Source organism: Vicugna pacos, chromosome 8 (assembly GCF_048564905.1).
Source record: "Vicugna pacos chromosome 8, VicPac4, whole genome shotgun sequence".
Taxonomy (NCBI): domain Eukaryota; kingdom Metazoa; phylum Chordata; class Mammalia; order Artiodactyla; family Camelidae; genus Vicugna; species Vicugna pacos.
The window spans coordinates 18,687,112-18,831,290 of NC_132994.1; the positions used below are offsets into that span (position 1 = coordinate 18,687,112).

The 144,179-nt window shown below is 43.7% G+C and overlaps 4 protein-coding genes, 2 long non-coding RNA genes and 2 pseudogenes across 8 annotated transcripts; 2 read left to right on the forward strand and 6 right to left on the reverse strand.

Annotated features, from left to right (window-relative positions):
- Nucleotides 1-7,894: 7,894 nt before the first annotated feature.
- GABRR1 (gamma-aminobutyric acid type A receptor subunit rho1) lies at nt 7,895-26,216 on the reverse strand. The gene is made up of 8 exons (XM_072965602.1): nt 26,115-26,216; nt 24,641-24,708; nt 22,642-22,865; nt 17,229-17,311; nt 14,836-14,976; nt 12,550-12,702; nt 10,083-10,279; nt 7,895-9,025 (listed from the first exon to the last, which is right to left on the reverse strand). Exons 1-8 carry the CDS (start codon nt 26,131-26,133, stop codon nt 8,732-8,734), a joined length of 1,179 nt encoding a protein of 392 aa, XP_072821703.1. The 5' UTR covers nt 26,134-26,216; the 3' UTR covers nt 7,895-8,731.
- LOC140697655 (uncharacterized) lies at nt 26,134-31,483 on the forward strand. Its single transcript, XR_012074831.1, has 3 exons — nt 26,134-26,191; nt 28,275-28,543; nt 29,732-31,483. It is a non-coding gene; the product is annotated as an uncharacterized lncRNA (long non-coding RNA).
- A 6,769-nt stretch (nt 31,484-38,252) lies between these two features.
- On the reverse strand, nt 38,253-52,068 carry LOC116277829 (uncharacterized). The gene is made up of 19 exons (XM_072966361.1): nt 51,936-52,068; nt 51,423-51,469; nt 50,391-50,529; nt 49,922-49,968; nt 48,890-49,028; nt 48,421-48,467; nt 47,389-47,527; nt 46,920-46,966; nt 45,888-46,026; nt 45,419-45,465; nt 44,387-44,525; nt 43,918-43,964; nt 42,886-43,024; nt 42,417-42,463; nt 41,385-41,523; nt 40,916-40,962; nt 39,884-40,022; nt 39,415-39,461; nt 38,253-38,524 (listed from the first exon to the last, which is right to left on the reverse strand). Exons 1-19 carry the CDS (start codon nt 52,066-52,068, stop codon nt 38,330-38,332), a joined length of 1,863 nt encoding a protein of 620 aa, XP_072822462.1. The 3' UTR covers nt 38,253-38,329.
- A 1,981-nt stretch (nt 52,069-54,049) lies between these two features.
- On the reverse strand, nt 54,050-64,733 carry LOC140697656 (putative ankyrin repeat domain-containing protein 26-like protein). Its single transcript, XM_072965603.1, has 5 exons — nt 64,227-64,733; nt 61,790-61,904; nt 61,459-61,632; nt 57,310-57,416; nt 54,050-54,476 (listed from the first exon to the last, which is right to left on the reverse strand). Exons 1-5 carry the CDS (start codon nt 64,445-64,447, stop codon nt 54,401-54,403), a joined length of 693 nt encoding a protein of 230 aa, XP_072821704.1. The 5' UTR covers nt 64,448-64,733; the 3' UTR covers nt 54,050-54,400.
- An 8,429-nt stretch (nt 64,734-73,162) lies between these two features.
- Nucleotides 73,163-78,369, reverse strand: LOC140697657 (uncharacterized). 2 transcript variants are annotated; one of them, XR_012074833.1, is made up of 3 exons: nt 78,114-78,369; nt 77,545-77,673; nt 73,163-73,247 (listed from the first exon to the last, which is right to left on the reverse strand). It is a non-coding gene; the product is annotated as an uncharacterized lncRNA (long non-coding RNA). The 2 variants fall into 2 exon arrangements; XR_012074832.1 differs by lacking the exon at nt 73,163-73,247 and adding an exon at nt 75,480-75,701.
- Nucleotides 78,370-96,880: 18,511 nt separating this feature from the next.
- Nucleotides 96,881-112,513, reverse strand: LOC140697957 (cas scaffolding protein family member 4-like). The gene is given in 6 exon segments (XM_072966362.1): nt 96,881-97,565; nt 98,401-98,480; nt 101,236-101,337; nt 106,902-107,218; nt 107,221-107,323; nt 112,412-112,513. Coding segments are annotated over 6 exon segments (1,389 nt in total).
- LOC140697843 (group XIIA secretory phospholipase A2 pseudogene) lies at nt 102,599-103,598 on the forward strand (annotated as a pseudogene). The gene has a single exon (XR_012075211.1). The product of XR_012075211.1 is annotated as a group XIIA secretory phospholipase A2 pseudogene (transcript).
- A 13,963-nt stretch (nt 112,514-126,476) lies between the features above and the next one.
- LOC102534246 (forkhead box protein I3-like) lies at nt 126,477-128,538 on the reverse strand (annotated as a pseudogene).
- Between the last annotated feature and the right edge of the window lie 15,641 nt (nt 128,539-144,179).

Here is a 144,179-nt window from a genome sequence, read left to right on the forward strand (position 1 = left end):
CTCACTTGACATTTTACATTAATTCGCTGTAACAGTTATTTCATACAATTCAGATTTTAAAAATCCCTTATTACTTTTTATATACCAGTGAGTTAATTGAGCCATATTACACTAAAATTTGTAAATAAATACATAAATAAATGCCGAGTCAGAATCACATGTCCAGAGGATCCAACTGTAGCTAATCTTCACTATGCCATTTGAATTCAGAAGACTGCTTCTTTTGTAATGGTAGTTTTTCCTTTTGTAACTAAATTCTTTCTTTACCCTGATACATCAATGCCGTGTTTCTATTGTGCTAAATTCTCATAAACGTTTATACTTAGTTTAAATTAGCCTTGTTGATTGGTCCTCATATTTTGTCATTATAGTCTTTTTTTTTATGAAGGTACGGGGGATTGAACCTAGGACCCTGTGCATGCTAAGCAGGTGCTCTAAAACTAAGCTGTTTATCCCTCCTGGGCCTTAGATTTTGGATTATGTCTCCAAAGATTTTGGTAGATAAACAGAAGAGCACCAGATTACAGGTGAACAGTGTCACTTTTAGATAAAAGTGTTTATATATAGCTCTTTATTACTTAAAAGATGAATCTTTATTTTTAGGAGGTCGACAAATGGATAGGACTTCTAATAATTTATTATTTTGTTTCCTGTTTTTGAGGCGGGGGACAACTAACTTTTTCTCCAGAATTAGTTTGAGTGATGACACTTTACTTTCGCTTAGATTCAGTGATTATATGTTACTCCTGCACTGGATTGTATATTCTTTGAAGCCATTGTCTTTTCAGTATGCTTAATTTCCTTCAGGTATGCTAAAACCTGATTTATTTGGAAGGAAAAAAAGACCAAGCTGAGTGAGTGTGAAGTTTAAAGTAATATGATTTTCAAAATATTGAATTACCTTCTGACCTAAACTAGAGGTATATGTGGGCCTGCTTGAGGCCCACTTGTATCTTTGTTTTTGTGGAAAGTGCTTTTATTATGTGCCTTTTTTCAGTCTTTCATTGTTTGCACCCAGAACTGAAAGCATTTTCCTCAGATATCAGCTTTTGGCTATCTTTGTTAAATTAATAGACTTTAAAGGTATGATCCAAATTAATGATTTAAATTTAATTATAGATTGAAATTTGTTCTCTTTTGTGACTTAATTTTAAGAGCAGTCCTGACTTAATATGGGACCTGTATAAAACAATTATGTGGTACTACTAATTACTGAGTGGTGGTATACTATATAATACAATTGAGTTTAGCTAATATTTAGCTCGCCTCTGAGAATTTTCAGACTACTTTTCAGTTTTAAAAACTACCCATATTTTACAGACTACTCAGGAAAATTTTCCCTTTTCATTGCTTCTTCCTATAGCACTCCCAAGGGCTGGGGCATTTAGGATAAACTAGAACATTTTCATGTGTTTATGAATACTTGTGTAAACTGAAAGTATTTTGATTTCCCACAGTCGTCCAAAGGACTGTTTATTTATTGGTAAGTTGTATTGGTATTTTAACTTATATTGTCAGCAGTTGAGTTCAGTGAACATTTGTCAAGGAGAGCCTACTTCTAAACACTGGGGACTAGAAGAGTAAGATATGGTCCATGCCCCAAAACGCTTGTTTTTGGTGGGAAGTTCTCTTACGATTTATTTTATCTGAGCAACACTGGGATTGAGGGAACATCCGAAGGCTACTGTCTTGGAAATTTATAAGGAAGTATTTCTATAATATTTAAAAATGCCTGAGTCACGTCAGTCTGAATAGAACAAGTTCATGTGAAAAGTCTTTTCTTAAAGAATGATTGTCCCATTTTATAATATAAAAGACTTTAAGAAAAAGTCTTTTCTTAAAGAATGATTGTCCCATTTTCTTTTTAAAAAGAAAACCTTTCGATGTGTTTTATACTTTTCTTACTTTTTGTCTGAAGCATCCCTTTAGTCTTCTGGAAAACGTCCTACATAGAGCTACCCTACAAACTATCAAAGTAAATTTTCATTGTAAAATTAGACAGCTGTTTTTGTGCTAGCTAGCAACTCTATGAGTCTGTAAGATATGAAAAACTACTTCTTTTTTTTTTTTACAAGCTTCAGCAAACATTTTGCAAACCAGTTATATAGCTGAGGATGGTGCATCTTGATATGTATGAAGTTAATACTTTGAAGTAAGCAATCAGTCTATTACCATCAGATCATAGTTATTTTAAAAATATTTTAATATGTACATATTAAAGTATGTATAGAAAAATGTTAATAAACGTTTATCAGGTAGCAACTGTCTTGGGTTTTTTCAACATATATATGAAGTTTTGAAATTATATGAAGATAAAGTACAATTACCCAAATACACTGTGATTTGGTATATTCTCTTATTCCTCAGTATTACAGATGTTTATTTACTTTGAAACTGTAAATATATTATTTATATCAGAACTTAGAAAGAGCAGTTAACTCCTTTTGTTTAAAAATAAATGTTTTACTAGTCTCAGATGCTGAAAAATGGCAGCGCAAGTTCATGGTAGGAGGTACATTATCATAGTATCGAATTTTTAAACATTTTTTTCAACTACAGTACAAAGTAATTCTGTGTAATAACTCAAATGCAGTAGAGCAGGTTCTTAGATTCTTATCAATGGCTAAAGAATAAGTGCCTCAAGTGAGAAAAATTATAAGTGTCCTTATTTTTTGGTTTAAACTGGCTTTCAAAATAGAGTCCAAGTCTGTTCTTTTGTCCAGTGATTAAAATGTAAGATTAACTTTGGTTATTAGTTCAGTGGGTCAAAGCATTCAATCACCTTAACAAATAAACCTCAGAGATGCAAAATAGAAAAGAATATCAGGTCAGTGTCTTAAATAGACAAGAATCTTGTTTAGGTTAAAGACTAAAAGTACACATTGCCCCACTGGATAAACAATAAATTGCATTTGAGAGAGTTTGAACTTTGGTCTGTTTGTTATGTCACTAATGCCTAACAGTCTTTTGTTTGGTTCAGGAGAATAGAAAGCAGTTCAGAAACTTCATGTTTTCCCACTTGAACATAGCTTATTTAGGGAATACCAAACTTAAGTGCAAGCATTGTTACTGCCCATAAATGATGTGGATTCAGGATTAACCATCACTTGGTGCCTTGTCATCTGACCGGACTCTTCTTCCCTGGAGGATCGCGTGTTGTGAGATTCTGCTCTCCTAACATGTTCCTAAGTAATACCAGCACTGTTCTGGGAATTGCTAAGTTCATATTAAGTTGTAGTCATGGTATTTTGGGGAAAAGCCAGGACATTAAAATTGATTTTTATATAAGGAAATTCACATTCAAATGCACATGAGAAAATGGTGCTAATTTGGGGTCAAGATTGAGAAATTTTCAGATCATTTTTTTTCTCATCATTCTTGAGCTGTTTTTCCAGATGTTATCATTAAGTTGGGCATTACTAAAGTTGGTTGCTTTCCACCAAATCTCTAAGAGAAAGAAACCTACTGGAAAATTACAAGTAGAATCCCATTAAAACATGCTTCAATGAGATTTAAACTTGGCTTTTGCTCAAGGGAAATCTTGCTATTGAGCCAGGAAAATTTCCTAAAGCAATTTCTATGCCTCTTTATTTAACCTTACAATTCTTTTGACCTCTCAGTCTGCAAAAATTTTTCCTTGGAATCCATCATTTTTAGGGACAAAATTTCATAATTGCCTTCTGTATTGCAACAACAATAAAAAAGTTAAAATTGTATTTGTTGCCAAAACCTGTGTTCTTGCTCCAGTGGCTTTTCCCCAGCATCAATATCACTCTTAGAAATGTCAGTTAAGTTTTTAAGCCAAAGGTCATGGTGGGAATTTGGAAAGATTTTACTTTTTTGTATCTCTCTATAGCACTGTTGTTCCCTGTTGTGATTCCCTGTCTTATTTTTCAGTTTTCAGTATAAACTAGATCTATAAAATATTTAAAGGACTTTTATATATATTGGAGAATCACAAAGTTTAGGTAAGTAAGCGGGGGTTCAATCTACAAAATGCCAAAGTAACTGTTCAATTGACCAGACTAGTCAAACCAGTGGACATTATACGGACCCAAAAGAGACTGAATTTTATCTCACAGTTGTTAGGGTTGTGTTTAACCCTCACTTGGCCTGAAAATGGAAGTGTTGTTTGTTTTCTTCCTGCTAACTAGACATTAAGTTTTCATCAGGAGTTTACTTAATCATATTCTTTCCTTTCACTGACTTCTTTGCCTAAGTTATAGTCTGAGTTCCTTACTGAGCTAACACAAGATAAAAGGTTTCTGTACTTGAAACTTGGAGTCTTTAATAGAAATTATATTCTTTTGAACTGAGTATTGAAACTTGCAAATTGTGAAAAATAAAAAGCTAAAAGCCTCCTTTCCCACCTCCCATTGTAGATACAAGGTGCAGTTGGGTGGCTGGGCACTCATGTAAGTTAGCCCCCCTTGAGAAGGTGTGGATTTGATTCTCAAGGAGACCCAGCCACCTACATGCCATCCTCATGGTCAAGGTCTGTATGCCAGCTGGGTGCTGTACAAATTCACGTGTTTTGTTACAATAGGGACTAAATGTGTATAGAACTATAAGAGCTTCGTGAAGAAGCCCATCAAACTCACCAATATGTAAATTGTTTTTGAAGTAAACCAGAGAGCATTTATAAAATACCCTGGTCTCAGAAAAAAAACATAAAGATGTTTCCCTCCACACAAAGGTACTAATACTAAAAATGATTGAAAGAAAATAGATTCAAATTAAATTCAGAATATGAAGTTGAAAAGTTAAAGCATCCATTTATTTTGAGATTTGTGATAATTCTGAAGTGAACTAAATGGTGTTATTCTAACATCTGATAATGGGCTTTCTTATTTCGTCAGGTACTGGAATTTCTCATACGTAGAAACTCAGTTGTTGTAACACAGTTGTCCTTAATAACATCAAAATGAAATTGTTCTTTCTCACCATGCCTTACTGTGATCATTGTGACTCACATCCACAGACAGTGTCAGGCTCCATAGTCAAACCCATGAGTCCATGTTCCTAGAGGGTGAGATGCAGGCTCAGATCTGGGTTTGTGGGGCGTTCTCCACTGGATTAGAAATTTAAAATAATTAAAGTGGTCCTTCTCCAGAGATTGTTTGAGAAGCACTGGTCTTGAACATTGCATGCTACATGGTAGATGCTTGGTATTACTTGCTGAATGAATGAATAAATTAAAAGGGGCCATTGACAGGTAAAAGAAAATTTCCTCGTACTAATATTTATGTATTGTGCGTGACAGTTTGCTTGTTCAGTATTTATCCATTATCTGTAATAAAGTGAATGACGGCTGGGTTAGGAGCCTTTCACTTATTAACCACATTATCTACATGCCAGTGCTTAAAGTTTCTCTGCTTAAAGTTTTTCCTCGTTCGGGTTCAAATGGGACAGTGAATGTGAAAGTACTTTTTTTAAAACTGGGATTTATAAATGTGAGGTTTCATTGTTATTAACAAGCTTTTTGTCTTCTTTTTTTAATTATAAGTTTCAGATGTATAGCATTATAATTCGACATCTGTATACATTAGAGTGGTCATCCACAAGTCTAGTTAGCACCCATCACCAAACAGTCGACCCCCTTCACCTATTTCACCCACCCCCAACCCCTTCCCCTCTGGTAACCACTGATCTGATCTCTGTGTCTATACATTTGTTTTTGTTTCATTTTGCCTGTTTGTTTGTTTTTTCTTAAGATTCCACATACAAGTGAGATCTTACGGTATTTGTCATTCCTTGTCTGACTTATTTCACTTAGCATAATACCCTATAGATCTGTTCATGTTGTTACAAATGACAAGATTTCATTAAATTTTATGGCTGAGTAGTATTCATTGTGTATATATACCTGATGAATATATACACCACATCATCGTTATCCATTCATTCATTGATAGACACTTAGATTGTTTCCATTTTTTATTCTCTCTAAAATCTAGCAGCAGTCCTCTTCTCTATAAAATTACGAATTACGAAAAAACTGAAGAATATTGGTTATAAATATATAACATAGGACAAGAATATTGCCATTAAATAAAAGCTGGTCTGACTACCCCCAGTGCTCTCCTGGCTAACATTCTGCACATCTTTATGATGTCCACATTGTATCACAAAATGGTAAGAAACCCTCAAAATTCTGGAGTCCCTTCTGAACTATCAAGCAGAGAATAAATTGTTTGATATAGTTTTAGTCAAGTGTATTTTACAGTATTTTAACTCTTTAAAAGTTAATGACTCAATATGGCTGAATGGTACCTGCCTATTAACCAGACATTTTTTAATCAAATCTTCCTACTCTCCAGTCATGCCAGCAAAAGTTTACTAAACACTACAGATGCCCACATATATGGGGAGATTTTCTCCAAAATTATCTATCAGAAGAGAGAGTTCCTTTGTATTTGGGTGTTTACAAAGTCAAATTACAGAGTTCTCTCTCAGTTACATAGTTTGGCAGCAAAGCACTGTCTTGGGAAAACATTACCACGGAAAGTCCTTCAACCAATGCTGGTTTTCAGTGTTTGTAGAGGTCACCTGAGAGAGTTGCTAGAATAGGTAGCAAGGAAATTTAACATGAATTTAATCACTTACTTTTCTTAGTCACTAGTGTGAATATCACTGTAAACAAGCCTTTTAAAGATCACTTTAAAAATACTGTATGTGATTATGTTGTAATGACCAGGAGCAAATACCTATAACATGCATTAGACGTGCTATTATGCAACTGAATAATTCCCATGGGCATCTGTTATAGACCGAGTCGTGTCCTCCCAAAATTCGTATGTTGAAGCCCTCACTCCCCAACCCCCAGTGTATCTGGTTTGGAGATAGGGCCTTTAAAGTTGTAGTTAAGGTTAAATGAGGTCATAAGGGAGGGAATCTAATCCAATATGACTAGTGTCCCTATAAGAAAGGGAAGAGACACCAGGGATGTATGTACTCAAGAGAAGAAAAGACCACGTGAAGACACAGCAAGAAGGTGGCCATCAGCCAGCCAAGGAGAGAGGCCCAGGAAAAACCAAACCTGCCGACACCATGACCTCAGACTTCCAGCTTCCAGAACTGAGAGAAAATAAATTTCTGTTGTTTAAGCCAGTCTCTGGTACTTTGCTCTGGCAGCCTGAGCAGACTGATGCAGCATCCTCTATGCTGGTTCAAATGATGGACATTCCCTAACAAGGTAGACGAAAGTTCAGATTACGTGTTCTGGCCCTGGTCATGAGGAGGAAGCAAGTGGTAGAAATGTTTGTGAAGAGTTTGAGATTGTTTCCTAAAATAAGCATGAAAAAGGTAATGTTTTTAAAATATTTTTTAAACTTGATATTCAGCTATTTCATCTATAGTCCTTTAAAGTTTACCCAAAAAACCTTTTTTTTTTTTTTGAGGGAAGTGGTGAGCTTTTATTGGGGAAAATGGAGATTGCCTTGATGTTAGGATTTCTGCAAATTTGGGGAATTTTTTCAGATTAGAATAAAATATCGCCCTAACGTGAAGAAATATCATGATATTATTTATCGGTGATCAAATTAACTTTAGAATAAAAATGACATTATTATGTACAGAAGTCACTCTAGTTAAGTGAGTTTCAAACAAATGCTGTTTGGATAAGTTTAGTAGGAACTGATCCTGTAGATATGTAGTATGAATACCTTTTCTTTTTTTTAATAATACATCAAATTAGACCCCTCTGTGTTAACTCATGTCCTGATACCAGGTTTTCTGGTTCATAGAAATGCTGGTATTCACTGAGTATAATGGAGATGTACAGAGATTGTTCCCATTTCTTTTTCTTTTTGGTATACTTTTGTTTTTTATTTAGAAGCCATGCGAGTATTTGTCAGCCTAACAAGTTACAGGTAGTCCCAAATTATGCATTTTCTTGAAATGTTTGTGCAGAAAAAAATCAATCTATTCCCAAGTTCCTCAGTGAAGATATCACATCACTGAGAAAAGACCTCACTTTGAAGTAGAACTTGTTCCAAGGTGATCTATGAAGCAGTGATTATGAAACAGGGAACATTTACACACAGGTTTTCTAGGCTGGTTACCATATGGCAAAACTGACAAAATGCACGTGTATACCCTCTTCTTCAAAGTTTCCCTACCAGGGAAACTCCGACCCAAATCAGAAGCCATTGCACCAATCTAAAGAGCTTTTCTAGTGAAAAGGTGAAACCTCAGAAAGCACAAGATGTAAATAAAAGTAGGAATATTATTGTTGCCTTGTATTGAAATCAACATGAGGAGATGCATACAAAATAGGTTAAGAGGCTAAAAGCTGAAGCATGAATTTTGGTCTAAGCAAGGATTTTGGTGCATGTATGTTTCATGTAAATGAACTTTAGGTGCTTTCCAGTTCCACCTGGTCCAGAGACAACAATGATACTCACGCAAAGCATGTGGTTCATGTGAATAAGCATCTAGGAGCTAAAAGAGGTCTAACTACAGCGTGCCCACACCATGGGCAGTATGCTCTCTAGGGGATCTCAGTAACAACTGTCAGCTGCTACTTGTGTCTATACCTGCAGCACCACGTATAATGCTGTGTAGACAAAAGATGGTCAAATAAGTGCAAATTAAACCAGTAAGTGTCTTGTCTTGTCAGTGTAGTTTTGGAAAGCTGGAGAAAGGTGGATACTGGGAACTCAAATTAATTTTCATCATTCAGGTATTTCTATAGTACAGAAGAATGTGAATTTCATAGAATTAAAGGCATTTATGAGAAAATGGACCAGTATATTAAATTGAATAAAATGTATGCAGCTGGGAAGATGATTCTGGAGTATTTTTCAATGGCGTGGGTGTCAATCCTCATGCTCACATAGCTGCTCCTCTGGCTTTTCCTCTGGGGAGAGCTCCTCTCCGAGGCCAGCGTCAGCTGCACCATCATCCTGTCAGGTTTGTCTCCGTTCTCAGGTGTGTAGCTGCCCAGGTCATTCACCTCCACGTCGCTGTAGCTGCCATCCAGCAGGACAGCGCGCGCCTGGGGTAGCCCGCAGGTGCAGGGGAGCTGCGGACACAGCAAACGCACAGTCGGATGCGAGCTCAGCGTCATCTCCCAGAAGCCCTCCCAAGAAGCTGCCTAGTGGAGGGCATCGTCTTTTTCTAGTCTCTTTTATGGAGCTGGGGAAACAATGGTGGTGGCACTGTAGACATTCTAAAACAGCAGGTACCCATTTCTGTCTATACATCAACTATTAGGAAACATCACAGCATATCAGAGACCCACAAGAAGGTTCATGATCAGATAATCCCCACGTTCTCTGTGAAATCATAATCTGATATGAGCCCTGATAAAAAATGTTTACAGTTATGACGTGTGTGTGTTTTTATGTGTGTGTGAGAGAGAAAGAGAGATGGGGTGGGAATGTGAAAGGTGTGGCAATGCGGGGACAGTTAAGTCCTACATAGCTAGAGTTTTCTGGGGGAGATAACCATCGAACTGCAGACGGGAGAATGAAAGGGAAACCAGGTGGGAGGGAAGATGATCTGGGAAGTGATGGATATGTATGAGGTCACATGTGAAAGAAAATTTTCCAGAATGAAAAGATGTGCATTCCGGGAAGTGTGTGTGTGTGTATGAATGTTTTATATATACATAAGAATGTTTATTGCAGCATTTATTATAGCGGCAAAAAATGGAAACAATAGGGGAATAAATCATGTAACATCCAAGCTGTGAATTATTATGCAACTATTACAAAGAATGTCTTGGAAAGACAAATGCCTGAAGCTTCTTTTATGATGCCTCTATGTTCATAGATAATTTGTTCCACCACGTTGACTTGCCATTTATTATTATCACTCAACTACCAACACCACCAAGGTTAAAGGGACCATGCCTTAGTTAACTTGGCTTAGCAGCTCCTGATATATGGTAAGTGCTAAATAAATGTTTGAATAAATGAATGAATGAAAGAAGTAGCCCAGAGTAAATTTCACACTGTTTTAACATATAATTCTGTTTGCTATCCACGCCAACTCGTTAAGTAGGTGGCGGAGCGGGTGTTATTTTCCCATTTTACAGAGGTCTGACCCGCCCAAGGTCCAGCCCAAGGTAGAGTCACCTTCTCCTGCGGTTTCCGCTCCTTCCGCTCCTGCACGGTGGTCAGGTAGTTGACGGCTGCGTACTCCAGCACCGAGAGGAACACGAACACGAAGCTGACCCAGAGGTAGATGTCCACCGCCTTGATGTAGGAGACGCGGGGCATGGAGGCGTTCACGCCGGTGATGATGGTGGACATGGTCAGCACCGTGGTGATCCCTGCAGGCAGAGTGAGTAAGAAGCACTGGTTTGTCTTTCACCAAACCCACTGAATGGCTTCGTGCCGCCATACTTTTTTCTTTTTCTTTTAATTAAAAAAATTTTTTGTACAATTTATTTTTATTTATTTATTTTGGGGGGAGGTAATAAGGTTTATTTATTTATTTATTCATTTATTTTTAGAGGAAGTACTGAGGATTGAACTCAGGACTTCATGCATGTTTAACATGCGCTCTACCACTGAGCCATGCCCTTCCCACTACGTGCCTCTGTTCTTTGTCCCTCCTTCTCCTCCGACCTAGAATGTCTCCATCCCTGCCCCTCTATCTAGCAAACACCTGCTGACCTTTCCAGTTTTAGCTTTTATGACGCTTCTCCTGCTCCTCCACTCCCCATGCTCACCCTCTCCCCCCTTCCTATCTCTGCATCTTCACCACAGCACCTGCATCACTTTATTCTTCGGCAGAGAGCCCCTGACATGTTGGCAGTAAGACATTTCTTTCCATCCGATTGTTTAAAATAAAGATTGCATATGTATGTAGGCATAGGTATGTCTATTTCTTGTAACTCCTCCAAAAAGGGGAAAAAGTGCCTGAATTTTATTTTAACCTTTGTGTCTTTGTGGATGGTGCAGAATCTTTTAGTCCTGGTCGTGTATGATGGACAGTCAGGGCACATCCTGCAGCCACTCCAACCCTGGACCTGCCTGTCCACTCAGCACTGTCCACTTGAGGACAAACAGGTCAGCTTCACCAAGAATAATGTTAACCTCATTTATGGAGATAGATTTTTTTTTAATTATAGAATGTTTGCTACAGAACAACCATTAAAGGACAAGGCATTTGTCAGTGGAAATTTCCCTGAGATTTCAAATTAAGCTTAGAACATTTGCTTGGCAAACACCAAATCACAGGGGATTGGGGTCATCTTAAAGGCCAGCTCCAATCCAGTTTAACTAAAACCTGGAAGGTCACCCTCTCCCTTGTAGCCCCTGAACCATCAGTGAAATGATGGTGTGTGGGCCTGAGTGGGTGCAATATTTAAAGCAGGGGAAAGAGGTGATGGCAAATAGCTATTAAGGGAAGGCTTGTAGAGGAATTCTTAGAGGGAATATGTATAAGAATTATTGGGAAAGGTTGTTCAAAATGCAAGTTCCTGGTCCTCTCTCAGAGATTCTGATTCTATACATGTAAATGGGACTTAGGATTCTCCTTTTTTTTTTAAATTATTGATGACCTCGTTTAATTCTTACAGCAGGGTATGATAAATATCATTATTATTTTACAGATTAGAAAATTGAGGCTCAGGGAGATTAAGAAATTATCTAAGCCATTTAGTAAATTGGTGATGGATGTACCTTTAATCTCTTCACTATATAAGCCTATATCAGTAGTTCTCAACAGTGGGGATCCAGGATTCTTCATTTGACATAATTTCCCCCAGAGATTCTGTCGCAAAGATCCCTTGGGTGACCTTTTAAGAAACCCTGTTATAGAATGGGACTTCCTTACGCAGGTGGGCACAGAAAGCACCACAGACCAGGACCACCCACGCTAGAACTCAGCTCTAACAAGACCAAAGGTGAACTGTTTGCGTGGGCATCTGTGGGAACCTGGAAACGACTTTGCTACATAGATTCTTTTTAAAAAATTGAATTATAGTCAATTGACAATGTTGTGTTAATTCCTGGTATACAGCATAGTGATTCATTTATATATGTATTCCTTTTCATACTCTTTTTCATTATAGGCTATTACGAAGTACTGAATATAGTTCCCTATGCTGTACAGTATAAGACTTTGCTGTTTGTTTTATATGTAGTAGTTAGTATCTGCAAATCCCAAACTCCCAATTTATCCCTCCCCACCTTTTTTCCCCACTAGTAACCATAAGTCTGTTTTCTATGCCTGTGAGTCTGTCTGTGTTTTGGAAATAAGTTCATTTGTGTACTTTTTAAATTTTTTTTCTTAGATTCCATATGTAAGTGATATCATATGGTATTTTTTTTTCCTTTCTGGCTTACTTCACTTAGTATGACGATCTCCAGGTCTATCCATGTTGCTGCAAGTGACATTATTTTATTCATTTTTATGGCTGAGTGGTCATAGATTCATAACAGTGATATTTTGCCTGTGAATGAATAACTTGATGTTTTTCCAATTTATAATGCCAGCAGGGATTTAGGACCAATTTGGAATGAATGGTTTTATCTGGAAGGAATTACTTGAATTTTCCAGATGTCTGGAATGTGCACTTGAGTTGCTTCTTACCTAAAGGGACTCTGGCGGGCACAGCTCTGCGGTCAATCCAGAAGGACACCCAGGACAGCATGACCATCAGGGTGGCAGGGAAGTAGGTTTGGAGCAAGAAGAAGAAGATGTGGCGACGTAACGTGAAGTTAATGTACAGACGGTTGTACCAGCCTGGGGGGCACAGGAAGGGGAGAGAACACACATCATAGCCACTCAGCTCCTTCATAAAACACACTTTATTCAGGGAATCATAAATGCCTCAGGCATGTCCCTGGAACCTTACCATTCCTCTATTAAGTGGAAGTGAGAAAAACCATGGAAGAGAGTGATGCCGTGATAACCCACGCTACATGGATGCGCCCATCTCAAGACTCATCGGCCCCTGTCCTGTACATAACGGGAGTCCCTTGAGAAGGCCGTTTAAGACTCTCATTACTCAGACTGCGACACAGGGCCCAGAAGCATCGCCATGACTTGGTTGCTTGTTAGAAATGCAGACTCTTGGGCCCCACCCCAGATCTCCTGAATCAGAACTTCCTTTTAACACTCCTCCCCACATGGTTCACATACAGATTAAAGCTTGAGATGCATGGATTTAACAACTCCCTTTGGAGTTCTTTACGGGGGAGAGTGTGTGTGAAGTTAAAATACCAAGCTAAGCACAACACTGCATTTAGGAGCAGAGGGAACCATCACAGGTTTATGATCAGCGCTTTAGCTGCACCTTGGTGTTCTTTGTAAGGAAAAAGTATGCACGGGGGAGTTGAAAGGAAAGGGACAATGATGGAAGGAAAAGGAAAAGGCAGGATAAGCTTCCACGACGAAGGCTGAAAGTAAAAGGTGGACTTGGCAACAGGAACTGGAACACTTGGTATGCAGGACAGTTACAGTGCAAAAGTCGTAACTGTTCCAGAAAGTGATTGCAGAGGAGCTACACACTGAATGTGTGTCTTCCCCAAATTCACATGTCAAAACCTAATCCTCTGTGTGATGGTATTTGGAGGTGGGGCCTTTGGGAGGTGATTGCATCGTGAATGGGATTGACACCCTTAGAAAACAGGTCCCAGAGGTCTCCCTCACCCCTTCCCCAATGTGTGAGTCTATGAACTAGGAAGCAGGCAGACACTGAATCTGCAGTACCTGGATCTCAGACTTCCCAGCCTCTAGAACTGTAAGAAATAAACTTCTATTGTTTAGAAGCCAGCCAGTCTATGGCATTTCATTACGGCAGCCTGAATGGCCTCAGACAAGAAGGAATGTCAAAATGCTAAGGGTCAAAGGAATGAGATTCCCCGAAGAATGAAGACTCATGGGTGATGTATGCAGAAGATAGGAGGTGCAGGATCACCATAGGCTGGTAGTGAACGGTGCTCTTTGTCACAGATCAGAGAGACTGAAAGGTGGCACTTTCCTCTGTCATCAACTGTGTGATGTTTTAGCAATAGCAAGTGCATCAAGGTTACAGCAAAATAGTGAGGAGGGTTTAGCTCAGTGGTAGAGCACGTGCCTAGTACCCATGAGGTTCAATCCCTGGTACCTCCATTAAAATAAATAAACATAATTACCTCCCCCAAAACAAAAATTTTTTAAATTAAGAAAAAAAAAAGATTAGAGCAAAATCATCCTGAGAGGTGATGAGTCAGGAAAGAAATAAGGTTTGGAGTGAAGCTCAGCTGTTAACCTCAGCTGCCAGGAGGAAGAACAGAGCACATGCCCTTAGGTGTCAGGGGGTGGCAGGCCTGCCCATATCCTTGGTTCAAAAAGCAACAGTGCTACCCACGGGGAATGACCAGCAGTGCCTGCACCGCGACTCACAAGGGGATCATCAGAGAACCTGTGCAAGCGGTATGGTGGGAGGGGACTGGTTAAGAGAGGAGCACCCAGCAGGGCCGGCTGAAGCCCAGAGAAGGTGAACGGAAAACAACAGACCTGAAATTGGACTGTTTCCTGCCTGTAGAAGAGGGGACTCTGGGAGTCATATCAGGAGTGAGATGCCCGCTGCTAAACTAGCGATGTGACTGTCTCAAACAGACCTCCCCACAGAGCTTAGGTGGGAGCCCAGGAAGAACCCAGTAACAGGAATCCAGTACTGGAACCCACTAACATTTCCTAGGTTATCACTTCTGATGCTTTGGTGGTATCAAAAACCACCTCCACCCAATGCTCACCACCCTCTAGACCTTGTGTAAGAGTCCCGTCTTGAGTTTGAAACCTCAAGCAGCACAGGCTCTGCTCACGTGACAACCAAGGCACATGCCTCCTGAAACAGAAGATGACTCGCGCCTCCCTCGCCTTTGCCCCCACCTGTGCTGCTGTAGAAGGCCAGTTTGGTCGTGGTGTGGAACTCCTGGATGAGGAACTGGGAGAGGGAGATCCGCTCGTCCGTCTTCAAGGAGTCATTGCCTTTCTTCCAGTACAGCATGAGGTCGTCTTCCGTGTAGGCATCTGGAGGGACAAGAGAGCCTCAGACACCAGGAAAGGCAAGCCTGTCTGTGAGGCTGTGTGGAAGCCCCACCACCCGTCTCCCACACAAACTACGGAGGCTGCAGTAAGAGCGAGTGAATAAACACAGCACAGGATAAACACAACAAAACGAGGTCCAGAAAGACAAATCTGGTTCTCCTCGGTCTTCCAGAAATCATCAGGGCAAAGCTCTCTGAATGTTCATAATTGTTGCAAAACTGTTCAAACCACTCCTCCCCCTTAATTCAGCCTTAAACCTGATGGAATTATTTTTGTAGATCAGAAACTACAATTTGCTCTTTTTAAAGAAAATTTTGCAGGTTAAATGGCGGCCAGCCACATTTTATGTGGTTCAGTGTTCTAAAGCACGGGCAATTCAGCCCTTTCCTCTCTTGCATCGTTGATGGCAAATACCTTTAAACAGTCTCAGGTAGCAAGAGCTACATTCTAGCAAGAAAAGACCCATAAAGAGACACAGAACAAGCCCATTCTCTGCAGGCCTTGAGTTGCTCCTGCCCAGGGTAAAATCAAAGCAGTTCCCCCCCACCCCCGCCCGAGGATCACTCCCTCTGGCCCGACATTTCCCCAGGCCTAAAGTATGACTGGCAGCCCAGTCTGTTCTTTCCCAGGCTCCCTGAGGCTCTTTTTTATTCTTCTTTTATTCTCTCTGTAGCCCTGAATCTGTGTGATGGCCAATTTCATGGGTCCACTTGGCTAGGCTAGAGTAAGTACCCCATCAGTTTCAACCCAACAATGATCCAGGTGTTGCTGGGCAGATGCTCTGGAGATGGGACATCTACAGCCAGTTCACACATGAAGTGAAGGAGATGATCCAGGGCCACTTGGGTGAGTCTGACCCAATCAGTTGAAAGGCCTTAAGAGCAGACCTGAGGTTTCCCCAAGGAAGAAGAAATTCTACCTGCAGATGGATGGCAGGGTCAGCTCCTCCCCGAGGGTCTCCAGCCTGCCCTTTCCCAAAGCCTGCCCTGCGGACGCTGACCAACCCCCATGTTCTCATAAGCCAATTCCCTGCACTAACTCTCTCCTGTGTATCTCCTATGGTTCTGCTTCTCTGGCGGAGCCTTGACTGACACAGCCTGGAAGAAGCCACACGGGGATGGGGCTGCCTGGGTGTCATAAGGAAAGCAAGGTTCTAGAGCCAACGAGCTTAGTCCTTGGCTCTGTTAGCCCCTCCTTTGTATAATAGAGATAACAGTAACCTTCCCACAGGGAGCTTGGGAGGATTAAATGACAGGGCAGGCATAAAGCCACGGGGCAGTAGGCAGTCACTCCCTTGGTCCTGGATTTTATTCTCCCTGGTCCCACACTGAGTGCCCCTGCTGTGTGTGGGGTCCACATCCCTGAGCTCCTTGGACCTAGATGAGTAGAGTCAGGGGACTCCAATCCACTATCACAGCCTGGGCAGGCTTAACAAGGTGCCCTGTGCCAACAAGAGTCCAACCAGGACTTTGGTAAGGCCGGGACTTGTGTGCTGGTTCGGGATTCCCCACCCACAGGAGCGGGACTCTGCAAGGAGTGCAGAATGTGCCCATTGGAGGCAACATTTTGGCAGAAATTGGAGAACAGGACAGGTACATAGAGAGCTAGCGAAGCCAGTGGCTAGTCCTGGACACAGCCTCAGCCTTGCTCTTCCAGGGGCCCGGTTTATAACTTTCCAGGACTTCCCTCTGTGTGTGTGTGGGCGCGTGTATGTTTCCCGAGGTCCCCTGGTTGTACCTGAGTGTCTCAACCACCACCTGCACTCACCATGGCAGTTCCCTGGGGCAGCTGCTGTCAAACTTGTTTCTGCCACGGAATTCTTTCTTCAGTGGAAAGCTTATTTAGAAGAGTGATAAAAAGCAGATCCAAAAGGAGCACTGTGGGGGACTGCGTGTATGAGTGTGGGGCTGGAGGTCTTGGAAGGAGACCCACGTTTGCTGAGCCCTCCACACCTCCTCCGCCAGCACTTGCCCTGGGGACTGGGCAACCTCCAGGTTCCACAGAACCGAGTTTACAACCATTGTCATAGGCATTAAAAGGGTCAATTATGGGAACAGAAGGTTTTAGTTCTGTTTCCAATTTTAAAACTTACCTGAGACTTAGCTTTTATCTAAAAAGTCACTAAAAGGCAAAGTCATGAATTAGGAACACAGACTGCTCCTGCTCCAGAGAGTCAGAGGCGTTTAGAATTACTTAAGAGCTGTGTGCAGATGTCTGAGCACAAGCCTACTCACAGCTCTCAATTTCCAGCGAGCACGTTTGTGTGTCCAGGGGAAATCGGCTGAAGTCCATGTTGCACATTGCAGTCACTGTAACCCTAGACACAAAAGGACAAAATCAAAGTTTTCAGATGCTGTGAAATACAAGTGCAAGATGATAAAACAAACAGAAGAGGCTTCTGCCTCCTTCCAATATGACTGCCTCCTTCCAATATAACTGCCTCCTTCTTATAACTCATGAGCAGTATGTCAGGATGCAGATAACCAAGCAGCTTACGAGTGATACCACACTAGAGTACTCTTGAGTGTTCATGGTTAACCCCAGGGTCAGTGTGGGGCAAACATGTCTCTGATAACTCCTGTCACATGCAAGCAATTTTAGAGAAACAATGGTCTCAATCGCTACAACAATGTGAAGTAACTCGCTTGATCAATTGTCTTCAAAGAAATCATAGGAACAGGTATTACTCTCCTGTTTTAGAGTCATTCAAGTTCTTCTGTTCTTTTATTGATTTTATTGCTACTCAATACTTGTGTACAATGTCTTAGAAATAATATTAATGAAGCACTTATGTCAGTTGCCAAATGTGGCACTTTTTCGTTTACAATGTTGATATTTTCACACTGATAATAGCATCTATTAGTGGACACAGGCGTTTTTTAGTGGACAACTCTATGGAGATCATAGGAATGGAAAACCACTGAAAGATATTACTGTCTCAATATGCAAGCTTTGGTTGGCATCTGATAGTTTTGTTTCAGAGTTTACACGGGAAAACAGGCTTCTGCATCAAGGAATAAGCAACTACAGACCCTTAGTCATAGAAGATTTCCCACCCAGTGTGGAATCCCACAGCAGGATATGACTAGTAAACATACTATTTTTCCTTCAGTCACAGAAAATGGCTAAATATAAGTTGTGGAAATTATCTGGATAATTCATGGCCAAAATAGAAAACAAAAATCACTTTTAATTTAAATGGAAATTTCGAGGAAAAAAGCTTTCTTGAAACTACATTATCCAAATGTTCACCTTGTTTTCCTCATTGCACTTGAGTGTTGGAATGGTTGTGTTCTGGGAGGGATTTTGTATCATTAGTAGCTGGGTCGTCTTACCTCTCCTGGAAAAACGGATACACAGGGTGAGGGGAGGAGGCTGCTCAGTCTGTCCCCTGACTCTGACACCTAGTAGATGGGCTTGCATCTCTATGGGCACATCACCTGCATAACCACACTGATAGCATCGCCAGCAAGAAAGAAACTAGGAACTCAGCTTGGGGACCCTTAGGGCAAACTTTGGGGACATGAAATATCAAATGCAGGCAGTTCTTGCTGTAAACAAAGGATTAAATACCTCTTCTCTCTGTATCAGTTGGTACAGGAACAGATGTTTTTAGAATCACAGACATCATCAGACTGGTTCTTGGCACCCTGACTTGATGCTTTTCCACTTGCAACCCACGCATTGAACAAAGCACAGTGTGTGATGTAATCTAACCCATGTTTATTTTTGTTTTCTCCAACTCCCTTTAAATTGTTTCACTGGGAGGATCTTCCCATGTCTTGGATGGAAACTTGGTAGGTCCTGCGATTTTCCTGCAGTCAAAACCCTCAGAAGTAGCAAGACATACCTCAGTTCAGAAATTAAAAGAATTTTGGTCTGAGACAGTCAACACTTCAAACTTCATTCACATTGAGACTTCTACTCTCCCTCCCCAGCTAAGGCACAGAGGTGGCATTTGAATGGCCAGTTTCTGCCCATCTCTGGTCACCTCCTGTGCGGGTGCCAGTGAGGGGGAGGGAGGGAGGGTAGGATCGTTCTCTGGCGAGGTATCTTCAGTCTGTCTGGGTCTGCTACGTGGCCAAAGCTGAGACTTTATTTCCTGGTCCTTCATCCCCACAGCTGGGCACCTCCATCCTCCAGCAGCACTTTTCACCCCAGCTCTTGGCTCACTCACTTAACGATTCCCAAAACCCTGGGAGTGCAGACTGACCCCACCACCACCAAAACTCCTCCTGGCTCTACCCTTTGGTGGTTAGACAGCCCTTCTCTTGCCCTCTAACCGCCGTGTCCTCCAACTGGTGGCACACATGCTTTAAGCTCTCCAAGTGGTTCCGGGGCTCGTCCACTCACAGCGTGCCCACAGCTCTCTCCCAACAAAAATCTCTTCCTCCTACAATCACTGACTCTCATATTTTGAAGTTGACTGGGAGTTCAAGAGCATTGGAATTGGTTTTTCAGTCTACCCACAGTGATGGAGCATTTTACTTGTTATCGTCTCTTGGAGCCTAGGAAACTTCGATTTCACCATCCTATTACCTGCCGCTCCCTGCCTCTCCCCCTATGCATGCTGCCCCTACCTCTATCTGCATCTAATCATTTGGTTCCTGTAGGTCTCCTCCACTAAGCTGCCGTCACACTGAGGCAGTGACTTTATATTATTCGTCTGTATGTCCTCAGAGCTTAAGACAGGGCCTGGCAGAGCTTTCATCTGCACAACTCTGGGGGCCGCGCATAATACAAATGCATTCTGTTGAGTGAATCAATGAGGTGAAGAATGGCATATTCCTATGTGACTTAGGAGTTAAGCTGCTGTCGACATAGTCGATGGTATCCAGCTACTCCATGTTTTCCCCACACTAATTCTTACAGTGATAGTCTTCAGTAACTTAGCCCTCTTTCTCTCTCTCTTAAACAGACCTATGACTTGATTTGCAATGAAAAATGAAATCATACGTTTTGGGGGTTGAGGTAGAGCACAGTGGTAGAGTGCTTGCCTAGTGTGCATGAGGTCCTGGGTTCAACCCCAGTACCTCCATTAAAATAAATAAATAAATAAATCTAATTACCTCTCCCCAAAACAAAAACAAATCATATGTTTTTAGGCACAAGGAGGCTCACTGACGACTTTGATTCTGAACAGAGATTTTCCAATTCCTTGTCTCCTCTGTTCTGCCTCTGGGGTCACATTCAATGGTGCACTGGACCAGACTCTCACCAGCTCATGAGAGCTGATTGCTAGAATTTCAGAAATTCACAAGTCAGTTGTTAAACATAGTCATTATTAAAATTACATTTTATAAACTTAAAATTAAGTTTACATTTAAAATAAAAGTAACAAATCCTCAGAACTCATCACTTCCTAATTATTTACTGTTCTTTCCTTTTATCTATACTCCTGAAGTTACTTCCATCTATTTTATTTACATGGGGAAATGCTAGATAAAGGTGTGCTGCCACACATCCTTCCCAGCTCTGCATCCAGTGACATCAGGTTGGTAGCTTGAAATCAGCCATGATGGGAGTATTTACACTACGGAAATCAGCAAATGCTACGAAGGGCTAGATTTACTGTTTTGTTGATTGTCTAGACTTAAGGAAGCAGATTCAACCTAAAAGTGTGTTATGTCTATCACCAGTACACATAAATAGTTCCAAAAATTTGAGGAAATACTCCTTCAATATTTGAAAGAATATTATCCAATCCAGCAAATAAATTGCTACATCTTTGACAAATGCTTGAAATTCCTCTATGGTTCTTCATTATTTCACTTTGTCTTGTTGACATAAATGAAAACATCAACCAATATTTACTAGACCTACACTCATTTGTCAATCATGTAAGCAAGCAAATGCTTGCAAACATTTACTCCACGTCTGCTTTTGTAGAACTATTGTTGGTGATAAAACTATAAAAAAAAATGGTGGATTATATGTCAGTTATATCTTAATGAACCTGGAAAAAAATAATAGTGGGATTTTACAAGAAATAGTAAATCATGTGGAAGTTGTAAGTGTATGGAATTCATAATAAAAAGTATTGTATAATTTATTTCCTTTGTAAATCATATACCACACATCCTTTGTATCAGTGATATTCATAATAAATTTATATACACATATATATGCATATTTTTCCTCCAGACAACCAGTTCTCAAACATTTACTAGCACACCCATGGTCACGTGCCTTATGGGCTAGTCCTCATCCCTGCTGGTGACGTCAGATTGTGTTATTCTGTTGGTGGTTTTTGAGCTTAAGATGCCTTGGCAGCTGCCTCAGATGTAAGAACTCCTGGTAGAACCAATCCAGCATGGCTTGGGGAAGGGACTGCATACCCTTGACCCCGCTGAGTACTTCTGTGGGAGGAGGCATTTCAGGCCATGCAGAGGAAAATGCCAAAACCCCACTCTGAGTCTGGTACCTACTTGCTCAGATTCCAAGCCAGCATGAACAATGAGGGATTATTATAAATACCCCTTTGGGGGACGGAGGTAGAAATCCAGCTTCAGCATTGCCATCTCTGACTCGAAAGATACACAGCAACTGTGCAGATGCTCCCTACTTAGACATCGGTATGTGGACTCAGCTCTATCAAAACAAAGTCTGTAACACTGAAATGCACCATCAGCACAGCACGGAAGGAGTAAATCACAGCCAGTAGCTGAGTTCCTTCTCTGTGAAGGCCTGCAGCTCATCTCCACACACCGTCCCCAGGGGAGGTGGGCACCACCAGTTTCTAAAGTGGGTGTAAAAATGGGCATGCAGGGACTGCCACACTGCGGTGCCTATGTTTAAGGAGGCCTTCTCCAGGTCAGTGCTTAATGAGCAATTAAACATGTCTAAGGCTACTGTACAGCTCAGGGACTATGGCCAATATTTTATAATAAGTGTAAATGGAGTATAGTCTATAAAAATATTGAATCACTATGCTGTACACCTGAAACTAATACAATACTGTAAATCAACTATAATAAAAATAAATAAACATTTCTATGGCATCTGAGCTCGTGAGAAAAGATTTTTAGTATTTTTTATTGAAGTATTTGTTTTTAGTGTTTTTCTTATTGAAATACTTATTCTTCATATTTTCAAAGTGATGCTCAAAATACCATTTAAAATCATCAAGTGGCTGGGGTCCCCATAATTTCTCAAGGAGGATACTATGGCGAGAAGGGACAGAAAACATGCCTGAGTTGGCCACCAAAGGTAAACCAAAAAAAATTTTTTAACCAAATTTCCAAAATGGGAATCAGAGAGGTTGAAGGAGGTAGGTTTTTGAGAAGAATACATTATCTACTTCCTGACTCCTACTAGAGAAATAAAACTTTCATTAAACCTCTAAAATTGAACAATAACGTACAGGGGGAGGCATACATCATAAGCATCAGCATGAGAAATTTCCCCAAATGTATTTTCAAGACCGAATAATTCCTTAAATTTTTTACTCTTGTGGAAAGTTGGTTTTACTGGATGTTGCAAAGGCAGCAGCGCCTGGAAAGTTAGAAGCTCGCTGTTCAAAGCCAAAAAGCAAAACTTCAATGGGAACGTCAAGTGATGTCCTTGATTCACAAACGCTATGCCTTTCCTCCCAGGCTGCAGGGGTAAGAAGGGAAAGCAGCACAGAAAGCGGCCAGGAAGGCGTACCTGAGGCTGTAGAGCACTTTCCCGTCGGGCTGGACGCGCAGCATCACGTTGTCCGTGGTGGTGTCGTGGATGAAGGAGCGCTTGGAGTGCACGAAAAACATGTCGGGGACCCAGATCTTCTTCACCAGTCGGCCGTCGAACGTCATGCTGAGGTTGTTGGTGCTGGGGAAGGACAACCTCTCGTCTTTCCAGTAGTGCCGCAGATACAGGGTCATGGTGAAGTCCTGGGGGTGGAGGGCAGAGAGGGGGACCCCGCCCACTGAACCGACGGGGGCCAGCAGGGCGTCCTATACCTGCATCACTTGGCTGGGGAGTGAAGCTGAGCCGCAGGAGACGCTTCTGGCCCCTGGCGTTCACTGGGGCAGGAGCGCAAGGGCACTGCACGGAGGACTCAGCAAGAAGGCCCGGCCCTGAGCCCCGCCCGCCACCTGGCACTGGCTTCCGCCCACTGCGGATGCTTTGGTCTGCCGGCACTGGAACCCTTCGTGGTGCTCCCAACCCACATACAGGGCCAGCTGGAGGTGCCAGAGAGTTAATGTCTCTGGAAGCCGCCCTCAGCCAGGGAGTGGGGCTGGGGGAGGGGAGGATGGATATGTAGCCCAGCTCCCTGGCCCGTCAGTTGGGATAACCCAGAGGTGAATTCCTTGCTGATTCCCGGAGTACCCCAGTGGGACCGAGGTCCCCATAGATCTGTTAGAGCAGGCAAATGGCTGGCTGTGAGCAGAGAAAGGGGGCCAGGCCAAATGGCAGGAAACCATACATCTTGCGAACAATGGGGAGTCTTTGGGCAGACAGAGAAAAGTAGGAAGCTCTGGACCGATAAGAAATCATACATTTTGTGGTGACAAGTGTCCTGGAGGCAGAAAAAGAAAGGTGGAAAAAGGCAGGAATCTCTGGCCTCTGGATGTAACCTTTTGCTCATTATGCCCTCATTAGAATAAAATTAGCCTTGTAGATTAGAAATACCCATCATGCACCGATGCCATGACACTTTTGATCAAGATTAAATAAGGGCGGGGTAGGGGTGTAAAGCTCAATAGTAGAGTATGTGCTTAGCATGCACAAGGTCCTGGGTTCCATCCCCAGTACCTCCATTAAGGAAAAATTAAGGGGGAACAAAAGACTAAATAAGGACAAAAATCTCCCCTCCCCTTGGGAAGGTGGGAAGGTGGAGCTGGGATGAAAGTCAGGGAATACAACCCCCGAACCCTTCCCTCTCCAATGAATATTCCACCCACTCATTTTCACACCCTATGTAACCTTAGCTTACCAAAGAAACTCAGCACAGCGGCTCACCTGAGTCTGTCCACTTTCCCTTGAGAACATCCCATCACTTAATAAACCTTCACTTTCTTTTCTTGACCTCCACATCTCATCTCTGAAATCTTTCTGCCAGGAGACAAGAATCTACTCTCCGGTAACAGATCGGTTTAATTGCTCAGCCCTTTTGCCTCCTTCCCTTCCCCAGCTCACCTCCGCACTCTCTTCTTATGTTTCCTGGGATCACCTCCCAATAAACTGTGCTAGAATGCTTTCCTCAGGTCTGTTTCTCAAGACATCCGAACTAAGATAAGGCCCTAAGAAGTCCTATAAGTCAAGGAATGATAGAATATTCTAATTTTTAATCTAAACCCTCTAAAAAGGTAGGGGGAGTAAACTTTTGCTTTTTCTGCATTTTCACAGCCAGATACAGAATCCACAATAAGTAGCATTGGACTGCGATGTTTGAGAGTCTTTGCCCAGAAATCACTTCCTGGTGGTGAGAGCCTGGATACTGGAGTGGGGAAAATTACATCTGTCATCTGACTCTGTTTCATACCAATTAGATAGCTTTTTGGCAAATGTCTTAACGTCCCTGAGCCATCTGTAAAATGAGTGTGGGAACTCCCACCGCTCAGGGAGTTGGGAGACCCGAGGAACTCTGTTGTGTGGAGCTCCTGGCCCAGCACAGCCCCCGTGTGAAACCCCTGTCCACCACCCCAGTCAGAGAAGCACTTACCATGTCGACCTCTGAGATGCTGTCCAAGCTCTCCACCTGCACGTCCACACCAACAGGAATGGCCGGGCCTGGGGACAGGGCATGGCAAGAGCATTTATCCTTTTTACTTGAACTTTGACTATGAACGAGCTAGGCATAAAGACCATTTCCCCTGGAACCTCGGTGTCTTGCCAGATTTGAAGGTTTTATGTCCCACATGCCAAGCTAAAGTCAAACCAGAGATAAAAGGGTGGGATCATGAGCTGGTTCCCTGGAATATTCCAGCTTAGTTTAAAAAATTATTATTTTTTGCGGGGGGTGGTTTCTGAATCATCCAGGTGATTCTGAAACAATGAAGTTAATATAAAGCATTCATCTCTGGTCATCTGAAGGTATGATGAAGACCTAGGTCAAAGCTGGGTCCCACCTAAGGAATTACTCCTTAACAGGGGGTCACACATTTTTTTTTTATATTTACCTCCAGATTTTGCACCTTCTTTCATCTAAGAAGCCAGTGTCTCTGGCCATGAGGACATTGCTTGGTAAATCAGCACCAGGAGCCAAAGTCATATTCGAAACATTGCCAAGCCCACAGATTTGCATCTTTGCTACATGATGGAGTAGCTTCCACAGGGAATGTGATACACTAATTTTAGATTGTGATACAGTATAAAAAAATACTAGATTTTGGTGGGGAGTGCATTTCTAGGCTATGAAAACTTAATATTCATAAACAGAAAGAAAGTATTATAAGGGAAGTAGATTGCTGCCCCCTTTCTTCGCTGCTTTCAGGCACATAGGACAGGCATGGAACACACTCGGATCATCACGGAGTGAAAAGGTGGTTTGAGAGCTTTTGCCCGGCAGTAAATTATGGACTGCATAGAGACTCCCTTCTAGAAGCTGCTTACTCTTTGGGCAAAGGTGACTGGAAGAAATAAAAGGCATGAGAATGATTTTTGAAATAAATATATTTTTCTCCAGGGGGAAAAACAAATCCCATAAGGATGAAAACCCTATTTGACACTAAGAAAGCTGAAATCTGGCAGCCGCAGGCTGAGCTTCAAAGGGCTTTGGCATCCCTCGGCACAAAATCGTTATTTTCTCCAACTATTTTCATTTAATTAAACCCAGCAGACCATGCTCTGATATGGACCCAGTGTTCTGTCTGCTAGCTCCCAGATGAGAACACTTTTAGTCCAAGATTGTTATTTTAGAGCATTGGCAGTGGCCCAAGGACAGCTCGGCTGGCCTGGCCTTGTCACTAACCAGCAGGCGCCTCCTGAGAAGGCATTAAGCAGAGCCCAGGGAAGGGCCGGCCAGGGCGGGTGCTCAGACAATACTGTGAGCTCCGTGCCTTGTCCACCGAGCACAACCCAGGCAGACCTGATCAGGGAAAAGAAATGCCGGGTGGTCCCTTGGTTTGATTTCTGCCCACGGACTGACAGTTGGACCTATAGAATGCAGATGAGCCCCAGGAGCGCAGGTCTCATACCTCCAAAGCCAGGCCTCATGCTGAAATCGTGGTCATCTATCCTCAGAAGCTGCTCTGATTTTGTCAATGGCAATTTGGTAATATCAGGGCTTCGTTTAAGAATTGGGCTGTGGAGTAGGGGAGAAAACAGGTTGGTCACACGTCCTCATTAAGCCAGACAGAAGCCATTTGTATTCACACTTGATCTTGACAGGTTTGATAGGATGTATTATTTCTTCTTTTGAGCTGTTGGATATCCTCTCTTCCTTTCTCCAGCTTTCTGGATAAATGAACTGACCCAGAAGGGCCAAAACAAGGGTTTAGAAGCATGACTGAGGAGCTTTAAAACACCAACGTCCAGTCCCCTCCTCAGAGATGCTGATTTGGGCGGTCTGTGAATGGGGCTTGGCCGTGGGTATTTTTAAAACTTCCCAGATGATTTTAATGTATAACCAAGGCTGAGAACATCTGGTCCCAGGCTTAATAAGAAGTCCAAACTTCCCCAGAGCTCCTTAGCCAAGTTGGGCGGGTCTGAGCTGGAGGGGAGCGGCCGTGGGTGTGGGCTGAGCCTGGCTCCCTTGGTCTCTGCTGGCCCAGCCTGTGGAGGAAGGATGGCTTTGCCCTGGGGTCAAGGCCAACCATCCTGGCTCCCTGGGAGGCAGCTTCTGCTTCTGAAGTATGTCTAGGGCCATTTTAGTTTATTTTCACTTTTTCTAAGTAGGTAATACATTTGCAGGTGTGAAAGGGTCAGAGTTATGGCCATGGTCTGTGGAGCCTTGAAACCTGGGTCTGACTCTTCGGCTTTGTTTTGTGACTTTTGAGAAGACATTTAAATTATTTAGATACATTCTGTTTACAAAACTAGGATAGAAGTACCATCTATTATTTTTAAGTGGTAGCTTCTTTTTATTTATTTATTTGGCAGGGGGTGGGGTAATTAGGCTTGTTTATTTAATGGAGGTACTGGGGATTGAACCCAGAACCTCATGCATGCTAAGCACGCACTTTACCACTGAGCTATACCCTCTGCCCCCGCATCTATTGTTATTGGGGATAAATGAATTAAAAATGTAGGTAAAATATTTAGCAGCATATAATATATACCCAAGAAAATGCAGAGTATCTTTGAACTTCCTCTAATCTCATTTTTATAGGGGAGGAATTCAACGATGGAAAATTTTGGTAGCTTTGGAGCTTATCTAAAAATCCTTGGAATTTTGGAACCCAGCACCTTCTGGGTTAATTAGTGGAATTTTCCAGCTAACCAAATATTACTAGATTTCATTTTGTTCACTCCTCCCTACCCCTGCCCCCAAATTATATTGGTTCAGTTTTCTCTGAAACCAGTAGTAATTCAACTTTGGATAATTGAGGTTCCTCTAGAGCATGAAATGCCCTTTGCTGAGCAGTGCCTAGTGGGCAGGTACAGTTTAAATAGGAGACTAGCTTGATACCTGTATAGACACCACATAACTCACTGAAGGAAATTTAGATCTCTGATTATTGTTTTCTTGTTATTTGCCTCATTTTATCTTAGAAGGAGTTTTCCCCGAAATACGTGTATGTGCACGTCTGTGCCTACGTGTATGTAATTTTTTGAGTTTTGATTCGTTGGGTTTAGTTAATAGTTTCTTTCCATTTTTTCCTCTTACCTCTACAAAAAAAAACCTTTCTGTCTATCTTATCTTTAAATAATTCAAATGCGTTGTAAATGAAACAAGGCTATTTTACAGTTTTAATAGCTATGTGACAATAAGTGATTTGATTTTAGCTCTTTTATATGGACTCATTGTAAAGGCAGTGTCTGAGATTTAATTTATGAAAAGATTATGGTTAAAAACATATGGTTTTTATGGTTTTAAGCCATGTAATTCTTTCAAATGTGTCAAATTAATGGACTATATATACATAGTTTTTTTCCCCTAAAAATGAATTAAGTAAGCATTTAATAGGATCTCTGGTAAAACGAATTTCTACATGCGTGGTGAAGAAACATTATCAAGCAGAGATTTTGTTCTACATGTCCAAATGTATATTCTGAAAACAGTGAGGATTTTTTTTTAACAATTCAGAAATACCTAAGTGTGTCCATAGACTCAAAATTATTAAAATAATTTGGTTTTAGGTGATTATTGATTGATAGCTTTATTTCTTATGGTATTTTTTTTTGTCTTTCTATAGGGCTGAAAGACACACAGAAGTCTTCATGGATATAGTTGATACATTTAATCATTTAATTCCTACTGAACACTTAGATGATGCCCTATTTCTAGGATCCAACCTGGAGAATGAAGTCTGTGAGGATTTTAGTACAAGTCAAAATGTCTTAGAGGACTCGCTGAAGAACATGCTCAGCAATAAGGATCGTATGCTAGGATCTGCAAGTAACCACCTCTGTTTGCCTGTTTTGGATAGCAGTGATCCCAATTTCCAGATGCCTTGTTCAACAGGTAATTCTTACTTTTTTTTAGTCTGCAATTTAAAATAAAAAGAATTTTTAGCAGGCTTTTTGTTTGTTTGTTTTTTTGGACGAGGGTAGTGACTTTAGGGTTCTTTCCTTTGACCTTAGAGCTCCTTTCCTAGGCATCAGAATTAGAATTTAAACTGAATTTTCTTCCAAGGAATGTGGAATTATCTTCGAGAATATTATGGATATAAATGGGGTAGCCCTATAATTTATCATCCAAAGTGGGTTAGTTTTTGAGAATTACAGGGGCTCTTGTCACTAATTACATGATAACAACAGGTATGAATTGGGGAACCCCCCCCCAGCAAATAGGGATTTGCCTCACAAACTGGGACATGATGTCATCTCATCCTAGGCTTGTTGGAGTCAAGGAGAATGGCTGAATTGACTTTTCTCAGTGCCCCTCCCACCCCTTCAAATTTAACAGATTGTGTGCTGCCATTTCAGATCTTTTTAGTATTTTGTACCTGTGTTGTCCAGCGTAGAAACCATATAACTGTTAATCACCTGAAATGAGCCTGGTCCTAATTGAGATGTGCAGTAAAATGCACACTTGATTTTAAAGATTCAGTATGGAAAAAAATGTAAAATAGTTCACCAAGTTTATTAAATGTAGATTACATGTTGAGGCAGTATTTTGGATATTTTTAGTTAAATAAAATATTTTATTAAAGTTAATTTCACCGGTTTTCTTTTTACCTGTTTTTAAGTGGCTACTTGAAATTTTAAAATTACATATATGGTTTACACTATATTTCCATTGGACAGCGCTGGTCTAGGACCTGCAGTTGAAGTAACTAAAAGATAGTAACATTTAGAGGATAGTAACTTGCTCTGTGTAGGGCCAATTTAATTCTTCATGAGAAATTACTTCAGAGATACATTCATATGTAGGAAAAATATGTAGATTTTCCTTTATAAAGCAAAGAAAATATTACAGTAAACTTTGGGGCAGTTAGCTATTGTGTAAGCTGAAATTAGACAAAGGAAAATCAGCTCCACATGGAGCAGTGAGGCTTTCCATGTTCCCTAGAGTAGTTCAGGCTTACGTTGGTGATGGTCTGCTTTTCAGTGACTAGACTTCTGCACTGCAGTTTTTCAGTATTTTTCATTTCATTTGAATATTTTCTACCTAGTATTTTGATATAATAATATGTCAAATTTGGATTAGGTGGCCTGCTGTTCATCCATCAATCTGTCAGATTACTCTGCCTGAAGATCTCAGCACTTTGGCTTTTAGGAATCTTCTCATTTTAACAGCTTTTTAATACTGAAGTCTTGAATTGCTTACTAATAATGGTGTATCTCTGAATTATATACAGTGTGTTGTGTTATCACATGGGTTACATTGTTTTTGTTGTATTCTTAAATGTTTTAAAGTTTTTAAAATTTTGTTTTATGTATGCATTGTTCCTGTGTCAGTACAATATATAATTATTGTGAAGCACTTAGGACACTGGTTATATGCAGTTTCACAGTTTAGTCTAAATTCAGGAACACCATTTGTTGACTACTGTGTGCTTGTTACTGGAAATAACCCTCAAGGATGTTATGTGGGGCCTTGAATTGCCAAATGTATCATCCTCTTAGACTTTCTTACTTATAGCATTCCAGCCCCTTAGTAATATTAGTATTCTTACTTGCTGTCTTTTGTTTTTTGTTTTTAATTGATTTCTATTGATAGGAAAAGTTTTTTTTTCTTAATATGAAAAGTCTCTTCAGATTTGGTGAACATTTCTTCTGCTAATAGGAGACTTACAACATCTATATTGAAGTACTTAAATATTTTTGAGGTATAATTAATACTTGCTTATGATTTCATTATTTTGTAAACTTTAACATTGTAAGAACTTAAAAGTAGAAATATTTTTAAAGTTTTCCTGTTTTAAGTTTGTTTGCTGCAATTATTTATCTTGATTCTAAAGCAGAACTGTTTGTATTAATGTATGTGACATGTATATATATTCATATATATATATACACACACATCACATACATACATATTTTTAAGAGATGTAAATGAATATGTAAGGGACTTAAAGTTATAAAGCTCCTTATAGGATTGTTTATAGATTTTATCCTGCCACCTGGCGAAGGATTTATCTTGATTGTTTCAGAGTTCCTTTTGCCCTTTGGGATATTTGGTTTAGTAAAAGGCCTATGTATTTTTTAATAAGAGCAAAATGGAAAACATTAAAGTTAAAAAATTGTTTTGAAGTGATTTTAGATTTAAGAGAGAGTTGCACAGAAGAAATTTTATTGTAAACTATTTAGTGAAAACCCTGTATGGACAACTTTTGTAACTTTCAGCTATTAACAAACTGCTTCAACTTTTTGGAAAAATATAAAAACAATCAGATGTTTGTACCTGACTCTGTAGGTTTTTATTGGTTGTCTTAACTGAAGCTTAGCAGGGAAATGACCCTTTTAGTATTCCTCAGGCCGCTGAATGCCATAGATTATGGTTATTTTGGAACCTTGGTTTTAACAATGTGAAAGGTAGCAAACAAAATAACTGTTGTCTTGTTCTTGCTGAACGAGGTTAGTTTGTAGTTGTTAAAGACCAGTTTTTTTGTTAACATAGTTGAATGCCTTGACAGAAATCATGGAGGAGCATTAACAACTATAAAAATAGGAAAGAACATGGAAGATCACTTTTAGTGCTCTGTCAGAGGCACAGAAGTTAGGGTGCTAATTGTTTCATTTTCAGAGATAACCAGTAGATTTCTGCTCCTCTTTTTGAGTGCTTTGAACTCCTTAAAGTATTTCTTTATGTAAGTGCAGTGTTTCCATATGGTTTTTAGATTTGTCCAGTAATATTTTCGTTAAATGTTTGGGAAATGTTTAATCTTAACAAACCAATTATTGGTATTCTTAAAAAAAAATCCTGTCATCCTTAAAATAAAAATGTTTTCCCAAGTAATAGATTCAAGATACTGATTATATTGTTTATATTATACCATGTGAGGAATGTATTCAGAGTCTTTGAAAAGTTATTTCAATAGCTGGCATTGTCAATGTCAAAGAAATGTTAATTTTATCTCTTACTTTGTGGACAACTGTGTGCCCCTTTTACATAGACAGCTATGATTCATAAGTGTGAAACAAATCTTGTATTTATGAACCATTTCTTTGCATGGTATATTGAAAAGAGGTTTTCAGTGGCTGTAATTTGATTTGTTTCCTTAATACTAGGCAGACAGACACACTGTAAATATGGGTATTCAGAGCAGCCTTTCATTCAGCTAGCACTTGGACCTAGTGCATCCTTCAGTGGGACCAAGACATCCTTTCCAGGCTACATCGTGGCTTACAAAATCCTCATTCACTAAATTAAACAAAAAATCCTTCCTGCAGCATGGTTTTTGAAGGTTAAACACATAAAAAGTCATAGAATTCAGTATTTTACATATTTTGCAAGAGTTGGTTCATATTGTGTACTTCAGTCTTTTTCAAGTGTAGAGAAGAATTCCTGCTGGCATGCATATGTGACATCATATGCATGCATGCATAATATATAACATCATGTAGCACTGGGTTTAATGAGAATTTTAGCTTGTGCTGCTTTCCTTTTGAGCAAAGTATTGTTAATACATATTAAGACTGGTTTTGCAAGCTTCTCAGCAATAGTGGTATTGGGTCCTTTTTATAGCACACAGATTTCTTTCAGTCATAGCTCTGTAGTTTGGGACTCAGTCATTATTAGAGGCAGAAGTCATCTGTGTGATATTGAAAAAACTATACTGTACATGCTCTGAAAAGATGTTTGATGTCCTTTTGCATCACTGAGATTTGTTTAAAAGGTATTTACAAGTTTTTATGGCTTCATTTTTCTCTTAGACATTTCTGATCAGGACTTTGAATTTAGCATTAACTGTTCCAATAAAATGTAGTTGTCAGATATTAATTACTGTTTTTCTTATTTGTACTTTATTTGTGGGGACAGCAAACTCTTTGTGCAAATTTATTACACCTGTGGATCAAACTACACATACACATTTATTACAAATTTGCACTAGGGTCTTTTTTCCCACTATTTTTATTATTCTGAGTCTTTTTTTTTTTAACTTCTGTGCTTCAGTGAACCTCTTGCACCATTAAACTTATTTTTGAGTTGCATTTGACCAAGAAAACACAAATTTAGTACATATAAAGTAGTCATGCAAATGAGATGAAAATATATTGGTTAAGACAAAAGTGTATACTTTTTTTAGTGGGGGGTGGTAGTTAGGTGGATTGATTGGAGGTACTGGAGATTGAACCCAGGACCTTGTGCATGCTAGGCATGCACTCTGACGCTGACTTATATCCTCCCCCAAGACGAAGTGTATACTCTTAATTGAATGTTAGAGAAGAATAACTGATCAGCCTTGTAAGAACATGCATAGCCTTTAAGAATAAAACTTCATTTCTGTAAGACTGATGATTAAATATTTCGAGTTGTATTTAGAGGGGTCTAAGTGAAAGGTACATAGAGAAGAGAATAAACAGAAGAGAGAGGCGAACACCTTGTAGAATTAGTGGAGAAGAGAAAATGCTGGAAGCTGGAAAGGGTAGGACATAACCACAGCCGTAGATGTCTGAAAGTTTGTCACACTGGCAAAAGATTTGACTTTTTTATGGACAATGGAAAAGAGCTGTATCCAATAGGTATGAGTTAGAGGGAGGCAGAGTTTGGTTAAAAGGAAGAACTTGTAGTTACAGAGTAATAGATTCCCCAGGGAATTTCATCGGGGATTTAGGTATCATGTAGTTGTTTCCATTAGGTGACCTCTTATGGTCAGTGTCCTCCCAGAGTCCTTTGTCATTGTCTGTTCCAACATAGTGTCTCTATTATTTCTTCTTTATTAGAAATTAGATTATGTTTACTTTAATCTGGAATCTTATTTGTAGGCTTGATATATTTCTTTGCTTCTTTAAATTATTTAAAATACAACTTTAAAAGTATAATGATAACTTCATTTATTGAGCATCTTTCATTGGTTTTAATTCTCTGTTTCAGGCCAGCTCATTTCTAATGCTTTATATTCAGTTTAGACATTTTAAATTCTTCTTCTCAAACAGATATTTTTCGTTAATCATTGCCACAAGCCATCCTTAGTATCAAAATAAAAGAACTGAACTCTGAGATAAAACAAGCCCTTTAACACAAACACTAAAATACCACTTTCTAAACTCAGAAAATGCAGAGGTAGGGAATTTTTGGCCCAAGGCCAGGGCTTTCCAGTTTATGGTTTTAGTTTGTGTATTTTATTGCTGTTCCCTGTTTTACCTCTACTTGATTCAGTTGACTTTTGCTTACCTTAGCTTGGCATGATATAAAGCAGAGCATATTTTAATTTTACTTTGCCTTGACTAAGCATTTACTCTTCTGTGTTTTAAATCTAAAATGTGAAGTAAAATTAATCATGTCATCATCACTGTGTCCCTAATAGTGGTTTCTTCTTTTCACCTATTACTTAAAATTCACTCTGTATGATTATTTTTTACTGTGCTGTTGTAACAAGTTGCCTTTTCCATGGTCTTGGGCATACTCTGGGTTTTATTGAATCTACCTTTTTCCCCTGGGGATCTGCCTCCCAGGGCGCTCTGTCATTGTCCTGTTCCTGTGTTTGCCATTCTCCGGGGCTGTGGTACCTCTGTCATCCCTGAGCTTCGCCGCCCTCCTTGAGTGGAGCTCCTGTTTTCCTGTATTTCACTTTTTTCTTTCTCCTAGCACTCTTTACTTAATGACATCCTTAGTAACTTTCTAATAATGTTACACTTAATTAATATTTGCCTTTATATAGAAAACAAGATTGAATATCACCTTTTCTTAAAAATTTAAGTCCTTGTTTCTTAGCTTTTCGTTACCTGGTGTAGCTGGTGGATTGTGTCCCTGGCTTTTGTGTGAGACTTGTTGCTTTGTTAGGTGTTCTTTCCTGCACCCCCACTCCAGGGTCTTCTCCTTATCTTTTGGTATTTAGTCTTTGATTTAGTTTTGCTGGCATGTGGTGGGACTTTTCAGTTTGGAGAGTGATCCCTTCAGTTATGGGAGGTTTTCTTGTGTTTTCTCTGCAGACTCCTAGTAGACGCTAGCCCTTCTGGATTAATTGCCCAAGTTTCTTACCACTGGCCAATCACAGGTGACCCTGTTGGGGCGCTGCCCACAGACAGGAGGCCATTAGTCCTAGTGAAGTGCAGAGAGAGGCCAGGAGGGCCTGGGCTCTGCTGGGGTCAGGGACGCGCCTCAATACCTTGTCTTTGGGGTTCTTCCTTGTGAGGCCGGTTCTTGCCAAGCTTCGTGGTGGAGACCACGCTCCTCCCGGCTCTGTGAAGGGGCCGCCAGAATGAGGTGGAGGATGGATGACAGGAGGAAGACACACAAACACAGAAGAGCAAAACCCAAGAAAATGCACAAGAGTGAGGGAGAGCCAGCTTGAGCCCGTCACCTACGGGTCCCAAGATATACTGGGGGCCAAACTTCCCACATTGGGAGCCATGAGTGGGACACAGTGCAGAGGAAACCCCACCACTTCCTCCTTCCCCATGCATTTCACCAGTGAGGAGCAGGTCCGGGCCGGCGACCAGAGAAGGCGGCCTGCAGAACCGTTTTCATTGGGCTGATAACAGCCCCTCAGTCCAGTCTTGGAGCTCGGAGCTCTGCCAGTGCCACCAAGCTCATCTTCCCTGTCTGTGCACCCCACCTCAGCGGGGTGGAAAGAAAGCCAGATGATCAGACACAAGCATGAGAACAGAAGGGCAGGAGCAGCACTCAGAGGGCCAGAGGCTGATGAGGACGTGAGACGTGTGGCTGAAACTAGCTGCCTATTTCTCTGATGGCTCTGGTGCTCAGAGCCTGCCTTGTCTTTCCCAGCCTCTCCTTGCCCTGGGAATTTCCTTGGCCCCCAGTGAAAAGGAGGCGATGGGTCCTTTCCCATCTATGTTTGTTCCTGGCTTTGCTCTCTCTGCCTGTCTCTACAGAAACCCCCTTTCTGCCAACTCCTAGGAACATACGGCAGGTTCCATAGATCCTACCTCTTCTGGTTTGATGTGGCCTTGTGCCCCCAGGGGAAGGGCCTTGCAGTCAGGGGGGCTGAGGTAAGGGGGCAGGGGGTCCTCACTGTCCCTTCAGTGATGTCCTGGTAGCCAAGCTTGCAGTCCCTGGTCCAGGAGGGACCAGGAGTAGGATCAGCAGGGGGTGAAGTGCGGTATTCCATTACCCCATCAATATTCCATGAGCTGGACACCGGATTCTCTCCATTTCCCAATCTCCATCCTCCCAGCTGCGGCCTGTCATCCTGCAGACCAAGGTGGGGCCGGGGGTGGACTCTAACCCTAAGCTCACCTACAGCAGAACCCACCCATGTCTGGGGTCAGGCATCTCCCATGCACAGGCTTCGATATGGTTCCCCAAGGACCCCTGTTATGTCGGGTCATATGAGGTTGGGGAAACTCTTTTTGCCCCTGTAGAGACAGCCTAGAAAACTTAGGCCTCTCTACTCAGGGCTAGGGAGCCAGTCTCACCCCCCAAACCTGGCCCCATCCTAGCTCTAGGCCTTTCCTTTATTCTTCATATGCCTGATAAGACACGGACGAGTGTGTGTGTCTGTGTCCTGGTGAGAAGTCAACCAAGAACCACCTCTTTCATGCAGCATCAGCTCACAGTTTAGGGAACCCTCGCATCTTCATGATTTCCAAAACAGTCCCAAGGCAGGTGAAAGAAGGCTGAGGTAGCACTGACCTGTCTGCATTATCCGGCTTTGTGTTATCTGGGACAGACCAGTGGGAGGAAGAGGGAAAGAAAACCACTCTAGAAACGGGAAATGGATGCCTTTGGAATTACCTTGTTTCTCCCCAAGATGAGACTATATAATCTTTCTCGAGCAACTAATCATAACCAAAGGCTTTGTCAGATATTTGCACATTTCATCCTCCTAGCAGTTCTGGGAGGGCCACAGGCTTCTCATTCAACCCAGGAAACACCTGGGGCTCTGAGATTTGGGATCAAAGCACACAGCTCCCACCTCCCAGGCTGACAACACTCCCACCGCACCCTCAATGCTGTGGGATCGCACTTCTCTGCGAATGTGATTCCCATCCTGACCACTCGGAACTTTGGCAAAAAGTCTACTCATTCCAGCACCGCTTGCAGACAGGGACGTCGTCTGTGAAGAGTCCCATGGACCATGCCTATGTTTACAGAGAGGGACCTCATTTCAAAATAAAGCATCAATATTTTGGAAGAAAGTTACGAATATTAAATTACTGATGAACTAAAATGGAACAGATCAATGAGCCCATTAGAAACAGCCATGTGGGGGGGAGGGTAGAGCTCAATGGTCATGTGTGTGATTAGCATGCACGGGGTCGAGGGTTCCAACACCAGGACCCCTTTCAACTTCCAGGACTTCTGTTTAAATAAAGTAATAAAGAAATGAATAAATAAACCTTATTACCACCACCAGCCCCAACACAAAAGGAAAGAAACAGCCCTGTGGTGATGAGAAAGGAACCATCCTCTGACATTTCTCCCTGCCTGGTGGCCTGAAGGGGACAGGTGTCAGCTGTGCTCTGACACTTGCAGCAGGTAGTGGGCCTGTTGTGGGCCTGCTCTCCAATTTCCATCTCACTAGCAAGACAAACAAAATAATTATAAATTCAGATGGCTACTGTAAGAAGAGAGCTCCATGATCAAGTCACAGGGCTTGGTCTAGACTGGGCCCAGGGACTATCCCCCAGGGGTGAGATGGCCACACTGGGAAGGAAGGATGAGCAGGAAGCAGTTAAGCCCAAGAGGAAGCAGACCACCTAGAGCGCGTGCCCGAGGCCTCCCGCAGGCAGCTTCCAGCCAAGATGGAGGAACAGGCACGGACGGGCCTGCCTCCTTGAAACAAGCAAAACCAGAACAGACAAAATACATGAAAAAACAATCTTCAACACACAGGACTTCAGGCACTGAAGGACAGTGATCCCTAAACACACATGAAGTGAGTCTAGTGGATGCCCCAGTGCACGGCCTTGGGAGAATATCAAGGCTGTGGCACAGGGACAGGGAACAGAGGTAGGAGGGTCCACCAGACGCCCTCACTCGAGGTGACGAAGCAGAGAGTCAGACGAAACCAACACAGATAAGAGATGAGAGAGAGGGCTGGTGAGGAGGGAGCGGACCACAGAAAGGCCCCTGGAAATCTGCAGTGCGGCCCCAAGGACAATTCAACTGAGTAAACAACAGCGCATAAAGGGTGAGAAAACACTTGAGATGCGGGATGGGGTGGGTAGATACATTTTAAAACAGGAAACAGTGCATACTGCTCACGTAGTTTGAGGAATAGAATCCATTCCTATCATCAGGGTTGGCCCTGAATAGAGCACGACTGCATCAACTGATGCTATAAGAACGTAACATATCTCATATTGCTTACCATACGGTTCATTCTCCTGAAATGTCCCTGCAGCTCTACTTGAAAACATAAAATTTCAAAGGAAGCAAGCACATGTTTTAAATTTCAAGAGATGAAAATAGAAAAAATAACAAAAACAAAAACACTATTCCTTTTAAGCAAACATTTTTCCCGGAATCACTGTAAAATTTTAAACATCCATTTATTTAAAAAAAAAACCCCATCGAAACAGTATGACAAATACTTCTGAAATAAGAGAAAACATAGGTTAAGAATCCAAACAGAATCTATACAAATACAAATCACACATTTTTGAGCCAGAAAGACAGGTTTAATGAATCGAGGGGGAAACAATTGACAAATGGATACAACGCAGAATATACCATTTACACCCGCCACAACTCGTCAATGGTTGGTTTATATAATACAATAAAAATCAAAACGATGCTGGAGAACAGTAATATAAACATTAAAATTCCTTCATAAAATGCGATTTCCTCCTGCACAATTGGATCCTCAGGAGCATCTTCAAGGGATTGAGTAACATATTCTACTGCATTCGCCCGCTGCGTTGAAACTTCCTGTAAAAACACAAGATAATGACACAAGCCCAACCCTGAGGAACCATCGTACTCAAGCATTTCGCAATTCAAACTATCAGTCAGCGAGGCAGGAGCTATCCACAGTGTCTATCAAGTCACAGGCATTATCCTGGCAAAAGATGGGAATACACACGAAGGACAGATTCTGCCCCGTACTGTTACCAGAGGCAGGGACCCCTGAACACCAATCAGCACACAAAAGGACCATTCAGCAGCTCTACAGCCGAAGGGAAAGGACAGGCAGGGCACAAAGGAGAGAAGACTTTGGGGCGGGTCCCGGCTTGGGGAACTCTGGGAAGCTCAGGCCGTGTCTTCGAAGACAGGCCGAGCGCACAGGGGGCAGGGTGAGGGATTCCAGGAAGGGCAGCTTGAGCCGAAGGACGAGGTGGGAAACGGCATGAGAAGTCACACGGAAATCCTGACCACACCGAGCGGGAAGGGAATGGGAAGGCCCCACTGGCAAGCTTCGGTAAGAGGCAACAGTCGAATCATCCAAAACGAGGAGTGCCGAAAACAGACGACAAAACGGGAGACATCTTAAACCTCACGGAGCTCGCACAGGGAAACGTCTACATTCAGTCACTTGGCCTAACCGGCTGAGGAAAAGTACTGGAGGAAAAGACCTCAGATACAGACACCGCTTTCCGTAGGCGAGCGTGGAAAACTCACACAAGTGTACTGTGCGCTCGCAGGACCGAAAGCACAGAATGACTTTAGCACTTGTGGATTAGAAAATATTAGGCAAGAACGGTAATGGGAAAATGCAAACGTCAGGACGCAGGGGTGACGTATCCATCCGCTTACGTATCAACGACCCTCGACGGTTAGGTAGTAAAAGAAGAAAAAAAAACAGCCAAAGGAGACGGTACCTCCTCGTCAGTGGACTCCGCGTCTTCCTCTTGTCCCGATGTGTCACCTAGAGGGTGCAGACACACAGATGTTAGCGACAACACTGACCACTTTGAATTGTACCCAAACCCGAGAAGTCTAACCCCATTCAAGAATCTTTCTGTAAACTAACGTGGCCCAAAGGAACTTCAGAGGACTCAAGAATTTTCTTGAGGGAAAACCTGGTAGTGTTTGGGATGTGTGGGGGACAGTAGGGAAAAGGAAAGCAAGCAGTACTGAAGGTGGTATCTGGACCTACAGTCTTGAGGTACTTTAGGTTCGCACGTAGCTTCTTTCCTTCGACGGAGGTCCTGGCGATGGAGCCCAGGAACACCTGCGGCCGAAGCATGCCTTCCATCTACCCACAAGCTAACCCTTTCCCTAGTCCCACAGTGGCGTTTAAGCACAGACGGCAGAAAAGTCAACCTCCAGGGATGTTCGCCGACTTACCGGACATGTCAGGCTGGTCTGCTGTGAGCACAGACCTCAATGTCTCGTCCTCGGCTGGCTCCTCCAGAGCAACTTCGTCAGCGACGCTCGTCTCAGGACGGGTGTCTTCCCGTTCGGTTTCTGGCTCGGGCACCCCTTCCTGTAAAAACAAAGCGGAAGAACCCAAAAATCCACATGAAGAAACCATCCTACTCATGCACAGGGCCATTCATTCTATCAGTCAACGAGGCAGCAGCTACCTACGGTGTCTATCAAGTCACAGGCATTATCCTGGCAAAAGCTGGGAATACACACGAAGGACAGATCCTGCCCTGTACTGTTACCAGAGGCAGGGACCCGTGAACACCCATCAGCAAGGCAAAGGGCCACTCAGCAGAGTATCTACAGCCGACGCGAACGGACAGGCAGGGCACAAAGGAGAGAAGAGTCTGGGGCAGGGCTCGGCTCGGGGAACGCTGGGAAGACCGCACCGTGTCTTCAAAGGCAGGCCGAGCGCAGAGGGGGCAGGCTGAGGGACTCGAGGAGGGGCAGCTTCAGCCAAAGGACGAGGTGGGATGGGAAACGGCACGGGAAGTCACACGGAATACCGGGAACACACTTGGGTGGGAACGGAATGGGAAGACCCCACTGGCAAGACTCAGTAAACTGAGGCACCAGTCCACTCATCGAAACCGAGGAGGGCCAAAACTGCAAGGCGAAGCGGGAGACCTCTGAACTGGCACGGGGAGCTATCTACATGCAGTGACTTGGACTAACCTACCAGGGAAAAGCAGTGCAAGCAAAGAATGGAGACACAGACACCGCTCTCCGTAGGGGAGCGTGGAGAACTAACACAAGTGTACTGTGCCCTCGAGAGACCGAAAGCACAGAATGACTTTAGCACTTGTGGATTAGAAAATATTAGGCAAGAACGGTAATGGGAAAATGCAAACGTCAGGACGCAGGGGTGACGTATCCATCCGCTTACGTATCAACGACCCTCGACGGTTAGGTAGTAAAAGAAGAAAAAAAAACAGCCAAAGGAGACGGTACCTCCTCGTCAGTGGACTCCGCGTCTTCCTCTTGTCCCGATGTGTCACCTAGAGGGTGCAGACACACAGATGTTAGCGACAACACTGACCACTTTGAATTGTACCCAAACCCGAGAAGTCTAACCCCATTCAAGAATCTTTCTGTAAACTAACGTGGCCCAAAGGAACTTCAGAGGACTCAAGAATTTTCTTGAGGGAAAACCTGGTAGTGTTTGGGATGTGTGGGGGACAGTGGGGAAAAGGAAAGCAAGCAGTACTGAAGGTGGTATCTGGACCTACAGTCTTGAGGTACTTTAGGTTCGCACGTAGCTTCTTTCCTTCGACGGAGGTCCTGGCGATGGAGCCCAGGAACACCTGCGGCCGAAGCATGCCTTCCATCTACCCACAAGCTAACCCTTTCCCTAGTCCCACAGTGGCGTTTAAGCACAGACGGCAGAAAAGTCAACCTCCAGGGATGTTCGCCGACTTACCGGACATGTCAGGCTGGTCTGCTGTGAGCACAGACCTCAATGTCTCGTCCTCGGCTGGCTCCTCCAGAGCAACTTCGTCAGCGACGCTCGTCTCAGGACGGGTGTCTTCCCGTTCGGTTTCTGGCTCGGGCACCCCTTCCTGTAAAAACAAAGCGGAAGAACCCAAAAATCCACATGAAGAAACCATCCTACTCATGCACAGGGCCATTCATTCTATCAGTCAACGAGGCAGCAGCTACCTACGGTGTCTATCAAGTCACAGGCATTATCCTGGCAAAAGCTGGGAATACACACGAAGGACAGATCCTGCCCTGTACTGTTACCAGAGGCAGGGACCCGTGAACACCCATCAGCAAGGCAAAGGGCCACTCAGCAGAGTATCTACAGCCGACGCGAACGGACAGGCAGGGCACAAAGGAGAGAAGAGTCTGGGGCAGGGCTCGGCTCGGGGAACGCTGGGAAGACCGCACCGTGTCTTCAAAGGCAGGCCGAGCGCAGAGGGGGCAGGCTGAGGGACTCGAGGAGGGGCAGCTTCAGCCAAAGGACGAGGTGGGATGGGAAACGGCACGGGAAGTCACACGGAATACCGGGAACACACTTGGGTGGGAACGGAATGGGAAGACCCCACTGGCAAGACTCAGTAAACTGAGGCACCAGTCCACTCATCGAAACCGAGGAGGGCCAAAACTGCAAGGCGAAGCGGGAGACCTCTGAACTGGCACGGGGAGCTATCTACATGCAGTGACTTGGACTAACCTACCAGGGAAAAGCAGTGCAAGCAAAGAATGGAGACACAGACACCGCTCTCCGTAGGGGAGCGTGGAGAACTAACACAAGTGTACTGTGCCCTCGAGAGACCGAAAGCACAGAATGACTTTAGCACTTGTGGATTAGAAAATATTAGGCAAGAACGGTAATGGGAAAATGCAAACGTCAGGACGCAGGGGTGACGTATCCATCCGCTTACGTATCAACGACCCTCGACGGTTAGGTAGTAAAAGAAGAAAAAAAAACAGCCAAAGGAGACGGTACCTCCTCGTCAGTGGACTCCGCGTCTTCCTCTTGTCCCGATGTGTCACCTAGAGGGTGCAGACACACAGATGTTAGCGACAACACTGACCACTTTGAATTGTACCCAAACCCGAGAAGTCTAACCCCATTCAAGAATCTTTCTGTAAACTAACGTGGCCCAAAGGAACTTCAGAGGACTCAAGAATTTTCTTGAGGGAAAACCTGGTAGTGTTTGGGATGTGTGGGGGACAGTGGGGAAAAGGAAAGCAAGCAGTACTGAAGGTGGTATCTGGACCTACAGTCTTGAGGTACTTTAGGTTCGCACGTAGCTTCTTTCCTTCGACGGAGGTCCTGGCGATGGAGCCCAGGAACACCTGCGGCCGAAGCATGCCTTCCATCTACCCACAAGCTAACCCTTTCCCTAGTCCCACAGTGGCGTTTAAGCACAGACGGCAGAAAAGTCAACCTCCAGGGATGTTCGCCGACTTACCGGACATGTCAGGCTGGTCTGCTGTGAGCACAGACCTCAATGTCTCGTCCTCGGCTGGCTCCTCCAGAGCAACTTCGTCAGCGACGCTCGTCTCAGGACGGGTGTCTTCCCGTTCGGTTTCTGGCTCGGGCACCCCTTCCTGTAAAAACAAAGCGGAAGAACCCAAAAATCCACATGAAGAAACCATCCTACTCATGCACAGGGCCATTCATTCTATCAGTCAACGAGGCAGCAGCTACCTACGGTGTCTATCAAGTCACAGGCATTATCCTGGCAAAAGCTGGGAATACACACGAAGGACAGATCCTGCCCTGTACTGTTACCAGAGGCAGGGACCCGTGAACACCCATCAGCAAGGCAAAGGGCCACTCAGCAGAGTATCTACAGCCGACGCGAACGGACAGGCAGGGCACAAAGGAGAGAAGAGTCTGGGGCAGGGCTCGGCTCGGGGAACGCTGGGAAGACCGCACCGTGTCTTCAAAGGCAGGCCGAGCGCAGAGGGGGCAGGCTGAGGGACTCGAGGAGGGGCAGCTTCAGCCAAAGGACGAGGTGGGATGGGAAACGGCACGGGAAGTCACACGGAATACCGGGAACACACTTGGGTGGGAACGGAATGGGAAGACCCCACTGGCAAGACTCAGTAAACTGAGGCACCAGTCCACTCATCGAAACCGAGGAGGGCCAAAACTGCAAGGCGAAGCGGGAGACCTCTGAACTGGCACGGGGAGCTATCTACATGCAGTGACTTGGACTAACCTACCAGGGAAAAGCAGTGCAAGCAAAGAATGGAGACACAGACACCGCTCTCCGTAGGGGAGCGTGGAGAACTAACACAAGTGTACTGTGCCCTCGAGAGACCGAAAGCACAGAATGACTTTAGCACTTGTGGATTAGAAAATATTAGGCAAGAACGGTAATGGGAAAATGCAAACGTCAGGACGCAGGGGTGACGTATCCATCCGCTTACGTATCAACGACCCTCGACGGTTAGGTAGTAAAAGAAGAAAAAAAAACAGCCAAAGGAGACGGTACCTCCTCGTCAGTGGACTCCGCGTCTTCCTCTTGTCCCGATGTGTCACCTAGAGGGTGCAGACACACAGATGTTAGCGACAACACTGACCACTTTGAATTGTACCCAAACCCGAGAAGTCTAACCCCATTCAAGAATCTTTCTGTAAACTAACGTGGCCCAAAGGAACTTCAGAGGACTCAAGAATTTTCTTGAGGGAAAACCTGGTAGTGTTTGGGATGTGTGGGGGACAGTGGGGAAAAGGAAAGCAAGCAGTACTGAAGGTGGTATCTGGACCTACAGTCTTGAGGTACTTTAGGTTCGCACGTAGCTTCTTTCCTTCGACGGAGGTCCTGGCGATGGAGCCCAGGAACACCTGCGGCCGAAGCATGCCTTCCATCTACCCACAAGCTAACCCTTTCCCTAGTCCCACAGTGGCGTTTAAGCACAGACGGCAGAAAAGTCAACCTCCAGGGATGTTCGCCGACTTACCGGACATGTCAGGCTGGTCTGCTGTGAGCACAGACCTCAATGTCTCGTCCTCGGCTGGCTCCTCCAGAGCAACTTCGTCAGCGACGCTCGTCTCAGGACGGGTGTCTTCCCGTTCGGTTTCTGGCTCGGGCACCCCTTCCTGTAAAAACAAAGCGGAAGAACCCAAAAATCCACATGAAGAAACCATCCTACTCATGCACAGGGCCATTCATTCTATCAGTCAACGAGGCAGCAGCTACCTACGGTGTCTATCAAGTCACAGGCATTATCCTGGCAAAAGCTGGGAATACACACGAAGGACAGATCCTGCCCTGTACTGTTACCAGAGGCAGGGACCCGTGAACACCCATCAGCAAGGCAAAGGGCCACTCAGCAGAGTATCTACAGCCGACGCGAACGGACAGGCAGGGCACAAAGGAGAGAAGAGTCTGGGGCAGGGCTCGGCTCGGGGAACGCTGGGAAGACCGCACCGTGTCTTCAAAGGCAGGCCGAGCGCAGAGGGGGCAGGCTGAGGGACTCGAGGAGGGGCAGCTTCAGCCAAAGGACGAGGTGGGATGGGAAACGGCACGGGAAGTCACACGGAATACCGGGAACACACTTGGGTGGGAACGGAATGGGAAGACCCCACTGGCAAGACTCAGTAAACTGAGGCACCAGTCCACTCATCGAAACCGAGGAGGGCCAAAACTGCAAGGCGAAGCGGGAGACCTCTGAACTGGCACGGGGAGCTATCTACATGCAGTGACTTGGACTAACCTACCAGGGAAAAGCAGTGCAAGCAAAGAATGGAGACACAGACACCGCTCTCCGTAGGGGAGCGTGGAGAACTAACACAAGTGTACTGTGCCCTCGAGAGACCGAAAGCACAGAATGACTTTAGCACTTGTGGATTAGAAAATATTAGGCAAGAACGGTAATGGGAAAATGCAAACGTCAGGACGCAGGGGTGACGTATCCATCCGCTTACGTATCAACGACCCTCGACGGTTAGGTAGTAAAAGAAGAAAAAAAAACAGCCAAAGGAGACGGTACCTCCTCGTCAGTGGACTCCGCGTCTTCCTCTTGTCCCGATGTGTCACCTAGAGGGTGCAGACACACAGATGTTAGCGACAACACTGACCACTTTGAATTGTACCCAAACCCGAGAAGTCTAACCCCATTCAAGAATCTTTCTGTAAACTAACGTGGCCCAAAGGAACTTCAGAGGACTCAAGAATTTTCTTGAGGGAAAACCTGGTAGTGTTTGGGATGTGTGGGGGACAGTGGGGAAAAGGAAAGCAAGCAGTACTGAAGGTGGTATCTGGACCTACAGTCTTGAGGTACTTTAGGTTCGCACGTAGCTTCTTTCCTTCGACGGAGGTCCTGGCGATGGAGCCCAGGAACACCTGCGGCCGAAGCATGCCTTCCATCTACCCACAAGCTAACCCTTTCCCTAGTCCCACAGTGGCGTTTAAGCACAGACGGCAGAAAAGTCAACCTCCAGGGATGTTCGCCGACTTACCGGACATGTCAGGCTGGTCTGCTGTGAGCACAGACCTCAATGTCTCGTCCTCGGCTGGCTCCTCCAGAGCAACTTCGTCAGCGACGCTCGTCTCAGGACGGGTGTCTTCCCGTTCGGTTTCTGGCTCGGGCACCCCTTCCTGTAAAAACAAAGCGGAAGAACCCAAAAATCCACATGAAGAAACCATCCTACTCATGCACAGGGCCATTCATTCTATCAGTCAACGAGGCAGCAGCTACCTACGGTGTCTATCAAGTCACAGGCATTATCCTGGCAAAAGCTGGGAATACACACGAAGGACAGATCCTGCCCTGTACTGTTACCAGAGGCAGGGACCCGTGAACACCCATCAGCAAGGCAAAGGGCCACTCAGCAGAGTATCTACAGCCGACGCGAACGGACAGGCAGGGCACAAAGGAGAGAAGAGTCTGGGGCAGGGCTCGGCTCGGGGAACGCTGGGAAGACCGCACCGTGTCTTCAAAGGCAGGCCGAGCGCAGAGGGGGCAGGCTGAGGGACTCGAGGAGGGGCAGCTTCAGCCAAAGGACGAGGTGGGATGGGAAACGGCACGGGAAGTCACACGGAATACCGGGAACACACTTGGGTGGGAACGGAATGGGAAGACCCCACTGGCAAGACTCAGTAAACTGAGGCACCAGTCCACTCATCGAAACCGAGGAGGGCCAAAACTGCAAGGCGAAGCGGGAGACCTCTGAACTGGCACGGGGAGCTATCTACATGCAGTGACTTGGACTAACCTACCAGGGAAAAGCAGTGCAAGCAAAGAATGGAGACACAGACACCGCTCTCCGTAGGGGAGCGTGGAGAACTAACACAAGTGTACTGTGCCCTCGAGAGACCGAAAGCACAGAATGACTTTAGCACTTGTGGATTAGAAAATATTAGGCAAGAACGGTAATGGGAAAATGCAAACGTCAGGACGCAGGGGTGACGTATCCATCCGCTTACGTATCAACGACCCTCGACGGTTAGGTAGTAAAAGAAGAAAAAAAAACAGCCAAAGGAGACGGTACCTCCTCGTCAGTGGACTCCGCGTCTTCCTCTTGTCCCGATGTGTCACCTAGAGGGTGCAGACACACAGATGTTAGCGACAACACTGACCACTTTGAATTGTACCCAAACCCGAGAAGTCTAACCCCATTCAAGAATCTTTCTGTAAACTAACGTGGCCCAAAGGAACTTCAGAGGACTCAAGAATTTTCTTGAGGGAAAACCTGGTAGTGTTTGGGATGTGTGGGGGACAGTGGGGAAAAGGAAAGCAAGCAGTACTGAAGGTGGTATCTGGACCTACAGTCTTGAGGTACTTTAGGTTCGCACGTAGCTTCTTTCCTTCGACGGAGGTCCTGGCGATGGAGCCCAGGAACACCTGCGGCCGAAGCATGCCTTCCATCTACCCACAAGCTAACCCTTTCCCTAGTCCCACAGTGGCGTTTAAGCACAGACGGCAGAAAAGTCAACCTCCAGGGATGTTCGCCGACTTACCGGACATGTCAGGCTGGTCTGCTGTGAGCACAGACCTCAATGTCTCGTCCTCGGCTGGCTCCTCCAGAGCAACTTCGTCAGCGACGCTCGTCTCAGGACGGGTGTCTTCCCGTTCGGTTTCTGGCTCGGGCACCCCTTCCTGTAAAAACAAAGCGGAAGAACCCAAAAATCCACATGAAGAAACCATCCTACTCATGCACAGGGCCATTCATTCTATCAGTCAACGAGGCAGCAGCTACCTACGGTGTCTATCAAGTCACAGGCATTATCCTGGCAAAAGCTGGGAATACACACGAAGGACAGATCCTGCCCTGTACTGTTACCAGAGGCAGGGACCCGTGAACACCCATCAGCAAGGCAAAGGGCCACTCAGCAGAGTATCTACAGCCGACGCGAACGGACAGGCAGGGCACAAAGGAGAGAAGAGTCTGGGGCAGGGCTCGGCTCGGGGAACGCTGGGAAGACCGCACCGTGTCTTCAAAGGCAGGCCGAGCGCAGAGGGGGCAGGCTGAGGGACTCGAGGAGGGGCAGCTTCAGCCAAAGGACGAGGTGGGATGGGAAACGGCACGGGAAGTCACACGGAATACCGGGAACACACTTGGGTGGGAACGGAATGGGAAGACCCCACTGGCAAGACTCAGTAAACTGAGGCACCAGTCCACTCATCGAAACCGAGGAGGGCCAAAACTGCAAGGCGAAGCGGGAGACCTCTGAACTGGCACGGGGAGCTATCTACATGCAGTGACTTGGACTAACCTACCAGGGAAAAGCAGTGCAAGCAAAGAATGGAGACACAGACACCGCTCTCCGTAGGGGAGCGTGGAGAACTAACACAAGTGTACTGTGCCCTCGAGAGACCGAAAGCACAGAATGACTTTAGCACTTGTGGATTAGAAAATATTAGGCAAGAACGGTAATGGGAAAATGCAAACGTCAGGACGCAGGGGTGACGTATCCATCCGCTTACGTATCAACGACCCTCGACGGTTAGGTAGTAAAAGAAGAAAAAAAAACAGCCAAAGGAGACGGTACCTCCTCGTCAGTGGACTCCGCGTCTTCCTCTTGTCCCGATGTGTCACCTAGAGGGTGCAGACACACAGATGTTAGCGACAACACTGACCACTTTGAATTGTACCCAAACCCGAGAAGTCTAACCCCATTCAAGAATCTTTCTGTAAACTAACGTGGCCCAAAGGAACTTCAGAGGACTCAAGAATTTTCTTGAGGGAAAACCTGGTAGTGTTTGGGATGTGTGGGGGACAGTGGGGAAAAGGAAAGCAAGCAGTACTGAAGGTGGTATCTGGACCTACAGTCTTGAGGTACTTTAGGTTCGCACGTAGCTTCTTTCCTTCGACGGAGGTCCTGGCGATGGAGCCCAGGAACACCTGCGGCCGAAGCATGCCTTCCATCTACCCACAAGCTAACCCTTTCCCTAGTCCCACAGTGGCGTTTAAGCACAGACGGCAGAAAAGTCAACCTCCAGGGATGTTCGCCGACTTACCGGACATGTCAGGCTGGTCTGCTGTGAGCACAGACCTCAATGTCTCGTCCTCGGCTGGCTCCTCCAGAGCAACTTCGTCAGCGACGCTCGTCTCAGGACGGGTGTCTTCCCGTTCGGTTTCTGGCTCGGGCACCCCTTCCTGTAAAAACAAAGCGGAAGAACCCAAAAATCCACATGAAGAAACCATCCTACTCATGCACAGGGCCATTCATTCTATCAGTCAACGAGGCAGCAGCTACCTACGGTGTCTATCAAGTCACAGGCATTATCCTGGCAAAAGCTGGGAATACACACGAAGGACAGATCCTGCCCTGTACTGTTACCAGAGGCAGGGACCCGTGAACACCCATCAGCAAGGCAAAGGGCCACTCAGCAGAGTATCTACAGCCGACGCGAACGGACAGGCAGGGCACAAAGGAGAGAAGAGTCTGGGGCAGGGCTCGGCTCGGGGAACGCTGGGAAGACCGCACCGTGTCTTCAAAGGCAGGCCGAGCGCAGAGGGGGCAGGCTGAGGGACTCGAGGAGGGGCAGCTTCAGCCAAAGGACGAGGTGGGATGGGAAACGGCACGGGAAGTCACACGGAATACCGGGAACACACTTGGGTGGGAACGGAATGGGAAGACCCCACTGGCAAGACTCAGTAAACTGAGGCACCAGTCCACTCATCGAAACCGAGGAGGGCCAAAACTGCAAGGCGAAGCGGGAGACCTCTGAACTGGCACGGGGAGCTATCTACATGCAGTGACTTGGACTAACCTACCAGGGAAAAGCAGTGCAAGCAAAGAATGGAGACACAGACACCGCTCTCCGTAGGGGAGCGTGGAGAACTAACACAAGTGTACTGTGCCCTCGAGAGACCGAAAGCACAGAATGACTTTAGCACTTGTGGATTAGAAAATATTAGGCAAGAACGGTAATGGGAAAATGCAAACGTCAGGACGCAGGGGTGACGTATCCATCCGCTTACGTATCAACGACCCTCGACGGTTAGGTAGTAAAAGAAGAAAAAAAAACAGCCAAAGGAGACGGTACCTCCTCGTCAGTGGACTCCGCGTCTTCCTCTTGTCCCGATGTGTCACCTAGAGGGTGCAGACACACAGATGTTAGCGACAACACTGACCACTTTGAATTGTACCCAAACCCGAGAAGTCTAACCCCATTCAAGAATCTTTCTGTAAACTAACGTGGCCCAAAGGAACTTCAGAGGACTCAAGAATTTTCTTGAGGGAAAACCTGGTAGTGTTTGGGATGTGTGGGGGACAGTGGGGAAAAGGAAAGCAAGCAGTACTGAAGGTGGTATCTGGACCTACAGTCTTGAGGTACTTTAGGTTCGCACGTAGCTTCTTTCCTTCGACGGAGGTCCTGGCGATGGAGCCCAGGAACACCTGCGGCCGAAGCATGCCTTCCATCTACCCACAAGCTAACCCTTTCCCTAGTCCCACAGTGGCGTTTAAGCACAGACGGCAGAAAAGTCAACCTCCAGGGATGTTCGCCGACTTACCGGACATGTCAGGCTGGTCTGCTGTGAGCACAGACCTCAATGTCTCGTCCTCGGCTGGCTCCTCCAGAGCAACTTCGTCAGCGACGCTCGTCTCAGGACGGGTGTCTTCCCGTTCGGTTTCTGGCTCGGGCACCCCTTCCTGTAAAAACAAAGCGGAAGAACCCAAAAATCCACATGAAGAAACCATCCTACTCATGCACAGGGCCATTCATTCTATCAGTCAACGAGGCAGCAGCTACCTACGGTGTCTATCAAGTCACAGGCATTATCCTGGCAAAAGCTGGGAATACACACGAAGGACAGATCCTGCCCTGTACTGTTACCAGAGGCAGGGACCCGTGAACACCCATCAGCAAGGCAAAGGGCCACTCAGCAGAGTATCTACAGCCGACGCGAACGGACAGGCAGGGCACAAAGGAGAGAAGAGTCTGGGGCAGGGCTCGGCTCGGGGAACGCTGGGAAGACCGCACCGTGTCTTCAAAGGCAGGCCGAGCGCAGAGGGGGCAGGCTGAGGGACTCGAGGAGGGGCAGCTTCAGCCAAAGGACGAGGTGGGATGGGAAACGGCACGGGAAGTCACACGGAATACCGGGAACACACTTGGGTGGGAACGGAATGGGAAGACCCCACTGGCAAGACTCAGTAAACTGAGGCACCAGTCCACTCATCGAAACCGAGGAGGGCCAAAACTGCAAGGCGAAGCGGGAGACCTCTGAACTGGCACGGGGAGCTATCTACATGCAGTGACTTGGACTAACCTACCAGGGAAAAGCAGTGCAAGCAAAGAATGGAGACACAGACACCGCTCTCCGGTAGGGGAGCGTGGAGAACTAACACAAGTGTACTGTGCCCTCGAGAGACCGAAAGCACAGAATGACTTTAGCACTTGTGGATTAGAAAATATTAGGCAAGAACGGTAATGGAAAATGCAAACGTCAGGACGCAGGGGTGACGTATCCATCCGCTTACGTATCAACGACCCTCGACGGTTAGGTAGTAAAAGAAGAAAAAAAAACAGCCAAAGGAGACGGTACCTCCTCGTCAGTGGACTCCGCGTCTTCCTCTTGTCCCGATGTGTCACCTAGAGGGTGCAGACACACAGATGTTAGCGACAACACTGACCACTTTGAATTGTACCCAAACCCGAGAAGTCTAACCCCATTCAAGAATCTTACACACATACACACACACGTGAAGCTTAACTCCATGCAAGAATTTTTCTGTAAGTTAACGTGGCCCAAAGCAATTTCTCAGGGAAGATGCACTTTGCTTAGGAAAACCCTGGTTTTGTTGGCTATGTATTACGGTAGTTGGGAAATGGAAAAGAAACAGTAATGGATATGTTATCTGGAGCTACAGACTTCAGATATATTTCATTAGCTTTTGTATTTTTGTTTTTAATGGCGATACTGGGTATTGAACCAAGGAACTCCTGTATCTGAAGCATGCGATCCATCTACCAATCAGCTATTCCCTTCCCTCACCCTATAGTGGCTTTTAAGCACAGAGAGAAGAAAAATCAAATTCCATAGATTTCACTAATTTACTGGCCATGTCAGTGTTGTCTTTTCCATCCGCAAAGGTCAGGTTCTTCTCATCTGTTGGCTCCTCTGGAGCACTTTCATCGCTTGCATCCGTCTCAGTACCGTTTTCTTGTTTCTCTATGTCTGGCTCGGTCATCCCTCCCTATGCTTTAGGTCATGACCAGAGAGCCCTAATACTCAAATCTAATTTTCTTGCTCTTGTGCTCAAAATTCCCCATGGAATCCCTGCAGCACATGTTGCTCATTTCCAACCTGACAGCCATTGTTTTTCTTCCTTCTTGTTGCACAATTGCAACTTTACTTTGATATCTTTTTATCCCAATATACAAAGAATGTAACCTCCCCCCAGCTCCCAAAACAGAATTGACTTCTAAGATAATGAGTGGAACTACCTTTCTTTCACCAGAGGCTCATTTAGGAATGAGTATGTGATATAACCCAGCCAGTAAAATATTCGGGGAAGGCTATTGTAAGCATCCTACTGTTCTTCGTTATTTGTAGGAAAAGAGGTAGACAAAAGCAGTCCTTCTGGCCTTTGGATATTGCCATGTGAGAATATAATGCCAGGAGCTGCTGCCAACCAGCAGACCAGGAAAGGAGACGTCAAACACCGGCAGCCTCACAGCTGAAGGAGGGACATCTGGGATGCTGATGGCATCATGAATCATCTGCACAATCCTACTTCTTCTTGTTTTAGCCACTGCCCCTCAGGTCTATTATTCTTTACAGCAAGCAGCATTCCGATACATTTCCCAGGGTCTACAGGAGACCTACTCTTCTCTGTAGAACTAGAAGGACTTCCCAGAGCGTGCCTGAGCTCTGCATTCACCTCGTTCCCAACCACGCCCACGGCATCCTTTTTGGGCCAACTTCATGAAACTCATGAATCCCCTTGAGTTCCCTGGCACATCTTTGCCTCTGCCTGCTGTTCCTTTGGCCAAATGTCATCTTGAAAGATGTTCCTCCTACCAAACACTGTCCTTCTCTCTGCTTCCCTGGCAAACTTCTCGCCCTGCATGCTTCCCTCCAATGCTGCCCACTTTTTCAAGAGCCATTTCCTCACCATGAACTTAAAGCATTGGGCACATATGAAATACCAATGAAAGATACAGAAAGACACTTATGAAGCCCTAGGGGCCCTGGGACACAGGGAGCAGAGTCAACGAGAGGGACTCACAAACATGACGATAAGTGACATGCTCCTGGGGGGCGGGGCTGCATTTTAAATGTCTGCATTTTGTAACATCAGGTTCGTGCTTAGCACCTATGAGACACTTGACAGCCATTTATCTGGGAAAAAATGACCTAAAAAGTGATAATAATTATCAGATCAATGAGAATGCTTCCTTTCAATATTCTATCTTAAAAAACACAGAAAACAACCAGGGACAACTGTGTCGTATTCTGATTGCTTTAAGGACAAGAACTACCAGTTCCATCCCTGTGTCTCCCATAACTGGCAACGCCAACCAGCAGAAGCTCTTTGCTTGCCAGGGGCTGGCTGTGTTACAGGGGCCCCCACAGAGCACAGACTGTGCAAGTGCCAGGGCTCTCATCTAGGCGGCACAGCAGTGTTCATGCGCATGGGAAGCATTTTTGTGCTTTTACTGGAGTTTCTTAAGTCCTGTGTTGGGCTATTTGAATATTTATGATGAAAATCTTTTAACTGATGGCAACAGAGCAGCTGGTTCTAACAAAATTAGTTTCATGACAAGTATCGAAAAATAAGAAGAGGAAGAGGGAGGAAGAGAAGGAGGAGAAAGACAAGAATACATCTGGTTGTCATTAGGTCAGCATATCACATTCTGTTCGCACTTATGAGGAATGAAGTTGTAAGAGTGAGACCTGGTTGGTGTAAGGATGGGAAAAATGACCAGTGCTTCTCCACAAGGCACTGCTTTCCGGACTTCTGTACTGTCGCTGGGTACTTTTCAACAACAACCTCTTACTGGTGTGCTGCGCACTGGCTCAGCTTTGCAGTGCTCACGGGTTGCCAAAGCGTTAGAGTACCAGGAAGGGATTACTGACTTCTCACTTTTAAAGACAGTAACTTTTTAAGTGAGATGAGTCACTATGCAATAACTAACCTTCAATAACTAACCTTCATTTCCCCAGTGTAACCCATTAGATCCAGTTCTATGAGAAGTCCAGTGTGTTATAGTGTGGTTGATGGAGGAAATGGACAACAAACTTAAAGATCTGTTTTCCTTCTTTACACAAAGACAGAACATGGGATTTCAGGGGCTGTGTTTAAATACGTGAATTTCTTTCCAGACAACAGTGTCTCAGGGTTTAAATGACCTACAATTAACTTCCTAAATAATCTGGAACAGTAGAGCATTAAGGGAAAAATTAATTGTAAAAATCAAGGTATACATGAAATTCCCACACTGGCTGCTCTGACTGCTCTGTCATGATCAGCACTGCCTCACTCTCACTTTCTCCATCTATGGCAGGACCACAGAGAGTCACTTACAATCAGAAGTCTTCGCCAGGCTGGTAGTTTGAAAAGGTGTTTCACGTCTCCTTTCGTCTTTGTGTTCGCTATGTTAAAAAAAGTAATCGATAAATATTACTCTTGAATGCCAATATGAAAATAATGACCAAACATACTAAACTCTTACATTATTTCATACAATAGCAGAGCTAATATCAAACCTTCAATGGTCCTGTATACCTCAAATTTCTAAGTTCTATACACTTGTTCTTTAACATGTAATTTAAGGAGAAAAAGAAGTCAGGTTAAGCAGTCATGAGTTGAGGGCAGGATAGCTCATGAAGTGAACTAGACTTAGTCTGACACACGGAAAGGATCTTGAACTCAGAAGTCCGAGCTCTGTAACCAACAGCTATTTGTTCCCGGAAAAGTTGTTTCTCATCAGCTCAAAGTGTTCCTCTATAAAACTGGGATCTTGTAGCCTTAATTCCCAATAGTATTCAGAGGATTGAATGACAAAATATACCCCCACAATGCTCCGAGAAACGGTGAAGAAATTGAATAAATCCTTCTTGAACTTTAATGCCAGAACTATTTTAGCACCCCAAATAAAAACCAATGTGTGTTTTTTCATAGGTGCAATATTCAAAGGTGCAGTTTTCAGAAAATGTTCCAAGTTATGGTGATGAGCCATCCTTTTTCAGGGATTATAATTCAGGGCACCTCAGCTATTACATGTTTTGTAGCTGTATTTGTAAGTACAGGACGTCACACAAGCAATGCATGAGAACTATACAAGCTGTCGCCCTGCAGTCTGAGTGTGGGTCACGAGGAAGGCTGAGGAGCGTGGGTCAGCACGGGCATCCTGGGAGGTCACACAGGACCAACTGCAGGGCCACATTCTGTTTTCTTTTCTTCTTTTAAAATGATGTTATTAAAGGTCTTTAGAGAACAACATGCACAGCGCAGACCCAGCTGCCACCGAGACCCTGCTGAGACCAGTTTTCATACCGACGCTGCAGCAACAGAATCGAGGGGAACAACAGAATGGCTAGAAAGCCCTTCTCCCCACCCCAACCCCAGTGACCTGTGGAAGACGGGTGTCACTTTGACCTCAGGGAATCCCTTCGCTTCTTGGAAGATTCCAGAGGAAGAGTACAGAGGAAAGCCCTCAAGGCATAAGACAGGATTTTCTGCTCAATTAAACACTTTAAGACCCAAATAGCTGCTTAGAAAAATCAGTTATGACATTGTTTGTACCCCATGCATAAGGGATACACTTGGAATGAAATACAGAACATGAGGATGCTGAAGGACAAAGGGCTCAGAGGCCCTGAGATAAAGGATCCTGGGCCACTGCTGCATCTCACTAGTCTGGCCTTTGGCGTGATTTCCAGCTCATGATGGGCACAGCTCACTGCCATCCCCCAACTGCCTGCACCCAACTCGGAACTCTCACCTGTCGTGTGACAAGTAACACTTATTTTCAACCTCAGTTTAGTGATCATCGCCATTTTAGTGTAAACACTTACATATTAAAACCACTAATAAGAGCATATCCTTCTACACTCCATGCCTAGGTATCTTGAGGAAAGATATCGATGCCTTGTTGAAGAAGAAGCCTGACCATATTTGGTGATTTATCATTTACAGCAAGCATGAGGGCTGTTCTAAAATCAGGGAAGAAAACTCACCCCCTCCCCAAGGAATTTACTTAACTTACTCCAACAGCTTATTTGATATATTGTACCTTGACCATCTCTGTAAGACTGATCATATACATGCTCAAGTGTTCATCTCGGCAAGTTACCTCAAGGCCAAAAGCAAGCCACAAAAAAGCAGCCCCCTGTCCTCCTGGGGTAACACAGAGACGAACTTGCAGATTTAAAGTCCTCTGATGGACAAGAAACGATGCTGAGGTCACTTATGTCAAGTAGGGAAAGATTTAAATAAAGATTTCCCCATTTCTTGATGAGTCTGAAAGTTTATACTTTAAAATCAGCTAGAGGTCAGGAAAACAAAAGCTGTTTGCAGGCTTCAAACAATAACATGAATAATGAAAATAGTCACGGTTGCAGTGAATCATGCTGAGAAGCATGTGCTTGGCCCTGAATTAAATACCGTATGTATTTCCTTCTTACACACAACCCCCCATAAAGGATGTACTCCTGTCCTCCTTTACGTATCAGGAAACCTATCTGTCGATAAGAAATCATGTTCCTCAGGGAACACACCTGACAAACAGGAAAGCTAGGACTTAAACCTGGTCTGGATCTAAAGCTCAACTCTTTCCTCTTTATCATCTACCACTGCCTTGTCTGCTTTAAAGGAAATGTTTATTCAATCACTAAAGCTATCTTTCCTGTTTCTACCATTATCAATTAAAAATAAAATCATCAAAATGTACAAGAATTGAAAAAGGATAAAAACGGATGAGCCCATAGGATCCGGTAATGGTGATGAACACTCGTGTGTGATAACCTAAAAATATCAGTATTCTTCAAAGAAACTCATTTCAAGCTAATAGTCATCTAAAAGATAAAACAAATTCCTCTATGTTTAACCTTCATCTTTTAAGAAAAAACCTATACACAGTAGAAATATAAACATTATTATAAAAGAATTCAGATATTCAATGTTCTATCATAACATCAATTAAAATTGGAATTCATACTAATAAAATGAAAGTGATTTCCCTGACCTATGAGAAGAGCATATGATCAAAAGAATCAGGTTGCAAATGACATCAGTCAATATTATAAAGGAAGAGGAATCCTGTTCTATTCTGTTCTTTGTGACACCCAGTCGGAATTGCTTTTCTCCCTAACCGAAGATGTGTGGATTCTAAGTTAATCATTTTATTAATTTAAGTTTTCTAACTGATACTGCTCGGGAACAACAGCAAAGTTTTTTTTTTTTAAAGGTAACAAACTACTGTACCTTTTCGTCTTCTCAACTGTAGGCATATGTGCCTGTTTTTCCTTTAAAAAGTCTGCCATTAGCTGCCTGTTGTTCCTTCTGGCAAGTAACAGTGGTGTCAGGTCATCCTGTAAAACAGCAAAAACAGTGTATAATGTACAAAATTACATATTTCAAAACTGAATGTAAAAACTTGTAAGTCTCTGAACATAAACATATCATGTAAAGTAAATACAAAGTAGCCTCTTCCTCCTCACCCCTCTGGGCTCCTACTCTTTAAAACACTCCTCCTTGAGCTCTTCAGAAAGTTCACCGTGAAGTCATTCTCTAAAACTCACTTCAAGCACTTACTGGTTCCAAGAACCTTTGGTTCCAAGAACCTTTGCTTCTGCCAGGCCTTCTGTCGCCCCCTTACTGCTCTGTGACTGCGCTCAGCGCTCTCAGCGCTGCTCCACAGGGAGCCATGTAGCTACTGAGTCAAGCACAACTCTAAGGAGCCACGCGGAGGAGAAAGACATCACACCGTCTGCAGTGAGCATAACCTGTACAGATTTGACCACGACCAACCTCATCAGGTTTAAAGACATTCCGATGGGAATATGATTATTTGCATATTCATGAAAAGAAAAAGGTTGTTTTAAAAATCAACTTATAAGTTCTAATTTGAAAAATTCAATCCCATGCGTGAGATTATTATACAATATGAAATAGATTATAAATTTAATATACACTGACTTTAAAACCTCAAAATCATTATCAAAATATACTGTAAAACAGGAATTGTCAAATCAAATGCGTACAGAGGCAAAGTAGGGGACCCATGTTCAGTGAAGGTCCCAGGTGAGGACGGCAAAGTGGAGAACACACACCCCACTGACTAGGGGCCGCCTCTGCACAGCAGACCACACGGGAGCCTGGGCTCACGGGGGACTAGATTTGTTCCTTTAGTTCAAGTCTGAAATGTAGATTTCTGCACGAGTCTCCTAAATTTTAAACGTTGACTCAACGTGTGGAGGCCAACTGAACATATCCAGGGGCCATGTTTCGTCTATAGCCCACTTGTGTTTGTATGTTTGCTGTGTTTCCAAACAGTTGGGTATGAAGCAAATATTTGGATGTAAAACCTTTCCTTCCTTTAGTAGCATATGTCCTACCAAAAAAAAAAAAACTGGGCCCCAACATGTCATAAAAAGTGCTGTTAAGACTCATAATACCTACTTTAAGAACTTTTCCTATGCCTACTCAGACTACAATCTGTATCGCAGTCTCCCTTATTGTTAATCATATGGATGTCTAATTCATAAGATGCCTGAAACTACATTCTTAAAACAATTCCCTTCTGTTAGTAACCTCCTGGGTTTTGATGTTTAAAACTGCCATCTTGCATGGTGTATTCATTTAGAATGGAATACTACTCGGCCATAAAAACAATGAAATCCTGCCATTTGCAACAACATGCATGGGACCAGAGATTATCATCCTGGATGAGGAAAGTTGGAAAGAGAAAGACAAACCCCAGGTGATATCACTTAATATGTGGACTCCAAACTATGACACCAATGAACTTACTGAAGAAACAGAAACAGACTCACAGATGTAGAAAACAAACTGATGGCTACCAGAGGGGAAAGGTGGTGGAGGCGGGGTAAGTTAGCAGTTTGGGAGTAGCAAATACAAACTACTGCATATAAAATAGATAAACGACACCGTCCCACTATACAGTGCAAGGCCCTGTATGCGACATCCTGTAGTCAACCAAAGTGGCCAAGAATATGAAAAAGTGTGTGTGTGTGTATATAACTGAATCACCGCTATAAAGCAGAAACTAACACAACACTGTAAATCAAGTATACTGCAATTTTTTAAAAAAACCCACCATTTTAATGATGCAGGTGCTCAGTGAATCTAACAGATATATTGCAAGATTCGGTCACACAGATTTAACCAACAGAAGGGTCATGACTTACTATCACTGCACTCAGGAAACCCTGTTGGCCTAATGCCTTGGTTGGTAACAAAAGGTGCAAAATCCTTAAAGGGCTCTACTTATTAAATCATTCACCAGAAGCAAATTTCTAAGACTCTTTGAGTGACACCGAATGATCAGTGATTGGAAGGAAAAAGGAGTTATTCTTCAAGCCCACAGATACTGCCAATAATCCTCGTTTTAACTTGTCAAGCACAGAAGTAGGGATGGATAGAAGTCAGACTTCTGTGGCTGGACAGGAGAGCACTGAAGGACGCCACATCTGTCACACTCCCACTCTTCTAGAGAGGCCTTCTGTTCAAGAGCTGTGAACTGACACGTAGTACACGTAGCCATTCAACAGTTCTCACCCAAGGGCTGTATCAGAATCTCAAGGAAATCTTTCGACTACCCGTGCCCAGGCCTTACTACATTTATTCACTCAAAATCTTCAGGGGATAGCCTAGGCTTGAACATTTTTGGAGATGCTGCCAGGTGATTGTGGTTCACTGGCACGATTTTAGCTGAGAACTTGCACAGGAGACAACCGACCAGTTCGGACTCATCGCTTACCCACGTGGCCAGTTCCTTCCCTCATCTGAGGATTTGCACAGACAAAGAAATGTTGAGACATAAAAGTCACTTAACAAAACTGCATTTCATTCTCCTGGGTAGACAGCAGTACAACAGGGACTACTCAATTCAGAAGCAACTTGATTTCATTATCTCTGCATTCTTTACTTCCCATCAAGACATCCTAGATTTGACAGCCAAGTCTAGACTCTTATCTAAGAGGCTGTTTCTGCCAGAATAGGACACTGGGTCAGTTTGTTATCTGTTCTTCTTATTTCCCACGGACTCACCCCCTGTTCACCACCAGTGTCATTTCCTCAGAGTCCCCATAAAGCTGATGTCTCGGCAAGTGTACAGTTCACTCACACTCTTTCCCAAGATGACAATGTTTCTCCCCAACAAGTGAAGAACAGCTTGCCCAACTACATAAACAGAAGGAAAACAAAAACCTCCTCTTGCTATTTCCCAATTTCCACACTAGCCTGCATATTTCAACTGCTCAATCCATAGTCTGTTTCCTTTTATTTCCCCTTAAGCCTTGGGCAATGAGACAGAAATCAGTTTTAGATAAATTCTTTGTTTTAATAAAACAGAAACTTGTCCATAGCAGCAAGAAGTTGATTACACTGTCAGATGTTTTTGTTTTGCTTCAGTGTTAAGACAAAGTCTATTTCCAAGGCAAGTTTTGCTTTCTTTGATTTTTACACCAAACAGAAAAAAAAGTGAGTGGGTAAAAACTGAAAAGAATTTTTTTTTACCTGCAACAAATGCAACGTTTGCACAAATATCTGCCATAAATAAACAAAAGAAAGCTGCACCTTCTAATGCTTCTTTGCAAATCTCATTATTTAAAGTGAAATCTTAGACAAGTTCTTTCCAAACATTTTCACTCAGGAAGTGCCTGAGCCTCCAATATGTAAAACTGCACCTACTATGTCAGCGGAGGGCATTCCTGGCAGGGCTGCAGTGGCGGGAGGTAACAGATGTCCTGGAGCAAAAGCAGGCGGACCAGCTTTGCCATCACCTGCTGCCCACAAAGAGCCACAGCCCCACTGAGGAGCTACACCAGGCTAAGCGTGGAAGACCCTAAGGTGTACGTGGTGGGCCACATGGACACCAGCACCAGTGAATGCCCTTGCCGGTTGTCAAACATGACCTGACTGACCTCACTTGCCCTGATCCTATTACCGGGGGTCCTGGGGTGCTCAGGGCCTGTGGCCTGCTGCCTCCCCTGCCCATGTGCACTCACCCAGCTCCCCTGCTGCATACTGAGCCTCCCTCCTCCCACCCATCCCCAGTAGCCACCCCGCCTCTTAAGGCAGCCAGCCCTCATCATCATTTCACTCCCCCCAGGCCTTCATCTTCTATGGCCTCTGAACCTACCACCCACTCCCAAGCACTTCCTAATGGGGAGCTGTTCCTTCCAGGGTAGCACAGGTGCTGGGTGACAGAGCTCTGCCTTTCCTGTGGGCATCACCTTTCTCTAGCCCCTGGCGTTGGCTTTGGACTTGTTTCCATGGTAACAGGGCCTGATGTAGTCTATTCGGTACATGTATTAGAAATAAAACACCTGTGGCTAAAAAAGAACCTGTATTTGAAATACTTTGTCAAGAAAGCGAGTGGAGCTATACCTGATTTCTCATGTCCATGTCCGCGGCGTGGGACAGCAGCTTCTCCGCGATAGACGCGGTGTCGAGGCATGCCGCATAGTGGAGTGCGGTGTTGCCAAGCACATCTGCGGCGTTGACGTTCGCTCCACTTTTCAGGAGGATCTCCACGCACTCCTCCGCCTCGCACTGTACGGCCTGTCGGTATCATGCCAAGAAACAGACTGTAAGTGCCAGGAATTCCAAGTCAACATGCCACAAGTCCCAGCGGTTCATTATGCTTAAACCAAACCAATTCAGTTTTAAGTCATTACATGGACTCCACCTCATGTGGGCACGGCTGGCTGCTACACACCTTGATCAGCGCCGTCCTTTTCTTCCTGTCCCGGGCATCGATCTGGCAGCCTCGCTCCAGAAGAAGAGTCACCACGCCTCCGTGGCCATTGGCAGAGGCCAAATGGAGGGCCGTCCTATGAACGGGAGACAACTTTTTAGGACATTAGAGCGTAGTAGTTCAAACATACAATTACTCATATCACTGGAAACATTCAATAGCATGCTCTTCCTACCCCTTTAAAAGAAATACTCAGTTTCCTTATGCAGGAAGAACACTATTTATAAGCTCTTATTACTCACCACATTAAAGGAAGAACAACCTGTTTGAATAGTAAGCATGACCTCGAGATTCAGCTCAACTTGGGCCGGACTTCTACTTTAACTGTCACTTACAAGCTGCCACTTAGCCTTTCTGTGCCTCAATTTCCTCATCAACCAAACAGGGATGAAGTAGGAGTTATCTCACAGGACACGGCTGTGACGCTTCAGTGAAAATCCATGCAAAGTGTTTGCAACAGTTCCTTGCACAAGTAACAGCTCAGTTGCTGTCCGACAATATAATCATGACTCTCACTACTATTTTACAAAGACAGCATTTCAATGAAGTAAAATGGTATCACACCTACTTTGCTTCTGTAAGGATCAGAGAGAACACTGGACTTCAATGATTCTAAGATGCTCATTTTCTCACAGTTTAACATCTCTGGCATGGGAAGGCAATTTCAAATTCATCATGTCTTACAACCATAATTGGTAGTATTTTTTAAAACTGTTTCTCATTTTTCCTGTTGGTCTAATTATTGGAATATCTTTTGGTCTCCGGTTGCATTTTTATTGTTGCGGAAGTATAGTTGATGTATAACACGGTGACAGAAATTACAGGTGTACAGTTCAGTGATTCACAACCTTTCAAAGTTATACTCCACTTGGAGTTATTATCAAACAGTAGCTATACTCCCCGTGTTGTACAATATATTCTGGTAGCTTCTTTTAAATCTTACAGTTTGTGCCTCTAAGTTCCCTACCCCTATACTGCCCCGCCCCGCTTCCCTCTTCCCACTGTGAACCACTAGTTTGTTCTCTGTATCTGGGAGTTGGCAGCACTTAACAAATTTCCTTATTGGGGCATAAAATAGTGGGGCATTTGACAACCTATGGTGCCTTTCAGTAAGTGCAATAATGGTCCATGCCGCAGGTCTACTGCAGTTCTTGTCACACGGGTGGCATTTAAATCAACTTTAGACCTTAAAAACATGATAGGCAATATTGTAAATCAACTAGACTTCCATTGAAAAATTGTGAGTTACACATGCTGTTTTGAATTCTTGTGATGAAATTCAAACATCTGTGTAGTAGACAAAGACAAAGCGTTACCCTTCTTGATATCAAAATGTGCTGTAAATTTCCACAAATTACTGATTTACCAACAGTTGAAAAAAACACATAAATGAATGGATTGGAACATGCCCAAACACCCAAGTCTATGTAAGACTTTAGAACTTGTTACTGATGAAATTTCATATAAGGGAAAGAGAAGTTATTCATGCGTGATGGAGAAACAATCTATTTAGAGGAAAGTAGCTAGATTTTTATCTCACATACATAAGTGTAAGACGTATGGATAAACATTTTTAAATATACAAAGTGAGAAAAGTACCAGAAGAAAACATAAATTTCTATCTATACATTTTTTATGCTGACAAAGACATTCCAAAGAAGGACTTCAAAAGCAAGAATTCTGGAGGTTGATTGAACAACATAAAAAAAAATTAAAACCCTGTAGATCAGAAAATAAGATTAACCAAAAAAACCAACAATGTGCCTTTAAAAGATGTACAGTGTATTTGTGTCAGACAATATGTTCATTTTTACTGACAAGTCTTTGAAAGCAACAAGCAAAAAAAGCCTGTAATTTGAATTTGGTTTATGGAAAATTCAATAAATATGGGAAGACCACAGATTTAAAGAAAATGAGTCCACGTGTTCAAGAGCACAGCTATCTATCTCCCCACTTCAAAGTTGTCCTCTAAGGTCCTTCAGTAAAGAATGTATGTACAAACGTGTACACTGATATAAAATGGATCTTGAATTTTATCCCAAGAAGTTTTATCCCAGAGGCTCATCTATCATGGCAATTATTTTTCTCATTACACACTTTCCTGTATATAAAAGTGTACATTCAAAATAAGATGCCATTTTTATCTTTATGTTGAATCTGGTCTCTATTATTACTGCCATGCAGTTAAGTCACTGAAAAACTGTCAGGAAAGTGCTCTCTAAGGGGAATTATGAGTGGGTCCAAAACCAGCTCAAGCTTTAGCCGCCTATAAAGTTTGCTGGCCACTGGACCCCACGCTGGTTTCCAGGAGCCTCAGAGGGAAACTGACAGCTGGGCCAGGCCCCCGGCCCCCGGCCCCTCCCAGACCCGCCCTGCCCTGTCCTGCCACCCCTGTGACCTGTTCTTTCTATCACGCTCGTCCAGGCCATTCTGTCTCAGGAAGAGTACTCGCTGGACCTTCCTGACATCTCCAGCACAGGCAGCTCTATGGATCTTTTTTAGGTCTCTCCTGTGAATGTGGTAGCCAGGCTGCGAGTTCCTGCGGTCTCTCTGAGGGCTGATGGTACAGCCCACAGGCGACTCGCAGCTCGCACGGCAAACGCAAAAAAATCGGCTCATTATCTCTACAAGTAGGCTTTCCACCACCACTGGGGTCTGGCTGGGAAGCTGTGTCCGTTGGATTCTATCCGTACACAGTAACCGCAGCCTAGCAACGCTGATGCAGTGCCCGTGCGCCTCGGAACCCCGAGCCCCTACCCGTGCGCACAGAGGCCCTGAGGCCCAGCACGCCCCGCCCGCACGTGCCAGCCCCAGGCATCTCTGATCTCTGCCACTGCTTCTGGGCCACACTGCTTTCCTTTCAAATATTGCTGCTACTTGGCTGGCTGGTTCAGGACATTTGCAGAATTTAGACTCACCCAAGAAAGACGTGTTGGCATGTGACTGGTCATGGAGTGGTGTGGAGCTTCAGGATGCTGAGGGCCTCATCCCCCGGAGAGCTCCCCCCGAAAACTCTTTCAACCTCCTTGCCCTTCAGTTTATTCCTGTTGTCAACTGAAATAAAGTCACACAATGAGAGAGTTCTGGGTGAAGTCATATTGGCGGCAAAATGAAAGCTCTGAGAAATTCTTCCAAAGAAGCAAAGGGAAAACAGGCCTCAGGACTGGGAATGGGGGCGATGGGTTGATCAAAGATAAAATACATTTTGTGTGAAATCAATCCAGAATACCTGAAAGAATTTCACATGTTGTAGATCTTGAATTTATCATTTTAGCCACCTAATAAATCCTTCAGTGTAAAACATGCCGTTGGCCTGGCATGCAATCCTACTTGGCATATCATCTCCTCAGAAGGATAGTACTAGAAGGCTAATATCCTTCTAAGAAGGGCAACACTAGAAGAACAATGGGAAAATCACTACAAACAACCCCTCCTGGGGTCTGCGGGTCTCCAGTCTCCCTTCATGCACGTGGCCAGGCCTCCAGCAGAGGGCTCTCAACAAGCAGTGCCCACCTGCTGAGTATCACGGGGTCGAGTCCTGCTAACAGGCCTTCTGTTGCCAGCATCCCTCAAGCATGCCGAGCGGAGTTGGCCTCACACAGCAGCACTGGCTCTTCCTTCTCTGGGGAATGCTTTGCTGCCTCATCTTTGGACGGCTGGCCTGTGTCATTCAGATTTCACTGTAAGTGTTAGCTCTTCAACCTCAAGTAGCTACTAGTTCCACTCTGTCAATGACCTCTCTTTGAATTCTTTGCCAGACATATCTCTGACATTTTTCTTATTGCCTAGTGTACTGACTGATACATTAACCGTCTCTTCCTAGTCCTACCATAGCATAAGCAACATGAGGGAAGGGAACTCTTCCTTTTGTATTCCCAGTGCCTGGCATACAGCAGGTACTCAATAAATATGTGTACAACGAAGGTCTGAATGAATGAATGAATGAATGAATGAATGAAAAAAGACCACCACCCTACCTACTTCACAATTCTGGCTCTATTTGGCCAAATGAATGACCCATGAATGACAGTCGCAAAGTTACTAGCCTCCGACTACAGGCTAAGTGAATAGGATGACCCTCCATACCTCCAAACCACTTTGAAAAGTGTATACAGTAGATTTCTGAGCCACACTGGGGTAAATCCACATAGAACAGAGTTGGCCCTCTGCATCCACAGTTCCTCTGCATCCCTGAACTCAGCCAACCACACTGTGGAGTACTGTAGACTTAATATTGATGAATATCTGCATATGAATGGACCCATGCAGCTCCAACCCTTGTTGCTTAAGGGTCAACTGTATTATAGGTCAGTTGACAAGGTGATCAAGCCCCCTCTCCTCTATGAAAGCATCCTGGAAAACTCAAGGCCTCACTGGTTACTCACTGATTACCCCCCTTACAATCAGCCCTTGTCCAGGTCAGCCACCCAGGGAGAGCTGCCTGCCACTCATCCCCTCAGATCCAACACCTTACAGCTCTCTCTGGTCCAACCTGACTCCCCAAATTCTAACTTCTGGTGTCTCCTTACCCACAAGGCCCCATGGTCCTCTTACTATTTTATCAGAACCCCCACAGAGACCTCTGGCAGGCTGGTCTACTGAAGCACCTTGGCCCCATCCCTGGTCTTCCTCCATCACATCTTATTGTTTCCAACAATCTAAGAATGCTGCAAGAAACACTGTCCCATAGTGTTCTGAGCATGGACCCCAGAGCCACACCACCTTCGGGTAACTAAAGGGAAGTTATTTAACCTCGTGATGCCCCAGTTTACTCACCTGTAAAATGGAAGTGATAACAGTATGGGTTATGTGAGAATTAAATGAACACATAAAAACAGTGATAGTTATCATTAGTACATAGATTTTGGTTTAGGATAAACAAGTCTCTACACACTGAGGGAAACCGGAAGAAAAGCTCACATTAAAATAATGTCTTTACTAAGTTTTCTAATTCTTAACTTTGGGAAAGTTAGCAAAACCACTAATAGCTTGCCTCTAGTGACATTGAACTCATTCACTAGGAAAATAAAAAGTCAAAAGGTTTACGAGTTTGAAAAGCGTTGATTCAATTTATACTTTATACTGAGCAAGCATTTTCCTATCACTTTGCATGAACTATTCTAATCCTCATGAGTTTGACCGACAGCAAGCATCCCAGACTCTGCAGACGGATCAATTCGGTCACACAGAGGTCTTGCTAGAGGCCCCTAATGGCAGTGCAAGACTGAGAGTGGGACTTCAGGTGGCTGGCTTTGGGAGTTTTTGAGGAAATCAAGTTTACATTACAATTAGTCACAAGGCCTCACAACTTTTCATTTTCTCCTAAGTATGGACAGTAAGAGCATGGACCCAGGGGCCAGACAGGGAGTTGAAATCCCAGCCCTGCCACTCACTTGCTACGTGATCCTAGCAAGTTAGTTAACTTTCCTATGCCTGAGTTGCCTCATTTGTAACAACACAAGGACAATCACCACACTGACTGTGACCAGGAAAGGAGATATTAGATGCAAGGTGCTTAGGACACCGCCTGCCACATAGTGAGCACTCAACTGATGTTAACTGTTGTTATTAGCCAGTTGTAGATACAGAGCATCTGGCATCTGCAAACAGTATCAGCCTCTGCAGAAGGCAGGGCAGAGGACTCGCCGGTGTGGCATTTCTAAGGGGCCAGCAGGGCCTCCCCATGAACACACTTCTCTCCTAACCCCCAACTACTTGCAATGTTAAATGCACTGAGAAGGTCCCCGCCACACGGCACCATGTGCGTTTTTGTACAGACTTTCTCCATGGTGCGGAGACTTCCTTGAGAGCAAAGGCCTGACTTCCTCCACCTCCTCAGCACTGGACCTGACCCCGGCCCTAAGAGATGCTCCATGAATGTGGAATGTATCAGTGGACACTCATTTTAAGTGGCTTTAAATTTCACGTCCCTTCTGAAAATACACATCCCTTAATGAACTGAATGAACAGAACTCCTCAACAAACACCTTCACGATGATTACTGAGCACTGAGCTGAGGGAGGACAGTGACAGCTTCCCACTGCTTGCAGCTCTGGCACATTCAGCCCCGTGTAGTCCCACAATCACAGAGACAAAAGTCTGTCCATTTTGAAACAGTCTAGGGTCAACTCTGACTGAAGAAAACTAATCAAATTTACTTTTACAATTAAAAGTATGTTTCCAAAATGCTTACCTTGCTTCATAAATGAAAGAGAGGGCTTTTTCTCTTAAATCCGGTCACTTGTTTCTCTTTAGTCAGGTAATCCAAAACATAAATATATGGAGCAAAATTTAGCATGTTCTGTTCACCACAGCCATGAGGCATCCAAATTCGTGAGGCAAAGCCATTTATGGAAGAACCAAGAATATCTGCTGAAAGCACAAGATATTTAAAATGTTCAGCAAATCCTCAAATAACTGTACCTACTGGTGGCAAAGAGACTCCCTGTGAGAGCAGAAGGCACCTGACCCAGAAGCAGTATTGTTATTCCACTGCCTGGAGCAGAGCAGAAACTGCACATCAAGCTTTTAGGAAAACTGGCCAAATGAGAGGTACTGAACTTGCAGGTTATGTGACAAATTAGGAGACTTTCAGCTCAAAGACATGGCATATTTTAGCAAAAAGTAAGTTTAAAAAAATTCTCAGACAAAAATTTCAGGAATTAATCAAGAAACCATCATTCTTACATAGAAAAAAAGGTTTTATTATTAGTATTCTTCACAGGAATAGAATTTTATTCTGATTTCCTTACTAATACACTACAAGTTCTTGAGAAATGACATTTCTAAGAGCAGGGGTTGTGGTATGTTTCAATGTGCTCTATTCAGCAACAACAAAGCAGAGCTAACAAGTGTTTCAAGCATTTCAGTGAATCTCAGGATGAAAAGGGATTAGAAATATTCTTCAAAGTTAGTTACTTAAAGTTATACAAAACACACACTTTACCCGCATTCTAACACCATAACTCAGGAAAATATATAAAATTTTACACATATAGAGGCTGAGTTCTAATTCTGACCCCAGTATGGTTAAACTGCATAGGATATCCGTCATGTGGCTTATTTTAGAAATTTACACCCTTCCAAGTCCAGATACCTAGTGAAAAGCTGCTTCTAAAATAAACTGAATCCACAAGAGAGAAAGAGCTTCATGTGAGTAGGCTGCAGCCGTGCGAGCGTGTGTCTCAAACTTTAGATGTTAACGCAGTGAGGTCCACACCGCTGCAGGCTATGCTTTTAACTATTATTACCACTGCAGCTTACGTTTCTAATATGCAAAGTGAACACAGACTCTCAAAAATTTACAACAGGCAACAAACTAACATTCTTGCATCTGGAGTAACAATAGGGGTTTTTTATTTCAATAAATAACCATGTAATGGTAAAGCTTTAAAATCCATTACTGAAATCAAGCTTTAGAATGAAACCTCATGGCAGTTCAATAACCATAGGCGGACTCATTCCAATGTGAAGAGCAGTGGTGTCATTTACAATCCGAGGCTTCTTCCTCTCCTGTGTATGTGTATGTATGCGTGTGTTATGGGTGTATGTATGTATGCGTGTTATGTGTGTATGTATGTGTGTATTTGTGTATGTGTGTTATGTGTTTGTGTGTATGTGTGTATATCTGTGTGTGTGTGTGCACCTCAACCACGCATGTGTTTGCTGCATCACTCAGCAGCTTAACACTGTGGGAGGTGCTAAGGCATCTCTGAGCATCCCTGAGAAGAGAGATTATTTAATTTTTTTTAAGAATTTTATCTAAGACTCCCCAAAAAATCCTCGCAACTGGCTGTTGGGGGTTATAATAAAAAGTGTGACACCTGCAAATGAGATTTAAAAGAACATCTGAAAAAGTGCCCTCGGTTCTGACACCTCAAAGACCTAACAAACTACTTAGATGTCTTTAGACACACGGCCTTCAGGTATGTGTACAGCACAACTCTATAAATAAACCACTTGCGTGGAAGCTCTGTTGGACAGTTGAAAGGACTTTTAGGTTGGCTATCAAAAGGTAGCTAGGAGAGGGGCACCCAGCCAGTGGGCAGCCCCTGCCATGAAGGTTACTTGTGTTCTGCACAGAGAATGGCTCAGGCAGCAGTGCTCAGCATTTGGTGATCAGAAGCACTCATGGAAACTTTTCAAAATATGCAAGCCCAGCCACAGCCCCAGAGACTCTGAGCAGAGTGACAACAGAATCCAGAGCTTCGTGTGTTTGCAAAGCCCCAGAGACGGTGCTGGCATTCACCAGTGGTCAAGAAGCTCTGCCCTTAGAATAACCCCTCCCTCCAGCCACAGGCTAGTCTGGGAGCTTGTGAGACGTGCATAATCTGAGGCCCCACCCCAGGCCTCCTAACCCAGACTCTGCCTTCACCCAAGCTCCCCAGGCGCTTCATGCGTGCTGACGACTGACAAGAACTGGTCCAGGACACACAGCCTTTCTGTCTTCAGCAGTGGGTACCAACTAAAACCACTTTGCAACTACTTCTCATTAGGACTAAGTAAGAAAATACACCTGCAAACTGATGAAAAATATATATTATTATATGCAAGTAAACCAGCAGTGATGGTGATATACTCTATTCTTACCACCTGCAGCTGATCTGAACTCTCACAACCGCTCACTGTATGAGAAGGGAGGGAGAAAAGAAGTTCTCAGGGTAGTTTGTCACCTGCTGTCCATCAAGTCTAATAAGATGGATTGTGAATAGGATTTTTCTATCCCTTCAGCCTGTTGAGAAAAGGAACACAATTAACACGGTCTCCACTCATCTGTTTACAGAGAACTCTATGCAGATAGTAAGTCTGGCCTGTGCGTGGTTACATAAGTACCCACCATGTCTTGATTCTTGCTTCAAATTTGTTGATAAATGTTTACATTCTAGTTAAGCTGGACAAAACATTTCACAGAATGGCAATGGAAATAACAAAGAATAAGATGAAAAGGTGGTGAGAAATCCTCTTAGGTGGGTCCTATTATCATCAAAAGAGGCAGGTCAAATGCCTTGTCCAAAGGCACCCTTGACAGAGCAGGCATGCGAACCCAGGGCTGTCTCACTCCAGAACACAAGCGCTTAACCCCTATTCTGAGCCATCTGTTTGCATACTCTCTTCTCTGAAAAACATCTACAAAATCTCTTCTACCCGTACTGAGGAATCCCAAAATTCAGAATCTACATGACAACTTGGCATGACTTAAGAGGATCCCAACATCACACAGATTGTGAATACAACTGACTTGCTTTCTAGTCACCTTATAAATTTAAAGGAGACACTGGCAGTTACTTCTAAAACATACATGGGATATAGTTTTCCATTCAGATGGAAAACCATCAGGCATTGCCAGGAGGGTGAAGAGGATCTACTAGGTCTTGCCAATAGATTTAACCAAGAGAAAAACCACTTTCTCTTTCCTTTTCAGTTATGAATTTCCATTTCATTTATTTAGACTTCAAATCCTTACCTTCACTAAAACTCTTTGGGTGACGGCATCAGAAGCACCAAGTGAGACAGCTGTGACTGTGACAGGAATTTGTCCCAGGTGTGCTGGTGTAACTGGGAAAAGAAGAGTTGCCCCATCCTCACTGGGAACCAGGACAGTTTCTGGGGTCCTGGGGCAGTGATTTCATCTGAAGCTGTCAGAGTATCAAAATCATCCCTATTCTCAATGATCACCTTAACCTGGGAGAAAAACTCATCAAAGGTTTTGCATTTTAAACTTCCTCAAGAAAATGTTGCTTTTGGTGTGGTTCAATCTGTGAGGTTCAAGCTTGGAGAAACATGAGACGGAAAGCTTCAGCCAAGGAGAAGGCGAAAGGGTATCAGAAAAAAACCTCATTTCTTTCCTATGTTTTCCACTCTACCTTAAGCCATGTGGGGGAAAGCACACTCTTCCAGTTCTCACATTAAACTCCCATTTACATTAAATTCTCTCATTTTCCAAAGCCTGTGAGTGGTAAGGTTGTGCCCACAAAAGGCATTGCATGTCATGGTATTGCCACCAGCCTGACTCAACTGTGTCATCCTGGGACTCTGGTCCCATTAGAAAAACCTGACACCAACAGAATGAAATGTTATTACCCTCATTAAAAGTCTCTGCCAAAATTATTCCCAAAAAAGTATGACTCAGATATTAGTCCTGGAAGTGTATATTGGCTGTACATTTTTATAAGGTATCCCAAAGTTGCCAGGCTCATGAAGAATAGCATTTCTCTGGGTCTAAGATTTTATTAATTGTTTTCCCATTTATTTTCTCATCTGTTTCTCAAGATTGCCTTTGTAGGCATCAGGGTGCAGACACAGGGTAAGACAGAGTTGAGTTGGTCCATCTTGGGTTTCATGGGGAAGATGTCATAGAAGGACAAGGGACTAGGGAAGAATTCTACCAGCTTCACTGACCATGTGCTTCAGGTACTGAAGGAAAACAGGGGCAGAAGGAGCCAGTGACCCAGAATAACCAGATGTCAAGACGAAAGAAGATAATCTGCTCTTTAGTAAGACCAAAGAAACATTTAATAGAATTGAAGGAGTGAGGGCGTAAACAGGGTGGGAGGACAGGCATTTGAGACGTCAGTGGTACAGTAGTGCTCAGGTGATAATGTGACCCTGGGTGCCCAGTGTTGCCACAGTGGTGATCACAGGATAGTGCACATTAGATGGACCAACCACATGGACATTCAAATCCCCCAGGAGGACAAGAGTAAGACTTTGAATCTTTTGTGAGAGTCATCAATGTAGGAAGAGGAAAAGGGAAAGTGGGTGACCTGAATGTTGACCAAAGGATTTGTAATTGAAATGTTTGAGAGTCAAGTGATAAGGTCCTCTTAATTGGGGATTGTTGGACAATGATCTTGAAGACACCAAGAAAATACTGAACCCTATATACCTACTGACCCTGAACCAGCAGACAGGCAGAAACATTCATGCCAGTGACTTGAGAAGGTTTCTAGGAACATGACACACTGGTAAGACTATCATGCTTCTTCTGCTACAGTGGAAGGTAGAAGAAGGTTCCTAGAAAAGGTAAAGGACACAAAACTATTACTACGAATAGGAGCATTGCTGTGGGCATCAGGGTTCAGGAAGTAAACACGAGCCAAGGTGAGTAAAGGCTGAACCTGACAGACAGAGAATGGAAAAGCCTGCGGGAAGGCTGTCTAGGAGAGATGATTACATGAGGACAGCTAAATGGGCCACGCGTCTTTTAACACATGCATAACTTCACAAAGTCTTTATAAAATTGTTCTTTTAATTTCAGGACAGACACTCAGCTGTCCAGTGGTGGCAAGAACCAACCTAAAGCTGGAGAGCCTAGGGCTCAGCGTGGAGTAACTGGGAACATCTGACAGAATCAGGGAATTCATGGATAGAAACTAGGAGAGTTCTAGAGCCTTTCAAGATGATATCTGCATAATTTTACCTAAAAGAAAAGAGAACAACTTCTAGAATTTACCTTTCTCATTGATACATTTCCTACAGTCAAACCTTTGCATGACTTCTTCCTAAAAGCACACTTACTATTGTTAGCTGGGTGGTCATCTCCATTTACCAATCCAGGGAACTAGGATGTACAAATGTGACCCCGCCCAGGAGGAACTCAGTGTGTGTTGTGTCTAATTCGAAAATAACAGCATAGTTTGTAATACAAATTGGAGGCAAAGGATCTTCCAATAGGTCGAAAAATATAACCACGTCACGAAATAACAGAGCACATGGAAAGCATTCATTACAAAGATCTAGACAGTAGCCAAAAACACTCCACGTCACGGCCCGGATGTACTTCCAAGTGCTGTAAACTGCACACACTGTAGGATCAGAGAACAGAAAGTGACAATCACAGCATCCATGTTCAGCCAGGAAGTACTCACCCCTGCATAACTAACTTTAATACCTGAGATGAAAGACCTAAAGACTTTAAGTCACATTGCCAGCTTTGACTTACAAACACCATCAATGTCACCCTTCTCAAGGTTTGCATCTGTCAATACCCAGGGCCACACTCCTAGAAAGAATCATTTTAATTTCCTTTTAAAATAGAAGTTTAAATGTTCTCTAAATTATCAGTCACCCATACTCCTAACTCACTGCTGATCACTTGTTTTTGTGCAAAATGTGGAGATATTCCCCCGTCTTTGTTTTTGTTTTACTACTGCTCAGTTTTGAGAGTTTAGGTACACACGTGAGCATACACTCTCCCATACCCAAACAAAGACACAGACACACATTCTCTCACACTCTCACAAGCAGAAAAGGTCATTTCAAAGCCAACAAAAGTGATATAAAAAAAGAAATTATTCATTTAATGACAATTTCTTTCTTTCCCTAATAGAATGACCTCCAGGTGCATCCCTGTTGCTGCAAATAGCATTATTTTATCCTTTTCTTATGTATTCCACTATAAACACACACACACACACCCTGCAGCCTCTTTATCCAGTCTTCTATCAATGGACATTTAGGTTGTTTTCATGTCTTTGCTACAGTAAATAGTGCTGCTATGAATATGGGTGCATGTGCATTTTCAAACCAGAGTTTCCTCTGGTTATATGCCCAGGAGTGGGACTGCTGGATCTTTGGGTAAGTCTCTTTTCAGTTTTTTTAAGGAATCTTGATACAGTTTTCCACATTGGCTGCACCAAACTGCAATCCTACCAACAGTGTAGGAGTGTTCTCTTTTCGCCACACCCTCACCAGCAACAACACTGTTTGTAAAAACACAATGCTCATTGCTAGCAAGAGTGAGTAAAACAGGATAAAAGAATGAATGAAATTGGCCCAAACACAGAATTAGAATATGACTCAGCAATTCCACCATAAAGGAACTGAAAACAGGGACTCAAGGAGGTATCTGTACATCAACGTGCCCAGCAGCATTAGTCCCAAGAGCCAAAGGACAGCAACAACCTAGGTTTCCATCACTAGAACAAACAAAATGTGGCCTATTTACACAATGGAATATCATTCACCCATAAAAAAGACAGTTCTGATACATGCTACAACACGGATAAATCTTGAATATATTATACTAAGTGAAATCAGGCAGTCACAAAAGGACAAATACTGTATGATTACACATAAAGGACTTCTCCACAAGAGGCACATTCCCCAGCACAGACGTAGATTAGCGGTGACCAGGGTTGCTGAGGGAAGGGGGCAATGGGGAGTTAGTGCTTCCTGGTCACTGAGTCTCTGTCTAGAGTGATGAAAAGTTCTGGAAATACACAGTCATGATGTTGTACAACATTATGAAGGGTCATTAATGCCACTGAATTGCATTTTTTTGCATGGTTAAAATGGAAATTTTTCTATCACATCTATTTTGCTATGGTAAAAATATTCAAGACCTTATACCCTTTGGGGTAATTATTTTGATATGTCTCCCTTATTTTCCTTAGCATTAACACAGACAAATCAAGAGAAAGCTGCATGCAAAATCATGAAGGATTTAAGCTTTACAAAACACACCAAGTTGAAAATTAAACAGCCAAACCACTGGTTCTGCTATGTTAACAATAACCACTCCTACATCTATGGTAAGTTAACACGGTGCCAGAACAGGCACCAAGAAGAAAACAGCAGAAAACAGAAAAGTTCATAGTATCTCAACAAGCCAGCAAATGCAGTGAGCCCAACTGCAGACAAGGGAGCCAGCGCCAGGCGTGCCGGAGGGGACGGTTTCAGCTCTGGGACTCCAGCTCTGCCACAGAACACCCGCAGGTGCCCGACGGCCTCTGCTGACACTCGGGAGTGAAGTGACAGGACTGTCGAGGAAGAAGCATCGCCTGCAGAATCAAGTCCTCCTTTCCTCACTGGCTCAGTAAACAGGCACTGCCAAAGCGGTGGCAGGGGACTGCCCGGGCTCTGATAATTTGTCCTGGAAGATTGAGGACACTTAAATGATTCCAAGGGACTCAAGAGTCCCTGGGCAGCACATACAAAGTTAAGAAGCAGCCAGAATGGTCTATTATAATAGGCTCCTGATTCCCTCCTGAAGAGCCAACCCTGGAGAAACAAAAGCAAGCAAGAAACCCAAAGGAGCAGAACCAGAGGACCCTAGGGAGAGGAAAAGTACTTCTGACATCTCCACCCACTTCCTCCACCAGGAGGCTCCTCCCTGCCTCACGCCCAGGCTGCTGCCATCCTCCCACACACAGATCCCCCAGTCTCCCAGGGACACTGCTTTTGTCCCACCCCTCCCACACTCATTAAGGCTCTAGGCTCCTCACTGCCTAGAGCATAAAGCTAAACAACAGGTGAGACCCTGAGGACCCTCGGCAAACTCCCCGAGCTCCACCTCCTGTCTTCCCTCTGACCACTCCTGGACAGGGAACACCAGCTCTCTGCTGCCACTGCCCTGGCCCAGTCGCTGTCACCTGAACACACCCTGAGCTCGCCAACCAAAGTGCTCACCTCTGTCTCAGCTCATCTGGTTCCCCACTTACAACTCACACATCCCAACACTGAAAATACAACTGATCTTTTCACAAATAGCCTAAACCTTCCCCTTCCAGAAAGCCTCCCTGAATGACCCCACCCCATCCCAAAGCCAGCCCTCCCTCCCTGAACTCTCATTGTTTCCCTCTGTTCACTTGGAAATTACCATTTGCAACCTCATGTCATTTGGGGCTTTTTTTTTTTTAACCTACCTTTCCCAACTGTCTAAATTATAAGAATATTAAAATCAGGAGCTCTCTAAAACTTTTTTCCCTCACTAGATCACTGGTGTATTATAAAAGGATATTAAGCCGAAGGGAAGAGATGCTTAGGGCAAACAAGATATGAAGAAGGGGGACACAGCTTGCACGCCCTCTCTGAGCGCATCCCTGTCCCCAGATCTCCACAGATACCCCAATACAGAAACTGTAAACGTTCTCTCCATCTATTCAATAAGCAGTGATCCCACCTGTATTTAAATCAGGGGTCAGCAAGCTATGCCAGGCAAGGACGCCAAATCCAGCCTCTTTGCAAAGAAAGTTTGTTGAGAAGCAGTCACCCTGACTTGGCTACCAAGCTGCAGGGGCTGCTTCACGCAACAGTGTCAGAGCTGCACAGTGGTGACCCAGACCAACGGCCCACAGAGCTAAAAATATTTACATCTAGCCCATTGCAGGAAAAGTCGGCCAACACCTGTTTTAAATTCCTATAGGAATGTACTCATGACACGGATCTTATCCTGCCCTGAGTCACAGTTATGTGTCTATTTTCCCATCACTGTCACAAACACTGTGACTCCAGGGGAGGGACTGGGTCCCTCTTCAGTCTCAGAGCCCCACCCAGCAGCACGCCCTGCTCAGGGTCAGAATTCACTCAGGTAATAAATGATAATTCAATATTCTCTCAATAAGTGAGTAGATGTGCTGATAAGATTAAATGCTACACCTTTGCTAGAAGTAAGATTAGTCATTATAAAAATCAAGTTGAAACGGAATTTTTTTGACTAGCATCTAATTACTTCAATTAATTTACAAAACTTCAAACTGCAATCCAAGTCTAACTTAAACAGCTTATTAAATATATTTTGAGGAAAATTTTTTGGAAAGTACTTTTTGGGATAAAGTAGATAAACATCATTTGGAAACAATTCCACATGCCTCATACAACTGAAGAGGGAAATTTATCTACTTCAAGTTTTTAAAACTACAGAAAGTACTAGTTCCCATTCTGTTTCACTAAGCTGAACTTACTGCTTTAGGCCATTAATAAATATGCCAACTCACAGTGGCTGTGAAGTTGAGAGATGGCTTCAAGACTGTGGCATCATCAAAAAGTTCAATGATGTTAATCATGTTGCTTGAAAAATACGCTGGAGCTTGTACTTCTTGAGATACCTGTTTGGGAAACTGCACCTTGTAAAAGGAAACAAGAAATGCTTTACCAACAGCTCCTATCCACCAAATCTCCCCATCTGCACTACTTCCCAAATCGCTTAGGATCTCAAGACACAGGAGCCTCTCTGGCTTGGGCACTAAGAAGACCATACAGGTCTATTCTGTCCTCTGTGGGTCCATTCTGAGCACCACTACTGACCCCCATCAATGACACATGCCCCACACATTCAGGCCACTGACACAATCGTCCTTTTGCTCTTTCAGGGATTGGTGAAAGATACTAAAATAGCAATAGAAAGATCCAAGTAATTAACCTTAATTTTATTACTCAAAGAGAAAATTGTCAAGGAGCCAGTGAGATTTCAGAAGAGGTTATTTTAAAAAATAAAAGATGGTTAGTCAGCTGAATTTGTACCCTTTCCACATAGTTTTCAGGTTGAAAATGAACTTATAAATACCTAACACATGTGGCTGAAGTACAGACAGCATCCTTAGGCAGCGATGGCCTCACAGGAACGTTACCATGGGGAAGATGGCAGAGCAGCAACACACAATTGTCTCTACCTGCACTTTGCCACGTCTACAGACCTGTGAGTGATTCTGTCACCACGGCTAAAATTTCTACTGGCCCAGCGGAAGACAAATACACATGTTAAGAAGGGCCATCTGAAAAATCCATGACCTTTTCCATCTCTTCATCATTAAAAGAGAAGTTTGAAGATCCATCTATCTGTTTGGTTAAAAAAAATTCAATTTCATTCTTCACTTTAGCAATTCAAATCTAAGAAATATAATTCAACCTAAGTCACAATAATACAATGGCTCTGTTTCCATTTTCACTATTTTAACAAATGGGTAAATACTCACTTCTCTGATGCTAGAAAGATCTTGATTTTTCTCATGATCCATTTTTTGTTCATTCAGTACCAAATCTTTTTCCTACGAAAGAGGAAACTTAGCATTTTCCCCATTACCAGTTAAAAGATGTCTTCAAGAGCTACCTCAAATGCTTTTGTGATATTTTTTCACACCTCAAAAGGATAAAGGTAAAAATGTAAGTGTCATGTCTCCTTTCACTGGCTTCCCATACATATACCTGAAAAATAATAAATGGGACTTAACATTGAAGAATTATATTAAAAACATACTCTTACTACAAATTTTTTAAACAGAAAAGAGTCAACAAATGTTGATCCTTGAAATTAAGTCTCCAAAATGAGAAGACTCTCAACTATAATAGCTCAAAACTGTTCATAACCCATGCTTGTCCCAGCCTCTAGAGAGCCCGGAGAAAATCTGATCACATCTGGAAGTGACAGTTTCTTGTCCAAAGATTTTTAAAAGATTATGAAAATCTCTTCTTCCTAGATAACTGGACTGAGCCATTAACTCCATGCCCAGGAGACTCTAAAGCTCTTAAACAATTTTTTTTAATTGAAGTGTAGTCAATTTGCAATGTTCTGTTAATTTCTCTTGTACAGCATAGTGACTCAGTTGTACATATATATTTTTTCTTTCATATTCTTTTTCATTATACATTATTACAAGATATTGAATATATATACATCCCTGTGCTATACATTAGGACATTGCTGTTTATCTATTTTATATACAGTACTTAGTATCTGCAATCCCCAAACTCACAATTTATCCCTTCCCACCCCCTTTCCCCTCTGGTAACCACAAGTTTGTTTTCTATGTCTGTGAGTCAAAAAGTTGTAAATGTTCATTGAAACTGCATTCACCATGGCCACTGTGGTATATTCCAATATTAACCAGCTGGATTTATTGGACCAAACATGCCAGGGCACCAAATGTGCTCATGGTCATTAAAAATTCACCTTTTGCAGAAAAATTTAAAAGAAGAGTAGTTTTTTTTAAAGCCATAGCATTAACATTATCTCCTTGAGTCAAATCTCATCTTTGCTGCTTTGCATTCTATGGATTAATTTTATCCTTTCTCATGATGGGACCGTCTTTTTGTGTGAAGGAGGGGCAATCTTTGGCAAACAATTTTACTGTCAGAAAGCCTTTTCTCAGTGCATTTCCTGGGATCCTTCCATCTCTATTGTGAAATGCTAAGCCAAACATGGAAACTGATTTTGCTTTGTGCTCTATAAATCTAACAGTAAACTCCTGCTTGCTGAATCCATTAGTTGAACACAGAAACAGCCCCCCCCCCCATCTGGAACAACTCAACTCAAAAACCCATGGTAAAATACAGCACATTCCAAATTAAAGAGAAGACAATCCATCTTCAGATGCACCAACATTCCAAGTGAAAACAATAAAGTTAGTAGAAACCCCGGTTAGAAACTTCACCATCAAATTCATTCATTCAAGAGTCCTCAAAATCTGACAGTGCTTGTATCTTGTCAAGGATTAAATAAATGCATAACTAGAATGCCAGAACACTGTATTTTAAGTTATATCACATGATAGTGTACTTCGGAGCTTTATAATCCATATACGATTTAAAGTATTTTCAGCCACAAATACTTTTTATTTTGATTTAAATGTGAAGCAGATTTTGCTTTCCAAGCCCCAAGCTGATTATAACAATCAAGAAGCAAGGACACTGACAGTTTTGGTCCTAAATAGAATCGGGAAATTGGAGGGATAAATTAATCATCCAGAAAATAATAGCTCAATAACTTTTTAAAAAGCAAACCAAAGCTATTCTGGGATAGTTTGATTAACAAAACAGGGATTTTTTTTCAGAAACAACCATAGCACAATAGGTTTATAAAATAATACCTAAAAAATTGAAGCTATCATTATCACTCATGTACCTCCTCACCTTTTCTATCCATGTCATTTGCAGGATGCAAATGTCTCAATACATCAAAACATACATACTTTTAAATAAACCTTAAATTAACTAGTATTTTCTTTAATTCTACTGCCCATGGGAGTTACATAAGTAACTAGATGTATGCCACGTCATTTTCTTGACAGCCCTCTAAAACCTACTATGATGAAGGGAAAGAATCTATTATTTAATGAGTTGAGAATAGTGAGCAGATGTTCACATCAGAACTAATAAACAAATGTAGGTTTCCATTCATCTCAAAGGAAGATTTCAGAATTAAAAGGACAGCGGTAACCCTCTCTGGGAAATTGCCAGTAACCCTCTGCACATTAACTAACTATGCCTTGATGGGACAGATGGACACCAGCAAAACAGTGACCTAAATTGTTTATCATCCTCTAAGAGAGGTGACTGTAATAGCTAATATGAAGTAAACATTTAAAAATTGTATCTATAACTTATTAACAGCCATCCAAGGGGTAAGACCACAGAACTCATCTTTCCAAGTACATCCAAGGAACAACTGGAGTTCAAGTCCTACTCCTCACCCCCTAATTCAGTGACAAGACCAAAACTATTGCCCATACAACTTAATGTGCTTCACTCTAAGTAACAGGATTTTGACTGGTGATGAAGGCCTTTGTTGTGCTACATACAGCTCAAAACTGAACTCTCGGGGATCACACTGCTTATCCATTCATCCTTTCAATAAGTATTCACTGGAAGCCTACTTCATGCCTGGCACTATACTAGGTACCAACTTGCAGCAGCAACCATGACACACACACACACCCTCAAAGAGGTGGACTAGCTGTGTGTGCTTAGTGCTATGACAGATACAGGATAGAAGGGGTTAAGGGCAAGTAGCCAGGCCTTGAAATTGCCTTTGCCAAGGCCCCATCAGAAAAAGCTCTTTGCATTCTTGGAAGCACAGGTAACGTTTGGGAGGGTAGAGAAGGGGCTGGGGGAGATGTTTCAAAAGACAAGAAATAAGAAAAGAACTCTGGAAGATATACTAAAGGTTCTGAACTTCACTCTCAGGGCAATGGTCTGAAAATGTTCATGCAAAAGAGCTATAAAATTAGATTGGCTTTTTAGTCAAAGAAGGAAAGAAGGAGTGGAGTGGAGGATGAGGAGGAGGGCAAAAGAAGAAAAAGAGGAAACAAGTCTGGATGCAAAGCAGAGAAAAGATTGAATAGGGTGAAAATGGAGCCAGGAAGAACTTTTAAGAAACCACAACAGCAGTTCAGGAGAGAAAGCTCACATTGGCCTGAATCAAGGAAGTGGCAGTGGAGAAAAGATGGACTTGAGAGACATTAAGGAGACAAAGCTGGACCTGATGCTTGTCTGCACTGGGTGTCGGTTTGCTCTATAGGGGTTGAGGGAGTCGGGTGAGTACAGCTGACTTGGGCAGCTAAAGAGATGGTGGTGCGGGCCACCAAGAGAGGGAAGGAGAGGAAACCAGGTCTGGGGGGAGATGACTGTTTAAAGTCTCTGTGGGATGTCCAGTGGGCGATGTCCAGTGGGCAGAGACATGAGGCTCCCATTGGCAAGCTAGAAATGTGGGCTGGTGATACGGGATCTAGGTTTCAACAAAACATAAACAATAGCAGAACCCTTGGCCACAGAGAAGGAAACTCTGAGTAAATGTGAAAAAAAAAAAAAAGAGAGAGAGAGCAGAGAGCCAGAGATGGAGCTCTAAGAACAAGAACATTTACAATATAGACAGAAGGGAGTCGCCTGCAAAGAGTCTTAAAGGAGTGGCCAAAGCAAAAGGAGGAAAACCAGAAAGAAAGTGGGAGAGGACAGCAATGTCCGATGCTGCAGAGGGGGACAAAAGTTGTAAAAGCCTAAGAAAGTCCCCCCAAGATTAGCCAAGAAGGAGGGCTTTGTGCCCTGGAGATAGCAGTTTTGTTTCAATGGCATGATGAGGGGAAACGCTAAAGATGGAAGAGATGTGAAGAAGTGGAAAATGCAGCTGCAACTCTGGGAGGAAGGGAGAGACAGGGCAGCGGCTGAAGGAGGCATGAAGGTCAAGGGAGGGTGTACTTCTAGTTAATAACTAAGATGTGGCTGCAAAGGAATGCTGCTCTTCTTGTGCACCAGGGAATGGTTCCTGAAGGCAATTCCAAAAGGAGACACTCCTACTTTGAACAGCTTTGTAAAACTAAGATAGGAAATATTTTATAAATATTAATGTTATTTAAGATAAAGCACTTCATTAAAAAAATGTTGATCCCTTCCAGTCTATAGACATCTTCATCTTCAACTTCACTAACAAATGAAACAGATCTGTTCCATAACTAGGTATCTCACCATTCAGTTCACACAAGAGAAGTAACAAGATGACCAATGAGGCAGCAGGACAGGATCCACCTCCAGCTCCAGGAAAAAGCCCCTTGGAGCGCCAAGACACTCCTAGGCCCTAGACCAGTCTAGGACTGGAGGGCCAAAAAAGCCACCAGAGTCAACTCTGACCTCCTCCAAGGACCTCCACCTGCACAGAAGCTAGGGACCACTCAGAGGTGGAATTTCCTTAGAACAAGGAAATTAAAATGTCCCCTCCCCAAACATCACATGTGGGCAATCAGTTCCCCTCCTCCACTACACCCCATTCAACAACATACAGCCACCTGCACCACCCTTATGTGAAATGAAGAGAGCCTGTTAAAACCTAGGCCACCTCTAATTTATTCCTGTAGATCAGGATTGTCCAAAAGAAAAAAAAATGTGAGCTGTGTGGTATAGTTTTAAATTTCTACCAACCACGTTCAAAAAGTAAAAAGCAGGTGAAATTAATTTTTGTAATATTTTACTTAACCCTGTACATTCACAGTATTATCATTTTGACAAGTAATCAATATAAATAATTATTATTAATGAGCTATTTCTCTTTCTTAATGCTGTCTTCAAAATTTGGTATTTTACCAGCTTAGAGCCCATCTCCATTTGGACTAGCCACATTTCAAGCGCTCAATAGCCAATAGCCACACATGGTGAGTGGTCGTCCCTGAACTGCAAAACACAGCTCCAGACCAGGGGCCAATAAATGGAGACCAGCATGAGCTAAGAATGGTTACTGCATTTCTAACTGGCTGGAAAAAATCAAAAGGAGACTATTTCATGACACACGAAAATTACATGAAATTCAAATTTCCATGTCCATAAATAAAATTGTATCAAATCACAGTCACTTTCACATACATATTGTCTGTGGCTGCCTCATGCTACAATGGCAAAGCTGAGCAGTGAAGACACAGACCTACGGCCCACAGAGCATAAAATAGTATTACAGGAAATGTGCACAGGAAAACACCTTGCTGATCCCTGTTTCAGTTGATCATGAGACTTACCTGTGACGATGCTGTGTAAGACGTGAGGCCCCTGAGCCACGAAGTGTAAGCCAAGCATTTTCCAGAATTTCTATTGCCTGAAAGACACACCATCTCAAAAAGGAACACAATTCACACACAAAAGCTCATGTATAACCTAAAAGTTAGCTGTTCAAAGTATAACCAATACTGGGCTCCTAGGCCTTCATGTTCATTTTCCTTCCTGTCCATGCAACAAAATAGTCGGGTCACACGCTGCTTACATCTACATGTTTCAACTGCGATACTATGAATCTGGCACAAAAGGACTTACCATTGCCAACCAAATGAAAAATATGGGAAATAACTGAGCTCACGCTTCAAAGAAAAAAAAATTTAAATCTTTAAATATGTTATAATCACAACAAAGTAGAAAAACTGAATTAACTGTGCATAAGAAAAAGGCTAACATAATGGGACTATAAGTGATCTTTTTCCTACTTTATTCTTTATAATGACGTTTTACAACTTTCATTTTTACGAAGAAACACATTTAGACCTATAAGAAACACCAGGATTTAACCTCCACTGGGATTTTTTACTTTAAATAATGCACCTCTTAGAAACTTCCCTTATCTCTATGCAAAGCAATAAATGTATTTTCCTTCAAAGTAAGTGAAAAAACTTTTACCATATTCTGAAAACTGAAATGACTGACAATATGTCTGGTCCTTTTGGGAGGAAGGGGAAAAAAGGACAAGAAAACATAAGAATTCTTCTCTAATTATTTTGCTTGCTTATATACCTCACAAAAAGGGTTAGAAAAAATTTAATCACATTTATAATTATTTAATCAACAAAATTATTTATTTTAATTTGTAAAAGTTTATTTTCAGTCATCCGCAACACAAAGCCTGTGAGAGTTCATGAGTTTTTCTTCCAAATCCGCTAACATAAAAAGCTGACTTGTCTCTGTAACTCACTGCAGGTCACTGAAAACAAACTGCTTAATCTGACTTCTATCGTGGGTGAAATGAGAATTAGTTAAATTAGATAACTTGGGAATTTAGGAAGCAAGGATAACACATGTCAAACTAATGAGAAAGAATTTTAAATTTGACTTGGATATCACGATCAAAGAAATCCAACAGAGAAAATAAAGTTACACATTTACCAAATATATAAAACTACTCAAGGATTCAAAATCATCATGGACCAACACCCTTCATCTGCCTAATTCCCTGGATTACTTTCTACCATAACCCTTAAATCAATACACTCTACTCTAACAGACATTGTTAATTATTTACTTGTCCAAGATCAACAAGAAAATCGGTGGCCTACTATATTTTTTCCAACTCTTCATATTTTTATCTGTCCATTCTAAATCATACTTAACACATAAACCAGAACTACTTCAAAATAGCTTAGAAATTCCACTCATGAAATGTGTATTCCATTCTGATTCCCTAAATTGATCAAAGCAAACGCACAAAGGCAGCTACAAGATATTAGGAAAAAATCATCCTTGTTTGAAGTAACTGTACATCACCTAACCTAGTATGGCATAAATCAACTACACCTCAATAAAAAATAAAAGTTTAATAAATAAACTGTACATCAACTGACTTTTAATCCGAAATGAAAGATCCAGTTCACTTCAATGTATAAGACAAGTATAACTAGCTCCCTCCCTCCTGCCTAAAGTGCCCACTCCCAAGGGCACTGTCCGGACCCCGCCGAGGAGGGAGCGCTGGGGGCTGCGCTCCCCACCGCCAAGCCATCCCCGAAGAAGCCCGGGCCGGTTCCCAGCTCGCCCACCTCCCCCCGGGCCCCACTCCCGCCGCACCACTCGCACCACTGGGGCGACTTCTGCCGCCAGCCCGGCCCGCCCGCCCGCGGCCCCCTCGCCGCCCCGGGAGCCCGCGGCGCCCTCCACCCGAACCCCGCCTGTGGCGCCTTCCCGCCCGCGCCTCGCGCCGCCCGCGGGGTCCTCGCCCCACATCTTGGCGGCCGCCGCCGGCGGCGCTGGCCCCCCCCCCCGCCGCCGCCGCACCGCACCCAGCCTGGGACCCCAGCCCGCCCGGCCCCACCTGGGCAGGGGCGAGGCTGCCGCCGGGCCGGGCCGACCAACCCCAACGTAGAGCGAACTTTACCTCAGAGGCGAGGCCGCCAGCAGCGGGGTCGGTCCCGGGCGCGAGCGGAGCTCCTCGGCCCGATCGTCAGTCACCGACCGCGGCGGGGGCAGAGGCGGCGGCGAGCGGCGAAGGCAGCGGCCGCGGGAGCAAGCCGCGGGGCAGCAGCGGGTCTGCATCACCGGCGGGGGCTGCATCAGCCGCGGCGAGAGCAGCGGCGGCGGCGGCATCGGTAGCGGCGGGGGCTGCAGCGGCGGCGGCGGCGAAGGCAGCGGCCGCGGGAGCAAGCCGCGGGGCAGCAGCGGGTCTGCATCACCGGCGGGGGCTGCATCAGCCGCGGCGAGAGCAGCGGCGGCGGCGGCATCGGTAGCGGCGGGGGCTGCAGCGGCGGCGGCGGCGAAGGCAGCGGCCGCGGGAGCAAGCCGCGGGGCAGCAGCGGGTCTGCATCACCGGCGGGGGCTGCATCAGCCGCGGCGAGAGCAGCGGCGGCGGCGGCATCGGTAGCGGCGGGGGCTGCAGCGGCGGCGGCGGCGAAGGCAGCGGCCGCGGGAGCAAGCCGCGGGGCAGCAGCGGGTCTGCATCACCGGCGGGGGCTGCATCAGCCGCGGCGAGAGCAGCGGCGGCGGCGGCATCGGTAGCGGCGGGGGCTGCAGCGGCGGCGGCGGCGAAGGCAGCGGCCGCGGGAGCAAGCCGCGGGGCAGCAGCGGGTCTGCATCACCGGCGGGGGCTGCATCAGCCGCGGCGAGAGCAGCGGCGGCGGCGGCATCGGTAGCGGCGGGGGCTGCAGCGGCGGCGGCGGCGAAGGCAGCGGCCGCGGGAGCAAGCCGCGGGGCAGCAGCGGGTCTGCATCACCGGCGGGGGCTGCATCAGCCGCGGCGAGAGCAGCGGCGGCGGCGGCATCGGTAGCGGCGGGGGCTGCAGCGGCGGCGGCGGCGAAGGCAGCGGCCGCGGGAGCAAGCCGCGGGGCAGCAGCGGGTCTGCATCACCGGCGGGGGCTGCATCAGCCGCGGCGAGAGCAGCGGCGGCGGCGGCATCGGTAGCGGCGGGGGCTGCAGCGGCGGCGGCGGCGAAGGCAGCGGCCGCGGGAGCAAGCCGCGGGGCAGCAGCGGGTCTGCATCACCGGCGGGGGCTGCATCAGCCGCGGCGAGAGCAGCGGCGGCGGCGGCATCGGTAGCGGCGGGGGCTGCAGCGGCGGCGGCGGCGAAGGCAGCGGCCGCGGGAGCAAGCCGCGGGGCAGCAGCGGGTCTGCATCACCGGCGGGGGCTGCATCAGCCGCGGCGAGAGCAGCGGCGGCGGCGGCATCGGTAGCGGCGGGGGCTGCAGCGGCGGCGGCGGCGAAGGCAGCGGCCGCGGGAGCAAGCCGCGGGGCAGCAGCGGGTCTGCATCACCGGCGGGGGCTGCATCAGCCGCGGCGAGAGCAGCGGCGGCGGCGGCATCGGTAGCGGCGGGGGCTGCAGCGGCGGCGGCGGCGAAGGCAGCGGCCGCGGGAGCAAGCCGCGGGGCAGCAGCGGGTCTGCATCACCGGCGGGGGCTGCATCAGCCGCGGCGAGAGCAGCGGCGGCGGCGGCACATCGCTCCCGCCGGCGGGGGGAGGCGGCAAGCGAGCCAGGCAGGGAGGGCGCGCCCCGAGTCCCCTCAGCAGCCTGCGGCTTCGGCCGGCAGAGCCCGCACTCCGGCGGTGCGGCGGCGCGCTGCTCCGGGTGGGCTGGGAGCTCGGAGAGCAGCCCGAGCGCCGGGGCCCACTGCGCGGGGCTCCACAGAAGAGCGAGGCCTTGGCGGGGACCCGGGAGGGGCGTGGGCCGAGGGGCGAGACAGAGCCCGAGCCGTTGGGCGCGCAACCGCCGCCTCTCTCGCGAGGCCGCTGACCTTCCACCTGCGGGGAAAGCTTTAGGGGTGGGGTAGGGGCTCTGCCACCCGCCGGGAGCGCCGTGCGCGGTCCCGCGCCTGAGGGACGTGGGAGGGGCCGGCCTGGCACTGAGTGGCCACGTGCCAAGGCCGGATCCCCTCACCGAGGGCCTCTTGCTAGTTCTCCTGCTTACACAGGGGCCCTGCCCTCAGCTTTCCCGGTGAATGGGGTGGGGGGGGGCTGCCTTTGGACCTGAATCTTTTTTTCCTTTTGTCTCACACTGCAGGTTCATCATAAACAGAATTAAAAGACAAATCATATATTTTAAGAAGACAACTCTATCACAGATAACAAACACAGGATTAATATCGGGAATATATAATACAATTTGTAGATACTGACAGGCATATACAGACTAGACAAGACTACACTGTAAAGCACAGGGAAATATATACAAGATCTTGTGGTAGCTCACGGTGAAAAAGTTTGCGACAATGAATACGTGTATGTTCACGTATAACTGAAAAATTGTGCTCTACACTGGAGACTGACACATGGTAAACTGACTATAACTCAATAAAATAAAATTTAAAAAAGAAAATATTAAGAAAAGAAAATTTTTTTTTAAAATAGAATCACTTATATGTGAAATCATCTTGTCAGTGTGACAGTGGAGAAGGAGCGAGCCCAGCCCTAAGACCCCGCATCAGGCCACTGGAGCCACCACTGACTGGACTGAGCTGTCTGTTAAATGCAACCACCATTTAGACAGTTTTTTTTCACGCGTGTCTTTCTGTATTTACAAAAAGAATGCAGAATGAAATAAGGTAGTGTTTGGAGTAAAGCTTCCTGGGTTCAGCTGTCACGCCCACCACTTACTAGCTGTGTCACTAAGTTACTCGCTCGCTCTGGGTCTCACTTTCCTCATTAATGAGGCAGCACATATCGGTAGTTCCCTCTGATGGTCTCTATTCAGGCTTCAGTGACATGCCCTGCTTGCTCCCATGCTTGGCACAGGATGATTCAATAAATGCTTGTCATTTTTACGATTATCTAGATAATTTGCACTTTCAAAGCACATAAGGAAAATCAAAGACACCGTATGTGCTTTCCCATAATAATGTCCTACAGTAAGATTGTTGGTGAGTACCGCACGTGGAGCATGTAATAGGAACTCCATAAATGTTGTGAATTAAATTGGAAGAACAGTTATTTTGAGGTATAAAGTAAGTGAAGACAATTTTAGTTTCAGAAACAAAAGCATTAAAACAAAGAATCATGTTGGAAAAAATCTGATAAATGCTATACTATTAATGGCAATGATATATTGTACAGCTTTGTCAAAAACTTCATGAAATATAAATATTTCCATTAAATTCAAAATACATCATCTAGGTTTGCTGAACTGGCTGATGGTTGACAATTTCTGGAATCTATCAAGGTAAATCAGAAATCTCTGAAAGAGGAAAAACAAAACATATTGGGTGCTATGAAAATGCTTAAGAGAGAACCTCCTGGCAATCTACTTTTGTTTAACTTTATTTCTAATTTCTAAATTTAAAAAGCACTTTGGGTTCCAAATAAAAATGATTCAAGACATGTTTTTAATGTGTTTATACATGACAGCAAACTAAATAATCTCAATATTATAGGTTTTATTCTCCACCCCACCCTGGGCATTAAACACTTAACCTATACTTTTAAATTTCTGACTTTATTTAGCAAGTGAAAACCAAAGAAGTCCTGCTTAAGATGCTCTAATACAAAATTGATAAACCATTCTCCGGTATCTAGTGAAATCAGACCTGCTACTTAATTACTGTGCTTGCATGTAAGCTTCTATTGCTAGGCCTCTTTTAGTGTGTGTGTGTGCACGCGCACTCATGTGTTACTTATTCCAACAGAATCTAGAGCCAAAACAATTCTTATTTCTTTACATTTCTAGTCTTCTACTTAACAGTCTGTTTTCTCAAAAAAAAAAAAAAAACTCCAAAAAGCAAAAGTCTGGGAACAAATGGCTTCACTGGGGAATTCTACCAAACATACAAACAAGAACTAATACCTACCTTTCTCAAACTATGACAGAGAAGTACAAAGCAGGGAACACCCCCTAATTCACTCTACAAAGCCACCATCACCTTGATACCAAAGCCAGACAAAGACACTATTTAAAAAAACCAAAATTACAGGCCAATATTCCTGGTGAATATGCTTGCAGAAACATTCAAGAAAATATTAGCAAACTGAATTCAACCACATATAAAAAGGATCACCCACCATGATCAAGTCAGGTTTATTCCAAAAATGCAAGGATGGTCCCATACCTACAAATCCATCAATGGGGTACATCATATTAACAAAACAAAGGGTAAAAATCTCATGATTATCTCAATAGATGCAAGAAAGCATTTGCCAAATTCAACACCTATTCATCACAAAAACTCTCTCAACAAAGGTGGTGTAGAGGGAACATAACTCAACATAGTAAAAGCCATTTATAACAAACCCACAGTGAACATACAGGATGGTGAAAAACTGAAAGCTTTTCCACTAAAATCAGAAATAAAACAAGGATGCCCACTCTCACCATTACTATTTAACATAGTATTGTAAGCCCTGGGCACAACCATCAGACAAGAAAAAGAAATAAAAGGCATCCAAATTTGCAGATGATGTGATACTATATATAGAAAACCCTAAAATTTCCACCAAAACACTATTAAAGTAAATAAATTCAGTGAAGTTGCAGGATTCAAGATCAATTAATATACAGAAATATATTGCCCTTCTATACACTAATTAATAATGAATGATCAGAAAATGAAAACAGGGAAACAATTCCATAAACAACTGCATCACAAAAGTAAAACACCAAGGAATAAACTTTACTAAGTCTTTCCAGGCTGTCTCTGCAGGGCTGCCTGGTCTTGATGGAGCAGAGAAGCCCAAGAAGGGTGGCTGTGGGAGTCGGTGGCAGAGGGCAGAGGCAGAAGGCAGTGCCAGGCAGCAGAGGTGGTGGCGGGTACCCACTGAGGAAGATGCAGGGGAGCAGGGAGCCCACCGGGAGAAGGGAGGAGCCTTGCCTCACTGCCCGGGCTGCCTGAGCCACTGCCTGCCTCCTCCAACCAGTTCCCCCAGCTCAGGGCCACAGCACTGATCCCCATCCAAAGGCCTTCCCCTAACATGCAGCGGCATCTGCCACCCACCTGCCCACCTGCCCTCCAAATTAGAGTGTTTTATCACCAACCAGCCAAGATGAACTTAATGAAGAGGATCATGGCGCTGCTGAGGCAGGAAGAGCATGGTCCCCAAGACAATGCCTCAGGACTGATGCACCTCCACTGTCTCTTCACTGAGCTGTGCCATCCTCCCTGCACATGGCTCAGCAGGAGCAAGGAGAGAAGCCGTACATGATGCTGCCTGTGTTTAACAGGTGTTTGCAAATGCTCCACCAAATACCATGACGGAAACATTTTCTGATCTTCTGCAGTGCACAAGTCTCATGGCTGAAGATTACAGAAATTTCAAGGAGCACATCAAACAAATCCACAGAGGCTGCAAGTCGGGCCATAGTCTAATTCTTGGAAATCAACATACTGAAGAAGCTGTTACTGAGTCCAAACTCATTCTGCTCGCCTAATGACAGGCCAATAAATCAGGAGATGAGGTGTTGCTGCAAGGAATAGCGACTTCATTCGGAAAGCCAGCAGACAGAGGATGGCAGACTAGTGTCTTGGAGAACCATCCTCCCCCAGTCAGAATTCAGGCTCCTTTTATACAAAAAAAGGGGGAAGGGGATGTAGGTGGTTGTTGCAAACTTCTTGGTGTAGGAATTCTTTGTTCCTGCAGCTGTCCGTGTGGGCCAGCTCATGGTGCTCCTGCAAAACCTCTAACAAAACAAATGTTATTCTCTTTTCTGCAACTTGTTATCTTTACATGAGTACAGAGCTAGCAAGGCTAAGCCTAGAAAATAGGGCATAGGGTTAAAGCCAAAGGCACAGATCTGATACAGAGCCAGATTAGTTCTTTTCTATTCCAAAGCCAGTAGAGCTTGGATGCTTCTGACAACAATTAACTTGCTAGCATTCTCTGATCAGAACCTCGTGGACTGTATGACAATGATGTTGGGGCCTTCCACCCTAGTTAAATGTTTGTATCTGTTTTCTGACCTTTCACATGGGCCTGAGGCCATTGGAGGTGAACAGAATGAGCTATCTCTAGCAGAACATTGTGGACTACTCCAGGAAGTTTTTGTACAGATCTTAGTGAAACTCTGCACTTTTGTTTCTCTGGCCAAGGAGCTGACTCAAAAAGATGATCTCCAGCTTTTATTCAGTGCCATAACCTTGGTGCCTTCCCTATAACCTGCCTAGGAGGAAGCATGCCAGAAAAGTCCTTATGACCATGTCCTGTCACCATCTGAATGTCAATATTGTGAAGTATATTCATGAAAAAGAATGTTTATTGACGTGTGTTCTGAATATGCAGCAATCACATGACCTGTCTCCCCTAGAAATTGTTGAAATGTTTGCTGGGCTTTCTTGTTTCCTCAAAGATTCCAGTGATATTTTCAGACTTTTCTGGATGATTTTGGGATATGGCAAGGATATAATTTCCTTTGTGATCTCTTGCTTAGGTTAGAACAAGCAAAAGAGGCAGAATCTAAAGATGCCTTGAAAGACCTGGTTAATCTGAGAACTTCCCTAACAACGTGTGGTGCCAGTGAACTAAATGCCCTGCTATTACCAGAGGGACACACTTTTTCTTGCCTGGACTTGCAGCACTGCAGCCAGCAGGCAAAGGTCACGGTGTGAGAAACATCTAGGCCTTTGCCAGTCTTCAGAATGCATTTGTAAAAGCAAAAGCCAACTTCCTTGCCCACATCATTCTTGATGCCATCACAAATATTTACATGGCTGACAATGCCAATTATTTCACCCTCAGGTCACAGCACACACTGTCACAGTTTGCAGAAAAGATTTCAAGACTCCCAAAAGTACAAAACAAATACTTTGAGATGCTGGAGTTTGTCATTTTTAGCTCAAATTCTATCCCTTGTAAAGAATTTATTCAGGTTAGCATCCTCTTAAAATGTAGCTCTTCTTATCACGGTACCATTATTGCAATGAAAACACTTCTTAAGTTTACATGACAGACATGATTACATATTTAACAATGTGTTCAGGGAGGTGGACCTTCTGGAGGTCTTGGTAAACCTTTTGTACAAATATGCTTCCCTCTTGAAGGCTTCAGCTCAGGCACTAAATGAAAAAAAGGGACTCAAGAAATAATAGTTCAGTTGAAGACCTGGCTTTGTTGGTCATGGAGACCTTCCTTGACAGTGCTTCTTCAAGGATCAAACACAAGTGCAGGAATTTTTGAGGATGTGGAGGTGTAAGACGTGTGCATAATACAGTAAGACACCCTCGGCGTCAGCAGCACGCCTTGGTGATGACCCAGCAGTTGGTGCTCTCGCCAAATGGGGACGACAGCATGGGCAGTCTCCTGGGGGCAATGCGTTCAGCCCCACCAACAGAGTTACAGCTGAAGACTGACATTTTAAGAGCCCTCCTGTCAGTCCCTCTAAGCGGCCATGGTTCCAGAACAGTTTTCAGGAAAGTTGGAGGATTTGTGTACGTTATTACATCCTCACTTGTTGCTATGGAAAGATCTTTGAGCTCGCCACCCAAGAATGGCTGGGACAAAAAGAACCAGAATCAAGTGTCTGAACTTCTCCACACTGTGTTCTGCACGCTGACTGCAGCAATGCGCTGTGAGCCAGCTAACTCTCATTTCTTCAAAGCAAACTCAGTATAAGTTGGCAGATGCTGTTTGATTTCTTGGCTGCTTCTCAGACCTCAGAAAAATAAGCTCCATGAATGTCCCCCCCTCCAATCCACAGCCATCACAAAGATGTTTAGAGGAAGATGTAATCTCAGTGGGCTCAGTGTCACCCACTTTATGGAACTGCGGTGAACTCTTTAACTATCTGTACAAAGTAGCCAGATTCTTTTGACAGGTATGGCTCTGCTCTGTGCTCTGAATTGAAAGGTATACTATGTATGATTTCAACATTAAGACTTGAATTATAAGTTAGCAAAATAAAATGAAAACAAATGATTCTCTCTTATTTACTTATCTATCACTTTATTTATGAATGTTACTATTGCTCTAATACTAAATTTTTCAGCCTGGACATCTGTGCATTATTTGTAAAACCAGGGCTAGTTAAGCTCTCAGTGCACTTAATGGAACAATTTCTATGAAGTTTACTTTCCTCTTTACTCTCCAGACCATCAGGTACATCCAGACTTATCGGTATTAGTTGTCAATAGGAGAACATGGTTATGATTATATGTGTTTTCAGACAGATGTTGTAGTATCAACATTCATAATCACTGTCAACATTTTATAATACTCAAAAAAAAATGATACAGCTTCCTAGGGGACACTGACAGGTCAAGGGTCCATTGCATTAATTTACTCATTCCTTCATTAAATGAGTACTTAACCAGCACCTACTGCATGCCAAGTCGTTGGGCTGAGGGCTCAGCTCAGCACAAGGCTGCTTTGGTTATCCTTCAGCTTAAATACAAGCACAGAAATAAACAATTGCAATGTAGCAGAATATGTGATGATGGAAATCCAGGGTGCTAAGATTGTAAGACTGCTCTATCTAAATCATTTATTTTCAGTTCTTGAAGTGTATTTTCAATTAAGTTCTCACTTCAGAAATAATGTAAGAGTGATCATGCTGCTAATTTGTCCAAGAATTTTCACTTTTAACAGTTATTATAGTTTTATTTCATAAGACAACTTGCTCTTGTAGTGTCCCCAAAAATAAAGCAAATAACTGTATTGGGTAGAGCTTCTGATAGCTTTTATTTTTCTAACTGTAAAATATCTACTCTGAAATATCTAGTGAGATGTTTCTTGTTTCTCAGTATTTCTTAGGCCTTAATATTTAGCTAAGAAAATACAGACAATGTAAAAAAATGTTTTCTAAATTTTTGTCTTGAAAATAAAAATGCATATATATTGTTAACTTACAGGAAACACAGGGTGGTGTAATGTTCAGGAAATAAGATGTTTAAAATTAAAATCTGTATATTTAGATTTAAAAAACTTTATTAAGAAGGGGAAGGACGTATGCTCTGAAAACTGTAAGACATTGATGAAGGAAATTGCAGATGATGTGAATAAATGGAAAGATATTCCATGTTCCTAGAATGGAAGAATTAATATTACTAAAATGTCCAGAGTGCCCAAAGTAATCTACAGGTTTAATGCAATCCCTACCAAAGTACCAAAGACACTTTTCACAGAACTACAACAAATACTCCTAAAATCTGTATGGAACACAAAAGAACCTGAATTGGTAAAGCAACTGCAGGGAAAAAAAGAAAAAAGATGGAAATGTCATGCTCCCTGAATTCAGACTATAGTACAAAGCACAGCAATCAAAACAGTATAGTATATTATAATGACAGACACATAGATGAATGGGACTGAATAGACAGCCCAGAAATAAACACAAAAAATTATGGTCAATTAATCTATGACAAAGGAGGCAAAAATATGTAACAGGGAAAAGATAGTCTCTTCAATAAGTGGTGTTGGGAAAACTGGACAGCTAACATGAAAAAGAAGGAAATTAGAAAATTTTCTCACACTATATGCAAACATAAACTCACGATGGATTAAAGACCTAAACATGAGACCAGAAAACATAAAACTCTTAGGAAAATACACAGACAGTGCGCGCTTTGACATAAGTCTTGACAATATTTTTTGGATGTGTCTCCTCAGGCAAGGGAGATAAAAGCAAAAATAAGCAAATGTAACCTAATTACTTAAAAGCTTTTGCAGAGTAAAGGAAATCATCAATAACGTGAAGACAACCACAGCAATGGGGAAGATACATGCAAATGTTGTCTGATAAAGAGTTAATATCCAAAACATATAAAGTGTTCATGTAACTCAATATCTCCTCCCTTACCTTTGTGTAACAGTCTCTCAGAGCTCTCTGAGATGCTGTTTGTATCCCAGGCTTAAATCATCAGTAAGTCTGCCAAATAAAGCATAATGCTCAAATTTTAAGTTGTGCATTTTTTTCAGTTGACAGGAGTCATAATTACAAAAATGCAGATAGACCCTTCTCTGTATTTGCTTTTCTCACTTAAAAATACATCATGATAATCTCTAAAAGTCAACAAGAAATGATATCTAAAGCAAACATTTTTAAGAGCTGCCCTATATTCCATGGTTTAAGTGTCTCACAATTGAGTGAACTATTGCTCTATTCATAGACATTAATTCTGCTTACGAATTTGTGTAGTTGCAAACAATGCTGACAAGAACACCTTTCTCCTTGAACAATTATCTCCTCTTACTGGAATTTTGGGTTTACTTATCCAAGGATTGTGTTGCTAGGCTGAAGGGCATGTGTATCTTACATTTGAAAGATCACTGCCTGATTGCTTTTCAGAAATACATAATGCTCACATGTCCTCCTGCTGAATGTACCAGCATCCTTCCCCTCAACACTTCTGCCAGTGGTAGGAGTTACCTCTCTTGTTAATTTTTATTAGTCTTATATTAGGAATGGTATCTCTTCATTACTTTCATTTGTATTTATCTGACTACCAGAGAAGTTAAATATTTTTTCACATATTTATTGTTATTTCAATTTGACCTTCTCTAAATGGTCCCTTCATATCCTTTGTCCATTTTCCTAGTTTCTGTTTGTCATTTCTATATTCATTTCTTAGAGACTGTTGGTATAGTTTAATATTTAGCATTTTATCAATCATCTGCATTGAAAATATGTTCCAGTCTACTGCTTTGCCTCTGTTTATGATATGTTCCATCAAACTGATGTGCATTAACTTGTTATATTAATTTTAATATAGTCAAACATGCCTTTCTTTTTCACCACAGCTTCTGAATTTCCTGATTTGGATGCTTGGATCACAACTTTTTTTTTCCTGTTTTACACTACCCTTCCCTCAACTATGTCCCTTGAGGTGGAGATAGATTTATAGATAAATATAGGTTTTTATACATATATACATATATCTGTTACATCCATTTAAATATAGTCTGTCCTGAATTCTCTTTCTTATAAGTTTATATTGTGTGTGTGTGTTTCTGTTCCTTTTGCTGACTCCTCTGAGAAGGAGCTGGATGACGAGTCAGTGGAGGTTGAGAAGCATGAAGACAAGATGCTGGCTCTGCTGTCAGAACTGGAAACAGATGAGCTGTCTGGTTCAGGAGACCCTGATGCTGCTCGTCTGGAGAACCATGAGGAATTATGGTCCCTGAGATTCTCTGAAGGCCCATCAGCTTTCCCCAGCTCTTTCCAAGCCAGAGGGACACTTGGCATTACTTTGGGGATGTCATAAATGTTCAGCTTGGTGTTCGGCTGCTCCACTTGGGGAATCAGAAAGCTTGAAGGAACCTTGTAGCTGACATCTTCATCCAAAGGAAGCATGACCCTGGCTGGCAGAAAGCTATACGAAGGAATCTCTAGAAGGCTGAGCTTTTTCTGCATGGGCACATTTCTCTGCAGGTGAGGCATGTGGGGCTTTGCTCTGCTGTTTGGAGGACTGTGGAAGCTGGACATATGCCTGGGGGGAGCTAGGCACCCTGATTCTTCCACACAGCTGGTTAGAGATGCGTTTCTCCCATCAGCCTTTTTTGGAGACACTGGCATGTCATAAATCCATTCCAACTTCTGAGGGCTGGGCAGCGTGTTGCAGCTGCCTCTCCTTAAGGCAATGGTTGATGTCAGGGGAACATTCTGCCTCTGTGAAGAACCACACAAAGTCACCCAGTTTGGTAGCAATTTTTTAAAAGGTGTGAGCAACTCATTTGACAAACGGGTATTATACTGAGGCGCAGTGCTTCTTAAAAATCAGATTGTCACTGCCAGGGTCAATCTTCTTCATTGGTTTCCTGGGGCCATTATCATTCAAGCCAGACATAATCTGGTTCCAGCCTCCTTTTGGGCCTCCTTGCTCTCTACCTCCACTATGCCTTCCACCACCCTCCTCAAGGTCCAGCCAGCCAGGCTGTTTACCTTCCTCTGAACTCAAACTCAAACAGTTTGCCCAAACTGGTTCCTCTGCTCTAAATGCCCTCCCAACACCTTGCTTTCCATCTAAGAAACTCCTATGCATCCCTCATGACCCTGCTGAGATGCCACATTGGGGCATATGTATGTTTATTGTATGCGTGTGACAGAATCCAGTGATAAACATGGAATACAGATTTCAAATTAAGGCCCCTCCCCTATATACACATAAAAACCCACCTTAACACACATCTCCAAAGTATATCATAATAAGAAGCACTCATCTAAAGTCTACTGATCTCTTGCGCTGGGCCAGGCACTGTACTAGGTCCTTTGCAGGGATTATGTCCATACCCACAATAAGTCTGTAATAAGAAACTGAGGCATGTGGGGAAGTCAAAGGACTGATCCAAACCATGCAGCCTATCCTGATCCTGAACACCACTGCCTCCAATGAAATAAGTTCTGCTCCAAGGGATCTGCATTCCTAATTTTGACCAAGATAACATTTCCCGAAGGCTGTGCATGTTTGCACAGCATGTGTGCTCGGCGCCTGTCATGCTTACATTTGTTTGGCTGGTGGGGGAATGAGTGCTGCCTTCTGGGGGCTGGGGGGGATGTCATGCAGCTGCTGCTTCCCTGGCTCCTGGGGAAAGACCACAAAAGAGAATGACTCAGATTTCTCCTTCCTGATGCCTGCACATCACAAACTCTCCCAACTCCAGCATTTTTTGTTTGTTTGTTTGTTGTTATTTTTTTCCAAACAAAACACAAATCACTAGAAGAGTTTGGGACTTTCAGTAGTGCTGCTTTTGTGGATGGAGGTGTGTATTGCACTGGGTATATTTTCAACACTGGACTCTGTGTTTTAAAAAAGACACCTTCTCAATTGAAGGTGGGGACATTCTTTGTGAGAATTAGCTGCATTTGCCTGAGCTAAAAATGGCAGTTCATTTCCTTCTGTAAGTTCACCTTAAGAATGAATTAAAGAAGAATAAATATAAGATGGGGACTTAAAATGGCTTGTCTTTTTTGTTTATCTCGATAGAGGTTTTCCTGTGCTTATAACTCATGTGCTCATCCTGCAAACATATACTGAGTGCCTACTACCTCCTCAACGCTGAGTCAAGTGACATCTATACACCCAGTAATGAGCAAAAGATGCTGTCCGTACAGATGATAGGCATTTAAAATTTTTTGCTGTTGTTTATTTTGGGGGGGAATGTAGTTTTATTTATTTATATATTCATTCATTTATTTATTTTTAACGGCGGCACTGGGGGTGGAACCCAGGACCTCGTGCATGCTAAGCACACCGTCTACCACTGAGCTCTACCCTCCCCACAATAGGCAGTTTTTTATGCAGCAATTAGGAAGTACATAAATGAGGATGTGATGAATAGATTGCACGTTCCAGAGTGAGGTGAGAGAACACCTAAACAGGTTTTGCAAAGACAGAGAGAAAAATTTGGAGTTTGGAGGGGCATCTCTTTGGAGGGAGGTGGGCTGTGCGCCCCCTGCACTCTCCTCCTCAGTTGGCGAAGGAAGAGATGCTTTTCATTCCCTTCGAGCAAAGTGGAAAGTGCCCAGCAGACCTTCTGTGACTTGAGTTGTACCCCCTGATCTCGGGGGCATTGTGTGCAGGCTCTAACTCCGCTAGAGGGAAGTCAAAGCTGAGAGACTGATGACAAAGCACAGGGTGGTGGCTGTGCTGCAGAGCTTTGCTCTCAGGGCCAGGACCAGGGCGAGGAAAGGAAAGCGCCTTCTTGGCACAACACAGAGGGGCCCCACAAACTCAGGCACCAAGGGAAATGATAGTTTGATGCAGTAATTTTTTTTTGTAATTTTTTTTAATCGCAAACAATGTAAAAAAAAAAAAACAGAAAACCATGGTGAACAAAATGTCAGAACAAATGAAACAAGAAAAGATCAACAGGGCCGGGATGAGGGTGAGGCAAGTGAAGCGAGTTGTACAAATGGGTCTTTATATCAAACTTTGGTGCCCAAGGCAAGACCCTCATTCTCATCACCCAGTCCCGCTGGCCTGCGCGCTAGAGTCTATCAGGGCTGAGGGAGCACGTGTGTTTCCCGTGGACCGGACGTGGACTACATGGGAGCTGGAGCAGGAGCCAGGCTGGAGAGGGTGAGAGCATCTCAGGAGGGTGAAGCTGGAGATGACCGCCTGCCCTTCAGCTCAGGGAGGAGCCTTCAGCCACCAGCTGGGGAGAAGCATTTGCTGGCCTCTTGGAACTTGCAGCTAAGAGATGCCCAGCAATCAGGCCAGTGCAGGGGTCAGGGGTGGTGCGGGGTGCGGTGGGGGGGGGCATTTGCAGGAATGGCCCAGAAGAGAAAGAATGAGCTTTCAATGCTCACTACCACCACAAAGCACCACTGTGACACGCCTCCACCAGAATCAGGCATGCGGCAGGGCCTTCCTACTTCTGTCCTCGCTCCCTGCCTGCCTCCCCTCAGCCTGAGGCCACCCAATGAGAAGAAACCAGAGGGAGGGAACTGGTGGCCAATCCTCAGTCCTGCAGCCGGGGCCCAGGCTCCGCCAACACGCTGGGAGGGCAGCTGCTTTTGCTTTTAAATATACAGGAAATGTGGGTATTGCCTGGACTGGACATTTAAATTCCTCCACTGAGACTTCTTGTTACCTGTGAGGGACCGGGAAGTCACAGAATCAGACTGAATTTTTATTTAGACTAGAGCAGTGGCTCTCAGCCCTGGCTGCACTTGAGAACTACCTGGGACCTTTAACATTCCTGCTGCTTGGGGCCCACCTAGACCCCAAACATCATAGCCTCCAGGTGTGGTTCCAGGAAGCAGGCATGGTTGGTTAAAGCACCCAGGCCATTCAGACACACACTGATGGGCAGGGGGGAATGCAGCCAGGGCCAGTTGTGATGGGCTAAGAAATGAGGGAAGTTGTTTTTGATTACATGAAGCATGTCTTACAAAACTGATCTACCAGTTACATTCAAATAAGCTAAAAATAAAAAAACCCCTAAGATTTCCCCCTGCACCAGAGATAACCAATCTTAAGATAAACGATGACCAAGATGATGTTAAGACTAAGATGTATCTCCTTCATGATATTACTTTTAAATGTGTACATCTGTGTATGTGCATATGTGTGTGTGTGCATAGATATAAAGTACCTATTGCAAATGAAAAGTAAACAAATAAAAAATATTCAGAATTCAAATAGTTCTCCTGAGCAGGTCTGGGCTCCCTGGGTGCAAAGCTGGCTTCCGAGTCGTGATATGTCCTTTGGAGTCAGGACTGAAGCCCTAGGAGATGTCCCAGTGGACAGCTGAAATGCAACATCTGCGTGATGCTGAGACCCCACACTTCAGGCACAGAAGCCTGGGAGGAGCAGGACCACAGAGGAGGCTCGCCTTCAGGGCTGGAGAGCACCAGCTCTGGGCAGGTATGTCATACACTTGGAAAGGCAGAGCTGGCAACGAGATCCTAGCGGATCTGGGAATCATGAGAAGGGCCTTGAGGAGAAAAAGAGCTGAGGTAAAGAAACGTCACTGCTGAGTCCATGGATCATGCTCAGAGTTTCCCAGGTGATGTTCATGTTCTCTAGGGACCCGAATCCTGGGTTATAACGTGTGTCTAATGATGCTGAAGATGCAGCCATGAATGAGACAGGTGGGGGCACTTTAAGGGTGCTCCCTTATCCTCTGCCCTGTGTTCCCCTTCACTGCAGTGGGCCAGTAAACCAGGCTTGGTACCTGCTGGTCTTAGGCTGACTGGTCCGAGGACAAACCCTGCAGTGGTTCCCATTACACTCTGGGTTAATTCCAAGTGCCTCACAGGCCATGCCCTGTCCAACCCCAGGGACTGTGCAAGACGTGTCCCCAGCTCTCGGCCATCCTCCCTTTTCCCACTTCCCTGCCACCTGCACCCCTTACTCGAGCACACCAAGCTCTCACCCACTGCAGAGCCCTGTGAACGCAGTACCACTGCCAATGTCTCCTCATTTCTCACTCCAGGCCCATGGTACTTATGCAACTGACCTTGTGGGTCACATCTACCTAGGAGACAACAGTGGGAATTTCCTGTGTTTAGAATTTTAGGTGGAAAGAAGCCAGTTCAAAAATGCCCCTTGTTTCTTAGAAAATGTAGGTTCAAGATAGCAATCAATTTAGGAACATGTTTTGAGGAGCATGGTTTCAAAAGATTTAGGGAGACAGAAGGAAACTCCAGCGCAGGAACGCAAGGGTCTAAAAGCAATGTCATCAGGAAATCTGACCCTTTTTACTTGAAATACAAAAGATTATCCTCTCTGAATTTAGACCAAAAATCAAATATCTTCTTTGTGCTGTGATTATTTTTGAAAGAGAGGCCAGCATGTTATATTAAGGAAGTTGAAATAAAAAGTAAAACAAAGCTCAAGATAGCGGTTACCCTGGGGGGGGGGAGTGGCTGGGAGAGGTGGGAGGGGGCTCCTGGGGCGCTACTTTTGTTCTGCTTCTGGATCTGAATACTAGACACTGAGTTATAGACCCTCAGGATCTACAGGTTAAACATCAATAAAAAGTTAATTGTGCTGGAGGAGGGATAAATTGGAAGTTTGGGGCTAGTAGAGACAAACTACTATATACAGAATAGATAAACAACAGGGAACTATATTCAATAGCCTGTAATAACTTATAGTGAAAAAGAATTTGAAAAAGAAAAAATATATAAATGTATAACTGGAGGGGAGCGGCCGGCGCAGGTGAGCGCATGCGCCGCGCGGAGCATCTCGGCGACTGCACAGTCGGCTCCCGGAGCTCAGTGCAGGCGGCGAGGGCCCGCCTCCCAGCGGGGCAGGAGGCGTGGGCATGGAACCGGCCGCCGCCTCCGAGCCCCGGGCCCGCGCCGCTGCCTAGGGCGTCCCGAGGGCTCCGTGGGGGTGCGGCCGTCACGCGGCTCCGGGGACCCGTGAGGCCCGGCGCGGCCGGGCGCTGCTCGGATGGCCGCGCTCCCGCGGCCTGCGCTCACCCGCCTCCTCCTCCTGACCGCCGCTTTCACGTGCCAGGAGCAGGCCCAGACCGCCGACTGGAGGGCCACCCTGAAGACCATCCGGAACGGCGTCCACAAGATAGGCACGTACCTGAACGCCGCCTTGGACCCCCTGGGAGGCGAGGACGGGCTCTGCCAGCACAAGTGCAGTGACGGATCTAAGCCTTTCCCACGTTACGGATATAAACCTTCCCCGCCAAATGGATGTGGCTCCCCACTATTTGGTGTTCATCTGAACATCGGCATCCCTTCCCTGACAAAGTGCTGCAACCAACACGACAGGTGCTATGAGACCTGCGGCAAAAGCAAAAACGACTGTGATGAGGAGTTCCAGTTTTGCCTCTCCAAGATCTGCCGAGATGTGCAGAAAACACTAGGACTAGCTCAGCATGTTCAGGCGTGTGAAACCACAGTGGAGCTCTTGTTTGACAGTGTTATACATTTGGGCTGTAAGCCGTACCTGGACAGCCAACGAGCCGCATGTAGGTGTCGCTACGAAGAAAAGACTGATCTTTAAAGAAGATGCTGACAGGTGGTGACAGCAGATGAGGACAGAAGAACATAACTTTTGACAAGAACTGTTTTTACAGCATAAAGCTGCCTTATTTTTGTGAAGGGATTATTTTAAGACCTTGACACTAAAGCTTCAAACTAAAGAAACAAATGGAGGTTATCTTCTTGGATGTTGCTGCCTTGGTGTGCCAAATTGTCTTGACCAATCTGAGAAAAGGGTGCATGTTAAGGGGAGAATTTTTTAAAAGGAGTCTGTAACTCAGTTTTCACAACTATATTTACCAAAAAATAAGGTCAAATGTAAAACTTATTATAAGGTATGTTCAACATTATCTTATCTGGAAATACGGGGAAATCTTCACTTATAAGTATGTTTGTTTACTGTAAAATTTAAAATATACATTTATTCCTGGAAAAAATGTATAACTGAAGCATTATGCTGTATATTAGACACTAACACAATGTTGTAAATCAACTACACTTCAATTTTAGAAAAAGTTAATTGTGAAGAATAGACAGTGTCAGCCTCAGAGCCAGGGAACAAGACCAAGGGCACCGCCCTGGCCAGCCCCGGGGGCAGACAGACGGACACAACAAAGAAACTTTAGTCTCGAGTTCATCAGCGTGTGGCCCTGGGAGCCAGCATCCTCATCTGTAAAAGGAAGAGTTGCTCTAGTCTAAAGAGGCCTCAGTCTCTCACCTGCAGAGCTCTCTTCCAGCTAGAGACCCAGACACCCCGACGAGGACCACCTGAGGGAAGTGACACATTTCCACACCTTGGTTTTTAATATTTTTGACCAAGTTTAATCTAGAAATAGTCAACCCATGTATAAGTGGGATCTCTGAAATGGGTCCCCCTGGGCCGTGCGCCAAGTCTGTGAAATGCCCATTGGAAAACAGCTCAGTGTCAGTGGTGGAGTAGCTTCTGCTCAGAAGGCATTTTCTCAGCAGTCTGAGACTCAAGGCTCCCCGCTAGAGCACATGAACAGGGAGGGGATGTCTGCCTTTTCTGTGGATCAGAAGATACTTAACTACTTATCTTGCATTTCTTCTAGCTCCTTCCTTCTTGTAGTAGAGGTAGAAGTAAAATCATTCAGAATCACCAAAAGACACGACTCGAGATAAACTTAGAAATGACCGGACCCGACCCTCTCTTGATACAGAGCAAGCAAGAGACGTGCGGGGGGGCTGTGACGTTTCCAGTCGCCCGGCCTGGCTGTGGCTGCCCCAGAGGCTGAGGGAGCAGGGACTCCTGATTTTTAAGCCACAGGTGGCATCTCTTACTTTAAAAGACCCGAAAGCACAGAGAAGGCAGTAAAAGAAAGGAAAGGGCTGGGGAGGAAGCAGAAATAGAGACGGGGCAGCTGTGGAGGGGAACCTGAGCAGGGATACGGGGCAGGAGAGATTCCAGGTGTGTTACTGGGGCCTCTTCAGGAGCCTACTTGCGCGGAGAGGGGCCCCTGGCTCCTGAATCCCCCTCATGCAGCTGTGGTTTCTGCCGATGGCTGCAGCCTGTACCAGTGAGGGCCCCAAACTGCTGGCATGGCTCATGTCAGGACAAATCCTATAGCTAATGCCCTGGCCCCTTTCTGAGTTAAGCTGAGATAGTAAAGTCATCTCTCCTTTTATACCAATGTCGGTCTAGAAGTTGACAGTGAGTCCAGGGCTATGAAGCCTGATGTTGGATCTGGTGACTTCATTCATTCCTGTTCTTGTTCATGGAGCTCCATGGAGGAGCTTGGCACCCTTGCTGGGGTTTAGGGACACCTGGGGAACAGTGGACACTGCATTGGTCAGTTTTCCTTTTAGGGGGAGGGGAAAATGGACTTTGTTTTTTGTTGTTGTTGTTTTGTTTTCTTTAGTGGCTTTGAAAAGAAACAAGAATTTCCTTCGGCTAAGGACATTTGTTGCTTCTGGAGGAGCCAGTACGGGGGCCCTGCTCTGAGTCAGCTGCTCAGATGACAGCTGAGCGTACCCGGCCTAGACCTGGGCCAGCTGTTCCAGAAAAGTGACTCAAAGCTCACTCCATGGACGGCGGCAGAGGCCCCATCGCTTCCTCCTGGTGCTGGCAGCCAGGGCCTGAGCAGCAGCTGTTCTGTGCAGCGGCTGCCTGGTTTTCTGCCTGGCAGCCTGAGGAGGGAGAAAATCTGAAGTACTCAGAAATCTTTCAAGGCATCAACACCTTCCTGCTTGAAGACAGTGTTGGGAGCTGGTGTGGAGGAGGCCTGTGTGGTAAGCAGGACATCCCTGGGGTCCCAGCACACGCATTAGGAAGAGTGGCCTTTCTGGTGAGGGACCTGACCAGGATCTCTGTCCAGAGCTGTGGCCGGGTGGGGTATGTCACTTGAGCCAAAAGCAAAATGTGTGATGGCAGGAAGTCCACAGTGACTGCAGACCATGCAGATCTGTTCTGCCTTCTTAACACCTCCTGAAGCCAGGACTTGTGGGAAAACAATGCATTATTTTTCTCTTCTATTAATTCCTATCCTTCTTTTAAAAAAAAAGTTTCATTCTGTATCTACTGAGTGCTTCTTTTCCTCTAATTAAAAAAATTGCTATTTAAAAAAATTACAGATGAGATACATGTTCTATGTAACACACGCCACCTTCCCCATCTCTTTGTTCATCATGTATTTATCAAGTACTCACTCCCTGCCAGGCACGGTCCTAGATGCTGGGGACATAGGGGTGGATGAAATAAAAGCCCCTGCTTAGTGCCTTCTTTCATTTTCTCCTTAATCAGCCCCACAGCCTGAGGGTAACCACTGTCGGTGTGTGTTATTGTCAGTGTGTGAACACGCACACATGCACACACGCACACACACACACAGAATTTCTTTTTAGTTTTTGTTCATTTGGTTGGCTTTTATTGAAATGGCTCCTCCTCCCCTCTTATAAATACCTGATAGAACTACTTCCTCTTATAAATACCTGATAGAACTATTTCACCTTTTATTTTCAGAACTGCATAGTCGTTCATTGTAGGACTATGCCAAAATTCATGTAACCAATGCCCCATGAACACACGTTTAAGCATCTTGGATTTTTCCCTATAACAAATAATGCTATAATGCCCATGGCCGCCTAATCCAGATATACTTTTGCCTTCTTGTACATTTCTGCAGCAATTCTGGAAGTAAAGTTTCTGGATTGAAAGGAATATCTATTTTAAATCTGGTGAGTAATTTCTTGCCTCTGAACCCATGGAAATTCAACTCTTCCGTTTACCAGCAGCCACCCTAGTGTTCCTTCCTAGTGTAAAAAAAGACCGCCGTAAATGGTGTGATGCTTTCACACAGCTTGACTGAGCATTCAGTCTCCTGCGAAGTGTGGAGAGCTGGGAATTGCTGGGGTGCAGAGAGTATGAATGCCAACCCAAGTGGGGACCAAACACTAGCTCACCCAATCACCCCAACTGTGTGGCTCCCATCTTGCATGTTTGATCTCTTGATGGACACCCATGAGTCAAAGGTAGTTGAGCCCCTGGGAGCTACGTACCCCTTGACCTATTTCTTCTACCCGGAAATCAGCTTACCTGCTTTGGAAAGCTTAGAGTCTTTTCACAGATGATCTTGGCACTAGTGGGTGGGTCAGGCAACTCCCAGACTTGGACTGTGGGAGGCAGGGGCCCCTCCACCCAGCTCTTCATCTGCTCATACACGGGGCTGGGAGGCAGGGGGTTGAGCAGGGTGGGCACCTGGTAGGTCTCCTGGGAGCTGGTGGGAGTGTCTTCCAGGCCCCTCAGGAAAGACGGGCAGGGCTTGTCAGTGGGGCCCTCCCTGAGCTTCTGGAGGCAGTTGGCATGGGCCAGACCTTGCCTGCCATGGAGTGAACACTTCCACCAGCCCTCCTTTCCAGCATATTTTGCTCCAAAATGGTCAGGATGTCTCCTCTGCAGAAAGCCAGCTCGTCAGAGCAGTCAGGGTGGTTGTCATAAAGTGCTCTGGCCAAGAGAGTCTGGGGGCCCAGGAGAAAGAATTCACGGTTATCACCATTGCCAGCCACTGCTACAGTGATACCACGTGCTTAGAACAGCGTCCCAGCTGCTCTGCTGTCCCCTTCCCTCCACCCCAGAGGCCCTGGTCCCTACTGTTTGCCTGATTGGTTTCTACCCATCCTTGGGGTGAGGAGCTCAGGTGAAATGTCACATCTTCAGGGAGGCCTTTCCTGCATCCTGAGACCAGGTGCAGCCTCCCAATTACAGTCCCATGGCCCTGATTTAATTTGTGGTGACTATGACACTCTTATTTAGAGTTGAATGCAGCCTATCACAGAGTGGGGTTGAAATCCTGGTTCTGTGTGCCCTTGAGTAAACTAGCGACTCTCATTGGGCCTTAGTTTCCCCATCTGTAAAATGGGAATAATAGTACTATCTACCTCATGGAGTTACTGTGAGAATGAAATGGGTGGATGTACATAGGCAGCTCATAGAACAGTGCCTGGCATTGGTAAGAGCTCAGCAAAAGCCTGGATGCTACTGTCATAATGATCCTACTGCTCTTTGTCTGGTGGTTGTTATTTTTCTCCTGACTTGGGTTGGAAGTTCGTAACTGCAGGGATCAGATCTCGTTTGAGGTCCTGCTCCTTGCCCAGCATCAAACTCAGACCCAGGTGCACAGGAGATGCTCCATCATTGTTCTTTAATTCACGAGTGATGAAAAAAGGCACGGGTGAGTGACTCATCTATAACAGCCAAGATCCAAACCCAGGCAGCCTTTTGATTCTCAGACCCATGCTCTTTCTGTAAGCCACACATCCTCCAAAAACACAACCACCTGTTGTAATGGCAGCAATGGTAAAGCTCTCCCCACCCTTGACTTCTGTTGGAATTTTCTGCTGTAAATAAATGAAGGCAATTTGTTACCGTGGGTTTTAAAGTAATCACCATCCTCCCTCCCTTGTTATATCCATGCATACTTATTACAAAAAATTAGGAAATACAGAAAAGCAAAACAGAAGAAAATGGAAATTACCCATCATCCCACCACTCAGAGGTAACAATTTATACCACTTTGATATTTATCATTCCAGTTGCTTTATTTTTTTTTATTGATTCATAATCATTTTACAGTGTTGTGTCAAATTCCAGTGTTCAGTACAATTTTTCAGTCATACATGGACATATACACACTCATTGTCACATTTTTTTCTCTGTGATTTATCATAACATTTTGTGTATATTTCCCTGTGCTATACAGTGTAATCTTGTTTATCTGTTCTACAATTTTGAAATCCCAGTCTATCCCTTCCCACCCTCTACCCCGCCCCCCCCCCCCCCCGGTAACCACAAGTCTGTATTCTCTGTCCACCAGTTGCTTTAAAAAAAGTTAAATGCAGTTCATTCTACTTTTTACACCCGCTAGCTGCTAGCACATACAGTTTACAAATAAAGCAAAAATGACCTACCCTCCCACTACACTTGTTGAGAACTGATGCTTTCCTTGCATAACAATGGGTTTTTTCCTGTCCCAGAAATGGAATTGGATTACCAACTGTGGAAAAATACCATCTTAAACCCACAGTCAGCTCTACGTGGATTTAGGGAAATGCATGCCGTATATCTAAGAAACCAAACAGAATCAGATGCTTCCTGCAGGCAAACAGGCACTGAAAGTCCCCCATAAAATCCACAGCAGCTGAGATCCCAGGGGATCACACACAGTTTTTATACCTGAATCTTTTTTCCTTACTACAATAGTGACAAAAGGTCAATAAAGAAAGAGTGCAAAATAATGATAAGCAAATAGAAAAAAGCAAGAATGAGGGAGGAGGGCACAGCTCAAGTGGTAGAGCACATGCCTAGCATGCATGGGGCCCTGGGTTCAATCCCCAGTGCCTCCTCCAAAAATAAGTGCATAAATAAGTAAACGTAATCACCTCCGTCCAAAAAGGTTTTAAAAATAAAAAAATTTAAAAATCAAAAAAAACTAAAAAATGCCTACAGGACCACTAACACAACCATAACCACTGTCACGTCTCTGCTTTGTATCTTTCCAGATCTCTTCTTGTGCATCTTCTTTACATACCCAGAGTCAGTTATATTTTTAAAATTTAATGAGACCCCATAATACATACAGATTTACACTCTGCCTCTTCCTTTATTCCCCTATGTCCACAAACAGCTTTCTTTAGTACCCCTTTAATTGTATGGATGTTTTCCAATGTTCCTAGACTGGTCCTTCCTGATCTGGGGACACTTTAGCTAATTCCAGTTTGTAGTGATTGCAAACACTGCTGAAATTATCATCTTCAGCACTCACTATCTGCAGCTCCCCCAGTCTGTTTCCACAGATGCATTTCTAGGTGGGAAGCTGGCAGGGTGGAAGCCATTAGGGCTCCTCCTTCATGCTACTCACAGTGCACCAGCAAGGTCATTTCCAAGTCTGCCCAAGAATGAGATGGCCTGTTTCTTTGCCCCCTAACCTACCCTGTGCATTTGCTCTTTGTTAGATGGCATGTTGGTTTTAAAATCTTTTTCAAGAAAACTTGAAATGTTTACTTAACACATTCATGGAAGCACCGAGACTACCCAAAACTACAGAGCTGGCTGCAGCCTTCATGCCATGGAGACTGGAGAACTTGCATTAGGAAGAGGGTCACCTCCCCGCAGTGTCTCTGCCATGAATTCATTTCTAAAAGAAGGAATAAGGCCCTGGAGAGTTATGGGCACGTGTATGGGCCGTTGCTGCCTGGAGACATCCTCTCTCATCCTCAGTGAACCAGAGCCCCTCAGCTAGAGAGATGGTATGAGGTCCCACTTGTCTGGTTGAGTGAGTTTCTGGGATTAAATTAGAAAGCAAAGAGCTGAGTTAGAGCCAAAGACAGGGATCCCCTGGGGTCAGCCATGTGTCCCTTCACAATTCAGCCAACCTTTATTAAGTGTTTACTGGCACTGTTCCTGGGGCTGGAGTCCTCAGGAACATGACGTTTGATCATCTTCCCTCCTCACTCTCTGACCCTTCCACAGCTCCCCAGCACCTTTTGGATGAAGCCCCAACACTGCCAAACCTTCAAGGCCCCAAGTGATGCTGCCCCTGTCCAGCCTCACAGCATCACTTCCTCACCAGCCACACATGGACGCCAACATTTTGGGGTCCTTGAGTCCTTTGCACATGCTGTTCCCTCTTCTCAAAATGGCAGCTTTTCACCCCGTGAAATTCCACTCATCCTTCCAGACATGTCTTAAATATCCCTTCCTTGGAAAAGGTTTCCCTGATACCTAGATTCCTGCAGATGAAACCAGTCCTCCCCATTTTTTTGCTTAATACCTTTCCATGTCAGGACCTAGGACATTTGTATCTAACTCATTAAGAGGGCAATCATCTAGTTGGCATCTGTCTCCTCACAAAGCATAAGCTCCAGGAGAGCAGGGACCACACCTACCCTGCCCTCACCAAGTCCCCAGGCTCCCATACACAGCACGTGCTCATTGGCTACTTGGTGAGTTAACAGATGGATAAGGATGAGTGCTGCAATGTCCTCATGTTCAAGCCTTTGAGAGGTAAAGAGACACACAGCACCAAGATGAGAACCCCTGTTTCTGTCTAGAGGAGCATAAGAAGGAAGCTCTCTGACCCTTTTAGATGGCTTCAGTAAGAAGGACCCCTGAGATGTCCAAAAGATTGGCCTCAAGGCCTGGCTGTTTCTGCACATGCAAGTACTGCTCCTTTGATGTGCTGTGAGTGGGTTTCATGGGAATGTGTGTGTTCAGCTTGGGGAATCCAGCAGAAATGAAGCATTTAGAGGGAACAGAGCTTCAGAATCTTATAAAGGGCATTGATTAAAGGTCTAGACTTAGTAAAGTTACTTGCTACCTCGTAGATTATTTTTTTCTGGTTAAAGAGGTAACTTCTGTTCAGTAAGAAAAGATAACTTGGAAGATTTTGGTTTACTACCTTGTTGGACTTCAACCAGATTTTGTATCTAACCAGGCAATCATACCCTCACATTCCTGTACTGAATTGCCGACAAATATCTAGCTCCTCAAACGCTCTTGGGCCTGATTTTAACCTTTTCCTGATTCCCTCATTAATTAATCAATCTTTGACATGAACTCATTTTATATTCACAGGAGAGTCAATGATTTTGCCTTTTGGAAAATAATACTTTAACTGTTCACACTGGGAAGAAAAGGGGAAGCAAAACACAATCTCCAGCCCATCATCACAGTTCTCATGAAGTACATCTGTGTCTTAAAAGATAAAGTCCATCATCTGAAGTGTGTTTGCCATTGTCAGAAATAATGAAGTGTGTTATGTTCAGATAGAGCAGTTGCTTCTATACAGCAGCTGCTTAGAAGTGTCTAGATTGGCGTCAGCGCAGCCGGTGGCTTTGCCCATTGTGAGAGGCGGGGGTGCTTGTCCAAAGGACAATGGGCCTCTCTGATCTTCCACCCCAGCGGGCACCCACAGCTGTCCAGGACGGACAGCGACAGACTAGTTCTGGGGGCATGGCTTACGGCCCGCAGCCTTCAGAGCAGCAGCCCACCCTAAAGGACGTAAACTCCCAGCAAAGGAAAGTCCTCACTCAGCTGCTATAATGTGAGTCCCTTCAGAGTAGTATTTCATTGAAATTGGCAAGAGGTGTTTCTGGACACCTTGTGCAATCAGCTAATGTCTCAGAGTTTTAAGAAGAAAGACCGTCAAAAATTTGTGTTATAAAACAAACACATGTGAGACATCTTGGGGAGTTCCTCTCCCAGAAAAGGGAGGCAACAGTGGACTATACTGAATGGGGAACTGCTTTGTGTTGGGTGCTCTGAAGTCATTATACCACGTAATTCTCAGATGCCTCAGAGGAAGGTTTTCTTATCCTCATTTTACAGATGAGGAAACTGAGGGTCAGAGAGAGCAAATGACTTGCCCGAGGTCACTTGGACCCTTAAGTGCTCTCTTCACATCCATTACTGTACCCTTCCTCTTACAAGCCATTCCCCAGACTCCAGCCAGAATGATATATGTATATACATAAATCAGACTGCGTTGGTCTCTTGTTTGAAGCTTTCAGTTGCTTAGAGCCGCACTTAGAACAAAACAAATTCCCTACCTGACGGCCCCACCTGCTCAGCCTCCGGGCCGCTACTCCTCCCGGGAATTTCCCTCCAGCTGCATCGTTCCCTTCTTCTCTCTGATGCACTAAGGAAGGCATCTCCTTCACCGCAGGACCTGTGCCCTCCCTATTCCCCCTGCCCAGAACACTCCTCCGCCAGGTCATTGCCTGACTGACTCCCCCTTCAGATCGCATCTCGAAGCACCGCAAGGCCGGGCTCCTCCTCCTCCCCGAGCCGGCCACCCTGGACTTGGACCTGAGGATCCTCAAGACACGCTGAAGAAGGACTGCAGCTGGGGGCCTGCCGGGCCGGGCAGGCTGGCCGTGCGGGGAGGACAAGGGACAGCAGCCACGGCAAAGGTGCATCCTGCGCCTCCGCGCCCGGCCCTGTGCCCGCGCTCTCCAGACAACACAAGGATGCGACCGACATGCCACTGCACAGCGTCCTGATAATAATTGCGATTGTCGCTGTGGCCACCCCCAAGTTATTTTGAGCAGGGTGTTTTTTTTTTTTAACACTTTTTTGGGATGGGTATTAGGTTTATTTATTTATTTTAATGGAGGTACTGAAGTCGAACCCAGGGCCGCTTGCTCACTAAGCACACGCTCACTGCTCAGCTTTACCCTCCCTCCTTGGATTGGGGGTGAGTGTGGAAATGTTTGTGTAGATATTTAAGAGATGAAGGGGGATGTACGTTTGTACTTTTATTCTCTTTGGTCACAAACGCAGTTAGAATCGAGGTACAACGGAAAAAACCTTCTTAACCAGTTAACATCTTCATACATCAGCTGGAAGGAGGGAAAGGAAAACACATAAGCATTTGGAAGGAAGAAGGGGAAGAGCTTAAGGAAACATAGGCAAAGAATGAGAGACTCCCTCTCTGGAAGATGCTCACAGAAGGTCCAGATGCAATGTGCTAATCGATACTGAATCAGCAATGAGCCACAGGAGTAATTACTTAGCTCCATTCATTCACTCATTCATTCATTCATCAGGATTGTATTGAGCAGCTGCTGCATGCTCAGAGCTCTGCTGGAGACAGAGTGGTGAACAAAACAGTTCCTGATCTCACGCCAGTGTACATTCTAGTGAATGAGACACACTCCAACCAAATCAGAAATAAATATAGGGTTTCTAGTGTGATGGAGGAAAATACAGAAAGTTATGAGAAATTATGAGTGCAGTTGGGAAGTGGTGATAGAGGAGGGCTTAGGGAAATTTCCTCCGAGAAAGGAGCCATTTGAAATTGCGGTCTAGGGAAGAGTGAAATTTAGCCAGATCAAGAAAGGGGGAGAAAGCATCTAGACAGAGGAAGAGAAATGTGAGGGCAGGAGGAAAGGAGGGAGTGAATCTGTGTGTCTGTGTGTGAAGTACCTGGGGTTGGGAGAGCTGAAAAATGACCAGGTTGTTTGGAGAGAAGTCACCAAAAACCCAAGGCTTGATTTCTGGATTGATCAGTGTTTACATCTGATTGTGTGTAGAAAGGAGATTGGACGGAACCAGTGTGAAAGAGTCACCAAAGCCAGTTGCATAGAGCAAGTGGGAAATACCCGTGGCTCAGGTAAGGGTGGAGATTGGCTGTAGGAAACTGTAGGGAGGAGCTGGTGAAGGGTTGCTTGCAACCCTTGAGGTGAATCTTGAAAGAAAAGCAGGACTATAACTGCCACACATGGGAGGAAGGAGGCACGATGGACCAAGGGAGTAAGATGCAGAGAGGTTTGGTTCTCCTGCTTTGTCTTCTGCAGCGACAGGATGAGCCTGTGGCAGCAGGTACAGTTGTAAGCAGAACCAGATTAGATGGGCCTGTACAAATGCCACCTGCTGAAACCTCTGTTCTGTGCTTCTTCATTGTTCCTACGACCAGGATGGCAGTCCCCTCTCTAGACCGGGAGAATGGGCACAGCTCCTTGGTGGTTGCCCCGTGCTGGCTCGCCAGGAGCCTGGCCTGCCTTTCTGCCTTACTTTCCATTTTTATTCAGTTCACTTGACAGAGTAAAGCTGCAGAAACTGAGTGTTTAAGCTGGTTGGGGGGCTTCACCTGCTGTGTTGGCCTCATTTTAGAGCTTTATGGTGCCTAAAGTTAGGAGGGGCTAAGATCATGCAGTAGCAGGCAATAGGATGGGAATTCAGCCTTGAGCCTGTCTGACTGTAAAGCATGCTCTTGCCGGCTCACACCACAGCCTCCCCAAGTCCAAGTCAGTTTCTTACTCTTATCTGCTAAATACAAGGAAACTTAGAAGGAGCTGGTTTAAGGACATTTATAGGCAGCAGCAGCAAACTCATATGACTACAGAAGCCAGGCAAGAAATATAGAAAAGTGAGGCAGGCCAGGTGTAAGACATTTGGGAGTGGTGGAGACTGTGGCACACTCAGGCAGATTTTAAAAGATAACTACTTGGGCCAAATGATGTACTCTGCTGCTGAATCCAGCCCACTGCTGGGTCTTAGAGGCCTCATCCCTGTTTCCTTTGCAAACCAGAGGTTAGTAGGTGGGGGTGCTGGAGCATTTCTGCTCAATGCAGGACCCCTCTAATGGGCAATCTGCTCTGAAGCACCCCATGATATTATCCAAGACTGTGTGCAAGCCACTCACAGTTTGAGGCTCTCTGTTCTCTCCTGCTGACTTCCCTCTTTCCCTTCCCAAGGGTCAGATCAGCATCGTAGCCAATCCTGCTTCCTCCTCACTTTATCTTTCACAAGTGATATTCCTACCTCCCAGACCCTTGTACTCCCAAAATTAGAGAATTACTGGTCAGGGGATAGGAAAACATAGATCCTGAGATGGTTTCCATCAAAGGAGCTAGAAAATCATCCTTTCCTTGAGAAGATAAATCATACAGTGAGGTCACCAACTCACAGCAGGAAGTAGTAACTATATAAGTACCCCAAAAAGGAAGAGATAGAGATTGCAAAAGTGGAAGGAACCCTGAGCAGCAAGTGGTCACTGGGCCCCTGCTCTGTACAACGTCACAGAACCCCATTAACAAGATGGGTATTTCTCTCCTCCTAAAATCCTTCTTTAAAAGCATCCATGTTTAGCAACTTAGCTTCCTTCTCACAGATCCCATGACTTACTTCCAAGAACTCTTAGTTACTTTTAGGAGGAGGGTGATGGAAAGGTTTATATCTCCCCTCTGAGGGCCATGAGAGAGAATAGTTATCCATAAGCCATGATTTTTTTTTTAAAGGCATACACTGTAAATCTTTCAAATCCTTTGATATATAGGCAAAGTGAATCCCTGCAGTTCGTGAAGGCTATCCCTGGATGGAGGAACTTTTACTTTGAGATCAAGTGAAATATTCTCTTGTACATCTTTGTAAGGTGGCTGTGCCCAGACTCAGAACATCAGGAGGAAATGCAGAATGGAGAAAGCTCTTTGATCATCTTTACAGACAATGGTCTCCCCTTCAGTGTACTTGGAAGTACTTTGTATTATGTAAATACACAACTAGGCTTAGGAAGATCAAAGCGGAGAGAAGGGTGCTATCTGTTGGCTTGTGAATGTTAATTTTAAAGCACATTATGTTTAAAAAAGGGGGGGGGTGGGGAGGGGAGGGAGAGAAAGAAAGTTTCCAAGAACATAACAAAAATCCCCTCACCACCTCCATTTTTCCCACCCACATTCTCCAAAAAGGGAAGGACAGAGGGAGATGTAGAACTTCGAGGAAGAAACAAAGTAACCATGTGACACTTATTTTGTTCACATTCTGTGAGGTAAATGCTGGAGGATGAGAGGGGGTGGGCATGCTTTTAAAGGAGTCACAGCAAAGACGATCAGGAAAGGAGCTCCACATTGTAACCCTCATGTAGCAATGCAGACTTCTTACACATCAGTGTGTCTCAGCTTATACTAAGTTCTTATAATTAACCAAAGAGAAGTGTTTGGACACCTGGGCGAGACTGGAGGGCCTCCCACAAGGGGACTCTTTGCAAGACCAGGAATTAGGGTGAGCAACCCCTGGACTCCACAGCTGTGTGTTGCATTTCTATTACATCCAGGAAGGCACTTAGGTAACCGTTTGCTAATTTCCTTCCACTTGGAGTTGTGGTAGGAGGTCTACATCTGTGATGGGAACACCAGGCCACCAGGCCACCTCCTCTTTCTCTTCTCTAAGTTATCCTAACTTTTCTTTTCTCTTAGGAATTTCAGTATTTTTCCATAGCCACATTTACATCAAAAAATAAAATTCTGCAAGTTCCTGGGAACCGAGAGTCACTTAACATAGCAAAATGGTGTATTTCACCACCAGAATTTGCCCTGAGGTTTGCAACTATATTAAATTATTTCCTTTTAACATGTCATGCCTCATGGGGTGAGAGAATTTGTGTGCGGAGCTATTGAACTTGAGACAGTTCCACTTCAATGAGCTGCATTTCATTCTCAGAAAGATTTAGAATTTTTTTTTAATGAGGTGGCAGCTAAATAATAAATTAAAGTAGTTAAATTAGAGGTGCTGAGGGAAAACTGCTGTGTTTTCTGTGGTTAATACTGATTTGCCAGATAGGTTAGGAAAATAACTGACTTTCAGCATCAGCTCCGCTTTTGAGAAAGTTGAAAAGTTCTGGATTGAAAGGCTCCAGAATGTGTAGAAAGTGACCTGAAGTCATTTGACTGAGATACTGAAACTCTCTTTTCCCAATTACTTTTATACTTAAAGTCACATTTAAGCTTTAAAAAAAAAAAAACTAAGTAGAATGTTACCTATCTTTTTTTTTTACATTTTCTTTTTTTTAAAATGCTTTTATTATTTTTAAAATTTTATTTTTTGGGAAGAATCAGTTTTATTTTCTTATTTATTTTTAATGGAGGTACTGGGGATTAAACCCAGGACCTTGTGCTGCTAAGCACATACTCTACCCCTGAGCTAGATCCTCCCCCTGACCCCATAATGGATTTTTAATGCTAATGACAATTTATTAAATATTGAGAAAGAGGACTAGACACTTTAATCCTCTGTGGCATTTACAGCAGTGTCTGGCTCAATATTCACAGAATGGATGAAAAGTAGATTATCTCAACAGAAAATGGGAATAAAGTTGGTGGAAATTATTTTTTTTTAAGTACATAACACAGGTAGTTCATTAAAAGCTATTTACACCTTTATTTATTCTTCTTTCTGCTCAGCTCTCCTGACAGTCTCAAACACCAAACGTTTTATTTTTTTCAAGAGGCAGAGCAAATACTTTTTCTCCACGTCCACTGAGAGCAGCGCGGTACCATCCAAAACGGAAAACACAGCCACCTGCTCTGCCCTCGACCCACCTCCCAGCTGCTGGTCTTTCCTAGACTGCCTTGTGCTGCACAACAGCCCGAGTGACCTTCTAAAAATGTACATCAGACCAAGTCATCTGCGACCAACAGGCCAAGGCTTCCTTTGCTCTTAGAATGCGCTTCAACGTTCTTGCAGGGTCGACAAGGCCCAATGAAAACCAGACCCTGCTCGCCCCTCAGATCTCCTTTCTGACCACTTTCTCTCCCCGTTAGCTATGCTTCCATCACACTGGGCTTTTCATGGTCTCTGCTCGGCTGAATTCATTCCTGCCTTGCATCTGTTGTTCCCTCTGCCATCCCCACCTTCCGGTTTCCATAGAGGCCCTTTCTGTCCATCACCTGTTTCTGGTACCCTGTTTGGTTTACCCCACGGCAGTTATCAGCCTCTGAAATCATTGGGTCCATTTACTCATGGACTGACTTTCTGACCCCACTGGAATGTTGGCTCTGTGTTAATCCCCCAAGCCCCCAGGGCCCCATAATGATGTGTTGAGTGAAAAGCTAGATGGTGGAGAGTGAGTTGTGTTTCTGAGTATTTTACCTTGTGAGGCGGTTGAAGGGATGAACCTGCCTGACATGGTCAGAGGGAGACCACAGGTCCTTGTGGCCCTGACTTCAATTGCAAAGGCTCAGGTCTAAGGCAACATCTGAGCACAGGAGAAGGAGAGGCTCAATTCTCAAGTGTCTAGGCTAAGTGTTGGGTCAAGCTGGGGCCAAGTACAGGTTAGAAGAGCTGAGTCAGATGCAACCTTTGTTCCAGACATCTGACAACCAGGAAGTACCATTCCTGACCTCAGACTGTGTTGCAAGTGCTCTGTCTGCACTCCCCATAACCTCCCATTCACGCACACACACCAGCAAAGGGCTGACTGAGCTCCTACTATGTGCAGGCTCTGCTGTAGGCACTAGAGATGCAGCCCTGGATAAGAAAGCCCAGGTCCATCCCACATGGAGCAGGGAGCTGACTTTCCACACAGGGAAATGAAGAAAGACAGTTTCCAGTCCTGATAAGAGAGGATGAGAATGACGGGCTGGGTGTGGAAAGAGGGGCGATTTAGACAGGGTGGTCTGAGAGGCCATGGAGTGGGAGAGATGCTGGGGAGGAGGACCCAGTGACCCAGCCACAGGGAGCTAGGAGCACTCCAGGGCCGGGAACAGCAGGGGATGAGGGAGAGGGAGTGAGGTAGGGGCCAGAGGGAATGCGATCAGGCAGGGCCCTGTGGGCCATGGTGACTTCTCTGCATGTGGCCCTTTCTTCAACAAAGACTGAGTTTAAAATGTCTTGCTTGCCACATCAGAACTTCTAAAGGTCTCCACTCACAGATGAAGCCTTGCTGAGTGTTCCTGTAGGTGACAGACACATCTGATACTCCGGCGGCCGGTCAGTGCCTAAGCCAACCCTGGGAGTGGTGGTGGTTTTTTACGTTTTTGCTTTTTTTTTTTTTAATTCTAAGTCTTCACCTAGATCCTCTCTTGAGAGAATCTAGAACCATTTCACTCAGAGCTGAGATGAAAGCAGCAAGCTTGTATAAAAGCAGAAATGAGGTGGGCAGGAGGGATATGGAAGCAGGATCCTATGAGGAACAAGGAGGCTGATGCTGAAAAAGCGAAGAGGGAGGGAGGCCAGGATAGCTGTCAACACATTCTTAGGGACCATTCCTGTTACTGGGAGAGTGGCACTTCTGTGAGGGACTGTTGACCCTCTAATCGGGCAGCTCATTCAGCAGAGTGACTGGCACGTGACAGGTGTTTGAAAAATGGTAGCTATTACTTTTGTATTTCTACCAGCACAGAGCACTCAGGACAATTTTGGAGGCATGAAGTGGGCTGACAGGTGGCAATCAGGAGGCTCTGCACTGTAAGGTTATTTGATTCTACATGTCTTTTGCCCCAGACAGAAGGGGCTTGAAGGTGGACCCTGGCCACCTCAAAGGGAAAAAAGGGCTCAACTTGGAATGTAACTAAATTTTATTTTTTTGACATAGGTTCACAGAGCTGTAACACACAGGCCTTGCCCTCAGGGACCTGTAAGCCAGTTGGTGAGAAGTCCTGTGAAAAAAATGCCACAAAAATCAAATTGTATGTCTATGGACACATGTGCACGGGTGATGTGCGGCAGTGGCATCTCAGGTGTTGAAGTTAGAGGCCCAGGCTCCAGGCTGGCCCTGCTGCTAAAACATATGAGCTCAGCAAAGCCTCTCAATCTCCGCTAAATTGGGCTCTGATATCTTACCAACTCACCTCCCCTGGGTACAGTGAGTGTCAATGCAGACAGTGGATGTGGGAATATTTTTAAAGAAAAGAATGTGCTACAGATACTGGGAAGCATGAGTTCAGGCAGGTCTTCCTTCTGACAGACTGGATGGTTCACAAACTTAAATGACCATCTCACCACTTATATGCTGTTATTCAAGTTTCCATCAAGTTGTTTTAATCGTTCTAACATTATGTGTGCACCACAGAGAACTGCGGGTGGTGGACACCTAAACTATGCCAAGATGTTCTCTTTCACTTAGAATGCTCAGTATTGGATCAATAGTCTACACCTGGCCCTGCACAGAAACACCTTTGAGGTTTGGAGTCATATGTGTGTGTATGTGTGTATTGCGGGGCTGGGATGGGGTGCATCTCCTGTGCCTCTGAGCACTGATGCTCCCTATGTGCCACTCTTCCACATGCTCTCTGCTCCAAGCCATCAGGTGATTTCCCATCTGCAGCCTGGCTTTCCAAGCCCTGTTCTTCCTGAAATATCCAGGCCTGTGCAACTCCCGGGCACCAACTCAGGAATTAACTTTTTCCTTCTCTCCTCTTCCTACTGCCTAATCAAAGAATTACCCCATGTCCCATTTTATGAACACTCTTATTTATTGAGAAATTGCAAGTGGATTTACACTTGGACAGGAAGAATGTAACAATTTAATATCTTACTCATCCTGTGACTAGGAAAGTTCTAACACACAGAAGAGATTTCAGACGTGGCATTTGGCTATGACCAGAGGTAAGTCAGGGCCTAGCATCCAGAGACCACCAAGCCCAGGAAGGCAAAACTGGCACCACAACTGCCATCTGCATGCACTGTGCCCTCAGCACTGCGCACAGTCCTCTCTGTGCACGTCACTGAAGCCCAGAGTCATAGAGTACGTTGGTCTTCAGTATGGATATGATTACAACAACCGAAGTCCGATTGATGATTTCTATTCAGAGCTCAGAGGATAAGTTTCCTAATCAAGAATCATTCCTTCATTTATCCTCCTTCCCCAAAGTCAACAATTCAAAGTCTTCTTATAGGCATTAGTAAATGAAAATGTGTTTGCATTTCTGATACTAATTCAGCTCAGTGAAACCAAAATGCGGTCACAACTCTGACTAAAATTAGAATGCTTTAACTATGTGAGGCAAGGCAGAAAGAGAAAGAAAAATACTATATGACATCACTCATATGTGGAATCTAAAAAAAAAAAAAAGACAAATGAACGTACGTATAAAAAAGAAACAGACTCACAGACAAAGAATACAAACTTGTGGTTCCCAGGCGGGAGCAGGGTGGGAAGGGATAAACTGGGAGTTCAAGATTTGCATATACTGACAGGCATATATAAAATAGATAAACAAGTTTATACTCTATAGCTCAGGGAAATATATTCAATAACTTTTAGTAGCTTATGCTGAAAAAGAATATGAAAATGAATTTATGTATATTCATGTATGACTGAAGAATTGTGCTGTACACCAGAAAATGACACATTCTAAACTGACTATACCTCAATTAAAAAAAGAAAAAAGTATGAAAACAAATATGTGTGTATATATATGACTGAAACATTACACAGTAAACCAGAAATTGACACAACATTGTAAACTAACTGTACTTCAATAAAGATAAATAAAATTTTTTAAAAAGTAGAATGCTTTAATGTAATATGCTCTGCAAACAGGTGTATACAGAAGCACAAATAAATCTATTTTGGTTTAAACATGGCAAAAGAGAAAGACAATGAGAGAATCTTGAAAGCAGCTGGAGAGAAGCCCCTTGTCACACACACGGGACCCTCAATAAGACCAGTGCTCAGATAGCTCAGCAGGACCCTGGGGGACCATGAGCAAGTAGGCTGCCACGTTAAGTGCTTCATGTTTAAAAAACTTCTACCAAATTTCTATAAGGGCCAAAATAATTCTTCAAAATAAAGGAGAATTTAAGACCATCTGAGATAAACAAATGTTGAGAGAGTTCATTACTAGCAGACCTGCCCTTCAAGAAATGCTAAATTTCTAAATTTCAGGCTAAAATGAAAGGACACTGGAGAGGACCTGAAAGCAGTTTGAGGAAATGATCAACTGACAGCTAGCAGTAACCACATAAAGAAACATAAAAGCCAGTATCATATTACTGTTGTTTTGTAACTCTACTTTTCAGTTCCTTTATGATTTTGAAAAAGCATGAAACAGTTATATAAATCTGTGTTAGTGGGAACAAACAGTATAAAGATTTAATCTATGACAGTCACAACAATAAAGGGTCCATGGGGCTGTGTAGGAGCAGATATTTCACACATGCTCCTGAAGCTCATATGGCATGAATGCAAACTAGATGGTTATATGTGGAAGATGGTAACTAATCTGATTGGCAGCCACTGGGGAAATATGTTTAAAAATATACACAAAATTGGGGGCGGGCGTATAGCTCAAGTGGTAGAGCACAAGCTTCGTGTACAAAAGGTCCTGGGTTCAATCCCCAGTACCTCCTCTAAAAGTAAATAAGTAAACCTAACCACCTCTCCCCACCAATAAAAATAAATAAATAAAAATACTTAAAAGAAATGTTAAAAATAAAAAAATTAAATATATTTATATACACACACACACAGACACACACACACAAAAGGAAATGGGGGGAGGATTGAAATGTCACACTACACATTGGAATCAAACTCAAAAGAAGGTCAGATTGGAGGAAATGATGAACCAAAAAAGATATAAGACATACAGGAATCAAGTGCAAAATGGCAGAAGTATTTCCTTATAAGTAATTATTTTTAGTATAAATGGATTAAATTTCAAGTAAAAATGCAGAGAACAGGATGGATAAAACAAAGGATCTAACTGTAGGCTGGCTGTGTGATGTTCACATTAGATGCAAACATACATACAGGCTCAAAATAAAAGGATGAAAAAGGTTATTCCACGAAAATAGTAACAAAAAGTAAGCTGAAGTAAGCATAGGAATAGTAAAGAAAACGGAGTTTCAATACAAAGGTTTCAGAGACAAAGAAGGGCTTCATACATGAAAAATGGTTAAACCATTATGAATATGAAACCATTATAAACATACACAAAACACCAGAGCCCCCAAATATGTGAAGCAAACATTGACAGAATTGGAGGGAGAAACAGTCACTTCTATAAATATAGCTGAAAGATTCAATCCCCTACTGTTAATAACTGATCAAACATCCATAAAGGCGATCAGTGAGAAAACGGAAGAGAAATTCAGGTCTCAATTCTAATTTTCTTGTCTTTTTTCATTTCTGTCTTCTTGCGTTGCAGAGCTTGGGGATCACCCAGTCTCTTTTAGATCTAGGATTCCATTGGGAGATTTTAGCGTGAATGGGGCCAGGTGGGACTGACTTGATTTTGGCAGAGAATGACTAAGAGGAGAATTACTGGGACATTAAAACTGCTCAGACCCCCACCCTCCCTCCCATGGAGCTCAGAAAGCAAATTCAATGCAATCTGGGCACTTGTACAAAAAAATTCATATTTTCATGCACTAATACATTTAGTATCAAATAAAGAAATGCACTGCATTGAAACTAAAAGCAACTTGGTGTAAAATATATTAAAATACTAATGCAAATTATCAGTGCAGGATGACATTCTGAACCAAGAGGAAATAAAAAAGTTCTCCAAAGAAAAGTCTAAAAAATATAGGAAACCACGTGACTATTAGATGGCCTATCTACTTGCTGCTGTCACAAGAGAAAGACCAACTTAAAAGTTATAATACGCCTTTGATGGGGCTCAAGGCAGGCTGCTCCCAAATACGCCAATGTGGCATATCACTCTTTTGAAATTGAAGTTATCTGTGAAATAGCCTGTACAAGGGGAACACTCTGACCCTCCTTTGTTCCCCTGAAAGCTGGAAAGAACCCCCCACGGAAAGGTGTCTTCCTATGCTGGGTGCATGGAGGGCACCATTTCACCAGAGACAGGGGATTCAAAGCAGAGAAAGTTCTGTAAGCAAACCCTGTCATTTCATCATTAACTTGCTACCCCATGCAAAACCCCCTTTGTTTGTCAAATCTTTACAAATATTGATTCTTTATCAAAAAAGTTGTATAAGCAGCCTGCTTCTGTCTCTTCTCACATCTCATACATTTGGAGGCCTCTGTGTTACAAATTTCAATGTGCTTGCTTTTCCCCTGTCAACTCATCTCGTGTTATTTTGATCATTAGAACAGCCAAGGAACCTAGAGGGGCAGAAAAAAGAATTTCCTCCCCTACACATTGTGTTTAGCTTTTCAGTACTTTTCAACTACTTTAACATTGTAAAAAAAAAAAAAACTATTAAAATTTGAATTAAATTTTGTAACTATGGACGATGACAGCCGTTAACCTAGACTTCTTGTGCTGGTCATTTAGCATAACCAAGCGTTGTGTTGTACACCCGAGACCAATAAAATGTCAAGTCAGTTATACCTCCATAAAAATAAATAAATACCATCATGTATTTCAGGGCACCCACATTCCTTTCCACCTCAGGTTAGATATGGCTCAGCTGGGCAGTGGCCTCACCCCCAGCTCATTCTAAGGGAGGGTCCCAGTACTTTGTATTCTTGTTTCATAAATGTAGCCATGTTTACCATCTCTCTGAATCCGCACTGATGTTTACCCCCAGAAGCAACCTTGAGTGCAGTGCCCTAGGCCTTGATCACAACATGTCGTGGTTAGAAGCTGTTAAATTCTGATTGAATGTACACTTTTCATAAAATAAGGGTTTTTTTTATCCCACTTAAAGTTTATTTCATGTTATTTCCAGCATGCAGTATGCTTTCTTGGGGAACAAAATTTTGTCCCAGTTTACATTATAAATTAATTTACAAATATAGTGTTGTGTCAGAAACAATATTTATAAAAGCCCATATGATTTTTCACATAGAAAACTATCCATAAAACTGTTTTTGGTACACATAATATGAGATTAAGCAGTCTGGCTATCTTCCTGCATAATATTCAAAAAGTAATGGTGATTTTATTTATACCTCAAACTATTTTAAAAATAATTTTCTGTACACATATTTCAGAATTAAAAATTTAACAGTAATGCTGTGAGAGTCTCAGAAAAGAGCACCTGGGGAAAGATTTTTTTTTTTTTACAAGGTACCGTGCTACTTTTTCTAAAAAAAATTAAAACCCCAAACCAGCAACGCTCCCATCAAAGATGGAACAGCATGGTACAAAGGTAACTCCTATGAAATTATCTTCATCTTTATGCATCACTATTCCAAAAAAATTAACAAATATCTGCATTTTAATTAACACTTTTTGGATAAGTTCAAACAGGGGCAGAGTGTCTGCCAGGTACCAGGCACTCTGCTGGGCACTGAGAGGGTAACCATAAAAACTATCCAAATGAAGATACCTCTTGAGAAGTAAAAGGGAGTGCTCAAAATAAGTTATATTTTAAAAAGTTTTTATCACAATGGTTGCATTAAAAAAAACCTATAAAAATTCCATTTAAAAACTATATCTAATACAATTCTAAAACTTTGTGTAAAAATAGAAAAATCCAAGACATACGTTAAAAGGGACAGGAGGCCAAGCGGAGCAGGACAGTAGTCACCCCAGACCTCAGAAATATGGCAGCAGAAGTAAGGCAAGAGGGGGTGTCCGTCCTCACTGCTCGGAGCGGTATTTATTTCACCTGGAATCTTTGGTCAAATGAAGTCGAGCTCACTCTTACCCTGTACACACTATGTCTGCCTGTGCGTGCGTGCCACTGCCTCTGTTTCTCAGGAACTAGAACACAAAGTTTACAAGCACCAACTCTGGAGCCAGACTGCCAGGACCTGATCCTGGCTTCCCCACTTACTATCTGGGTGGCCTTGGGCGAGTTACCTAACATCCTGGTGTTTCACTGCCCTGGTACAGAAAATGAGGGGTAAGAATACCCATCCTCCAGGGTTGCTGTGATGATTAAATGAGTAAATACATGTCAAGTGTCTAAAACAGCACCTGGCACACAGGGCTTGCTTGCTTGTGCAATTTTGTTGCTGTTAGAGGCTACCTCATACCTGACACTGAGCATAGAGGTGATCTGGAAGCTGGATAGAGTGCAAGGACTTGCAGCATTTCCTAGGACTGTATTTTGAAAACTTTCATTAGCCACAAAGAATCCAAGTGGAGGGTTCCTGTAAAAATATAGGTTTCTGACTTCTCTAAAAAAAAATCAGAATGCAGCCAGGTGGGAGGTAACAACAGCCTTTAGCTGGCCAGTCCCAGCCCCTCCCCACTGCTTCAGTTGCCAATTGTTACCTTTTTCCCACCCGATAACTTCATTTACTTCTTGTTGTTTTTCAAACTGGTTTCTGTACACCTTTGAGCTTGTGACTCTGATGTACAGTGATGAGCAGACACGGCCCATGCCCTCACAAGTGCTAGTCCAGAACAGAGAGCGATCGATTTCTCCCCAGGGAGGCCCTTATCCAGAGAAACCTGTAAAAGCTGGCCAGGTTGTAGAGAGATTCAGCTGCTGCACCCATGCTCCTCCGAGTGAGGTCAGTGGATGGACCTAGAACTCACCCGGGAGCTCCAGAGAAACACAGAATCTTGGTGCCTGCCCCAGACCTACCACCTTGGAATCTGCATTTGAACAAGATCTCAAGTGTGCACATTCAAGTCTGAGAAGCCCCTCCAGTGGGTAGATGAGGCTGTTGATCATACTGAAATTGTAGACCGGCCTGCCAAAGGGGCCAGTTCGATCCCTGCTGGTGCTGCCTGGGAAGGGGGTGTAATAGGAAGACCTGGCTGCTGCCCCCCTCTTGCTGGTGCTGGAACTCAGCTGTAAGGTGTCTGGCGAGGCTTCTGAGACAGAGCTGGGTGGGAGAGGTGCCGCTGGAGGGCACCTGGGCCCTCTGGATCCCTAAGTAGGGGCCATCAGGGAAAGCTCGCCCTGGGTGCCCCCGCTGCTGCTGACACTTAAGGTGCTGAGGCTGCTGAAGGAGGTGTTGAAGCAAGGGGATCGGGGAGAGCATGGGTGCTCCTGGAGAGGGAGCGGTCCTCTTGGTGCCCTTGGGAGGCTCTGGGGACTGAGAGGCGCTGTCTCCTTCCGACTTCCCAGCCACTCCAGAGCTCAGACCTGATGACAGCCCGTCTTCGGATTTGGACGTCCGTGGCCACCGCAGAAGTGCGCTGCTTTCCAAGCGGCGCTTCCGTTTCCAGCAGAAGATCCTGTTGTCAAACATTCTAGTTTGGATCGAGGGTCCAGTAATTCCCTTTCCCTGGGTCGTCCTCGTCGTGGTGCACCCCTTGAAGCAGCCGTTGAGCCACAGGTTGTGGCGGATGGAGTTCTGCCAGCCGGCCTTGCTGCCTGGGTAGAAGGGGAAGCTGTGAGCCAGGATATGTGCCTGAGCGTGAGGTTGCGCTCCAGCGCGCTCTGGATTGTCATGGCCATAGGCCCCGATTTCGAGTAGGGTGGCCGGACCACCATCATCAGGTCCTCGCCGCCAGCCACGGACTGCCAGACCAGGTCTGCCGGCGGCGGCAGCGGCTCGCCCTGAGGGCGAGGCGGTCGCGGGCTGCGGGAAGGGCCGCTGCGCGCAGCCGAAGGTGCAGGCGGTGATCGGCGGCTGCAGGAAGGGCCCGGGTGCGCTCCCGGGGGGCGGCGGCGGCGGCGGCGGCGGCGGCGGCGGCGGCGGCGGCTCGGGCCCCGCGGGCGAGGCGGTCGCGGGCTGCGCGAAGGGCCGCTGCGCGCAGCCAAAGGTGCAGGCGGTGATCGGCGGCTGCAGGAAGGGCCCGGGTGCGCTCCCGGGGGGCGGCGGCGGCGGCGAGGTTTGGGTGGGCGCCCAGGTACGCGGTGGTAGGGGGACCGCCCACCGCCGGCCCGGTGAGCCACCGGTTGGGGTTGGCGGCGGCGGCGGGCGGCGCGGTGTAGGGGGCCCGCCGTTAGGGCGCCCTGGCCAGCAGTGGGGCGCCCAGGGCGGAGCCGGGGACAGGCGGGCTGCGCGGTCAGGACGAAGTTGTCCTAGTAGAGTCATGTCGGGGGCACTCGGTGCTGCGCGGAGGCAGCGAGGGACAAGCGGGGCTGGTCTCCCCGCTCCAGCGACAGCACCCCTTTGGGGGCCAACCCTGCGGTCCCGCCTCAACCCTCAACCCTTGATCGGTGAACAGAGTCCCGGGTGAGGGGGGAGGACGGGTGTGCCAAGATTTTTTAAATACTACACTAGAAAGTAATAAGGGAAGGAAATGTAAATAGTCCATAATGAGAAGTATCCAAACTCACTATCAAAACACATACACACACGTTAGGAATCACCAGAGCCCAACTACCACTTCCGCAGTCATGGTCACAGACCTGAAGGGTTTTACTCAGGGTTGACAAAGAATTAATTTGTGCCCTAAGCTGCAACAATGCCTCCCTTAAGTGTATGGTCCCCCTTAAAACAAAAGCTCTTATTTTTATAATGGAAACAGTGCCAAAACCTGTGGGCCTAATACATGATTGAGGTGCTAATTAGAAAAGCCAGGTTCCGGTATCTGTTCGGCGCTCACCCTTGAAGAGTTCCTATGAACCCTGCCACACCAATCCCAATGAGTCCCTCATCTTCAGTGTTCAGAGTATTCAGTGCCACCATTTTTGAGTTAAAATGATAATGGATCATGGTTATCATATGCCTTGATGACAATGTGTAGAGATAACAAAAATCAAAGTGTAAGGGCAATATACAAAATCAACTAACTTCCTCTGTGCCAGCAGTGAATAATTGAAATTGACATTTTAAAAGAATACCATGTATGATAGTATTAAATATGAATTGAAGTATTACAAATGAAGTGAATGCCATTTATAATAATATTAAAATGAAATAAATAGTAATAAAAATGAAGTTTCCTATCCAGGAAACTATGAAACACTGTAGTAAGAAACCAATGTCAATCAAAAGCCTAGAACACCCTATGTAGTGCTAAAGAAGAACAAAGTTGAAGTCACACTTCTCATTGTACAATAAATGAAAGAACAGGAAAACAATGGAAAATATTAGACTAGACTAGCCAAGAATCAGACAGAGAACCCAAATCAAGAAAATTATAAATGAAAGAAGAGACATCACAGTTGATACCACACAAATACAAAGAATCAGGAGAGGCCACTATGAACAAGCATATGCCGACAAACTGAACAACGTAGAAGAAATGGATGGATTCTTGGAAACATACAGTCTACCCAGATTGAACCGTCAAGATATAAAAAGAATCTTAACAGGCCAATTAGTAGTAAAAAGACTGAATTAGTAATCAAAATAATCCCAACAAAGACAAGTACAGAACAGACAGCATCACTGGTGAACTTCACCAAACATTTAAAACTTTAATGCCTATTAACCTCATACAGTCCCAAAATATCTAAGAGGAGAGAATAAACCCACACTATTTACAAGGCCAGCATTATCCTGATACCAAAGCCAGATAAGGACGCAAGAAGAGACAGTTATAGGCCGACACCCCTGATGAGTACACAGGCAAAAATGCACAGTAAGTGCTAGAAAACCACATTCAGCAGCATGTTAAAAAGTTCATACTCCCTGATCAAGTGGGGTTCATCCTTATGATGCAAGGATGTTTCAACATACACAAATTAATCAATGATATACACTTTTTTTTAACAAAACAGACAAAATTTAATCAATTAAGTCAATGCTATCTGAGCCAAATGCAGCACCATCTCCATCTTGAAAGGAATCCCTTCCACTGACATCCATCCATGTTTGGAAGGCAGCTGACTGATGGGCCTGTAGCTTACTGAACCAAATGACCATGTGACATCTTCATTGCACTTGCTGGGAGCTGTGGGTCAGTGTGCCCTCAGGTCTCAGTGCGGGTGCATTTGGATGACCCCCTGACTTCTTCAGTCTGTAGCTGGAAGGTATCTTCATTGGAGTAATGCTTCACAGTGTTGTCATCCATGTCCACCAGAATCCATTTTTTCACACTTCTTGAATATTTCCCAGTCTTTTCTTGGGGAACATCATATTTGTCTGAGATGGCTTCCATAAGACCATTCAAAGATGGAGTCTTGAGTATCAGGGCATCAAAGACTTACTCCGACTCCTTTTGCATGTAGAGCAGCACTCTCTTTGGCTTCTCTACCCAAGTGAACTTATATCACACATTTATACAATAAAAGTTAAAGTGGCACAATTATCTAAATAGATGCAGAAAATGCATATGACAAAATTCAACATTCTTCATGATAAAGACTCTCAGAAGCAAACCTCAACATATTAAAGTTGCATAGAAAACCAGCATACAAAAATCAGTAGAGTTTCTAAATACTACAACAAATTGTCTGAACAAGAAATAAAGAAAGCCATCACATTTACAGTAGAATCAGAAACAATACAATATTCAGGAATACATTTAACAAGGAGGTGAAAGAACTGTATACTAAAAAGTACAAGAAATTGATAAAAAGAAATTAGTAAAAGTATCAGTGAATGAAATAATATTCCCTGTTAATGGGTTTAAAAAATTAACATTGCTAAAACATCCATATTACCCAAAGCCACCTGTAGATTCGAAACAATACCTATAACAATTCTAATGGCATTTTTTCTCACAGAAGTAGAAAAAACAATCTCATAACTTGTAGAGAACCATAAAAGACCCTGAATAGACAAAGCAATTCTGAGAAATGAAAATAAAGTGGGAGGCATCCCATTTCCTGATTTCAAACTATATTATAAAGCTATGGTAATCCAAACAGTATGATACTGGCCTAAGCAGAGATACATGGACCAATGGAACAGAGTTGAAAGCCCAAGCATATAGAATTGACTAATATTTGACATGAGAGTCAAGAATATTCAATGGAGAAAAGACAGTCTAGTCCATAAAAGGTATTGAGTAAATTGGATATTCATATGTAAATAAATGAAATAGACCCATATCTTACACTATTTACAAAAATTAACTTGAAATGCATGAAAGACTTAAAAGTCAAACCTGAAAAGATGAAACTGCTAGAAAAAACATAGGAGAAAAGTTCTTTGACAAAGATCTTGGCAATGAGTTTTTCTGATATGACAGCTGAAACACAAGCAATAAAATTAAAAATAATCCAGTAGGTATGGGGCTACATCAAACTAAAAAGTGTCTATACAGAAAAAGAAATGGTCAATAAAGTAAAAATGTTATCTTGCAAATCTTATATCTAATAAGGGGTTAATATCAAAAATATTAGAATTATTCATGTGCTCCATAGTAAAAGGAAAAAAATCCCAAATTATCCAATTTGAAAGGACCAAAAGACCTAATAGATATTTTCAAAACAAACAAACAAATTGAATGACTAAAAGGTATATTAAAAGATTCTCAACATCATTAATCATCAGGGAAGTGAAATCAAAGATGCAATGAGGCACTACCTCAAAAATATGAAAGGGAAATATTTGTGCATCTTTGGTGGGGATGTAGATTGGTGCAGCCACTATGGAAAAGAGATTCCTCAAAAAATCAAAAATAGAACTACCATACAATCCACTAATTCTACTTCTAGGTATACATCCCAAGGAAACAAAGTCACCGTGCCCAAGCAATACCTACATGCTCACATTCACAGCAGCAGTATTTATGACAGCCATTTAAGACAGGGGTGCAACCTAGTTGTCCATTAAGAGATGAGTGAATAAAGGAAATGTGGAATAAAATGGAATACTGTTGAACCAAAAAAATTAAGGAAATCTTCCACTTGCAACAATGTGAATAAACATTGAGGACATTATGTTATGTGAAATAAGTTAGAGAAAGATGAATACTGCAAGACCTCACTTATTTGTGGAGTCTAAAAACAAACATACGAAAAGCACAGAGGAAAGGAGATTGGATTTGTCGTTACCAGGAGTGGGGTTTGGGGGCTGGGAAAATTGAATAAAAGTGGTTAAAATGTAAATATCTGAGTTATAAAATAAGTATCACAGATGTAAAATACAACATTATGACTATAATTAACACTAGTCTATAACATATATAAAAGATGATAAGAAAGAAGATCCTAAAAGTTTCCCATGAAAAAAATGTAATCATGTGAGGAGATGGATGGTAACTAAATTTATTGTTGTAATCATTTCACAATATATGCAGCTTTCTTCTGTTGCAACTGAGAAAATCTGGTGTCCATTTCAGAGGGACTCAGCTGCAGGGCAGGGCCCCCCGGGGTCACACTCGGGACAAGGAATGTGAGGACCCACTATATCTGAACGGGCTTAGGTTCCTTTGTATGCAGACCTCCATTCTCTAAGGTTTGGTTAGACTGATGTGCTTTTAATGGATGGTTATAATCACAAAATAAATTCTGCGTTTGGTGTATACAGTCAGATTAACAAGAAAAATATCTTTCCAAGTCTGCTCTGTACTCAACATGGTGTAATAGGCCGTGGACACATGCCCCTCATCAAGCTCTCCTTGATCTCAGTGCACAGCCAGGGAGGGGCTGGCACGGGGTCATTCTTGACTTGGATGTGATGTGCCAGGGAGCTCTTCCTTGCGAGGGCGTCATAAATGCCTCCTGAGTGGAGTAGTGAGGTGGATACACCCGTAACAAGGCTGCCTGCCTGGAAGCTTCCCCTTTACGAATTGCAGGACGTGCATAAACAATATACTGATTTTCAGCTGGGAAATGAGTAACTGTTTATACATCCTCACCTGTGAGTCATTCCTTCCCTTGAACAGCTGAAATAGCTCAGTTCAAAGGGGTTTGGACTGAAGATCAAAAATTGCTTGATTTGACCCTAACTTCAGTGTTTCTGAATGCCCACAAACAAGCCAGGCATGTTCCTTTTTCGTGGCATTTCACCTTGCTCTTGCCTCTGCTTGGAATCACTTTTGTCACCTGTGTACACTACCTGCCCTCCCCCACATCTTTTCATCTTTATTCTTTCAGGAACATTTATTGAGCACAGGCGATGTGCCAGACACTGTTGTAGGTCCAGATGGTTGGATCTAGCACCTCTCTCATCATCACTGAGGTGGAGCATCATTTCATAAACTTGTTGTCTATTCTACAGCTATTTTGGTGGGGAAAAATAGATACATAAACATGGGGAGTGTGCATCTCTCAGTCATAAAACCCGAATAATAGATATAGATGCTAAACTATCGGGAATGGTCCATAACTTCCCAACTCCATCAATGTTGGCTGCACATAATGACATCCTTTCAAAAAGCACGTACAGAGTAGGCTGGGAAATGGAGTCACTTCATAGAGGAGGAACCTGCCAAACCTGCCTTGGCCAGCTGAGCAAGGGCAACAGCAACAGTAACGCCACCTTCAGGGCACGTGCCCTGAGTTTTACTTAGACATGGTAACTAACTGTGGTCGGGCATGCTGAATGGGAACTTAGAAGAGAAAATGGTAAAACTAAGAAAATCTGGAGAAAGTATGGGTTGTAGTTAATATATCATCATTAGTTCATTAATTATAACAATGAGCATAATAATATGAGATGGTAATAAGACAGAAAACTGATCTGGGCTACTTGTGAAATCCTACACTATTTTTGAAAAGTTTCTATAAGTCTGAAACAAGTTAAAATAAAAATTGTATTAAGCATTTTTATATTTTAAAATATGTTATTTTTAAATTATCCTACAAGAAATTACTATTAGTTTCACCTGTCACCTCCTTCTATTTTGTTTTACCTAAAAATAGGACTTATGACACAGAATAAATAACCCAGGATAATGCATACATAATTTCCAATCACATTTTTTCCATGTATTTCATATTAAATAATAATACATGTTTGTTTATGATATAGGATGTTCTTTGGAAGATTTTTCTTTCTTTTTTCTTTTTTGGTTGTTGTTTTACTGGTATTCCTGTGTCCTAAATTCACTCTAAAAATTTTGTCACCATAGGTGTACATTAGGATTCAAGCTTTAATGAGTCTATTTTACTTCATGGCTGAACATATTCAAAAGACTGGATTGTTTAAAAATAATACTAGGGGGGACGGTATAGCTCAGTGGTAGAGCACATGCTTAGCATGCATGAGGTCCTGGGTTCAATCCCCAGTATCTTCATTAACAAAGTAATAAAAATAGTAAAATTAAAACCAATTTTTAAAATACTAATAAAATTAATGATTCATTGTGACTGGCTCACTTATTCCAAAAATGCTTGTTCTTATTATTTCCATGCTTACATTTCTACACTAATAGAACAAAATCAAATATCTGCAACTGAGACATTCAGATTAGAAGAAAGAGAATGGAACTTGTGACCACAAAGATTCAGTGTTTTCCCTTGATTTTTTCTAATCAGAATTGTTTAAAAAAACCTAATCAATTTCTAAGTGACAGTGAACAGAAAGTGACAAATTTAGAGAAGCAAACATAGCGATCTTGCAAGTGATTTTACTTGTTGATATATTTTGTCCCAAAAATAAGTTACCTCTTAGAATAATTACTCCAAAATCAAACCCTGAAATGCTTTCAATGTTGTCAAACTTACACATTATTATAATGTTCATATAGATAATGATATAGATAAAGATAAAAAATGATCTTTTATGTGTTCAATGCAATTCAAAAGAAATTATTTAATGGTTCTAATAAATCATGTTAGATCTGAAATATAGGTGGAAAAATTAGAAACCAATAATTTTCCTTGTCTTCTCATTGTACAAGAGTAGTAGCCAATGGTAAACAAATATGTCACATGACAAGGTATGTACATGTTAAGAATTAACTTTCATCACCACAGAAGTCAGATTTATTGATTGTATTCAAATGAAAGAAAAAATGGATATGATGTATCATAGGTAATTATTGGTTAATTGGAAAAGATAATATTGATGTAAAAATGCTTATCATCACAGATACTATAAATGAGTAACTAAGGCGCTGTTCAAAGAAGTTATTATTACTCAACTGAATACAATTATGCCAAATGTGTGCTTGCTCAGCTCCTAATTTTAAGACAAAAAATTTCTGCTCCTATAAATTAAAACATGACCTTTAAATTATTGCACAATGGGTATATTTTGTGAATTCAATGAGTAGATGAAATATTTTCATGTCTATTCTAAAAAGCACTTTAAAAACATATAATACTCAATGGTCATGAGGATGAAATGCAGTCGGACAACGTCCCGTGCAAATACTACTGTGCATGCATGTGTGCATATATAACACATAGTAGTAAATAATACACAAAATAAAATAAAATACACTGTTATCATAATGTATCAGATAAAATAAAATTAGAAAATAAACCGTTCTCAAAAAATAAGCATCTTGGTGCAAAATGCTTATGATGGGATGACACTGTGAACCCAGTGGAAATGTTAAGAAAGCTCTCCAACAGCAAAACCTGACTGCACGTAAAGATGCTGCTTCTTAGAAGGCCTCTGCCCTTACAACCAAAGTGAGAAAGTTCAAAACATAGGGATGCAAAGCTTTAATAAGACATATTATTCAAAGTGATTCAGAAAATAAAATGGAAACAAAGATATAAGCAAGCAGGGAGGAGCAGGAGTGGGACAGCGCCCTTGAGAAGGGTGAGAGCTCAGGCCCCAGCACCAGGAAAGGCGAGGGGCAGATGGAGAAGCAGCAGCTGCAGGAGAAGCGGCGCTCCGGCAGCTGGGTCAACATCCCCGCTGGCAGAGTGCTTAAGAGGAATATGGTAATGACGAAGCTGGGCAGAAAGTGCAGAAATGAGAAGATGAAACTACACAGCAGAGCATGAGGCAGAAGGAGGCCGTAAGCTTATTAGATCCAGGGAGTTCCTACCTGCTACAAGAGCCATCTAGAACAGTTACAGGCAGATCTAAGCACAGCCACTGCCTCTGAGGAAGATGTCTCACGCATATATCCCGGAACAGATGGAAGTGGGTTCAGCAGATGTAACAGGGATGCAAATGTTTCAGGAAGTGTTAAGAGAAAGGCAAGAAAACTTAGGACTTGTGAAACTAATGCAATAACATGAACATGACTTGCCTCCTTGATTTCTGACATGCATTAACGGGGATTACTGAAGAAGTAATCTCTATTTCATCTATCTAGAATTGTTAGTGATTTTATTGCACTACAGTTACCTTTAGAGACGAAGAGGCAGGCTTTAGGATGTGTATTTCTAAGGGAATTTACTAAATATAGTAGATTAGCTCTGTCATGCTTGTTCAACTAGCTTAAAACAGACAGTTGAGTGTCAGGGGCAGATACATGAAGCAATGTATTCTTAAGGTGAAAAACTTACCTAAATTATATGTGGTTTATGCTTTCTGGATTAATCTGGATTTTTATAACTAGAAGTTATTTGAGTCCATTAATACTGTGTTGAAAATAATGCATATCAATGTAATAACATGTTCATATGCTCAATACCAAAAGATAAAATAGGAAGGACCTTGGGTTTGATAATTTATGTGATGTCCTAGACAATATTCATATGTACATTGTCAAAATTCTAATTTTAACATACTTAAAATGCTGAAACTTAAACTAATGTTTTAATACACTTCCTCCTTACTTTTTCAACATTTTTGCAACTGCATTCACATTGTAAGACAAATTAAACATTAATGAAAGTATGTACAAAACTGTAAACTTTCCCCTATTTTAAAATATTTTTTAACATTTTTTATTGATTCATAATCATTTTACAGTGTTGTGTCAAATCCAGTGTTCAGCACAATTTTTCAGTCATTCATGGACATATACACACTCATTGTCACATTTTTTTCTCTGTGATTTATCATAACATTTTGTGTATATTTCCCTGTGCTATACAGTGTAATCTTGTTTATCTATTCTACAATTTTGAAACCCCAGTCTATCCCTTCCCCTTTCACTCCAGCATTTTACATATCTTGCCACCAAATCACTAGGCTGATTACACACGTGTCCCAGGCACTTAAGAAAAAGCAGATTCCCCTGCACCCTTTACTGACTATTAAAGGCAGGGCAGGATGCTCAGAAGCCAGCATCTGTAGATAGACATGCGCCCCATCCTGGCCAGGATGCTAAGTCACTCAATATGTCAATATTCCTGCCTCTTTGCTGATGGCACTGGTGCTGCTCTGTTCTTTCTTGCTGGGATGTGCTGCCCTCCTTGGAGCCATAGCCTGGAGAAAAAGAGAGTCATATGGCTTTTATGTCATCTGAAAAAAAAGTCCCCTCTATTCCATGCCACAATAGAAGGACTAATTTCAAGCCCCAAGAAAACGTCCTTCCATTTCCCCCATCAGGTTTTCCACTGGACCTTTAACTGTTACACACAGAGGACCACTGCTGTTCTGCTTGGAATAAAATCCTCTTTGACAAATCACTATGCAGCTTTAATCACAGTCACAAATAACTGAAGCAGAGGGTAAAAGTGGAGCATCTTGGGGCTTGTCCCCACTTAGGAATTGGGGTTCAGAGGCGATTCCAAGAAAGCAGTAGTGATCTGAAACAGCGGAATCCAGCTGGCAAGGCTTCGGGCTTGTCAGGGAGGGAATCAAACTGGGCTTCTCTCTCACTTGGCAAGTCCTTCAGAAAAAAGGTAATAAGGAGAAACATGATGCTCATGACTACCTGTGCTCAATTATATTTTTATGCACAAGAAACTAACCTGCACACATGATTATATATTAAAAATGCAGTACACTGAATATTTAACAATTATTTATGGAGTATGTGATCAATGGTTCTTAAAGAAATAAACTTACGAATTACAGTTTTAATTTCTCCTTTCAGAATTTCAGGTGGCACATGCTGTTTCCAGATTTTGAAATACAATTTTTCATGAAAAAATTTCTTCAGAATATTATTTAGTCACTGACTTTAAGTTAGCTGCTGTAACAATATACCTGAAAACATCAGTTGTTGGAACACTTATAAACTTACTTTTACATCATATGACACCTGAACACAGGCTTTTCAATAGCACATGACTCTGCCTGTTGATTTCCTTCCAGTCAGAGATTCAGGGACCCAGCGACCTTCAGTGTGTGAATTTTCTATCATCAACATTTTGCTTGAACACACACGGGGTGTGTTCCTTGGATTTATTCCACCCAGTTGTAAAGAGGAAACATGTGGTACATTATGGGGCATGTTTGCACAGCCTGAGGAAATATCACTCCTACCTCCAGTCACTGGCTGAGGACTACTTCTGTGTAAGTGACTTTTGACCTCTGGGCTCCAGAGGATGTGGGGCACTTACAGGCTGCGGGCAGGGAATCACAAGAGCTCACCTCCTGAGCAAAGCCCTTGGCCCAGCGTGCAAGCTTGTGCAGCAAGGCAGGCTCAGATGCCCTCACTGTCCTGGCACCTGTGTGTGTCCCATTACTTGTTCTGGGACCTCCACATGAGTCCTGGCCCCTCCTGCTGCAGCTCCACCTTCACCTGCCCACATTAGCAGGCCTGTTCACCTGCACCTGCCTGAGTCGACACACACCAACAACCCACCCGGTGCTGATGGAGCCTGCTGATGGAGCACATCCTGCTCATGTGCTGCAGGCATTCCGCACCAAACACCTCTTTGTATAATTTGGAAACTGAACCCCAGGAGGAGACAGCAACTGGTCCAGGAGCAGTACATGAGCAGAGTGCAGAAGAAAAGGGAGGACTCTGGCTTTCCAGGCCAGGGCTCAATTCCTCCAATTATGTTTGGTTTAAAAATGACAGCTCCTAGTTTGGCCATTTTCCTCCCTTCTTCCCCTGAAGCGCACAGGCATGGGCAAACAGAAACTAACTTCACAGTTAAGGATCTTAGCGGGTAGGTGAAAGAAGAACAAATACCCTGTAAGTGACAAAGGACAGAGGGGACAGAGGTTGGAGACAGCTCTGCAGCAGAGCAGAGGCATCTGCATTCCTAGCGACATGTCAGGAAATCCGTAGAATGACAGGGATCCTCAGAGTTCCCAAGGTCCTCCCTGGGCAGGGCCAGCTCCCCAATTGTTCCCTGAGGGACGGGGCCTGGAGTCCTGCCCATGACACTTGGGCCCGGCACTGGGCAGGGCACACACTCCGTGCCACAGCACAGACAGGGATGACGCTTCCTTCTCTACCAATTTGGGTCTTTGCCATGGCTGACCTGATGGCCCCCTCAGCCTTGGAAAGTGTGTAGACATTATTCTTTACCAAAAAGCCCACCGTGCTCTGAGGGCATGTGTAAGTGCTTCCCACCCCCTGGAGGTCCTTCAGAGCAGAGTTGGGGCTTGTGAAGTGAAGACTCAGGGTAGAGAAGAACAAGGCAGAACCATGGGCTGAGAGTCAGGACCTTCAGTGGGGTTGGAGTGTGGTGTGGGCTGTGGCTGGGAGTGTGTGCAGAACAGAACAGCTTGGGACCCCCAGAAAAAGCAACACTGCTGGGCACATGCAGGGAAAGGATGTGATGCAGCAGGGCCAGGTCTGCTGTCTTCACTAGCCCAGAGGGCTTTCTCAGCACCTTTGTTGGTGCATCCGCACAAGGAGAGAGGTGGGGTTTATGAGAGAACTGAATAAGTTGAAAAATAGAGTGGTGTTTTTCATTTTCTATAAAATATACCAGCATTGTAGAATTTGAAAGAAGAAGGAAATAGTAAGTGGATGTAAATATTGCTTAGAGAGTCAGCAACAATCGCATTATATATAATAGTTTATATGATGGAATTTAAAATATAAATTTTTCTGTGATAATGATTTATCATGTGCAACACTTAAAATATTTAGACACCATAGGTAAAAATCATGGTTCATTTGCAAACCTAGGTATTGCCTACATAATGCCATTGGTAATTCCAGATGCTCCTGCCTTAGCAGTGTGGTGTTTCTCCAAACTGAAATTATGGTTGACCCGTGAGCAAGACAAGGCTTAGGGGGCCTGTGCATTTGAAAATCCACTTTCTAGTTAACTTATAAATTCACTTTATTAACACAAATTTTTTGTATTAGTTTTTTAAAGATATTTATTTATTTATTTATTTATTTATTTATTTATTTATTTATTTGGTGTGGGTAGGTAATTAGCTTGCTTGCTTTATTTTTAGAGGAGGTACTCGGGATTGAACCCGGGACCTCGTGCTGCTAAGCATGAGCTCTACCACTTGAGCTATACCTCCCCCCATAAATCCACTTTCTGTATAGCTTTATAGTCAGCCCTCCATATCTGCAGTTCTGCATCCACAGATTCAACCAACCGACTATGGATGTGCACTATTGAAAAAAGTCCCCATATAAGTGGGGGTTCAAACCCCTGTTGTTGAAGGGCCAACTGTGATTAAAAAAAAAGATACAAAAACTAAAATTGTTCAGGAAGGGTGTCCAACCTGAGAATACTGTCTAAAGAACACAAATTATGTGATAAATATATTACAGCATAACTTGGGATTTTTCTGAAATAAAGGCACAAAAAAAAGTCATGAAATAAATAATTATGGTGAATATTCAATTTGTTATTCATTTTTAAAACTGTTAAAACATCAACAGAACACCTAGATAAGTACAATAATAAACCAGTTGTCTTTGATATTTGGCTGACTTTCATATAAACGTCATTGCTATATGCATGTATTTCAATTTTCATTCCTTGGCTTGTGGTCCCCTGGCTAGCATCTTCAAAGTGGAACAGATCCTCATACTTAAAGCCTATCTGACTTTTCCTCTTGCCTCATCTCTTCTTCCACCAGTGTGGGAAAGTTCTCTGCTTTTAAGGGTTTATATGATTAAACTGGACCCATGTGGATAGTTTAGAATAATATCCTTATTTTATTCTATAACAGATTGGTAGTTCAAAATTTGTAGATACTGACAGGTATATATAGAATAGATAAACAAGATTATACTGCATAGCACAGGGAAATATATACAAGAGCTTGTGGTAGCTCACAGTGAAAAAGAATGTGACAATGAATATATGTATTTTCATGTATAACTGAGAAATTGTGCTTTACTTTGGAAATTGACACAACACTGTAAACTGGCTATAACTCAATAAAATAAAATTTAAAAAACAGAAGAAAGGTGGGGTTCATTCATAGCCATCACCATCACTGGTGGATGGCTCCCAGGCAGAGGTGAGGCTGAAGCCTGAATCTATAACCAGGGTCCCCGAAATTTCATAGGTGGGACTAAAATTTGTTTATAGCCCAGGAAGAATGGACAGACTTGCCCCACTGGTGCCTTTGTGAACCTGCGCCTCTAAGACTAATGAGCAAGAAGTGGAGCTCTGGTGCACAGCAGGGGCAGGTTTTGATTTACATCAGGCCTGGGTACCATGTATGCACACAGGGCTAGGCCTGTGCTGACTCTGTAGTGTGCTGTGGATCCAGGCATGTGACCACACACTCACCACCATGAGTCTCAGTGCATGATGTCGCCAGATCTGCACTGGTAGCCCTGCAGGTGTAGAAACTGGGGGATACCAGGGCCAGTTGCTGCCATTCGCATGGCTAAGGCAGGGACAACAGTAGTGTCAACCAAGGGCAAGTCCACATAACAAGGGACAGACAACACCGCAGAGGGCACTTTCTGGTGGACATCTCCAGTGGAGGAATACCCAGCAGATTTTCTTCCAGCTGAAGTGCTCCAACCATACCTATCAAACACTGCAGCTCAGAATGGGGTCTGGAAGCCTCCATTCCACCAGCAGCAGAGTGGACCTGGCCCCTCTCAAGGCTGTGACAACCACAGAACAAAATAGGAGGCACCCCTCAGCAACCAGGGCAGGCTGTGATCACAATACTGACCACACTCCCAATCAAAGAGACAACAGCCAACACACATGGAAGAAAGATGTGGGAACCACCTATATTAAAAACAGTCCTCATGACAAAATTACTAGATGTGCACGTTCTACACAGGAATGCTCCCACTTAAAAAAAAAATCCTTTCAAGGCCACAGTAGATAAGTGATTATGATAAACCCATAGATCCAGAGAAACATAAGTAAACTGAAGAAGCAGAGGAACCACATTCAGTCAAAAGAACAAAAGAAGTCCCCTGAAAGGATCAGTGAAACAGACCTCGACAGTCTACTAGGTGAGGACTTAAAAAAGGGAGTGTTAAAAGCACTGAAGGAAATAAGAGAGACTACAAATAGAAATGAAGACTACTATGACAAGGAAATAGAGACTGTGAAGAGGAGCCAATTAAAATCAGAAAACTCAGTGGCTGAGATAAGAGCTGAGCTAAAGGCGGTCAAAAGCAGATTAGATCATGCAGAGGAGCAAATAAGTGACTTAGAATAACAGGAATCACTCAAGCAGAACAGAAGACAGAAAAGCAAGTTAAAGCCAATGAAAGCAATATAAGAAACCTATGGGATAGTATAAAGCATGCCAATCTATACATGATAGGGGTCCCAGAAGGAGAAGAAAGAGAAAAGAGGATTGGAAAGTTATTTGAAGAAATCATGGCTGAAAACTTCCCAAACCTAAAGATGGAAACAGACTTCCAAGTCCAGGAAGCACAAAGGGACCCAAACAAGAAGAGCCTAAACAGACCTACACATTCTTGTAGACCTCCAAGCCTTACGCATCATCACCCTGGATAGAAATGTTTATATCAAAAAATGGGAATGGGCGTCATCCATTGTAAATGTTTCTCTGTAACTTCTCTTCTCACCAAATACATAAAATCACTGTCAGGAGCTGTAGCCTTACTCATTGAAATAATATCTTACAAAGAAGCTCATTTGTCACAACGATTCAGTCTTTTTTTTTTTTTTGGATTGATAAAGCAACTTTTATTAGATCCAATGGTATAATGAATAATAGACTAGACTATAATGGAATTATGTCCAAAATATATTAAGAGGGGGAAAAAAAACATGAGACAGAGAAACTATAGTAAGCTTCCATTTGGGTTAAAAAGAAAAAAGATGTATTTGAGTGTGAGACAAAAAGAGATAGTTATATTTTGTGTCTTTATTGTATATCATTGCATTTTCATTGTTGTTTGTAAAATATATATTAAAATATTCTGTTTAAAGAAAAAGACAAATTTAAACAGCCAGAACAGATAATGTTGGGAGACAGAGAAAAACAAAGATGAAAAATAAAAGTGTATGAGATATTGAGGATCAATTAAAAAGGTTTATATGTATATTCACTTATTATACAGTCTGGGAAAAATGTTCCAAAAAAAGACGAAATGTGAATAAGAAAATAATCATAAAATTTACAGATAAAAAAATTTCCAAAGCCAAAGGTCCTCAACCTCAGATTGAAAAGACCAAGTTAGATGAATGAAAAAAAAAAAAGATCACTACCTAAAATTCAGCACTTCAGAATTCATAGGTTAAAGAGGAGGGCATAAAATATTTCAGGAAAAGGAGGAAATATGGTTACCTACCCAGAAAACAAACCAGATTTAACATCAGTGATTTTACCTGCCATTCTGGTTTCTAGATATAATGATGGAACCCATTAAAGCTGTGAAGAAAAAGCTAATTACTGACCTATAACTCTATAGTCAGCCAAAATGCCAGTAAGTTTGGGGGCAAAGTAGGGAAGTAAGGACTTTGTCAGCCATGAAAAGACTCAGAAGTATTATTTCCTAAGCATTTTTCCTTATTTCAGAAGAAAACAAGGATAATAAAACACACAATGTGAAAAGGAAAAGAGTAACACTAGAAATCAAAGAAAATAAACCCATGGGTATCAGCTATATAACTACCAACAGAGAAAACCTACCCAAGTTTGGATGGCAAGTCACAGAATCCCTAGAAGTATTTCCTTAAGAAGAATTTCATTGCTTTAATTGAGCAGATAATGTAAGATGCTGAAATATTTTTGTAAGAGAAGAGTAAAAATTCACTCTGTTCCTCTGAACAAAGTAATATTTAACTCCTAAGATTATTCCTCTAGTATTTCTCTGAAACCAGGACTTCTTAGTATTACACAGCTTGTGTATCACCACTATAAAGCACTTTGTAAAATCATCCCCTTTTATACTAGCAGTAGAATATTTATTCAATTTAGTATGCACTTTGCTTACTCTAATCCTATAGGATTAAATCGTTTAAAAGGAACACTTTCATTTTCATAAGTGACTTCATGCAGACCTGACCAGAAAACAAAAACAAAAACAAAAATCTAACAGTAAAATCTCCAAGTGGTATAAACAGCAATAGAAATGAGAGGCTGTGGATTCAATGACATGTCTTAAAAATAAAATAAAATAAAATAAAATAAAATAAATAAACCTCATTAATGCCAGAAAACATTTCCCAATTCTTTATTAATTGGAAAGAACTTGAAAGCTAGGTATTTGAAGAAACATGCCTTGGTACACTGAATGAATTTAGTTT

Coding starts and splice junctions, on each gene's coding strand:
- LOC140697656 (XM_072965603.1), bottom strand. CDS start 64,447: ATGAGCCGATTTTTTTGCGTTTGCCGTGCGAGCTGCGAGTCGCCTGTG. Junction 61,633..61,789: donor AAAGGACGGCGCTGATCAAG/GTGTGTAGCAGC, acceptor TGATACCGACAG/GCCGTACAGTGCGAGGCGGA. Junction 57,417..61,458: donor ACATGGACATGAGAAATCAG/GTATAGCTCCAC, acceptor GCTGTTTTACAG/GATGACCTGACACCACTGTT.
- LOC116277829 (XM_072966361.1), bottom strand. CDS start 52,068: ATGACCGAGCCAGACATAGAGAAACAAGAAAACGGTACTGAGACGGAT. Junction 44,526..45,418: donor CGGAGTCCACTGACGAGGAG/GTACCGTCTCCT, acceptor TTGTTTTTACAG/GAAGGGGTGCCCGAGCCAGA. Junction 40,963..41,384: donor AGACCAGCCTGACATGTCCG/GTAAGTCGGCGA, acceptor TGCACCCTCTAG/GTGACACATCGGGACAAGAG.
- GABRR1 (XM_072965602.1), bottom strand. Junction 14,977..17,228: donor CTCGCTGGAAATTGAGAGCT/GTGAGTAGGCTT, acceptor TTGTCCCTCCAG/ATGCCTACACGGAAGACGAC. Junction 9,026..10,082: donor AGCGGAAACCGCAGGAGAAG/GTGACTCTACCT, acceptor CTGTGTCCGCAG/CTCCCCTGCACCTGCGGGCT.